At 43.8% G+C, this 144,179-nt stretch overlaps 2 protein-coding genes across 11 annotated transcripts in view; both read right to left on the reverse strand.

The window, feature by feature from the left end:
- ATG7 (autophagy related 7) overlaps positions 1–14,582 on the reverse strand; it is a gene marked incomplete at its 3' end in the record, with an annotated part of 44,398 nt that extends 29,816 nt beyond the window's left edge. The window contains exons 1-9 of the mRNA XM_081180634.1: positions 14,071–14,582; positions 12,248–12,302; positions 10,620–10,737; positions 9,392–9,469; positions 8,635–8,751; positions 7,750–7,899; positions 6,703–6,791; positions 5,861–5,982; positions 3,629–3,719 (exon numbers count right to left, since the gene is read on the reverse strand). Of these exons, the coding sequence (XP_081036760.1) occupies positions 3,629–3,719; positions 5,861–5,982; positions 6,703–6,791; positions 7,750–7,899; positions 8,635–8,751; positions 9,392–9,469; positions 10,620–10,737; positions 12,248–12,302; positions 14,071–14,248 (998 nt within the window). The 5' untranslated portion in view covers positions 14,249–14,582. The remainder of the gene's footprint in view (positions 1–3,628; positions 3,720–5,860; positions 5,983–6,702; positions 6,792–7,749; positions 7,900–8,634; positions 8,752–9,391; positions 9,470–10,619; positions 10,738–12,247; positions 12,303–14,070) is intronic.
- Positions 14,583–19,986: 5,404 nt separating this feature from the next.
- HRH1 (histamine receptor H1) lies at positions 19,987–107,236 on the reverse strand. 10 transcript variants are annotated; one of them, XM_081176776.1, is made up of 5 exons: positions 42,252–43,558; positions 36,983–37,015; positions 25,323–25,372; positions 23,951–24,087; positions 19,987–21,650 (listed from the first exon to the last, which is right to left on the reverse strand). In XM_081176776.1, exon 5 carries the CDS (start codon positions 21,592–21,594, stop codon positions 20,137–20,139), a length of 1,458 nt encoding a protein of 485 aa, XP_081032902.1. In that variant the 5' UTR covers positions 21,595–21,650; positions 23,951–24,087; positions 25,323–25,372; positions 36,983–37,015; positions 42,252–43,558; the 3' UTR covers positions 19,987–20,136. The 10 variants fall into 10 exon arrangements, 9 of the variants coding, with proteins under 9 accessions (XP_081032902.1, XP_081032903.1, XP_081032899.1 ...); XM_081176777.1 differs by lacking the exon at positions 36,983–37,015; XM_081176773.1 differs by lacking the exon at positions 36,983–37,015 and having other exon boundaries at positions 25,323–25,385.
- Between the last annotated feature and the right edge of the window lie 36,943 nt (positions 107,237–144,179).

The raw sequence follows: 144,179 nt of genomic DNA on the forward strand, positions 1-144,179 counted from the left end.
TTTTAGAGGAGGAAAATCCGTAGGCATGCCACCCGTAGGCATTTCCTCCATAACACGCACAGACATTTCCCCTTACTTTCTAGGAGGAAAAAAGTGGGTGTTATGGTGCAAAAAATACGGTATTTCCATCCCAGTAATACAGGAACAAGAACAAATTATCTCCTTTTTGTGTTCCTAGATATGATGTGCTCATTTACAATGGGAAATCAGATAGTGAAAAATTTATAGGGCGACACTGAACAATGTCTGCCTGTTCATGGAATTTAAATTCAACTGGAAGTTGGTTTAAACAATGGAACTTCTGATTTTCTTCTCCCCATTCAGAACCTGCCCCGTGTAACCTGTAACCTGAAGCGTATGTAACCCGAGGTACCACTGTACTGGAAGGATTGTAAATTATGCCAATATTAAATAGAAAATATAAAATGTATCCATACAATATCCAAATATAACCCTGTTGTAACACTATCTGACACAATCTAGAGAAAAGAATGCTAATCTAAAATATTGATAAACAATTTTGTAAAACCAAACTTGAAATAAAACTACTACCCTGCTAACTTGAATTCTTCAGCTGTCTGCAAAAATATTTTGCTACATACTCCAGCAAACTTCTGCAGGCCGTTTTTTTCAGATTTCATGTATTTATTTAAAACTTAATTTAGCTTTTCATCTAAATATGAAAGCAGAATTTGGCATCAAAATTTATGAAAGTATCAGAATAATTGGAAGAGAAGCCCCAAATGGCTATGTTCAAGCTCTCCTCACAATTAGGGTGAAAATGTAGCAGGGAAACAGAACAGACCATTTTTCAGCTGCAGATTTCCTGCTTGTTATAACATACAAGTCCTTATGATACTTTTCTAGTTTACAAAACCCCAAGTCTCCCAAGAACCCACAACTTTAATTTAAAAAGAAGGCTTTAAATCTCACCATCTAAGAAGGGAGGAAGAAAAACCTGAAAATGCATTGGTAAAATTGCTGAAATATCAGAAACAATGAACCATGAGGGGAAAGCCTTTCATCTTTTGGCATGTCTATAATTCTCTCTGTGCACAGCTTCCGGAGGCTGATGGGAGTTTCTCTATACTAGCAGGAAACAATTTCAAAATTTAAATGCTGTAAAACGACCAACCTTTTCATGACCTGCAGCTTGGCGTCTGTTGTGTTATGCAAATTATGTTCCTTTAAGTCAATGTAATAAACAAGTAGTTAACTGCGGTCTTCTGGCTCTGGGTTAAATTTCCAATCTGACTCTCAAGGGAAGCTGCAATTGATGCTTCAGAGCCCCAAATACAAGGGAGGAAGGTAACAAATGATGAGAGATTTGTTGTTCCTAAAGCCAGGTTGCATTTCCTACATGGTTCTTTGCACAAGACTCATAAAACTTAATCAGCAGAATATAATAGATGTTGTTATGGGAACTCCACTCAACCTGGCATCCTTCAATCAGTAATGGCAAACAAGCCTTGCTGAAACAGAGCACGTCCACTGTGTGCTCGCGGGCAGGATGTGGCCCAAGGATTGTGCTGAGTGTGCTCTAAGGTGCCCTTTCAGCTCATGGAAGACACTGATTAAGTTAAAAAAATGCCTCGCCAGTGCCTAATGTGAGTTGAATGTACCCAGAATCCTCTGTAACAGGTAGGCCTGCTGCACATAGCTCCCTTGCTAATATACACTAGAATCTCTACTTACGTCCCGCTCTACTTAGGCCTGTTCCAAGTCGTGACCACGGCAAACCCGGACGTAAACACCGGGTTTGCCGTGATTCGCGCACAAGCAGAAGCGACTGCCACCGTCCGCACATGTGCAGAAGCGGGCTGCTGCCGGATGCGCCTGCGCACAACGGCGCTTCTATTATTGACCCGTTTCGCCATAAGGACGGGCCTTTGGAACGGATCATGGATGTGAGTAGAGGTTCTACTGTACAGTGGTACCTCGGGCTACATACGGTTCAGGTTACATACGCTTCAGGTTACAGACTCCGCTAACCCAGAAATAGTACCTCGGGTTAAGAACTTTGCTTCAGGATGAGAACAGAAATCGCACAGCAGAGGTGCAGAAGCAGCGGGAGGCCCCATTAGCTAAAGTGGTGCTTCAGGTTAAGAACAGTTTCAGGTTAAGAACGAACCTCCGGAACGAATTAAGTACATAATCAGAGGTACTACTGTACTCCTTTTTCACACCCAGAGGCTTCCGTAGTTAGGAAGACTGCAATCTACAAGATAATCAAGAACCGAGAGTCCTCAAACTGTCAAAGAAATGGGTACTGATAGGGGGGCCACCAGGGGGCGCATTGGAAGATGGCCGACAATAACATTTCTCTGACCCACACGAGGTAATTAAGAGGCTAATATGGGAGTATGCAGCCTCCCTTGCCCCCCAAGGGAATGGGGGGTGCTGCCTTGCCTGCTGTGTCCATAGTTCACCCCCAGATTCGAAAGAAGGGGGTGAGGACACTAGGCACGAAGCCCTCGGGTGGAGTCGGCTCTCCTGGACGCTGTCTCCGAATCGCGCACTGGTTTGCATCAGCTCGAAATATATAATTGGAAATAGAAGCAAATGCACATACTTCAAGTGAAGATTGGGAGTAAAGACTGCTGATTAATAGGATCTCTGTGAGCGAAGCGACGGGCTGGACAATAAATCAAGTGAAGACTCATCATTAAAAGATTGGTATGTCAGAGAGAAACAGAAAGGGGGGGGAGGAAAAACTTTTCTTTTTTTGTCTTATGTGAGTACCCAATAATCCTCCCTCCCAGAGAGAAAGAATCGTTGCAAATTACTAATCACAAGCAGGAGATTAAGAACTGTGTGGAAATGAATTACTGATCAAAGAGAGGACTGGTGGGAACGTCGGATGGAAAGAAAGCTTTGTGACGCAGTTTCAAATGGAGATTTGTTAAGACAGGCCTGCCCACAGGAGGACGAAGAGGAGGAGGACCATGGACATTGGAATGTGAATGTATGGTTATCGGAATGTGGATTTGACCTGGCAGGGCCCCCTGAGATACAGATTCGCAGGCCTGTGGAAATCAACAGACAGACTGTGGGAATGTTCTTTGCGGAGGTGTGGAAATGGCGCCTGTCCTTTATGTGATATGGCTCTTGGAGAGTGTAAAATCCACACAGGATATGTTTGTTTTCAACCCGCTTGTGAAGATTATCAGAGATCACAAAGAAAGGAATATATGATAACAAGAAGAAGATGAGGAAAATAACAAAGAGACTATCTGGACAGAACTGTGTAGTTAAAGCAGCAACAAGAGTGATGTTTGGATCCCTTTCGGAGCTCGAAGTATGGATACCACCAATAAAATTTTAAAAATTTGGCTGTATAATTTGGAACTAATGTGATTTGGAATTAATGTGATTTGATTGGCCTGTTAATAATTTTTTTTTTTTAAAAAAAGAAATGGGTACTGATAAGTAAGTACACATAGTGACCTAACGGCCAAGAGATTCTTTAGGAAAAAATAAAAACAATTCTGTAGACAGTGAGTAAATAGTGAATGAGTCCGTAATGCTAAGAGATGGCTTCCTCAGGTACTTAAGTGGTATTCCCAACTTGTATTTCTTATCCTGCAAAGCTGCCTTTCAGAGTGTGAAGCCTTGTAATGGTACGTACCTTTTCGGGTCCATGCACTCGCTCAGATTGACCATTCTTGGGCCCATGCCTCCTTTTTGGTTTTTCTCCCATCCAACAGCTTTTGGACAACCTGCCTCACCAGAGAAAAATAACTGTGTTGAAGAATACAAATGTTGTTTGAGACAGCAAAACCCCACTCATCGTAAATGGCAAATTGTTAAAAGTTTGAGTAGTGGAGAACTACAGTTATATGAAGTCACTACTGTAATTTCACAGGTGTCCCATGTCAGTCTGGTGGAAACCTTGCAAAAAAGAAAAAAGCTATTGGCTGTTCTAGAATATATTGAAAAGTACTGCCAGTCAATCCAGATTACAAAAATCCAGATTTCACTAGAATTTGCCATAAAAGTGAGTCTTTGGATGATAGAATATTTTATTGTGCAGCTGAGGACTTTATAGAGTAGCAATCTATAAAATAAATTCTAGCATACTTTACATTCTGAAGCCAACACATGAGTGCAGATTAAGCTCTGTAATCAGTTTCATAATGCAGCAATTGACTGGCATTGTTGCGAGTGGCAGCTATTTCTTTCTTTTTTTAGCACTGCCTTAATTTAAAAGCTCAGTTTCTTGAGGTTCTTAAATGGGAATCAAGTAATACAAATCAAAGGAATGATGGATCTGACCTACATTCAAACCCTCACTGAGCTACTAAACTCCTCGAGTGGCCCCAAATCACATTTTATCCCAATCTGTGGGGATGAACATCTAAACATACGGTGTATATTAGAAATAACATGTACAACCCACTTACTCCAGACAACCAGAAAAGGCCAAAGCAGCTCACAGTTATTAAAACCGGGAGCCAACTGAAAAAAGCGTAACTAGCAGAGAAATCAAATGATCACTAAAACAGAAAAGCATTCAAATGAAAACAGAATGACATAAGAGAGAAAAGGAACTCTTGCATGTTGCCATTAACTAAATACACCTCTGAAGGCTGCAGGGAACACAAAATGGCCCCAGATGATCAGAGACTGGGCAGAATCATATGGGAGAAGATGGAAACTCAGTCTACTTTGGGAAAAGTTTGCCCAAGACATTTTTCTGCCTGAGGCAGACAAGATGGGGGTTTTCCCCCTACCCCCCCTTTCCACACAAAAAGGCCAACTGAACTGGTTGTTTGTTTGTTTATATTATTTATTAAATTTCTATACCACACTCCATCTGAGGATTACAATACAAAAACACAAAAATACACAAGGTAGTAACAAACGAAAACCCAGAGTTTAAAAGGGCATAGATTTCTTAATTATCCAAAGGCCTGGGAGAAGAGGAATGTTTGCGCCTGGCACCTAAGAAATGTAATGAAGGTGCTAGGTGAGCCTTCTTGGGGACAGCATTCTGCGGTTTTTTCGTCTTGCGAAGCAACCCTATTAGCGGCTTAGCAGATTAGCGCTATTAGCAGTTTAGCGGCTATTAAAGGTTTAGCGGCTTAGCTGCTAAAAGGCTATTAAAGGCTTAGCGGCTTAGAAAAAGGGGGGGAAGTGAAAAAAAATCTCAAGACTCGCAAGACATTTTCGTCTTGCGAAGCAAGCCCATAGGGAAATTCGTCCTGCGAAGCACATTGAAAAACGGAAAACCCTTTCGTCTAGCGGGTTTTCCGTCTTGCGAGGCATTCGTCTTGCGGGGCACCACTGTATCCTTGGAACTGGCCTGGCAGCCAATATACAATTGGAGAACAGGACTTGCTGATGTTTCTGCAGCGAATAAAAAGGCCTCTTAATGAAGTGATGGGTTCAGAAGGTTGTGGATGAACGGCAAGTGTGCCTTTTTCAGACAATAAAGCACAAGAAAGAAGGTAACTATGAAGTCAAATGAAAGGTCCAAAACAAATCCTATTAGCTGGTTGCCTCTAGCATGATCTCTGGCAATTAATGCCATAGAAACAAGGCCACCTTCCTCTTGAACAGCTTTTTGTGAAAAGCTACGTTGATGAGTACACCATAATGGAAACACCAGAGGCATAAATGGTTTCCAAGTACAGGAAACGCTTTCAAAACTGGCATACGATTTAGAGAGGATGGGCACCTTCCAAGGACTTTTCACTGAAGAAGCCTTTACTGATAGCAGCTTTTAACATACAAAGTCAGGGATGAGTACCACACTGTTTTCATCATCACAGCATGATGGAGAGGAAAAAAATCTCCCAAGGAGGAATATTGACCACATTTCACTAGACACAGAGCCCCACCCGTCCAAATTGATTACCTGAATTCTGTGTCACTTGTGGAAGCTTTATTTCAAAAAGGGTGCTGTGTGAAATGTCTCTTGCTCCCTGCATGGTCCTGTCTCGGAAGCAGAGCACTTGAACAGAATGAAGGTGGCTGCCCCTGTCAGAAATAAAGAACTCTGTAACAGCAGCAGAGCCAGAAAGCCAGAATTAACAACAGGTAATTATCCGAATGTGATGCCAAGAAAATTTCCCAGCAGGATTTGATTTGGATACAGTCCAACAGGCCATATACATTTTAGAGAGACAAACCTATTCACTGTAATAAGGAACAGCAAGATGAACAAGTGCTCCAGAAGCAAGCTGCGAGAGCAATGTGCTCTGCTAAACCACACAGCAGAAGAATCACCTCTGTTTCAATAGACGGAACCTAACGGGAGGGCTATTAAGAACTGCAATCTTCATTTGTAAATTCTTGGTATGCATTGTACAATTGGGTCAGCCAAAGGTCAGTTCAGGGTTATCACACAAAACTGAAATTTGAAGGAGCCTCTTGCCCTGACAATACTGTAGAAAATCCCAAAGCTCATAAATTAATACCATGTTTTGGTGATCTTTCCAGAGAAAGATCCAATCCTAACCATAACCAAGGGTACTATGAAGTGCAGTTCATCTTCTGATGAAAGGATTCCATCAGCATACTAGAGTAGGAATGCAATTTTTGGTGATTCCCTGTCCCCCTCACTAAATCCAATCCAGAGGGCTGGATAACCTTCTGGAAATTGAGGAGGCAAGGGGAGCTATGGGACTTGCTTCAAGGTAAATGGGTTTAAGTTTGTAGCCATGGGGAAAGCCACATTTAAGGAATCATAATAAATACCATCTGTGTGCTGCCAGGACCAATATGTTTCTCAGTGGCCAACCAGGATACTGGGCAAAATTACAGGGATCGTAAACACCAATTGTCACCTGCAAAGAAAAAAAGATACCATTAACAGTTAATACAAGAGGATTAGCACTTACTAAATACTAATAGTATGTACTGTATGCTAATTTTATTTGACCACAGTACAACTGTAAATATGCAAGAGACACAGAGCTGAACATATACAATTGTAACCTTGCAGTACATCGGTTTTCCATTTACATTTTAACATTCATCAGTTTGCGAGACAAGTACCATCAAGGAACACACAAGCTCTACATGTAGCATCTTGGGTAAAGAAAGCAGATCTGCTGGCAGGAGAGGGAAGAAACCTGATGTGTGGTGAAACCCCTACCCAGCAGCAGGTGCCTGAGTAGCTGCCCCAGTCAAAAGGCTAAATTAATGGAGTTGGCTAATGACTAGAGGAGTCTGTTATTAAACATGCCTTCCCTTTTATTTAAAAAGGAGGAAGGGAGGGCTACTTCCTAGTGTGCAAGAGAGAAAGGAGCAAAATCCAGCCTCTTCTCTTATCTTGCAACATTCAGTTGTTCTGAGCCATTTTACCCCAGAAGCTGGTTCAGTTATGGCAGGCATGGCCAAACTTGGCCGTCCAGATGTTTTGGGACTACAATTCCCATCATCTCTGACCACTGGTCCTGGTAGCTAGGGATGATGGGAGTTGTAGTCCCAAAACATCTGTAGGGCCAAGTTTGGCCATGCCTGACTTATGGCATCAGAGCTAGGCTGAAGCAAAGCCATAAAGCATCTGAGCACAGCAAGGTAAAGTAAGTGACCTCCAGCACTTAGAAAAGTCTGACACCCAACTAACCTACGTAAAATCCTCTTTCAGATATCCAACTAACCTGCTCTCCTCTCCCACCCTCATCAAGAAAAAGCTTATGGATCTAGGAATTATTTTCATGTCCTGTGAAGCCAGTAAATGGAGTCAAAGGTGTAAATGAGAATTGCAATAGAGAATCTTGTGTTCAGGGTGGGTTTTACCTTCTCCTTGGGATCAGAAAAGAAGTCGTCCCAGTTTCTGAGCAAGGAGACAAGAACAGAATCGTCGTGGTACTTGATTAGAAAAAAAGGCAGAGCTGTAAGGCCTTCTTTCTGACAAAGTTCATCATATGCATTCTGGAGAGCTTCAATCTAAAACGAAGACAGAACACAGGCTTGCTCAATTCAGTGTTGTTTCTTAAATGCTACTTAGTTCAGACTGAGATTCCCACCACCTGAGGTCTAGCCACCAACCCATTTCATCACATACAGGTCACTAGTGTACCAAGGCCACCTATGTGCTCAACAGCAGTGACAAAGGCACTCAGGAACAATATTGTCACCTGTTCTACACATCACAACCACACAGAAGGCAGAGGACATCCCTCTCTCCACTTTCCATCCAGGAAAACAAGAGGCATTTTCACAGTTTAAGGATATGTTACAGCCCAACAGTAGGGCTGAAGGACATGAAGCAGTGTTGGTGAGGGTTATTGCCTGGGGCGAAGGAATGTGGCCTTAGGAAACCCAGAGGTTCTCCTTTAAGTACCACATACAGGAATGGAGTTCCATAAATAAAGAAGTAATGGGTGGGATTCAACTAAGTCGTGGTGTGCAAGGAACAAGGTTAGATCACACAGTGGGACTTCCCTCCTTCCCTCTGCATGCCCCTTCCCTGCCTCTAAAGCAGTTCTGGAGGATTGGAGGGAAACCCAAAACAGGTTTAGGAGGTACATGGGAGGAGAATGGGGGGTAAATCCCATTGAATGAACAGACCTTGTTCCATGCACGCATACCCCACTTAGTGCTACAATGAATAAACCATTCTGACAACAAAAAAGTCCTAAAAGTTTTAGGTTAGTGTTGTTGTTGTTTTTTAAAAAATACCTGAGTAGCTGAGAACTTTGCACCTAGGCACACAGGCTGCTGAATCAAAGGGATACCTTCTGGGAGACAAAGTGCAGGGTAACAAAACCAGTAATAGAAACGATATCTCTTCAAATCCTAAGGAGGAAATTGTATAAACACGTTAGAACATTTTAAAACTACAATAATGAAATAACTGCAAAACGTAATAGCTTGGAAATAGTTGTTTGATCCAATGATTACTATTCAAATTAGCCATTTAGCGAATGCATAATGCAGCGTGCCCAATGTACCCATGCAATGTCAGACAACTGGGTACTGCCATAAACTACATTTCACTGACATGCACAGAGAGAATAGCAGAGGGGAAGCATAAAAAACTTTTAAGCCAGCATAGGCTACAAAATGCCAATTAGGAATAGGATTCTAGGAACCAAATTCTGTAAAATCAAAATTAGGAGCCATCACATTCACTGTGGCATCGCTTTTACAGTGACGCACAACATTTTCGTATACAGTACAAAACTAGGTCCTTAATAAATTAGAAAGTACCACTTGCTCTCATTTTTCTATATGTCAGGGATAGCAAGGGATATTTCCAGACAGAAGATTCCTTTCCAGGAATCACAGAAGATTGCAGTGTAAACCTGACATTTCAGCCTGGGCGCATTAGATTCATGACCCATCAGCTAGTCTTTGTTGACTATTAGGCAAATGCTTTGTTTTTAGCTGTGAATCATCTAGAATTTTTTTTAAATAAAAAAAACAATTTACTCACAGCAAATGTTAATAGGATAAATCTGTTCAATAAGACAGGATTCTCAACAGCAGTCCCTGATGTTATTGCATCCCATATCTAACAGTAAAAAAGAAGAAGAAAATCATCAGTAAAGGAAAGTATTAGAATTTGTCTCATCATTGCAACAATATTAACATATACTGTTCTTATATGTTTTATGCCACCAAGTCAGAATAGACTTACTTAAATAAATGGACTAATGTTAGCTTAGTCAGAGCATGCAGGTGAACGATAATCATACATAATGCTGAACAGGGAAAGAATTCATTTTGGATGGGGAGAACACATGTAATTCTGTGGACTGCTCTCTTTTCTTCTTTGTGCATCTGAATTTCTCCCATGGAGAGCTTTCACTTTCATGCTGCATCTGAAATTTATTTCAAATGCAAAGGCCTAGAGAGACCCCTGATCTCTCCCAACAGCATATGCTAGAAATATAAAAGGTATTTCGAAAACCGTGTAACAGTAATCTACATTCTTTACAAGGCCAAATACATGGGCATTCCTACACTGCAAATTTAAACAGCATTAACAGTCAAGGTTTCATTATAATATTGCCATTAGAATTCTCAGCATTCTCACAAAGCTACAAATGATCAAGTTATTTCAGGAAAAAAACCTTCAGAATTAAACCAGCTTATGAGTACAGTACAGGCATAACATTTGCATCAATTAGGCCACAATCCTTGATTGAGCCCAATGAACTTAGTGGGAAGGCACTAAATGCTTAAATAAAAGTTCCTTGAAATAGTGGATATATTGGTTAATGTATTTGCTTCCCAATGGTATAATATTTGCCATATAGGAGGACAGAGGGCAATAAACTCAAAAATCTGTGTTGATATTTGTCAAAAATCTGTGTTGATATTTGTCATCTTAGCCTTTATTTTCCTACTCCTTGGATAGCATCAAAACAGGTCACCAAAGCCAATACCACACGACATACAATTTCCTGGCAATATATGGCACTGAAGTTGCTTAATCTCATTCCTGAAGTGAGCCTGAGAAACAAATAATGAAATCCTGCACACACTCAACTTGAGAGTAAGTATTCTGGAACTCAGCGGAGCTCTCTTCAAAATAAGCATGTACAGGATCACATTGTAAATAGCTTCCAGGATCACAACTTCATAGGTCCTTTTCGCCACTGCCACAGTTTCAGTGCTGTTTTCAAAAGCGGCTTCCAATAGTAACACTTTTATCTTGCCTTATTTGCGGCTTGCTCAAGAAGAAGCTTCTTATCACAGGATTTGAATGCTTCCAAAGTATTGGTGTTATACAATGTTCCAATAGCAGGACAGCAATGTGCTGGTGTTGGGGCATTCCTAAGGAAAAAGACAAAAACTCTTCCAACTATATTCCAGTATTTGTTATGGTGTTAACACAAACCAGAGCTATTGGTACTCTGCACATTTCCCCCCAAAGATCTGGAAATAAACTATGAAAAACTGGATATTTTAATTCAGTTTTGCAAGGCTGCAACGTAGGCTTGGGTGGTGGAAAACCCATGGACCACCCAGATGCTGCTGAACTACAACTCCCATCATCCCTGATCACTGCCCATACTGGCTGAAGCTGATGGCAACTGTGTGTTCCACAATATTTGGAGGACCACAGGTTCCCCCACCCCGATCAATATACATTGCATATCCAAACCAGAACAATTTCAAACTCATCTAACATTTATTTGCATGGATCTCAGCCGCAGAGGGAAAAGGAACAGAAGTTGGATTAGATGTCTCATAAAAATATAGCTATGGGAGAAGAACCAGAAACTGAGTGAGGCACATTTCCAACCAGAAACAGAATGCAAACAGTTATGCCTACGGCCACTGTTCTTCAGTTTTGCAGAATCTCCACCTGGTTTGTCAAACTATGTCGAAAAGAGGAATAGGACCATGGATCCTCTTTCAAAAGTAGAGATGCATGTCCTCTTTTTACAGCTGGGATGGGGCTTTAAAAACCACATCTGACATGTTAAAAGGCATGGATTCAAAATTCATGCTAATCTACTGGAAGTCACAAAAACCATAGATCATTTTATCTCTAGAATGCCACACTCATTACATAGTAATGCTCATCAAACATTTTTGTTTTCCTACTGACCATTTGAAGTGACTCCCCCTGCTCCTCTGACAATGTTCAAGGATTTTTCTTGAGTTTACAGGGCTCTTAACAATCTGGGTCCAGGATACCTCAATGACACCTGTTCCTTTATATCCCTGCCTGATCACTAATCCCCCATCACTTGGATGCACAGCTTGTATCTAGCAGGAACCATGCATTTAATTCAGGGACCTCAGTTTTATGGAACACTTGTTATGTCACACTTCCTCTCCTCTCCACAAATTCATTCTGCCTTCATGTGCACGTGAAAAGGTACTGACAGTCCTTTGTTTTCTGTTTATATATTAAAATTTCATTCAGAATTCCAATGCTGAGAAACATTTTCCCACCATGCTACCAAATGATAGGATGGGGTGTAGTAAAAGTGAAAAGGACAACACCTAAGCGTCATTAAAACCAGTAAATGAGGAATGGTGTGCAAAAAAGCATTCTCACATAAGCGTTTTTGCAGGGCCATTGTAGTTCTTAAAAAAAAAAGAAGTCTTGATTTTTTGGGGTACTAGGAGGCAAAGTAGGATGGTGTGGGAGAAATGGAATTGCTCTAATGCAATGTCAGCATTGTGAGGATCCAGAATGGAAAAAAATCTAAAAAGAACAGCACAGATATTGCTACATATGAAATCATATGTCAAGCCATAGTGGCTGCTTGCAAGCGGAGAAATAAAGTAGAGAAATAAAGATAACATAGGAACCATTTAAATTACTTACATATCAAAAGCACTAAATTCCAGTGTTAAACGAGCTGGCATACCAGCAGGATCTCCTAGAAGAACAAACGAAAAAAAAGTTTTTTAGAATGGCTGTATCTATGGGTATATGTTTGATGGTACATTTTTCCCATAAGGGAAGCAACATTGTGTGCTAGACAAGGAACAATCTTAATATACTCCCTCATAAGATTGCTTAATGACCGAGTATATATGCGCTTTCCTCACAAGATATTCTTTCTTCATATGGTGGTTTCATAACTGGTTCCCCATTTCACAGAAGTATTGTATGAAGGACAATGTGATAGAAAAGGACGTATTTCTGCTTCCTTCCCCCCTCCTCCACCCACCCACCCACCCACCACTATAAGGTAAAGTAGATAGCCTATATAAATAATTTGGGGTTGTAATTTTTTTCTGTTCAATTTGAAGAGGCAGTGGTATGCAGTCAGTGGGCTTCTTCACACATTAATGGAGGAAGAGTGAAACACCAGCTGTTCAAGAAAGAGGAAAGGAGTTAACAGAAAATAACTATGAAGTACTTCCTATTTCTCTGTTCCAGATAGGAGAAACAGAAATAAATTTGTCTATCAGTACCCACAGACTCCTGTCATCCAGAGCAAGTAGGCTCCTAAGCTTAGATAAAACATAAGGGGCTTAAGTTTGAGTGCAAAAAGACTTCCACAGACTTGACTTGGGACTGTGTTGTTGCAGTGCAGGGACATGGCACTTCTTTGCTAGAATAAGTTCTCAAGTGTTTAGGGTCAGTTTATTTGAGGGATCACTTTACTCTCCCTATATGCCCAACAGACTGCTTCAATCTGCAGAACAGACAGTTTTACAAGGGCCACGTCATGTTTGCTCCATGCTTCCAAGGAACAGATCTTTCAGTGTGGCAATCGCTACCGTCTGGAACTCCCTGCCCATTGATATTAGTCAAACACGTTTATTGCTTCTGGTGCCTTCTAAAAGCTTTGTTAATTATTGCATGAATTTCAACATACCATTTTATTTTATATATTTTCAAACCGCCAGTTTTACTTATACAGTGGTACCTCGGTTTATGAATTTAATCTGTTCCCGAATTCTGTTCTTAAACCGAAACCGTTCTTAAACCGAGGTGTGCTTTCCCTAATGAGGCATCCTGCCGCCAGTGCCCTTCTACCGTTCAGCTTCCATTCTTAGACCGAGGTAAAGTTCGCAAACCAGGACACTACTTCCGGTTCTGCGGAGTTCATAAACCAAATAGTTCGTAAACAGGGCTGTTCTTAAACCGAGGTACCACTGTATTTTGGGGAAAACATAGGGGAGCTTGTTTTCAACATTTGATCTTATCAGTATTTTGATGTATATTTTATACTGCTTTATATACACTGCTTAGAAGTCTTGATGATTAAACGGTATACAAATATAAATGAGTACATTTTTTTCAGTGACATGGACATTGAAGTTGAAGCCTCTGCAGGGGGCCCCACAAAGCATCCGCATCAACTGAAAACCCCGAGATCCTATGCACGTTTGGCTCAAAAGTTAACTGCCGCTCAGTTCAGTGGGTCTTACTCCGAATGAAATGTGTGGGGTTGGGTACAATATCCTATGCCGCGGAATTCGAGAGTAAACATGCGCAGGAGGAGCAGGTTACACTTCGCGTAGTGAAGCAATGCTATAATTGCTTCATTTCGCCATCACACACGTCCTCAGCATATTGAGAATCTGCCTTTAACCTGCGCAGGGCGTGATCCAGCAGCATGAACCACTATTACTGGGGTCAACAATCCCTCCCACCCACGCCCGGAGAAGAGAAACGGCCCACGGTGTACTTGCCATTATAGTAATAGCCTCTGATCGCCTTGGGGGTCTCGTCGAGCTTGTACTCATTGAGCTTCTTCTGGGTCAGCTCATGCCAAAAGCCAGCGTCCAAGGCGCTGCTGAAGGGGACAAACTGCAGTTTGGGGGGTCCACCTTCCGCGGGGTTCCGCGTTTCGTTACCCTCGCTCGTCATTCTGCTGCTGCTGCTGCTTCAGCGACGTCTATGGAACTCACGGCGCAAGAGTGAACAGCACAGGGTTCGAGAGCTGCGCAAACCAAGAAACAGGGTTAACTTCTCACCCGCGGGAGCAGCCTTCCTCCGGAACTAACTTCCTCGCTTCGCCTATTCAACGGATCGCCGGACACCGGAAGCCGCCGCCGCCGCCGTCTCCGCAAAGCGCCGCCATCTTCGTCCCGCCTCGTGACATGCGCGCAGGGCCACGGAAGTTTAGAACCTTTGAAGCGGAAAGGCCGTGAGGGAGCTTTCTTTATCTCTATGAACGCGGGGCAGCCGCCAGCGCAGAACAACATAGAGATAGGGCAACCGAAGGCTAGTCACGCTCCATCCCCCACTTCCGGTTCCGTGTGGAAGCCGCCGCTTGAGGGCGGCTGATATAGAGAGGGAAGAGCGTATACGAGTACAATTCCAAGTTTCTAGTTATATGAGTTGGTTGCTGCGGAAATTCCGCGAGGGACTGGAAGGGTCGATATAGTTTTAGGGTGTGGGTGGGGGTGAGTGGCTGGCAGGTCCCCCTTGGGACAGCCGAGCGCATTGGAGACGACAGTCTTGGGGCAAGACCCGCTGACGTTTGTCGGGGTTGTGTTGTCCCGCATGTCCAACGTGGGAACCAGTAAGGAGGTGGGGGAGGGCGCTGCGCGGCATTTTCAAGCCGAGGCGCCTCTGCTGTGTATAGTCGAGCTCGGCTTCACGTTAGCCTCCCCTTCGGAAGGTTTGTCAAGCAGTGGCTGCAGCTTGCATAGCCACCAGTTACCTTCGCACCTGTTACCTTCCACCTGCGGGAAGGTTTTTGCTGGCGCCGCAGCCAGTAGCGCGCTGGGGATTTCTGGAGGAATCTGTCGGGCGGTTCCTCCGAAAGTGTTTTTTCCTTATTTTTTCATGTGATTGTAGTCTGTGCCTCCATTTACCACAACCACCACCTTGCGGGTTTCTAAGTGACCCAAGGACAAATTCGTAGTAACGCAACCCCAAAAGCTCAGCAAACCACCCGCTTTCTTCCACTCAGGGTTTTTATAAGCACACACACCAGCTCGGGCAGAAACGACGCCGTGGGAACTGGGAATGGGCATCCTCTAGACCACAAAAAGGAGAAGGCACGACGCACTTGTATTTGACAATACTGTACAAGTAAATCACCCGTGGGATCCCAGTACGATGAATTTGACCATAGGACTGTGATAGATGTCCCCCCCTCCCCCCCAAAAATCTTTTCTGAGAAGCTGCACTGGAAGGAAATCTCTCAATGGGATTAGGGGAGGTTTCCCTTGAAGTGAAAGGAACTTCTAATGAGACTTTTGTCAGGATGTTGACAGGGAGAGAAAGTTGGTAATTGCCCCCGCCCCCGCCCTTCCTTGCAGCTGCTAGTTACTTAACAAAAGCTGCGCTTCACCTTGTTTCATGGAGCTCTGTTTGCTGGGATGGTGATGGACCCCTGTGCTACTTCGCATTCCATAACTATGTCACTCATGGGTCACAGGTGCCTGCCAGGTTGTGCCTGCTGTGACACCTGCAACAATAAGTGACACAGCTTCTCATCAGTACCTCTTCTAAGTTCTGTGCCGTTTAAATGTTGGATTGTTTAGAAGCTGAATGTTACCGCCCCTACTTTTGTACTACCCACGCGTTAGTAGCATTCATGTAGCCCTTTCAATAAACAGTTGCAAATGCAAGCAGTGCTACTCTCTTGGCTCCCATGGCATAATGGACCACAGATCTCTTCTTCTCTTTGAAACAGATGGTGCAGGTGGTTTCACTCCTGAATGTCATTCCGACTCTGAGTGCGTCACATACATGTGTTGCTTGAGTGTCCACATTTTAAAAATACACTCCAGCCTTTCTCTAAGAATCCAGACATTTGATCTCTACCATATGGCAGTAGCTTAGTGTCTGGGTGAAAGCATTCATCTGTTTGCTTTCTTCCTATTTTCTTTTTGAAACAATTGGCTTTTAAGACCTTTGGAATTAATGAGACTGTGGCTGCTGACAAAGGAAAATGTTGCGTTTGAAGTGAATGTAGCTGTAGAGGCATTTGCTTGGAACATACTCTAGTGCAGAAGTAGACAGATTTCCCTGTAAGATCTACAACCCCAGGTCCACCAGCTGAAGCCAGGTGTAAAATAGTGGCTCAGGAAGGCAGACACAATTGCAGGACAAGTTTGCCTCCAAGCACATGCTGAGCCCAGGAAGGTGTGTTCAGTACCAAAACAAGCGCTCTCAGACATAAATCCTTTCTATTCCTGTTTTCCCACACTTTCTAAATTTCAGCAGCCTAATTAGGAGGTGGGGGGAATCTTTATTTTGTTTATATTGTTAAACCATTGAGAGTCACAAACTCTTGATGATCAGGATTTGGTAGTAGACCCTGATCCACCTTCTGCCCACCCGTGGTTAGTGTGCTTCGCACAATATGGCCTAGCTAGTGCCATGTCATGAAACCCGTAGTATATCTCTGTGCCCACCTAAATGCCAAATAAGACTATCTGTTTTAGCTCTTGGTTTAACAAAAACAAAGCTCTACAATATAGCATTTTCCTACCTGTCCCTCAAGGGACTGTGTGTCATACCAGAAGGAATAAATTGTGCAGGGTGGTGGTGGGTTGGGGCAAGTATTGTGAGACTAGCTAAGCCCACAGAGATGCTAGTAGGATCTCATACCTGAGGTACTGCAAGGAAAGGTGGGATTTAGATGTACATAAATACTAGGTAGCCTGTTTAATTCAGCTTTATTCAATGTTTTGGTTCTACAGTTTTAGCAAATAACGGTCAGGATCTTCTGTATGTTGGTGGAGCTTTCGGAGTCACAGTTCAAATACAGATTGAGCCCCTTTGCATTTACGGCTTAACTTTTCCTTGACACTTTATCAGATTACTTCACACTGAAAAGCGACATTTTAAAAACAGCAGTCAGCATGCTATCCAGCTTTGAAAATGGAAAGCACTCAGAAGACAGATGTACTTGCTACATCCTTATCTTACAAAAACATTAAATCCCCAGGCTTTGGGGAGCGAAAAAAATTCCCTCTAGTCATTTATCTCAAAAAAGTTCACTAGATGCAATGTTTAGATTGCTTATTTTGGAAATATAACAGAAGTTATGGTCTAGCTGGGGACTAGGGTCAGGGAAATCACAGGGACAATAACCCAATACCTTCATTAGAACCAACCAGTGTTTACAATATGTATGGCATAAGTGAGATTTCATTTTACACAGAATTCTTCCTAAGGCCAGATATTTTAAAAATGCATAGCAGAGTTGAAGAAGGGGGAACATGCTCTTCCTGTTTCCCTGCAGTCCTGGGGCACACAGCTGCCAATGGCACAGCATACTACGTACCTGGATTCAAATAAATTATCTGTCCATTTAAACTTGTTTTTCAAAATACTTTACCTGTGTGAACTTGTACAATTTAGGAACTTGCATTTCCCAGGAAAAGTGACAGCAAACAGTGTTTTAGGGCATTTAATGGAAACGTACAATGAATTTGCTCCTAGGCTTGCAGTAGTGGGTCCTGCCAATTAGTTTATGAATATGATGATAGCAGTCTCTGAAATGTTGTTTGATGTGTTTTCCTAATTACATATATCATTGTAACCTCAGAAATGAGAGTTAGGAGGCAATATACAACATTTTGTATGAGCGAAGCAGCACGGGTGAAAAGATTTTTGATTTCTGGAATCTTGCCATATTACAGGATTGCGGAAAGCATTCAGAATATGAAGAATAAGAATAGGCTTCATCAAAAATATTAAGCAGATGTCACCATAGGCAAAGTAAGAGTCTTATTGAAAAAGAACTGATTCTAATTCATAACATTGAGGAATCACCCTTTGAGACAAAAGGTTTGCATATCAGGAATTAAGTGTTTCACCACATTAGACGCAAGTTGAGGGGGAGTTGCTCTTGCTGGGTTGCACAGTAAAATATTGTTCAAGAACATTTGCTAGCTACTTTTTAATTTTTTTTAGGAGTTCAACATTAAAACCATTTACAATCTCACATTAATATATTAAAATATACAGAAGACAAACCATTTATTCCTGTGGTCTATAAAACAAACATAGTTCTTTACATGGTTTCACTTGTGTTTTCTCTGATTTTCAGTCCAGTCTTACTAACTTTTCCCTACCCTTCCAAAAAGTTAGTCACAGTTCTATTACTACTCAAAAGGACCTTGGTAAGAGCTGTTTGCACATGATCAATTCATTCATACTTTCCTAAACCATTCAGCAGTTTATTGTTTCCTATTACTTTTCCAGTTCTTCACAAGGATGATTTGCACCTGCTAACTAACTGTCCACTTAAGTCCTATGTTTCCTTTTCACACAGTTTCTCAAATCATTTAGTAATATAATGTAAACAGGCACATCTCTCATTATTTCTCCAATAACATTCAAGAAGTTGCAATACTTGAAATACCTTTACACAATTTCTAATATATTAAAAAGTCAGTATATTTGCCTTTACATCTCAAACAACTGCTTGAGGTGGAACTAGACATTTTAAAAATTCTTTTAGTAGTACCACTGCAGCAAATTTCATGGAATGCTTCCATATATTCCCATCATGCAAGAGTCTGTAAATCTACCCAGTACTCCTTCCCAAAGCCTAATTAGTAATTTTCTGGCAGTGTGAGGCTGGGGGTGGGGGGATGCTGGCCTAACACAGGGTGCCATAATACCCAAGTCTGCCACTGTCCTCTTCTCGTGGCCAAACCTTTGCCTGTGGGAAACCTGTAAGCAGAAACCAGGCACAGGAGCACTCTTTCCTCCTGTGGTTTCCAGAAACTGGCATTCAGATGCATTGCTGTCTAATTTCTTTAATAAGACTCCAATGATTTTCCTTTGCAGCTGGTGTTTTATGGAATGCCGCTCTGATATTTATAAAAAGTGATGTTTACAGAGAGCTGAAGAGAGAAGGCAGCAATGAATCAATTGTAGAAACCAACTATTAGATGGTTTCTGGGCAAATGACACTAATTTACTGCAGTGGCGTAGCGTGGGGGGTGCAGGGGGGCCGGCCGCACCGGGCACAACATCTGGGGGTTAGGGTTAGGGGGCGCAAATCCACGGGTTAGGGGGCGCAAATTACTTGCCTTGCCCCGGGTGCTGACAACCCACGCTACGCCACTGATTTACTGCGAGAACTACATTGTGAATACTGAAGCATTGCCTTGACATTGACCTGTATGTGAGTGTGAGAGTGTGCGTATGTATCTCCCTCCCTCTCTTTCTCACACACACCAGCAGTGTGCACAGTGCTTTATTAAGTGTAGAAGGACAAGTCTCAGCCCCAAGGAGTTTACAATCTGCAGTTCAACAGAGGCAAGTATACCAACCACTAAGTATTTGAAACATGTTACAACCAATATTGTGTGTGGTAAAACTGATTGCTATATCCATCAAATCATTCTCATTGCTCTGGGAATCAGGGAGCATATAATAATATCAAGAGACAAGTGACAATAGCAAACTGACCACTGAAGTGAAGAAACATCTGTTTCAGCTTTAGAAAATAGGTTAAGTGCTAACATACTTAATTTTGTTTTCAGTTTTGTTACATAGAACTGGAAAATAAAAATACAGTGAAAATATTTTCAGAACAAAAGCAATCCTGACGCCGAAACTTGGGAGTGTTTAATTAATAAAAGCACAATATTTTACTTAAATTGTCCAAATCTCTCCTTTTCATTTTTCACTCTTTTCAATTTCTTCAGTTCCCAAGGATGTTCTAAAAGAATTCGCTGCATTTGCAATTATCCTTTATAGTACCAGAAAGTCAATTTTTCCTTCCACCATGATACTGACCCTGCCTCAGCCCACTCCGGAATATTCCAAAAAAGAAGTTAGGGTTTCATATGAAATATCTTCTTGAAAGCCTTTTTGAAGTTCTCATTACAGAGTGGATATATAAATGGATTTAAAGTAGAATTTATATAGCCAAGCCAAATAGTAAACATATGAACCGGCCGATTGTAGCAGCTTTCACAATAGGCCATGACCATGAAGAAAACAAAATATGGACTCCAGCACAGCATAAATGCCGCCATTATGAATCCCAATTGTTTGGCTGCCTTTCTGTCTCTGTTCATACGCAACCCTTGATTAACACTCATGGAATGGCTGCGTAGCTTCTCCCATGTCTTTTTCAACTGACGGAGACTTGTGCTGTCTTTTTTGTTGCTATACTGAGGGAAACACCCTTCGATATAAGGATGATCCTCTAGAGTGAAATCAGAGTAATTTTTGCAGGGAGGCTGCTCTGCGTAAATCTTCTCATCCAAAGTCTTGTTTAACTCAAAGTCTTGGAGGCAAAGGCTCTCTGTATTCTGAGTGCTTTTATTGACACAGTCATACCTCATGCCTGCAGTGCCTGTTTTCATGTCACTCTGTGCAAGGGCTAGAGGAAAACAGCTAAGCTTCGCTACTTCATGGTTACTGCAACGAAAACCCTTTGGGACATCAACAAAACTGCTTGCTGGATATTTGGCTGCCGTTCTTTTGTTCTGGTCACAGCTGTTCTCGTTTGAGATGTGTCCAATATCTTTACTTGCGCTTCCAAAACAAATCTTTTGCACTTCTTGCAGCCTTCCACTGTACATACCTGATCTTTCCGAGGATGATATAAAAGACCCATTTATGTGCTCCCGGTGCCGATAATGCCGCTGGACAGCCTTGTATATTTTTGCATAGAACCAAAGCATCAGCAGTGACGGCACATAAAAGTTTATCATGGCTGTCAAAACTTTAAACCACACGATATTGCAAAAATCTGTTTCACATATATTTCCATTATCAGCCCCATCGTTCACAGTTGTGTTGCTGTCCTTGTAAAAATTACGCCAGCCAAGGATTGGGATGACCCACATACAAGAGAGCAGCCAAGCTACTGATATCATAACAGAGGCTCTAGTTTTGGTCCGGTACCTGAGATATTTTAGTGGCTGCTGGACAGAACGGTAACGATCTATGCAAAGTATGAAGAGACTGAATATGGAGGCTGTGCTAGCAACATAATCCATTGACAGCCAAAACAGGCAAGCATTTCTATTCCAAATCCATTTATCCTTCAGCAAGTACACAATGTTTAGTGGCATGACAGCTGCACCAACTATAACATCAGCACATGAAAGACTGACAATATAAAGATTGCCAACAGTTTGCAGTTTCTTTTCTGTTCTCACTGCGTACAGGACCAAAATATTCATGACAACTGTGATCAGGGAGATGCTACCCAAGACCAGTCCTAGAACAGGTTGAGCCTCTGTAGAATTCTTGTTTGTGGTTCTGTCAATCACACACATCTCTTCACTAAAGTTAGAAGAAAAGAATCAGTTGGTCAGTTGTTTTCTTCGTGAATCTGTAAATGAAAAAAAAAAAAAGTTCCAACAACAGGCTAAATTTTCCAACAATATTGACAGATATAGGTAAGAAGCAAGGAATGAGTTGACTGAGGTAAAAAAGATTACAAAGAAACTATAATGCAAAAATTTGCAAAAGCACCTGGATTTCCAGTCCACATCTCTTGTGCTGTATCATTAAAGGCCTTTTAAACAATTGCAATTCATATTATACATATTTACATGTATATATCTTTATGTGTATCTTTATGTGCCAATTATCTTCTCTCAGAAAAAGTTAAAAGGAGTAATGGCACTAAATTCAATCATGGCAGTTATATGAACTACAGGGCAGATGGGGCTGCATCCAATGAAGTCCCATTAGTGCAAGGACTTCTGCATGTGCAATAGGACTTTTCTTCCCTCTCCTCGCACCCCTTGTTGCCCACCAGTCTGCTTTAGAAGGTCAGGCAATGTAGTCCCCTGCAAACATTGCTGAACTACAGCTCCCATCATCCCTGACCATCAGCTATGCTGTCTGGGAAGAATACAGTGGTGCCCCACAAGACGAATGCCTCGCAAGACGAAAAACTCGCTAGACGAAAGGGTTTTGCGGTTTTTGAGCTGCTTCGCAAGACGAATTTCCCTATGGGCTTGCTTCGCAAGACGAAAATGTCTTGCGTTTTTTGCAAGTTTGTTTCCTTTTTCTTAACACCGTTAATACAGTTGCGACTTGACTTCGAGGAGCAACTCATAGAACACGGTGTGGTAGCCTTTTTTGAGGTTTTTGGTGATTTTTGAAGCTTTTCCAAAACTTTTCCGACACCGTGCTTCGCAAGACGAAAAATTCGCTAGACGAAAAAACTCGCGGAACGAATTAATTTCGTCTTGCGAGGCACCACTGTAGGTGCTTTAGTCTAAAACATCTGGAAGGCACTGCAATGGCTACCCCTGCTCTACAAAACCACAAATTGTAATCCAATTACTGCACACTGTATATGTGCTTTGGACTGTTTAGGGAATGTGCCTGATCCATTGCTTCCTATTAGTTATATTAGAAGTAGTGTAAACACACTTTCAGATATATATATTTAACTTGTCAGCAAATAAATTAATAACATTCCAACCTTGCTACTTCTGCAAGGTTCTCATTACTGTACAGTCACTGGAAAGAATGGCTGTCAAAAATACATTAAATGGTCAGCAACTAATAGCAGGAAGCTGAACCAAAACTCTCATTTCTTGCTGAACTCTTAGAGGCTGAGATTTTTGCTTTGTGGTAAATACTAATATGGTAAATGTATACCCCACCGTTCTTCCCAAGGGCAGCCTTCTGATATCCTGCAGTGTGATTCTCCTAAAGGAATATCAGTGATGCACCCCTTCATTGTCCACTCATATATTTAATCACATTCTCTAACTTAGTAACTCTCCCAACAAAGTCATTCTGGTTTGCTGTTAGTGGAAATGATCATTGAATGATATGGAGGGTGTCTCTCGATTTCCTCTTCTGTCCTTTTTTTATTAGAAAGCCAAGAACGGGGGACTAATTTTCGAACAGTTAGCAGTCAGCATATTTCAGCTTTTAATCTTGGTCAGGTTTCCATTCAATAGTAGTGTAAAACAGCAAAGAAAAGTTCCAAAAATCTGAAAGTGCATTTTGATTGGCCTCTGATTTTTTTTGCTGGCAGTTTGTCTTTGCCAGAGAATTACATATTCATTCATCAACAATTCCTCCTATGAACCAAGGGACAACTGAGGAAACTGTTTTAACCAGACCTTCACGTGCCACTCACTCTTGAGAAAGATGTTAACCTGCAAAAAAGGGTGCAAAGTTCTATGTTTACTTTTTATGCATTGCAAAACATTTTGTTGATGTTGGGACCAGGTATTTTAAGCTTCTTATAAAACAAAAATAAATGAATGTATGACTTCTGAATAATTATCAGCATAACCATGTTTTTCTGCAACTTCATTAACCATGATTCAGAACCATGATTCAGAACCATGATTCAGAATTCAGGTGAAAGAAAAGGCTATTGTCCTCTTTAGAAAAAAAAGATTTCCATTAAACAAGTAGGCAAACTCTTGTAGTTGATGGACTTGTTTGGAGATCCTTTCTTCTTTAAGCACATTTGTTCATAAACTTAACTGGAATAAGAGCAGCCAAAATGAATGTCAGCAGAAGTAAAACTCCTTAAATTGATGAACACCAGTGACAGAATCTATCCTGCTTTCATCAGCCTCAATGCATTTAAAATGGTAACAATAGTTATTTGATTATGCAGATTAATCAGTACTTGAATGGATACCATACTACCAGGTGCATGCCTTGTAGTAGTTTGGGCTTATTGGCAACCACTTATTTGGCATCCGTCAGAGATGGAGAGGGGCTTGTCATTCATTCCTTGAATCCTCGTCACTGTATCGGGGTTAATATCAACAGTTTCAAAAACACTGTAGAAAAAAATGTGAAGAGCACATGGATGGATAGTATATAGAGGATCATATAACAGTTGCATGTGGGGGGGACACATATTATGCTCAGATTATGCATTTGAATGTGCTGTGTTGCTATCAAAAATGAAATACTGGTTTCAAAATTGGAATGCTAGTTTCAGAGAGCTCAATCACGTAAAAGACAATGCAGGGACTCAAGGCAGCATCCTTGAGGTTCTCAGTCTCACGCCTGTTCACTGTTTAGCTTCAGCAAGACTACCGTATCATGTGTAGATACCAGGAATGGCCCAAGTCATCTTGGCACTTGAGGCAAACCACAAAAAAGTGGTTCCCCACACCAGGGGGAAAAGGTGAGTGAAGATCTATATAAGAAACAAGGGGAGGGGGAAATAACCATCTACATTGGGAACAGGGGTAGGAGGAACAAGGGTGCCCCCGCATCCCCAACACTAGCATCGCTGCAGCACCTACTAGTGCATGACAGTGGTGAGGTCAGAGCTATGCAAATCTGCTGGTGGGAGTACTGGATTAGCCCTGTAGGTACATCACACAGCTCTGACCTTACTGAAACCCTGCCCCACCCCAGCACTATCCAGCTGAAAGGCAGCAATGCCAACCTTCCAACTCGCGGAAACTATGTAATAGGTAACAGCCCGTTTTTCTACTGACCTGAAATACTGTTGTGTTTTTAAAAGGCTGCAAACTAAGAATTTTCTGAGCAAATGTGATGTTTTTGCTTATCTTGCTTTATTATGCACTCTAATATATAACTTTAGGATAGTAAAAAAAAAAAATTTCAATCATCACGGCAGCAGGGGAACTTCTCTATCCTGCGTATGTTCAAATAATCTGTATTAAGGCACGATGCAGTGTGGTCGGCGATGTGTAGGCTGCTATGCATAGAAAGCTCTTAGTATGAACAGTTCCCCATAGGATTTTTACAATGCAAAATCTTACAATGAACAATGCAGATTTAAAATTAAAAACACAAAAAGAGGGATGGCAGCATCATGGTGAAAATGGTGAGAACTACATGGCGAGACCCAAGCCTTCTTATAGAATATTCTAGTTCACTAATACAGCTTCCATATCACAGGTTGATATGGAATCCCTGGGATCACTGAGCTGGAACTGAAAGAAGACTTTTATGTCTGTGACGTACTGAATATAGGTAAACCAATTTGTTTAAACCCTCTCCTTCCCAGCCCTTTCATTTCCCTTCATCTGCTTACCTGGTTTCAACCCAGCATGGCTATCTGATTTCCATTCAGTTTTCCAGCCACTGCAGATGAAACCTAAAGTTTAGGGGGGGGGACACCAAACTTTCAGCACAGTTTACATGGCAAAAATAGGTAGCTAATAGAATGTTAGCTGAAGTGCTACAGGTATATGGTGACAGAATGAGGGGGCGGTGGGTAGCAGCAAAATAAATGAATAGAAATGTTTTTATTTGGAGCAGAGAGTGAACAAGTAATAAAGGTTTTGTTCAGACAATCCTAACCACACTAACCTGGGAGCAAGCCCCACTGAATTTAATTCTGAACAGACTTGGTTAGGACTGAGTTGTAAATCTGGATACAACTCTATGACCATAAGCTTGAGAGAATTTAATATCTAGAATAAGAGTTTCTGCTTTATTCCTTTATTCATGTAGCTACATGTTTGAAAGAATAGGGAAATGGAATCTCATGAGAACAGATTTAGATTCAAAACAGCATGTGGAAAGTGGTATCTCAATCAGAATGTAGGTATGAATAGAAAAATTGCTATGATTTAAAAAATAATGTCCAAACTACTGCAGTGGGAAAAGGAAAGATAAAGACACAATATAACAGAGCAAAAATTGTAAGTACATGAAGGCCCCCCTAAAATACTGTATAGGCTTTGGTGCTCTGTTCCATTAAAAAGAAGGGAAATGATCCATACCCTAGGCATTAATATAGCTAGGTCTCAGTAACCTACAGAATGTTTAAAAGATACAGGCAAATTAGCCATTTTACTGCAGACAAAAACTCTGAATACAGAAAGTCCAACATGAAAACTGAATATATAACCTCACTGTACTTTCTGATGTCAGAAAAAAGGGGGAAGCACTATCAAACAAGAAAAATATGAGCATATTCAAAGAACAATTATCCTTATAAATTATTCCCACATCCTAGTTGCAGTAGTATCACAGTAAATTAGCGTTAAGATTCATACCTCTCGTTTCATCATATAGGTAAGGTGATTTATCATATTACTTAAGGAACTATCTGAGAGATTTTCAAAGGGGATGAATTCTGGATTAATTGCAGTTTCCGAGTCCCCTTCAAAGGTAGCCCCACGTAGAGTGCATTGCAGTAGTCCAAGTGGGAGATAACTAGAGCATGCACCACTCCGGCAAGACAGTCTTTGGGCAGGTAGGGTCTCAGCCTGCATACCAGATGGAGCTGGTGGACATCTGCCCTGGACAAAGAATTAACCTGCGCCTCCATGGACAGCTGTGAGTCCAAAATGACTCCCAGACTGCGCACCTGGTCCTTCAGGGGCACAGTTACCCCATTCAGGATCAGGGAGTCCTTCACACCAGCCTGCCCCCTGTCCCCTAAGAACAGTACTTCTGTCTTGTCAACCTCAATCCGTTAGCTGCCATCCATTCTCCAACCGTAATGTACATATTCCTGTGAACTCTCTGTCTTGACAATGTAAGGTGAAGGGAAAGACTGAACTTGGGAACCGGATCTAACTGTTTTCATGGGCGTAGCCAGGATTTTTGTTTGGGGGGGGAGGACTTTTGTTAGGGGGCGTAAAACCTATGTGATTGGTCAGTTAGTTAAGTATTTCTATTGTTTTACTTGATCTATCGGGGGGGGGGGAGAAAAACAGCTGCCCTCTGCCCCCCTTGGCTATACCCATGACTGTTTCCCCGTTGAAATCAGAAGTACTGATGTTATAATTACTGGCCCAAACTGGCCAGATGATGGAAAATTAATTTACAGTTTTTCATGCAACTCCCCTCCACTTAACCTTCTCTCACATAAGGTTCACCCTGAATGTGTGCCATTTCTTATGTTTTCTACCCCAAATTTGCCACAAACTATCCTGAAACTTAGGACACGGGTGGCGTTGTGGGTTAAACCACAGAGCCTAGGGCTTGCTGATCGGTGTTTCGAATCTCCGCGACAGGGTGAGCTCCCGTTGTTCAATCCCAGCTCCTGCCAACCTAGCAGTTCAAAAGCACACAGTGCAAGTAGATAAATAGATACCACTCTGGTGGGAAGGTAAACGACGTTTCCGTGTGCTGCTCTCTTAGTGTGCTGACTGAGGAGCGGCTTAGTCGTGCTGGCCACATGACCCAGAAGTTGTAAACCGGCTCCCTTGGCCAGTCAAGCGAGATGAGCGCCACAACTCCAAAGTCATCTGCGACTGGACCTAATGGTCAGGGGTCCCTTTACCTTTCCTGAAACATACCTTCCCTGCCAACCTTCAAATCAGTCTGTTGAACCATTTTCTAACTATAAACTACTCCCCACCCCATCCTTAAGATAGGGCTGTGCCTGTGGCCCTATAAAACAAGTTCATTCATAGCGTGCACACAGTAAAATCACAACAATATATATTATACGACTGGTAGAGATCGAATGAATCATTCCTAGGATATCCACAGGGGAAAAAACAGCAGGTGCAAAAGTTGGTTTGTGAATTAACACCTACAAACAACTGCTGTGGCTGACAATCAAATGAGAATATTGATTCACTGTGATGTTTTCATTTGTATGACTACAGGTATAGGAGGGGGGTGATGAAAGGACGCATATTACACCAGCAGGCTTTGACAGATTAAGCAATGGCAGTGATTGAGTCACATATTAAAGAATGATCCAGAAGAGCAACCAGCTTGTGCAGTCCTGCATCAATCAGTGTGACAATGCTGAAGAAAAAGTAAGACATACAAGCCAATAAGTACATTTTGTTCCCTGAAGTCAGTCTGGCAACACAAATATACAGCATTAAATTTATTAATTTAATGGGCTCTGTGGAGGAAAGTTCTCAGATATTATAAAAATGGGCTGGCAGTCTGAATCAGCACTATCTTATTTACTGCACTCTCCTTGTCCTCAGAGTAGTACTCTGACAGAAGCCTTGGTCACCTAGAAGGGGGTCTAGTAAAATAAAAAGCAGCATATCGAAAACCATGTATCTTCTACCTACATGATCAGTAAGAAGCAGTTTTGGATAAGACAAAGAGGTATAACTGCTTATTTTAAAAAATGGATAGCAATTTGGTTCTTCGAAATCTGATAATGAATTGTTACTCTAACAATTGCAGTTGGAGTCCAGTTTAGGAGAGCAGGTGCTTTTAAAGATAGTTTGGAAGTCAATGACTAATTCAAACATGTCTTCTGCCAACAGAAAGGCACTTTCCGCTTATGGAACACAGCCTATGTGAGCCCTGGCCACTTCCCTGTGCTGCTGCAGCCTCCTCAGAAGTGGTGTTTTACGGTAAGTGGATGCAAAAGGGTGGGATGGGAAGGAAATGCAAAGCAAGCCCTGCTACACAAGCAGAGTTCTATTTGTGGTCCACTGGGTCCGAAGGAAGATGCTAGACAGAATTTGTTAGCGCTATTTGAGAAAAGGAAACAGAGAACTTTCTGTTAATTGGTAAGCAGTGTCATTTTGCTGTGTGCATGCTTTTAATATAATATTGTTAATATTACTTCATTGTGTTTAATTATAGATTAATGTATTCTCCAAGTAATTTGTATCCTTTAATTTACAAGGCTTTGAAGATATTTCTGAAATGTGTGAAAACCACAAATGAAGATTGGTTATGTTTACCAACCATGATGAAGCATAATATTGTGAAGATAAGTGGACTCCTCTAATCACAATGTTAGCTTTGCCTAAAACCCCCAGAAATGAACACAACATATGCAAAATACATAATAAGTATTGCTGAGTTTAAGAAAGAGATAAGGATTTCTTCTGTGGTGTTGCTGTACTTATATGGACAAGTAAAGGAATTGCTGGTTCACTGTTGATATTATTTTTAGAGGTCTCTGACTACATGTGGTTGAATCTTTCACATGCAATGCCCTTTTCTTAAAGGGCACAAAAAGTACAATTTAGAAGTGTCTTAAGTAGTTGATGTTTGAAGAGATTGCATTAGATCTTCACTGCCAGTACATTTAATAGTTCAGTCAGATTATCAAGCTTTGATGGAGCTGAACATAACAAGGAAAATTGATCAGGAGGGACAGAAAAGAATAGTCATGACACACTGTAGGGCAATATCATATTTTGGATACAGCAACATTTCAATTGTTGCATGAGGTTTCACTTTTAATGTAAAACTTCAAAAGAAAACAAAACCTGTTCTGAAAAACATAAGCAAAGTCTTAACAAAACTGAAGTCTGAGCAGGGGAGCTTGAGTTGATTTATATGCTGTTTACTGGTGCTAAACTCGGAGCAAGACTCAGCAGAATAATCAGGAAGGCTTTCAAACACAGCAGACTACTTCCCATGATGTGGAATAAATGAAGTAATGCATATCACCTTCTGAAAAGGGCCCCTATATTATTACTATTATTAATTAAATTTCTATACTGCCCTTCAAAAGATCACTGGGTGGTTTACAACATAAAAACGCAAACATACATAACACAGCAACAAACAGAAACAATAACACCCCCCCCCCCCGTACAAAGTTTAAAAGGCAATAGATTGTTTCATTAGCCAAAGGTGTGCGAGAAGAGGAATGTTTTTGCCTGGGGCCCAAAGATATGTAATGAAGGAGCCTGTCACACAGACCCATGCATATTTAAATAAGATGAAGGACTGAGAAAATTTATCCAAAACTGCATTAAGTTATATAAGACCATTAAATTCAGAGTCTAAACTACCGATACACATTATTGGCTGATTAAATATTAAGCAACTTCAAACCATATCTAAAGGCTATGAAAAAATTGGTCAAATTGCATCAGCCACATAGCTCTTTGGATAAATCATAGGCCATCTAGAGGGGACAAATACGGTAGGTATAGGTTCCAACTTTTTAACCAGAGGAGAGATATTGTCCAAGATGGCCAGTAGCTTTATTTAGGGCAGCTCTTAACTAGGACTGCCATTTTACAAAAAGTGAAAATCCGGATACAAAAGTTGTTGAGATTTTCTTTTCTTTTAGGGCCAAAGCTGTCAGGTTTTTGAAAAATTTCCAAAAAAGAAAGAGAGAAAAAAGGTTTTGAGCTAATTTTAAGGGAATTTGCTAAAATGTAGACTTATGACATGGGTAGCCATACTTCCGGATTTCCCCAAACATTTCAGTGATTTCCTCCCGGACACTGTTTCCTACTGCCGTATTCCAGCTATGTCTGGGAAATTCTGGACGTATGGCAACCCTATCTTAATCAAAGTGCAAGATGTAAAAATAGATAGGTATCAACTGCTTCAGACTGAGCATTTTGCTATCAGCAATTACATTTATATTCAAATCATGCACACAGTAAAAGGCTTTGAACAATTACTAGTTATTTAGCACTCCAAATAATGGGTCTAATTGCTCTATAAATTTCTCAGTTCACATTATGGTAACTCTGAAACAATGACAGTATACTGAGGAAAATGCCATAGGCTATCCTTTAGAGAAATCCCAGTGGACTAACTACCTCTATTTGGGCTCTATGAAATTAATTACTGCTACAACACAAGAGTTGGGATACAACATTTTGATCAGATGAAACATCCCTCTATAGGCACTAAAACATGCAAATTTAGATCCAATTAAGCACTGAGACACTGTGATTAACTTGCGTAAGTATTCAGAAGTGGAAGTTTTGCCCATCAGTTTATTAAATTTGAAGGCGGAAGGGAGACATTTTATATTAGTGATGTTATTACTATCTGCAATAACCACATCTCTCACTAAACAATATTTCAGACTGAGAATTTTCTTACAGGTTCTACACTCAAAATGTGTGAGAATGCCACATGTATTGAAAAGTGATATAGCACTTCATCACCTAAATATATACTGGCATTTTACCTCCTCTTGCTTCTGTTTCTAAATAAGATTAAATGGTCCTGATATGTTTTATATCAAGTGTGAAACTGTTTGTGGAAACCTTCTGCTAGCTTCTCCATGAAGATTTGTAAGGCGAAGATAAACTAGAAGTAATTTTACTAGGAATACCTCGGCCCATTTGTCAGGTCACCAGACAGTCTTAATATATAACACCTGTGGCTTGATGTCTCAGTTGCTAGTTATGAAAAGACAGTTCTGTGTATCAACACAGCCCACATCTCTTTGGGGATTTATTTATATTTATGACAAGGATTTCTACTCTGTCATTCTGTAACAAGTGCATTCAGTGCATTACAAAGACATTGAAACAATAAAAATAACACAGGAAGAAATAATAAAACACAAAAAAGGCTACATTGTGAGTGCACACAGAGGAAAAAAATGTCTTCCTTGAAGGCAGCAAAGGGGCCAGATGAAACTAGGCAAGTCGTTGTTGCTTTTTTACATTGCTGCCAATTTACATAACGATGTGATATTGCATGCATACATCTGCATTGCTGGCACCATTTTTAAAATGCTTTCGTCGCAATGTGCAACTATCAAAATAATTTAGAATAAAGCTATGAAGCTTGAATTAGAAATGTGTGGGCCTGTAGTATTATTATATGATTTTTGTTGTTGTTTTTAAGGGGATTATCATCTTCTGTTTAGAAACTGTTGGACAAGCTACAAGTACAGCCCACAAATAGGAACAGGACCACCAGCACTAGTGATGGCACTGTTAGCTAATCAGGCTATTGAGCACCAGTTATTGATTTTTCTAGTTTTTGTAATGTTATTATTGGAGTAACTGATTGTACTGAAAGGGGATGCTGTACAGCTGCCAGTCACCACCAGGATGCCCTTTTCATAGACCCAACAGAAAGGAACAAAAAGTTCCTTTTTAATGCTTTATTCACTCCTATATTGATTAATCAAATACTTATAAGCATTATTTCCCTTCAGTACATACAGCCTGTTCTAATAATCTAAGCAAATAGATGGTATGTTACCCCAACATGGTATCAGGCCTACTAATTGATCAGGCCAATCAGCAGATGAGAATCTTACCAAGCCAGAAGTAGTCGTAGTCAAACAAAACATCCTGTTTCAAGCATTATACTTTATGTACGCATGCAAATGAAGCCTGGGGGAATTTGCCGGTCACTAATGTAAGAGCTGTAAGCCTAACACTTGCACTGAATTTAGGAGCTACAGCAATTTCAAAGACCATGAAGGTAGAGTCTGAGAGGGACCAGACTAAGCCTGGAGCAGGCTATTAAAAATCTTGCAGAAGTTTCAGAATGGCCAAATATATGACCATGGTTAGCCCCAGTTTACCATGCACCACATCTGTATGCACCACAACACTCCAGTATACAACTTGTAATAAATGTTCAGGCAGGTTTCCTAAGTCCATGATTGAAAATTGCTGAGAAGGACTGGATCCACTATGGACTCATTCCACACTTTTACATGTCCTGAATGAGAGGGCATGAATTGGAACAAACGCCAACCTGCAGAAAACTCGACTGAGGTTTGCTACAATTCAGTGGTAAACATTGGGTTTTCCTGGGGAGAGTGGTGGGGCAAACGAAAAGCCCCTCAGACCCACGGCTAGAAAGCATGGGGCAAATGGAAATGTGGACAGGCCTTTGGTGGCATCAATTTGTCTTAACATAACAGTATATTGTTGCTTCTGAATGCAAATTCAGGCCAACAGTACCCTTAGCACCACCTGTGTCCATAAAGAAGTCGCCAAGTAGGAAGTTGGGGGACATTCAGCTAGACCTGACCACATTCAGTCCCTTTGAGTCCTTCAGTCCTTGAACAGGAAGAGTGGCAAAATAGTACTCATGGTTATACGTTCCAAAACATGGGTAGGCAAACTAAGGCCCAGGGGCCGGATCCGGCCCAATCGCCTTCTAAATCCAGCCCGCAGACGGTCCGGGAATCAGCATGTTTTTACATGAGTAGAATCTGTCCTTTTATTTGAAATGTATCTCTCGGTTATTTGTGGGGCACAGGAATTTGTTCATATTTCCCCCCCCAAAAAATATAGTCCACACCCCCCAAGGTCTGAGGGACAGTGGACCGGCCCCCTGCTGAAAAAGTTTGCTGACCCCTGTTCTTAAAGATAATTAGCAGAACTTATGAAGCTGCCTTATATTCAGTCCATCTCACTCAGTATTGTCTAAACTAATTAGCAGTGCTCTATAGGGTTTTAGGCAGAGAACTCTCCCAGCCCTCCCTGGGCTCTTCTGCAAGCAAAGCAGATATTCTACCTACCACTGAACTATGGCCCTTCTCTCCATTAATTAGTATTTTCCCCAAAATTAATTAGTGCTTATTATTAGAATTATGGTAAGCCTTTTTAGTTTCATTTTGCCTGGTACTTATTGTCCAAGTGGGTCTAGTGTAAAAACATCAATAGGAACAGAAATCAACAGAAAAAGACTCTTGCTAAATGCAAAATGCTACATCAAAGCAAAATTACTTTATCTTAAGACAGCACAAATAACAAAAACCGTATAGAAAAACAATAGAGCTTGGAAATTATTCATGTGGCCAGAGGATAATCAGCCTCAGAATTTGTATTTGTGTCTAAAAACAGAGCACACAAGACTGTAATTTATTTAGATTTATGAGAATATATAAGTTTATTTGATCGGTACACAAAATCCCAAATATTTCCCAGCTACTGTTTTGAAAACATTCATATTTTCCTTGTTAACTTTTGAAATGTTCCACTTCTTTTGCAACCATGGAAAGCCTGCTCCCTATTTCAAATCACTTAATTATCAGCTCCCTTTGACAGAGACGTTCAGCAGGACAGAAATGAATTCGAAGAATTTATTATTGTTTTCTCTGAACCCTCAATATACCACAAAAGCTTAAATACCTTACTTGAACTCATGAAGCTTTAATGGCTGCAATAAAAAAATTGCTATATAAAAGAAGCATGCTATGACTATAACACACAAGTAACCAGTTTCTTGAAGGGCAATCTGACATTGCTTATTTCTTATCTTTATCACTAGCACTATGAAGCTCCACAATGGATTTCACAATGTCTTACAGAAAGCTAGTTTTAAAACACATAAATTGCCAGTAATGTAAAATTAAAATAGCTACAACCAGCAGAAAAATCATTATGCAGTCTGCCAAGACCACCAGCAATTTCCAAGTTGTCTGTGGGGAGAAGTTTGGGAGCTGCTGGTTATATGTACAAGTGAGTGAGTGTGAATGTGTGTGTGTGTGTGTGAGAGAGAGAGAGAGAGAGAGAGAGAGAGAGAGAGAGCGTGCACTGAAAATGCACTGCTGAGAACTATTCCTTTACTGTTTTGTTTGATAAGGATAATGCTATTTTTCATCTTCCATCCATTCAGCTTTTGGAAGACAACACCTTTTTTGTGCTTTCCATCTTTGTTTTTAATATCGTCCCATCTGCAGATGTCTTTCTCCATGTGTGTTTTCTTTCACTAAATCATCCAGTCTGAATTCCACATGGTATCATTAGCTCAGGAAAGGAGAGTAGAAGTAAGTTGATCTAATTATTGTACAACATTATACTTTTTGGAAGAACGTTGAAAGAAAAATGGATCATTTTTTAAAAATTGCCTGTAGCATGCTCCCACTGGCAGAAGGGAGGACATTATTTCTGCAGATTCACCCTTCTACCTGCACCCCACTTTGCTCCCCACAAATCTACTATGGAAGGCTGGTGTGGGGGCATTCAAAACAACATGGGAGATGGCACTGGCAAGGGGATGGGAGAATCAACAAAAATTGCCTCCCTTCCTTGTGCCAGTGGTGGAAGGATGGATGTCCTTCCATGAATGGAAAGAACCTTCTGTTCAAAGAAGAACAACTCTGGATCCATGCCTACGTGGAATGCTGGGAACGTTAGAAACACAGGAAGCTGCCTTCGACTGAGTCAAATCATTGGTTCATCTAGCTCAGTACTGTATACTGTTTGAGACCGGAATCCTTCCCAGCTCTACCTTGAGATTCCAGCAACATGTGCTCTACTACTGAGGGGCTATGGGTCCTCCCCAAATGCTGCATGCCACCGTTACAGGCCCTTCAAACAGGATATTCCACACTCACCATAATCATCTAGATCACTGGTGGATCGGGACCACTGGTGGGTCTCAACAGGAGCACCACCACCATGCAAATATATGGTAAAATATTAAGAAATGGGTCCCCAAATGGATGTTTCGGTTAAAAGTGGGTCTGAAGAGGTTGAAGATACTGTATCTAAATCACAAAAAACAAGCTATTATATAGTAGAAGAGACTAGTGGCTTCAGATACACCATTAGTGCAAGAAAAAGACTTAGTATCAAGAAAATCTGTATAAAATATTATCAACAACATAGATGCAATTCAACAAAAATGTTTTCCGTCAGTCTTCAGCACGGTAAACACATGAATGTCAAATCTTGTACATTTCTGATACTTTATTTTCTAGTCCTTCATCCATATCCATGGGGCTTCATGTGATTATTGTACTTTACCAATACAGTTTCCACAGAAAATGAAGTTAATTTTAATTGTGATTTGTCTCCACTTCTCTGCAGCATTTTGAAGGACATGGTTGGGTTGTTGTTTTTAATGCATTATTCAAATACCACAAAGGCCTCAGATTGTCCACAGAACATAAACAACTAGTTCATTAGTTCTGGCTCTTCCAGCTCACAAAATTCATTGTCTAAATTAGTAAGCACTTTAGTTGGAATGAGTCACTAAAATGTGTTGCCCTAGTCACAAACAAAATAAGTGGCAACTAGAAGAATACAGGACTGGAGTTGAAAGAGTGATACTTTTTTAACAGGGCAATACTGTATCTGAATAATTATTAATAATCTAATCTGAGTTTAAACATAGACGCACTTAGACAAAATATGAAACAAGTGTACTACCTTTCAAGTGTAATTTGGAATAACTGCACTTCAGTTCTATGTGGAAAAGTAAACCAAATCCTAGGGACCCCTGACATTGGATGTCCCATCTCCCGTCAACAGAGATCTCACAAGAAAGTGCAACATACCCCAGTCCTGAATCCTTCCAACATACAAGCCCCATCCACGTATACCACTCATCATGGCAGTCATTCAGCTAGACACTGGCCTGGTTCAGACATAATGCTAAGCCAAGCCATGGCTAAGTGCAAATGAACAGGCATGATGATGTACAGAGAGGAGACCATGACTGCTTCACCTTTCTCAGGCTTCTGCTGCTGGTAGAGTACCAGGAGTTAAGCCCTGGTTTGGCTTAGCATTATGTCTGAGCCCAGGCTCATGCTTTTTCTCTCTCCAAGCAAATCATAAGGTTTGTTCTTGGTTTACAACTCATTGTTTGCTTGAGGGAAATAAACTTATGAGCCCAGTTTCACACACAACAGTTAGTCAAACCATGGCGTAACTTTCATGTTGTGGCCTGGTCCAAAGCCAGACCCCACAGAGAAGCAGGTCAGAGGCTGCAGAACAATGGATAGCTTGTTGGACATCTCCATTGCTTCCATCCAGTTCTGAGCTTCTTGCCCTACTCCTGAACCATGACTCCTGAGTCCTGTATCTTCTGCTGTGCTTGTATTGTTACTTGCCTGAATAAAGACCTCTCTTGACCTTCCAAGTAAGAGCCCTTTTTGCATGTGTTGGGCGAGGGCCAGGAAAACTTCTGCCTTTCCACCAATGTGAACTTCCAGTGTAGGAGGACTGGTGGGTCCAAGAAATAGCAGAAGCAATAGCCATGGAGATAAATAGCAGAAAGGAGGCGGCATGCAAAGCTCTTTTGAAAACTCAAGAAATTAAGTAGTGTGCAGTACAACAAAAACCTCACCTTAAATTCTACTGCTGTGGTTTCATAGTAATCCTGTCCAAAAAGAAAAGAGGCTTTAATAATGGCAACTTCCTAATACTTTATGCTGAGTTTTGGAATTGTTTTAGGGATAGACAAACATTGTGCCCTTCAGATGTTGCTGGACACAAACTCCTGCCAGCCCCAGCCAACATGGCCAGTGGGAAGGGATAATAGGAGTTGTAGTTTAACAACTTCTAGAGGGTGCCTCATTGACTACCCCTGCTCTGCTCATATGTGCTTAATATAGTCACTAAATATTTGGATGGGATTTGGACCATTCACCACTGGCTGCCCCCAAACTTGATGGTGCCATGCATCTTGCACCATAAACATTTGCCTGTTTAGAGGAACAAGTAAAAAGGAGCTACCTGTATAGGCATTTTATAAGACTAGGGCCCTCATTTGCACAGGGGTCTGAATCATGTGGAACTGTATGTATACAACTGTGCATACATAATCACTATTTTATACACATTCTATTCAATGCACAGATATTTGGGGTTGCATCAGGGCTGGGAATATCAGGGTGGAGTCCTGCTTTTTCCACATTTTTAATGTACATGTGGAGCATGTGTACACATATGAGATATCATAGCAAATTACACTTGCATATGGAAGATGACACTTTTTTTTCAGTCTACAACATTTTTGCAGCCATTGTGTCTAAGATGCCCAATCACTGCTTTTCTGAGTCAAAGCCATGGCAGGAAAAATGGTGACTCAATCTGTAGGGGAGATGTGGTAGACAGAAAGGAAGTACTTATATTTTCTTTTTTAGTGGCAGCAGAAGTGAGTGGGAACCAATGATGCAATTCAACTGTGGATTATTTTCTGAGCAAACACAATTAGGGATTTGCGTGATTTTAAAAATGCAGAGAGTAATTATGCTTGCTCACAGAGTTATTACCATTATTTCCTCTGTAGTGAATTATCATTGCAAAGTTACATTTTGCATGGAATAAACACATCAACTAATTCGGAACTAATTTTCTCTACTTCCTGTTATTACCAGACAGGTTGGACTGTGAAAGAACATCAAGATTAGCACTAGGATTTTAACTCTTCTAGGATTGCAAATCTGCAACAAATCTACAGCATATATTAATGTTTTTCGGGGTTAGTGAATTTCAGCCAAAGGGACACACGGCCTTCTAGAAACCCACTTCTTGGGCTGTATGCCACTCTCCAAGAATGTGGGCACCCACACGAGAGCATATGCACACAATAGATTGAAGCCAACTAATGTTTACTCAGAGTAGACCCATTGATATTAATGATACTAGATCCATTCATTTCAATGGGACTACTCTGAATAAATGTTAGTTGACTACAACCCAGTATTTTATTTCAGGCTCACTGATAGGTGGGATGAGGGGAACTTTTGGCTAAGCCCTGCTGCAAATGCAAATTGTGAAGATCTGCTCAATTCCACCACCAGATTTTACACTCTCTGTGTCTCAGGGCCTTTCCCTGTTCTTGGCCCATAGCGCTTTGGAATTTGCACTTTGATGTTGTCCTTTCAAATGTGCCAGGGATGACATGATTTTCATCCCCTAGTGCTCTCTGCTCTGGTGCCATACCACTGTCGTTAAGCAAGGGTCAGCAACCTTTTCCAGCCGTGGGTCGGTCCACCATTCCTCAGACCATGTGGTGGGCTGGACTATATTTTGGGAGGGAGAAATGAATGAATTCCTATGCCCCACAAATAATCCAGAGATGCATTTTAAATAAAAGGACACATTCTACTCATGTAAAAACACTCTGATTCCTGGACTGTCTGCGGGCCAGATTTAGAAGGTGACTGGGACACATCCGGCTCCCGGGCCTTAGGTTGCCTACCCCTGGTCATTAAGAGTCACTGTGGAGCAGATCAGAACACTCGGGAAAAAGGAAAGAGTGCTTGGAACTGCTCCACTTAGAGGGTTTCTTACAATCAAACAATATATAATTTTTGTTAAATAAAAATTGTTAAATGTTTCCTGAGTATTTGGCCATCAACAGCATTCATGAAATATTGGCACAGACTAGAAGACTCATTCTCATTTCCTAACTCCAGCACTCTTCAGTGCTGCTGGTGATACGACTGATGCTGTTGCCACTGGCATATCCAGTTGAGGGTCGGGCAAGCCTATTTAAAAGGTGTGGCAGGCTGTATAAGGCCTGCAGGCAGGGGCAAAACTAGGCTTTTTTTCACCGACTCTGCCTGCAGGCCAGGAATTCACCATCCCTGGTGTATATTGTGTATACTCACAATGCACACTAGCTGAAAAATTAGTACTAAGTTTCAACTTTTGTCTACTCTTATGTTGCCTATGATTTTGGACACTTGCTCAAAAACTAGAGAGGGCATATTTCCAGTAACCTTCTTAGAGCTGATTTCACCCAAGACTTTGCCATGAGGCCCAACACTTTTGGGATGATGCTGTACATCAGAGTGGGCCTCCTGATGTTGTTAGGACAGATAAAAGAAAGTACTTCTTTATGCAGCACATAGTCAAACTATGGAACTCGCTCCCCCAGTTCCATCAAATTGGCCATCAATTTGGATAGCTTTAAAAGACGATTAGACAAATTCATGGAGAATAGGACTATCAATGGCTACCAGCCATGATGGCTATGATCTACATTCTACCTCCACATTTGGATGCAGCAATTCTTCTGATTGCTAGTTGCTGGAAGCCACAGGAGGGGAGTGTGCTTTTGTGCTCATATTTTACTCCCTGGTTTCCCACAGGCATCTGGTTGGCCACTGTGAGAACAGGATACTGAGCTAGATGGGCAGTTAGCTTGATCCAGCAGGGTGTTCTTGTGTTCTTAATATCTGTTTCCCTTGACTACTACCTCGCTGTTTGGGGACGATGGGCATTAGAATTCAACAACATGGGTGGATGGGTGACTCTGTTCTCCAGCCCTGCTCTATATAATCTTTGATTCTAGCATGCCTGTAGGCAAGAAGCTATTTGACTACTTCATCACATGCAGAAAATAATTCATCACAACACCAAACAGACGGAGCAGCAGTATTCTAAACTGCACTTCCTCGTACCTGTGAACAAATATTTGCAGAACTGCCTTGCTATGATCCTGCCTGAATTAGGGCAAGCTATGAGAATATAGTTTGTTGTTTGTTTGTTTTTAAAAAATATTTATTTATTAAATTTATATACCGCTCTCCATCTGCAAATCTTAGGGCAGTTCCCAGCATGAAAATACAAGCTAAAAACAGAAAATACAGTGGTACCTCGGGTTAAGAACTTAATTCGTTCTGGAGGTCTGTTCTTATCCTGAAACTGTTCTTAACCTGAGGTACCACTTTAGCTAATGGGGCCTCCCACTGCTGCCGCCTGATTTCTGTTCTCATCCTGAAGCAAAGTTCTTAACCCGAGGTACTATTTCTGATTAGCAGAGTCTGTAACCTGAAGCGTCTGTAACCTGAGGTACCACTGTACATAATAAAAACAAAAACAAACAAAAAAGCCCACAAACAAAATGTACCGTATTTACATGAATGTCATGCACACTTTTTTGGCCAAATTTTGTGCCAAAAATTAGGATGCACATTAGTTTCATGGCGTATTTAAATTTGCCAGCAAATACTTTTTGGTTTCAAGGTTTTGAAAATGGAGGTGTGCATTAGATTCGGTGTCACATTAGATTTGCATAAATACGGTATATAGGATGTTGATCAGGCAAAGGTCGGGTGTATAATGAAGGCACCAGCTGAACCTCCCTGGGGAGAGCATTCCATAAACAGAGAGGCTCTGCTGAAATGGTTCTCCTGTTGCCACTCTCCAGACCTCTCTTGGAGGAGGCAAACAAGGAAGGGCCTCGCCCCTCAGTTTTGGGGTGGGGGATAAAATTCTGGTGTCATTGCTTTTAGTTGTCATCACAGCCCAAAGGAAAATTTTAGACCACCTGGGTTATTGAAGTGTAAGGATTTCTAGCATCCAATAAAGTAAGCTGATGTCTTCCAAACTGAAGTAATCTATCACCAATCTCTAAAAAGCTGTTATGTGGGAAGCATGTTGAAAGCATGGCATCATTTTAAAGATTTGTGTGGTTGGAAAGAAGGCTCTATGGTTAGGGTTGGCACAAAAGGAACTTCACTCTGGGGATAAATATCAACTGGGGTGTGTGTTAATTTGGGCAATAATGGAGTGGGGTTCAGCCACCTTTCTCCCTTGCTGAGTTTCTGATCTGAGGGTGCCTGCTGCTGTCATTGATTTGATTTTTTAAGATCCCACACACCACAGACAGGGAAAACACAACCATACATTTCCCATATAATTTAGTTGGGTCCTAAGTGGGGCAGGAGTCATCGAAAGCCAATGCAAGAGATCACTATCGATTCTCAAAAAGCCCCATAGAAGACAAACCGAAACCGCAGGCCTTAGTAGGTTTACTCAGAAGTCTCACCGAGCTTAATGGGGCATATTGCCGTTGTTTTATTGATTATATTTTAGATATTATTTATTGTAACTGTTGAGTGGATTTCTGTTTAACTTTTATATGTTGGTATTATTTTATACTGTTCTAATGATTGTTGAATGTTACTTTTTTGATGTAGTTTGCCTATTTTAAAGTTATGTTTTATTATCACATTTTTGTATTGCATTAGATTGTTATAAGATGTACATTTTTTGTTTCTTCAGCTTGTAAACCGCCTTGAGTATTGTAAGATAGAAAGACGGTATACAAATTTAAAAATGATGATGATGTTACTTGATAAATCTTTTTAGAATTGCAGCCTGGACCATTTTGTTCCTTACAGCTTCTGCCCAGTGGTAGAGCAGGAGGCAGGGAAGCAAACATCAGGCAGAGGCTAAGGCAGTGACAGGCGGAACTAACGAATCTAACTCCCTGCAGAGAAACGTGACAGGCAGTGGCACCTTCTAGGCTGCCTGAGGGCAGACAGAAGCCGGTGGGGCAGTAGTAGTGCCCCATGGGCCCTTATGGACCAACCCTCACTGTTTTTATGAACCAAATAAATGTTTATCCTGCCCCTTCTGCCCCCTCACTCCCAACCCCGCTGCCCTTTTCTGCAACTCTTGGACTGCAGTCTGCAAGTCAGAGGCTTGGTTGTCCCAAACATCAGTTTCTTTTCTCCCTCGCTACCAAATGCTTTCCAGACTATTCCCTCAGTAGGGTAGAAAAAGATGGTAACAATTCCCGAGGAAAGCCAGACGTCCCCCGTGGACGTGCATGTCATCCTCCCGCTCCGCCATCCTTCCGCGTTTCACTTACTCACCGACGTGGAACTGAGGCAGAGAAGAACTGACGCGAAAGTTTCCCTTCTCTTGAGAAATGGGCGCGGAGAACGTCCCGAGGCTTCAGCCGGTCTGCAAGCCGGAGAAGGCGCCACAGCCTCCTGTCGCTGCTGGTCCTGTTCCGGCGGGCTCGGAGAGCTGAGGGAGAAAGTCCCGCCGCTCCGAGCGCGAGCAACCTCACCCTCACCCAGCTCTGCTGGTTACGCCTGAACTCCGGAGGCTTCCCCTGCGAGCTCAGTCACTCCCGCGGAGGTTGCTCGCCTCGCGCTGCAATTTTGCGCCGAGTGGGTGGGCGGGGAGCCGTTTCCCCAGAAATGCAAAAGAGCCTTTGGCTGGACCTCAAAGGCTTGGGACCCGGCCAGCTCTATGCTCTTTGGAAAGAAGTCCGGCTTCTTTCCCGCCCCGCGCGAGCTCGAAGCGCCGCTCAAGTGAGCCGCTCGTAAGTGGCTGCCTGGAGCAGAGGAGGGGGCGCCTATATCGCCGGCGGCGGCTGACCAACTCACTCCCACTCTCCGGGGGGATCCTTCCTCGCCGCCTGAGCTGACTGGCCCGAGCTTCACAGCGCCTCCTTCCTTCTCGCGCCTGCCTCCCGCGCCGCACTTTCCTCACCTCTCTCGCGCGCAGGGTTAAAGGGTTGAAGTCACGTGCGCTCTTTGGGGCTTCAGGGGGATCCCCAGCCAAACGCGGCTCCTCAGCCGGCCGGCACCCACCAGCATGCAGATATCTTTTCATGCCTACGCCAAACATCCCCGCCCCCAAGGACCACGCAGTCCCCGCGTCTTTTTCTGAGGTGATTTCCTTTTGCGGGAGGGGAGCTCGATTGCGCCTTTCCAGAGGATTCACGCGTATGTTTTGCGCGCCCGCTCTGACTGCAAGATGGAGGCAGCACTGCACGGGCTCGGTGTTTGATGAGAAAGGAAGAGTTTCCATGGCCAGACTCTGAGACCAAGTTTCCCTCACGGCACCTGTTGAAGACTTCCTCCAGTTGTCGAGCACGGGGACTTGCTGCGTTTTTACCGTTGGGGAATCTGTGGCATAAACACAAGGGCTTCCTTGGGGAAGGAGCAGGAAGCGCACGCCAAGCTTCCTCCGGGTCGTCGGGGGATTGGGGCAACGAAAGACAGACCAGTCTTAAAAAAACCCGTAAAACCATGTAATGCCTCAGGGAAAACTGGGCAAAAATACAACATATGCACAGATAAGACTCATGTACATGGACGTTTCCCTTCTCTACTTGACACATTTTGCTATGGAAAATACCAATGTAGCCATTGGGGTGGCGCAGTTCGAGTGTAGAAATTAGACTCTAATACAGGGGTCAGCAACCTTTTTCAGCCGTGGACCATGTGGTGGGCCAGACTATATTTGGGGGGGGGGATAATGAATTCCTGTGCCCCACAAATAACCCAGAGATGCATTTTAAATAAAAGGACACATTCTACTCATGTAAAAACACGCTGATTCCCGGACCATCCGTGGGCCGGATTGAGAAGGTGATTGGGCTGCATCCGGCCCCCAGGCCATTGGTTGCCTACCCCTGCTCTAATAATTAGGTGTTGGGCTAAGGCCTGGGATATCAGGGTTCAAATCCTCAACTGACAATGAAGTTTGCTGGGTGGCCACCTCTCTCACTGGGTGCCTTTCAAAGGGAGAGCTGCAGCTGCCCAAGGATCTCTGGGTCCTTTGGTTCCCTTTTTCCAGGAGTGTGAAGCTCCCAGCTGGAAAGTAGTTTGAGAAAGAAAGAAGATGCAGCCTCCGGCATCTTGTTGCTGGCCCGCTCACTTCTCTACGGTCCTACCTCACCTTCCTCTTTCACTTCTTGCTCAGTGCCAAACCCCTAAAGCAGGCGTAGGCGAACTCGGCGCTTCAGATATCTTGGGACTACAACTCCCATCATCCCTGACCACTGGTCCTATTAGCTAGGGATGATGGGAGTTGTAGTCCCAAAAAACATCTGGAGGGCTGAGTTTGCCTATGCCTGCCCTAAAGTACCATCTTGTGTGTGCATAGGGAATTTATTGCTGCTGCCACCAGGCATTAACTGCGGGGAGGGATCTCAGATGTTGTCATTCCAATTCCCATTGCCAATAATGATGCTCCTTTGGTACTTCGCAAGAGCCACCAAAAAGGGTTTTTTTTTCAAGGGAGTACTCAAGGGTACACAGTACCGGCACCTCTTTTGTTGTTGTTAAAAAGTGTGGCACTTACTGTAACAACTTCATGGTGAGTTGGCCTGAATATAAGCCTCACCTTTTCTCCAAATTCCGACCATGAAAAGTTAAAAGTGCGGCTTATATTCGTGACCTTACGGTATGTAGCCATAAGTGCAGGGCAAAGTGGTGCCCGCCCCGTGCGTAGTCCCCTGTCCTCTCCCCCAAGGCTGGGAAGGGAGAGTGAGGAAGGGGGAAGGCCACTGGCAAATGCAGCGCAGCTCCACCCCCTCCCCCAGTATGCAGCCAGGAGCAGCAAGGAATGGAGTGGCTTATATTCAGGTATTTTTTTCTTCGCCCCGCCCTCCAATTTTAAAGGTGCGGCTTATATTCAGGTACGGCTTATATAATATATTCAGGCCAATACAGCATTTTTATAGAAATAAAGCACTGCTTATGCCAATCCTTTCCTAATCAATCCTCAATACTCTGTTGTTTTATATCCTAACAGTTAGGCGAACACTTAGGCAATGACTAAATAAAATACTTTATTTCCCTTCTCACTCACTGCTCCTGCTGCTGGCAATCTGCCTCCTATGTGACAGCATCTTCTTGTGGCTCCATGGTTTATTTTTTCTCATGGCTGTGAAATCTGCCCCTCAAAAGTGTCCTGGGTTGTTTTGTTTGCATGTTATTTCCCCCCTGCTGCCTACCAGGATCTGCCTGCCTATGCTGCCTGCCCATGCCATGCACCTCTCTGCTTGCTGCTGCTCTGCCTGTCTTCATGCCTGCCCACTTTGCTGCTTTGCAAATCAGCCCTGCATCACTCAGGAGACGCATCTCAGTGCCTGCCAGGCAAGGGTGTCATCTGTTTTTTTCTGCCTGGAGACAGTTGTGCCTCCAGGGAACTGTTTTTCAAAACCGTCATAGAAGTGAAAGGCCAAACACAGAAGAATTAAGTACTCAACAGTCTTTTTTAAAAAGAAAGAACCTTTTTTGAAGATGGATAGCATAAAACCCCCTGAAGCTACAATGCTGAAATTTGGCAGTCTGAATCTCCTGTTGTAGGGGCCAGCAGGCCTGTAAAATTTCATGCCCCTAAGTGGGGGAAAATAAAAACTAAAAACAGCCATTTTACTTTGAAAACATAAAAAATTAAGGTGATTAACATGAGAACACCTGGAGCTACCTGTCTGAAATTTGGAACAGTTAATCCACTCTATAGGGGCTACCATATCTGCAGATTCCATTTGTGATAAAATGAGAAAGCTGGGACTGCTTTGGCTTTCCACTGGAAATCAATGGGATTTTTGGAGATCTGTATTTTCTGGGGCACAATCTGGATTGGGCATGATCTGGATCAGTAAATCAGGGCCATAAATCGGGTTGGGTGGGCATCCACAGCCAATATTAATGCTCGTCTTTACTGCTGTGCCTCAAAACTTGTTAGTGTAAGGAGCCATCTCATATAAGGAAACAAAGTTTAATGCAATAAAAACAAATTCAAATTACATTGCTCCTGGAAATGATAAGCTGGCTCAAATTTCATGCAAACTGTGCAATGCAACGAGAGTGATTTATACTCTGATTAAGAAATATATTCCTTCATGCCTGAGCTATCTTGTCTTTCATGGTGAAGACTGAAACTTGCAAAGTTTTTCAAATTTAAATAATGGCAACAACAAAAAAAGAATTTAATTTTGTTATGGTTTGGGATGAATTAATCCTGTCCTGACTGATCTGAAAGATCATAGAATCATAGAACTGTATAGCTGGAAGGGATACTGAGGGTCATCTAGTCTAAGGTTACCAGAATTTTTTTCAATGAATCCGGGGACACTTTTCAACTTCAATGGATTTTGTATGGGGACTGATTTGTAAGTCCAGGGACTGTCCCCGGGAAACAGGGACGTCTGGGAACCTTAATCTAGTCCAACTATGCTCACAGCCAACTTGAGTAACCAACCTTTAACAAGTTAGATATCTGCTGCATATCTATGTATTATCCTGGAGTTTAAATTCTTTTGAAACCCTTCTGTCTTCTGATTTGTTGGTAAGACAGCTCATCTTCTCTCTTCCCATTGGCAGTTGTAGGGGTAGCAACAATATCATGTCGAGGCTTCATGTTGTGGGGGCAGAACCTCAGTTTGTTAAGCATTTTGTTATGTACTGAGTTGAATAGGATCCAAAATGCAGCAGTCTGATTGGTCCTAGAACAATAGGATCCAAAATGCAGCAGTCTGATTGGTCTTAGAACAATAGGATTCAGAATGCAGCATGATTGGTCCTAGAACAATGCAGCAGTATGATTGGTCTTCAGGAGCCACCCAATCCAGCTCCAGATGGAAGTGAATCCACAACCTGATTGGCCTACAGGAGAATTCCAAAATTAGCCAATCATGTGCAGCCCATTGTGTAAATAATGTATATAAAGCAGATACTTTGGACAAATTTCCATTCCTTCTCACCACTATGAGTTGAATAAAGAGCATGAAATCCACTGTCGACTCTGAGTGTATTTCACATTTTTATTGATTTACTTGATGGGGGGGGCAGCTGCCCCCTTGCCTCCGCTTGGCTATGCCCATGGGGTGGTATCAGAGGCAGATTTAGGGGAGTGCAGCCAATTCAGTTGCACTGGGCGCAGAACCTCAGAGGCACTGTTGGGGATGCCACAGCTATGATTTAGAATGGAGGGTACCGCTGAAATTTGAGACCCCAAGGCCATCACTGGTGGTGTGCAACAGTATAGATGGGCCAGTGATCTGACTTGGTATTATGGTAGTTTTCTATGTTCCTGTATAGTCCCTTTTCTTCTAACAGCTATAGGAATTCTATTCCAACCCAAGTTGTGTGTATATAAGCAGACAATTGTCATTCTAATGTTCTCAATGCATGAAGATAAAGGCATCTCTGAGGAACTGAGAGTGGCCTCTATAGCTTTGATGTACACATGTTTAAGTATTCATGAAACCCAAATAATATCTTCACCCCATATTTATTGGACCATTCATTTAGCTCACATTCAAAGTCTCTTGAAATCATGAGATTTGTTTAAAATAGCCAAACACACTTTTAGCCCCCATCTGCTTGATTTTTGAATTCTTGATAGATCTCAGCATGGAACAGTTAAAATAATTGGGTTGAAGATTGCTGGAACCTCTCTAGTTAGTTAGTTAATTAATTAATCAATCAATCAATCAAGGAGGTGTGAATTGCTTGACTTATAGAAGAGCCGGAGTGATTGGGATAATTGTGAATTACAGGGTCGAAAGCTATAAAGAAGTTTTGTGGGAATCTTAATAATAATGTTTAATAAAATGCAGATGAGGGGGCATGACTTTTTGTGCCCATGGATTTGTGGCTGAGGAAAATGCAAAGTTAACTCATGATGTAGAATAAAGCTGCTTCTGGAAAACTGAAATTGAAAGAAGATGCTAGATTTCAGATCTGGCAAGTGTGAAAATATATAATTGAGATACACTGCAGCTTAATATATGTAAGCAACTAGTGTCCCTTTCAATGTGTTTTCTTTAGTATGCCCAAACTATATTTGAAACAATCAATATTTTCCTTATACTTTACTTTAAACATGAAAGATACTTACAGTGGTATCTCGGGTTAAGAACTTAATTCGTTCTGGAGGTCCATTCTTAACCTGAAATTGTTCTTAACCTGAGGTACCACTAATGGGGCCTCCTGCTGCTGCCGCACAATTTCTGTTCTCATCCTGAAGCAAAGTTCTTAACCCGAGGTACTATTTCTGGGTTAGCGGAGTATGTAACCTGAAGCGTCTATAACCTGAGGTACCACTGTATATGCAAGCTAGTACATTGTATTATAAGATTCACGCTAAATACCAATGTGAGCTTAAAGTGGAAACAGATCCCCAACATGATTATAAAAATTTCTCCAGCTGGTTCTCTTTTAGAAATGCAAGATGTTGAATTATATATATGCCAATTTTGCATTTAAATTATAACCATATTTCTGATTTCTAAGGAGTGCTGACCTTCCTATAATGAAAACTGTGGCTAATAAGGTTTTGCAATAGTATTTCATACATAACAGATATTTGACCAACTGCTTTCCCTTTTAACAGCAGAAGTATTAATCATAGAACCACAAAATTGTAGATTTGGAAGGGACCCCGAGGGCCATCTAGTCCAACCCCCTGCAATGCAGGAATCTCAGTTAAAGCACCCATGACCATCCAACCTCTGTATAAAACCTCAAAAAAGGAGAGTGCACCTCCTCCTGAGGGAGTTTGTTTCACTGTTGAGCAGCTCTTACTGTCAGAAAGTTCTTCCTGATGTTTAGAATTTAAGTAGTACATATTGCTAGCAAAACGATTGTGAACATTTCTCCCTAGTGTTTTTAAATCTGTTGGAGAAGCACAGTTCAGGGTTCCATTTTTGTGGCTGTAAGATTCCAACCCATTCACTAGGAGCAGGGCCTTTTCAGTTGTTGCCTTCTGTATTGTAGAATGCCCTCATCCAGGTTCATTTGACCATACCTTACTTCTGGAGACAGGTAAAAATATGTTTATCCTGCAGGCTTTTAAAAACAGCCACGCAAAAGGCTCCTGCTTACTGATAGCCACTGAGGATCAAACTAGCAGCTGTTATTGTTGAATTGTTTCCAGCTTCGCTAAGATTTATTTCCTTGAATTGATTGTACCCGCTTTTAATGTTGTGAACTGCTTCATAAATTATAAAGCTTTATACAAACATGGTAAATAAATTACAGTTCCAAGACAATTCAAAAAATGCACATTGTTCTGGAAACAGATGTGCAAGTAGTCCATTCTAAACATATTTTTGACCAAATAAAGACTGCTAAAATCCTCACCAAAAGTCTAGCAATCTTTTTTCCAACAGATGGTCGACATGATTTTGCATGAATTACCATCAGTTTCCCCTTATTCAGGTAAGCCCTTACTCAGGCATGGAAGATCAAACCTATCCATTCTTAAGGAAATCAGCCCTGAGTGCTCACTGGAAGGACAGATCGTGAAGCTGAGGCTCCAATACTTTGGCCACCTCATGAGAAGAGAAGACTCCCTGGAAAAGACCCTGATGTTGGGAAAGATTGAGGGCACAAGGAGAAGGGGACAACAGAGGACGAGATGGTTGGACAGTGTTCTCGAAGCTACCAGCATGAGTTTGTTCAAACTGCGGGAGGCAGTGGAAGACAGGAGTGCCTGGCGTGCTCTGGTCCATAGGGTCACGGAGAGTCAGACACAACTAAACAACTAAACAACAACAACAACAACAAAGTCATAAAGGGGCAGCATGAGTAAAGAAGTGTTGTTGGGTTGTGTCTGTTCTTCTGTTAGCTCCACTCCTCCCATCATGCTTCTTCTGGTTTCCCCATAGTTTTGTTGTTGTTTTCATTGCCATCATCACTGATTTATTAATCACCTAAAAAACTGTCTCAAGGCGATCTAATTAAAAAGAATTAAAAACACTAAAAACAGCAAGTACATTTAAAAATAAGGCTAAACTTCTAGTAAAGTAGATACTTGTGGTAAAAGTCCATTTATCCAGCTAGGAAAGCCTGTTTGAACAAAAAATGTCCTCAATTATTTCTGGAAAGTGCAGATAGCAGGCTGGCCACACTAAAAGCCCTGCTTCAAATTGCTACAGAGGCGGCTTATGAGATCTTTGAAACGTGCAGGAGAAACCAGCCTGCCGTCTGCCGTGATCTATTGGGTGCAGAATGGACAAGGTGGTCTTTTAAGTAATCTAGCACTGAGCTTATAAGTTAGTACCCACACTTTGAAGCCATTGGGAGCAATCATTAGGAGTTTCTGAGGAAGGTGTCATCAGTACACTAATGATACCCAACTCTGTTTCTCTGTAATATCTGAACTAGGAATGGCTGAGAAGGCCATAGACCAGGGGTCTGCAACCCGCGGCTCTTTTACACCCTTGCCGCGGCTCTGGGACGGATACTAGCGAGGGGAGCATTGTGTGCCCCGACACTCCCCACTGTGGCGGGCACTGTACTGGCTGTGACATCGCATGGGGGCGGTGCGTGCGTTAGTCAGGCACCGTCCCGACGTCACCTTCCCGCCCGCCCGCCCACTACATTGTAAGGGGCATGTACGCTGGTCACTGCATTGAAAGGGGGCATGTACGCTGGTCACTGTTTTGAAGGGGAGTGAAGAACACACACACACAAAAAGGCAACTTGTTAATTTAACGTTCATTTCTATGAGGAGGAGTAATTCTGAGGGGTCAAACAAAGAAATAATTTTTAAAATGTGACAAAAAAAGTTATGTTTATAATGACGAGTTTTGCGGCTCCCAGGTTTTTTTTCCCTTCGGAAACGGGTCCAAGTGGCTCTTTTTGTCTTAAAGGTTGCAGACCCCTGCCCTAGACTGTTGGATGGATGCAATTGTGGGCTTGATGAGGGCTAATTCTGTTCTGTGACCTTATGACAGTGTTGTTTGGGAACTTGATTGTCTGAATGGTTTTAGGAAAGCAGAAGGCCCTGATGTTCATGCATTCTCTTATTTGGCACCCCCCCCCCCATCTTCTCTGTTCTAAAAACTTGCAGATCTGGCTGAAATTCTAGTAAGACGCGACAAGAGTAGGAATCATTAGTCATCTGCACTCTCTTTCCTTGCCATATTGGGTAACATCTAACACATGGTGGGGAACATCTTTTAAACGTTGCTGAACTCCAATTCCCATTAGCACCACCCAACATGGCCAATATTCAGTGATGGTGTGTGTTTAGTCCATCTGACCTGTTCACAGCTGAGCCACTTTTACTTACTGGAAAGGGGCGAGATGAGGTGATGAGGAGCTCACTGTGGTGCAATTGCCCTAGTAGAGCCAATTCATAGATGCTCATATGAAAGAGGGATGAGCGAATCTGTCAATTTCAGTTTCTCTGTTTCTTCTTTTTCCAGTCTTATGTTCAGTTCTCTACATTTCCACATCTGTTTGCATTTCTTCCAAAAAAAAGTCCACATGAATTTTCATCAGCAAATTTATTCTAATATGCACAGTTTTGTCTAATATACACATTTGGGAAAAACAAAATTATTTTCTCTATGCATTTTTATTTACACTTTACATACACTAGCATATGTATATCCCCCTCCCACATTACTGCCCTGATAGATAGGCACTCTGATGCAAGGCATGTCATACTGACTAGCTACTCTATAAAACTTTTCTTTTAAAATAACAGCGGGTTTATTCTGAATGTCATTTTATTGTTGTTGTTTCTTACTCCACCTTGTTATGTATGATAGGAGTTACAGAAATATTACCAGTCAATCAACAGCTGAAAGGCATGTCTTGAATAATTGAGCACCCTTTGACCTGCAGGAGGATAGGGAACCATCATACATAAACTAGATATCCAAATGGATGGTTCTGCTGGCAGCAGATATAACTCTAGCTTAAAGTACAGGCTGAGATTCTCTGAGAGCTTTGATGCTTGTTCCAATTTGCTATCACTCATTCTGAAGCAGTGGAGAGCCCTTTGCCTTGTCTCCATGGTTGCAGGCCAGAAATTTGCCAGGTTGGGACAAGAACAGGCCTCGTGTACCTCTTGTTTAGGAGACAATGTTTACTTAAATTTCCCACCAGTCCAAACACAGCTATTTCCCCCTCAATACATTATAAGAGGAGGCCTCCTGGTCCTGAGCCTTGTGGCATTTAAAAAGTATAAGATGAACCAAAATCTATTGCTTCTCATTCAATGTGCTAGTTCATCACTATAGTGATCGTACTTTTCCTGGTTCTACAGTTGGCTAAAGAATTAAAATGTCAAGGGCTTTTATTACATATAAATATTTTCCCCCAAACCAATAAAATTAAAGGTTCATTTAATCTCTTGTACCTCAAAATAATTCAGCTGCAGAAAACCCAGTATGGACAGATACCTCTCAGAGGATTTGTCTGACCTGAGAAAATAGAAAATATGTTTCCTCACGAAACTGTTTTTACCATGAGCAGCCTCCATGCCTTTTGCAGCCTTGAAACTATTTCTGAAGCTAGCGGGCATGTAGAACAAATATCAAGAGGATAGAAGAGGTACGTGCACAGCAACACATTAAATCAGAGATGCCCAGAATGGCCCACCCAAGATACGGGAAAGCCAATGACCAATCTATTATATGTGAGCACAACCTTTGTCTGAAGACTTAATTTCTGAATCACTGGAACACTTGGCAGCAGAACCAATAGGGGACCTTCACTGTTGGATACGAAAACAAAATAGGTTGCTAAACAACTGATAAGTGAAATTCTTCTCTGTAATTTTATAAATAAACACTTTATCAAAATAAATCATCTGCACTTGTTAGGCTGAGGTTTGCAGGGCTGCAGGAACATAGACTGTTGCCTCATGTAAGTATATGGATCCTGAAGCCACAGCTGTCACTTGATGGCATCACTCTGCCGGCTCCAGGCTGGCACCACAATTTGCCTGTTCCCCACCTTATGTCCCAGCTGCACACCATCATGCTACCAACTGGGATCTGGATTGTCTTTGCCTGATAGCTTGGCTGTATTTTATTTCTTTTACTGGCAACACAAATACATGTGTCTTCCCTTCTGCTTCGTTTGGATGCTGTTAAATGTTCTGTTGCTTTTTATATGAAATGATGATTCATAATCAGTGTTGGCTTGCTTGGCATGAAACTCCAGTCTGTGTTTCAGAAAGAAGCGGCTTAATAGGTTATATTTCCTGATGTGTCAAAACCCTATTGTTGAAGGGGGAAACTGTTGGGGGGGGGGATGTTTGCAAAGTTACTTAGATAGTGCAAAGTTCAGACAGAAAAGTCCTGATAAGAGTTTAGTGAGGAAACTGAACAAAATCAGAGTATAATTTGAGAATGTTTATCTCAGTTCAGGCCTTGTATATAGCAAAAAGACATTCGACCAAACATACTGTTACAGATTTGGGGTAACAGAGTTTATGGGTGTAAAGGCACTCATCATTAGGGTTAGTAAATATTAGGAATAGTTTTTTGTCCTTGTTTTTTTTCCTTTAGGTATATAAACTTTGTATACATGCTGAAAATTATATTATAATAAGCCTTCTGATGTAATATGATAATGTCTACCGATGTAACATAAGAACGTTAATAAATAAATAAAACTCAAAAAAAAAAAAGAAAAGAAGAAAAAGGGAATTACTAGATGCTTGGAGACTTCATCTGGGTGAGAGATAGCTTTTCAGTGTAAAAAATACATGGCCTGCGTTGGGCAGGGGGAGTCGTTTAGCAAGACAAAGGTGCTGGTAGCCCATCAAAGGAAGATTATTGGGTCTGTGAAACACAAGTTGCCAAGGTAATGTGGACACGATGTCACACAGGAAAAAACATTCTTTTAAAAAACAGAGGTCTGGAGAAGGGGGGCAGGTGAACAGACACATGAGGAGGTGTGGTGATTTGCAAGGTGTGCTGGAAGTCAACAAGGAGGAAGTAGGGGGAACGCCATGTGGGACTGGATGTTGAAGGCTGTACCAAGACTCTGGGGGCTGTGACTGGCATCTGCTTTGGACCCAAGGTCACTGAGGCTATGAGGGGAGCAACGAGAGACACTTTTGGGGCATAATGTTCTGTGCCCCCTCCACTGAAGGCTTTAGGTGTAAATATGTGTCAAATAAACATCCTTCTTAAATACACTAGTCTATGCTATGCCTCTGTTTCCCAACAAAAACACAACCCTGGGTGAGTGCCTGGAACCTCCTGGAATTTTGCCACCACTTGGCGGCGAATGGGAGTGGAACACAACCTTTGTTGCAATACCAAGGAAAGCTCCCTCAGGACAGCTACAGGGTGGGAAATAACACACCACAGTGGTTTCAATATCTGCAGTTTCATAGCTATATCACTCCAAATGAGGAAAAAATATGACATAGAACTTAACATAATTTGAAAAATTAACACAAGAACATGAAGAAAGGAAAGGATTATGAATTAAAATTTACAATATTACTTTGAATATTGATGGAATGATGAAAGATAAATTCAGAAAAAATGGGAAGATATGGTTGGAATTTTGATTGCTGAGCCAATATACTTTTAAAAGGAGCAGCTTTGTCTTTCTGTTCTACTGTTAATGGAAATAATTATGAAGGGTTACAACACTGATACTTAACCCAGCAACATTAAATAAACAACTATCTGACTCCTAGAAGACATCTGAAGGCAGCCCTGTATAGGGAAGTTTTTATTGTTTGATGTTTTGCTGTCATTTTGTTGGAAGCTGCCCAGAATGGCTGGGGCAACCCAGGCAGATGGGCAGCATATAAAAAGAAAGAAAGAAAGAAAAAGAAAGACATGTTTTGGGGAGATGTCAGCATTCATGCTGAGGCTGCCTTGTCTGGTGCACCTCAGAACTCCAGATCCTTGTTCCTCTTGGCTTCTAAAAACTGGAGCAGAGGAGGCAGCCAGTTGGCCCAGTGTTATGTACTGAGTTGAATAGGATCCAAACTGCAGCAGTCTGATTGGTCCTAGAACAATAGGATTCAGAATGCAGCAGTCTGATTGGTCCTAGAACAATGCAGCAGTATGATTGGTCGGCAGGAGCCACCCAATCCAGCTCCAGATAGAAGTGAATCCACAACTTGATTGGCCTACAGGAGAATTCCGGTATTAGCCAATGACGTGCAGCCCATTGTGTAAATAATGTATATAAAGCAGATACTTTGAGGGGACATTCTTTCCCTCCTCACTACTATGAGCTGAATAAAGAGCATGAAATCCACTCTCGACTCTGAGTATATTTCACTGGCGATGAGGATGGGATCCCGCTGAGCTGACCGCCACACACAGCACCGCAGCACCGCCAACTGCCGCACTGCTGCCTCGCACCGTGTATCCAGGCTTCAGCTCCGGGACCTAAGGAACTCAGAATGGCAACTGACAGCAGCTTCTCGCCGTTCAACCCAGCATCCGGAGACTGGGAAGTGTACGCCTCTCATTTCATCTTCCTCCTAGAAGCCAAAGGGGTCACCGATGAAGAAGACGCCGAGAGGAGGGCGATATTCTTCAGCGTCTGCGGAGAGGAGACGTTTGAAATCGCCCGGGCTCTCCTTGCACCTGAAGACGTCGCTACTGTTCCATACAAAACAATAATGGAACGGCTGAAGGGGCACTTTTCGCTGCAGCCCTCAGTGGTGGCTCGTTGAAATGCCTTCTACGCAAAGCAGCAAGCCCCTGGGGAAACCATAACTGGGCTTGTGACCTCCCTCCGCCAAGCCGCCCAGTTCTGTAACTTCTCAGAATTGGAGAACATGCTTCGTGACCAGCTCGTTGGTGGCCTGAAGGATGAGAAGCTGCAACGACGCCTCTACACTAAGAAGGACATAACGTTCCAGGTCACCCTGGAGGAGGCCCTGGCAACAGAAGCTGCCGAGAGGTCGACGCAAGAGGCACAACCGAGCCTGCCGTCCCAACCGAGGGTCCACCACGAAGACCTCACCAACGACTCAGGATCTGACAGGGAGGAGGTGCACCCAGTACAGCAGCTCACTCAAGCAGCGCACAGACCACAGCTGCCTCGACGAGAAGGACGTAACTGCGCAAGCTGCGGGGAGAGTCACGAGAGGAGGACCTGCCGTTTCCGCAACGCAGAGTGCAGGCAGTGTGGAAAATTGGGACACATCGCCCGGGTGTGTTGGGCTCGGCCCACCTGACCCCAGGCATCAGATGACCGATCCAAGAGCCCCAGGTCCCAGGGCCCAACGCACCAAGGCAACTCGATGGAGCTCACGGACTTCCAGGTATACCAGTTGCCCCACCCCAACGTAGAGAAAATTTATGTAGAGGTACAGATAGAGGGGGCCCCGTGCCGCATGGAGCTTGACACGGGTTCAACTCTATCCATAATCTCAGCAAGGACCTTAAGGAAACTGTGTCCTAGTGGGGGTCCCAAACTCAGGCCGGCCCCATTCACCCTCCGGGACTTCCAGAAACGTAAGGTCCCCACAATGGGGGTGGGGACCTTCAGAGTGCAATATCGAGGGTGGACGCGGCAACTGGACTTGCTTGTGGTCAAGGGCCCCTACATTAGCTTACTGGGATTGGCATGGTTTGGACCACTGGGGCTAGCCGTCACCGGGGTGAACCACACTACCTTACAAGTGGACATGGATGCCATATGCAAGGAATTTCTGGGGGTTTTTGATGGGAAATTGGGACAGTATACGGGCCCCCCCATTGCTCTACAGCTTGACCCCGCAGTACGACCTGTCAGGCTCAAGGCCCTCCGGGTCCTGTTCGCCCTGAAACCCCGTATAGACAAGGAATTGGACCGGCTCGTGGAGCAAGGAGTGCTGGAGCCAGTGCCTAATGCCCCCTGGGAAACCTCAATCGTCACACCCGTCAAGCCTAATGGTTCGGTCCGCATCTGTGCAGACTACAAATGTACCACAAACAAGGCCCTCACGGCCCACGCATACCCAGTGTCAGTGGTCAGCCATGTCCTTGCCACCCTGGCTGAGTCAAAAATTTTTGGCAAGCTGGACTTGGCCCAAGCATATCAACAGCTGCTAGTAGATGAGGCCACAGCAGAGGCACAGACGATCGTGACGCACAGAGGAGTGTTCAGGGTAAAGCGGCTGCAATTCGGTGTCAGCGTGGCACCAGGCGTATTCCAGAATCTAATGGACTCTCTCCTTAAAGGGATTCCTGGTGTCACCCCCTTCTTTGATGATGTGTTGATTGCTGGGCCCACACCGGAGGAGTTTGAGGACCGCCTCCGCACCGTTCTGCACCGTTTCCAGACGGCGGGTCTCAAGGTGAAGCGGGGAAAATGTCTACTAGGAGTGCCTCAGGTGGACTTTCTGGGATTTATGGTGGACGCAGAAGGGGTCCACCCGACTGGGGACAAGGTACGGGCCATTTGTGATGCCCCAGCACCCAAGAGCAAGACTGAACTTCAGGCCTTCTTGGGACTATTGAATTTTACCATTCCTTCCTTCCCCACAAGGCGGAAATAGCGGAGCCCCTACACAGACTCCTGGACAAGCAGGCCCCTTGGGTGTGGGGCCAGCGCCAGGAGGCCGCATTCCAGGCAGTCAAGGACTTGCTTGTCTCAAACTCGGTCTTGGCACACTTCGACGAGAGGCTGCCGGTGGTGCTAGCATGTGACGCCTCGCCCTATGGCATCGGCGCTGTCCTGGGACACCAACTCCTGGATGGAAGAGAGGTACCGTTGGCATACTTTTCCCAGACACTCAATGCAACCGAGCGGAACTACTCACAAATCGACAAGGAGGGTCTGGCAATTGTGAAGGGAGTAAAAAAATTCCATGATTTCTTGTACGGGCAGCCCTTTACCATGGTGACTGACCACAAGCTGTTGCTTGGCTTGTTTGCCCCCGAAAAGCAGAGCCCCCCAAGTGCTGTCTCCTCGCGTCCTCAGGTGGTCAATTTTCCTTGCCAGCTACCAGTATGCACTGATTCACTGCCCGGGGAAGGCGATGGGCCATGCGGACATCCTCAGCAGGCTACCACTACCAGAAACAGGCCCTGACCCAGCACCTGCACAAGAGGTTATGTGCCTGGAGCTGCTTCCTGACCGCCCCATTCAGGCACAAGAAGTTGCACACCATTCCAAGAAAGATAGGGTCATCTCCCGGGTCCTGGACTGGGTGTGGAGGGGATGGCCCAGCAGCAGCCCCGGGCCAGAATTCGCCGGCTACACAACCCGCAAACATGAATTGTCGGCCCACAAGGGGTGCCTGTTATGGGGAAGCAGGGTCGTTGTTCCCCAGCCCCTCCGCAAAAGGGTCCTCACAGCCCTACACAAGACACACCCAGGGGTAGTGAGAATGAAGGCCCTTGCCAGGAGTTATGTGTGGTGGCCGGGGATCGACGGAGAGATAGAGGCCTGGGTCAAACACTGCCAGGCCTGCCAAGAATCCCGTCCAGATCCCCCAAGGGCCCCAGTCCAGTCCTGGGAGTCCGCCCAAGCACCATGGTCACGCCTGCATGTGGACTTCGCTGGCCCCTTTCAGGGGAAAACATTCTTCATAGTGGTGGACTCCTACACCAAATGGGTGGAAGTCGCACTGGTACCGTCCACTTCCACATCCGCAGCCATCCGGGTACTACGTAGGCTGTTTGCAACCCACGGGCTCCCTGACACTCTTGTCTCAGACAACGGGACCGCATTTACGTCAGGAGAATTCCAAACCTTCACAGTGCAGAACGCCATCCGCCACATCCATTCGGCGCCATTCCACCCTGCCACCAATGGCCAAGCAGAACGCATGGTGCGGACCACCAAGGACACCCTTCGCCGCATGACGCAAGGGGATTGGGAGTACTGTCTTGCCACATTCCTTCTAGCACAGCACAGCACCCCCAGCTCAACAACTGGCTGGAGCCCCGCAGAACTACTAATGGGTCGGCGCCTTGCAATCAGATTGGACTGCCTTCACCCCGATAGAGCTCAGGATGAGGTAGTGGTGGGGGAAGGCAGGAACCCCCGGACCTTCATGGCCCAGGACCCAGTGTACGCAAAGAATTTTGGGGCAGGCCCAGCATGGGTACCCGCCACAGTCACCAGGGTCACTGGCCTCATGTCGTACGAGGTGCTAACGGATGGGGGGCAATGCTGGCACTGCCACTGCGACCAGATACGGCGACGATTCCCGGGAGAAAACCAGGAGGAGGACAGGTCAGAGGAGTCCCAAGGGAACAGTGGGGCAGTGAGGCCCATAGAACAGGAGGGGCCAGCAGGAGAGGCAGAATCAGTAAATACAGAGAGGACACGCGAGGCCAAAAGGACACTGGAACCAGAACCACGACTGAGTGAGCTGGTTGCACCAGACCAAATGGCCCCATCACAGCCAGCATCCTTGGAACACGAGCCAGAACCTGAACCCCGGACCAGGGAACACCCCAGGCCGCAACGCACAAGTAGGCTGCCGGCGTACCTTAAGGACTATGAATGCGACCTCCCGGGCAGGACTGGAACTTAGAGGGGAGGCATGTTATGTACTGAGTTGAATAGGATCCAAACTGCAGCAGTCTGATTGGTCCTAGAACAATAGGATTCAGAATGCAGCAGTCTGATTGGTCCTAGAACAATGCAGCAATATGATTGGTCGGCAGGAGCCACCCAATCCAGCTCTAGATAGAAGTGAATCCGCAACCTGATAGGCCTACAGGAGAATTCCGGAATTAGCCAATGACGTGCAGCCCATTGTGTAAATAATGTATATAAAGCAGATACTTTGAGGGGACATTCTTTCCCTCCTCACCACTATAAGCTGAATAAAGAGCATGAAATCCACTCTTGACTCTGAGTATATTTCACCCAGGGAGATGATCAGTACCACTTTACATGATAGGCCACCTAAGACAGGTGGTGGTAAGGCCACTCCTTAAGAAATCTATGCTGGATTTTTGGTTCTATATGGTGGCTTAGTAGGATGCTCTTTCAGTCTCAACTGCTCACCTATTTTGTCTCTTAATAACTGTTCAAACCAATCCAGATAAACAGGTGATTATCTCCTCCCCTTCCCATTAATTATGAAGGCTATATTTTTTCAGTTTTAACAGCATCCTAGAATGTCTTTCTGATAACTCGTAGTGCTTCTGCCAATAGGTCACTGAGCCAGTCCTTTCCCTCAGCTGCTAATACATTGAGGGTTTCTGAAGAGCCTAATGCTCTGTTGATCATTACAGAGGTGAGCAGGTAATTAAAGCTGCTAAAGCTGATTAAATTTTCTGTCATTCAACTTCAGCGCTCTTGGAGATGATTGCTTCTCCTGGCACAGAGGCAGAATCTAGAATTTCTAAGTTGGAAAAGAAGTCTGCAGTTTATGACGCAGTGGCAGCACTACAAGAAATGTTAACAGCAGTGTCAGTGGCCAGAATAAATCAATATGAAAACCAGTCATAGAAATTACTTATGTATTACTGGTTTCCCCGGAAGGATCTGAAGGAAAACAAACTTTTAAATTTATAGATGGCATATTACATGAAATATTGGGGCTGTTGGAAGATTATCCGCTAGATATAGAGCAAGCTCACCATGTTGCAGCTCCTACATGTACTGCTGGCAGACCTCCTGTTTACATTATGAGATTTTTGTGATTTACAGTTAATGAATTCCTGCTACAGCATGCCAGAGAAAGTTGGAAGCCTCAGTGGGGTGTGGGACAGCATCATGTGTTGATGTCTCCAGATTCTTCATGAGAGATTTCTGAGCAGAGACAAGCCTTTGTCATTTGGCGAGGGAGAATATGATCATATTTTGTGTGTGTGAAATTCCCAGCTATATTCTGTATTCAACAGGAAGAACAATTCTGTTCATTCCAAAATCCAGCTGAGGCAGAGAATTCTTCATAGCATGAAGCAAGCACCGGCTGAGGTGGCAATAGAGTGAAATGCGGAAGAACTACTTTTTCTTCTGTTACCTCACTGCTCATTTAAGACCAGTAACTAAATTGGTTGCTTTACATAGTAAAAGGATGGATGCAGCTGCAATCATATCTCTTGCTGTCGAAAAAGCATTTGATGATATTTCTTTTCAATTTATTATTGCTACTTTGGGAATTTTTTTGATTTCCTCAGGATTTTATGAAGTGGATTAGAATTTTGTACCTCACCCCTGAATTGCATCTTAGATTAGAATCCTTTCATATTTGTTTGATTTAGAAAGACAGGGCTGCCCTCTTTCTCCATTGATATTTGATCTATGTTTGGAACAGAATAGGAAGATTTATGGTTTTGTGCATGAGCACAGTGGCGTAGCGTGGGGGTGCGGGGGGGGGGCTGGCCGCACCAGGCGCAACATCTGGGGGTTAGGGTTAGGGGGCGCAAATCCACGGGTTAGGGGGCGCAAATTACTTGCCTTGCCCCGGGTGCTGACAACCCACGCTACGCCACTGCATGAGCAACTGGAATTTAAATTGGCTTTGTATGCAGATGATTTGCTGATGTTTTCTAGTAGTCCTAAAACTTTCCTATTGAAATTAATCAGATTAATTGATAAGTTTAGTAGAATTTCTGGATGCACAATAATGGATTTTACAAATGCTTTTAATTGCTAAGAGGCTTATATTTTGAGCGTGCAAAAATAAATCTTCACCATCTATTATGCAATGGTCTGCATAATGCCAAATCTACATTTGAAAGCACCAAGTATGTGATACATCAGGAATAAATTGTTTTTTCTTCAAAATAAATTGTTTGGTATTACTACAATTGTTGTGCCTTATATTTTTTATTCCTCAGAAGTTGATCAAGATTTCACCTTCCACAGGTGAAAAGGTTCCTTCTGTCCATGGAAAGGTTCTGATCAGGATCAAAATGGAGGGATCCAGTGGAAGGATTCTGGAAAGCGGACTCCACTAATCCCCCTTCCACTGGAACAATCTGGGAGTTGAATTTGGGGGGCTGCAGTGAGGGGTGGGCTGTCCCAGCAAAAGCTGTATCCCCTCCATCTGCCTGGAAGAGTCTTCTGGGCAGAAGTCTGCTTTTGATTTTTCCACTGATGGAAGCAAAGTCTGGGGCGCCTGACACTTTTCTGATCTGAATTGTCCCACTGAAGCCACAATTTGCATTTCATATGCACGTACCACAATAGGGAGAGGTATGTGTACAAGATACAAATGCCAACTGCATCTGTAAAAGCACTGTTGCTGGTTTTGCTTTTGGGGAGAGCCTAGGTTGTTTTTAATCCTTGACTAAGGGCTTTGTTTTCGCAGCCTGTGATTGTATCCTAAATATATTTGCTTTTTACAGTTCTAAGTGACCAATGTTTTTCAAGCAGTTTAGCAAGCTGTGTCAGCATCCTCAACACATCTGTTCAGGTGTGACACCCTAGCTCCATCTGGCACATTTTTTTTTAATCAAGTAACTCTGCTGCTCTGTTAGTATTACTTCCTCAGCATCAGTGTTGACTGACTCAAATTTACAGAGGTGAAAATGTCGGTCAGAACTAAGTACTGGTTCAAGCTGGAGGTAGAATCAGCAAAAATTATATTATATCACATCATATTATATTGGAGTTAAATTGTCTCTTTGTAAATGAAGGGTTGTAGCAACAATGGGGGACATTGGTCCAATGCTAAAGAGGGAAGTTTGGGGTTTTAAGAGCAAGGCTAGCTTTTTTATGTGCTCAATGCTTGGGTTTTAAAAAGATGCAACAGGAAACTTTGATTCAACATAGCCCGTTTGCCTGATAATGCAGAAATAGGAACATAAGAAGAACCTGCTATATCAGGACATTTTGGTTTAACAACCAATCCCTCTTCACAGGGAACCTGGGGAATTGTAGCCCGGGGGGGGGGGAATACGGTTCTCCTTTATCAAATGACAGCTCCCAGAAACCTTTGGGGGAAGCCACAATTGTTTAAAGAGGCAACATAATGCTTTAAATGTATGGGTGTGAATGTGGCCTGATGGGATGTTCTACTGCCTGTGTGCGCAGCTATGTTCCTGTTCACCAAACACTGTCTATGTTTAAGTCCCTGAAGCAGTGGTTCCCAAATAGCTAATTATGAGGACTCCCTATTTTTCAAAAGCCAAGCCACGGACCCCCTACTTTTGAAAATTTTGATAACTCTATGGTAGTTACCTCTGCAAAGCAATTTTTGGAACAAAGGATTTTAGGTATACTAAAAAGACAGAGTAGGGCTGAGCAATATTTGGTTTTCAACAATGTGATATATCAGCAGCTAAACATCACAATATTCTGATATATCACGATGTCTGAAATTGGAGATCAGGCATGGGGATGAGGGAAAGAGCAGCCATGGAGATTGTGTGGGTGGGGGGAGGAGAGGAAGAGGAGTCACCTCCACTGACTGGCCCTCCGCCATCTGCGGGGCAGCCAGTGGTGGCAGCCAGCGAAAATGCACATCCACTGTGGTTGCTGCTGCTTTTCTGCTGACTGAGAAAAGCTGCTCCACCTCAGTGCCAGGGGAAGGGAGTGCCACGGTGCCTTGAAGTAAGGACCATCAGCTGCCCTGTTCTCCGTCAGTGTGAGGGGAAGGCAGTGCCTTGCAGTCAGCTGCCTTGTTTTCCCTCAGCATGAGGGAAGGCAGCTCAAATCAGCAGCGTTATCAGCTGAGATCATTGTGCAATATTGGCAGTGCCTTGAAATCAGCTGCCCTGCTCTCCCTCGTGTGAGGAGCGATATATCGCTGCGTATTGCCAGGTCAAAATTGCTATTGGGTGTGATTTCAGAACCAGTTTTGGCCAATATATTGAAAAACTGCACAGCGCTAAAACAGACCATAAAATTTGTGATATTACCATGTGCAAAGGACAACAATTTAGTTGGGGAGGAGGCAAAGAATGGGGCCATGGACCCCTTGAGTGCATTCCCCAGACCCCTAACTGAGAACCACTGCCCTAAAGGGTAAATAAGACGACTTTTACATGTTTTTATCTACTTAGATAAAATGAGAGATGAACTGGAAAGCAGTTTGTCTCCTGTAAACCGATATAAAACCAAAGCAAACAAATCAAAGGGCATGCATTCTAAATTATAGTTATCTCTGTATTTCCACCTGTCAGAGCTAGGAGCAGGGCATTGGCAAGAGAGAAATCCATAGAAGATAAAGTTTACAGGACACAAACCTCTGGAGCAGAGATCTGTGGCTCTCCTGATAGACTTCACTCTGAACAGCCCCAGTTGTGAAGGATGATGAGAGTTGTAGTCCAACAAAATCCGAAGGGCCACAGGGTCAAAGAAACACTTTGTACTTATACGTACAAGCTGTATGTATACATATATCAATGTCTGGAACTGTATTACTGAAACCTTACCTTCTACAGTGGTACCTCGGGTTAAGTACTTAATTCTTTCCGGAGGTCTGTTCTTAACCTGAAACTGTTCTTAACCTGAAGCACCACGTTAGCTAATGGGGCCTCCTGCTGCTGCTGTGCTGCCGGAGTACAATTTCTGTTCTCATCCTGAAGCAAAGTTCTTAACCTGAAGCACTATTTCTGGGTTAGCAGAGTCTGTAACCTGAAGCGTATGTAACCCGAGGTACCACTGTACTGCAGTAACCTATTTTGGACCTTAAGCTGCCTCTCTGTGGTGACTGGAACTGGGGGAAACTTCCACTGTGTGGGTATCTCACTTCATAGAATCTGCAGTTCTTTGAGTGTTTTGCTGAATTTGGTGCAGCAAGGTGTGTTCTGTCAGGGCCAGCCCAAGATGTTTTGCCACCCGAGGCGAACCACAAAATGATGTCCCCTCCCTGCCAGGGAATAAGAGATGAGTGAAGAACAAGGAACAATAGGAACAAGTAGGGTATAAAACTATACATTGGGATATACTGCCCCTGTGGATCCTGCGGTCACCTCACCTGAGGCGGTCATCTCACCTTGCCTCATGGGTGGGCCAGCCCCGTGTTCTGTGCTAGTGCAAGTGCAATGCCAGGAAAGCACTGGGCTGTTGTAAGCATTAATTATCTTGGCGCCTTCCTACTGTGTTTTGCACTGGCTACTCAGATTGGCATTAATGCCAAAGAGGAAGGTGAGGTGAAGCATTTCTAATGGAAATTGGTATTCTAGCCAATGTAGATGTTTCAATCACATTGCAAGCACAACTGAGGCAGCAGCCACTTTAAGCCTTGTGCAAAAAAGCCCTTAGACAAAAGGGTGGTGTAGGACACTGTGTAACTTCATAGAGGAGAGTTTTAATGCTTATTTTACTTGCCAAGGAAATATAGCACATATATGATATAATAGTCTGAATTTTCCCACTGCTGAATTATATTTCCCCCTTACCTCTAGAATAGCTGTAGATCTCAAGTGGTGATTACAGCTCACAGGCTCTAAATTTACTTATTAAGATCTCTGGCTACAGATTTATTATTATTTTTTAATGTGTATCTTGTCGTATAGTCCCAATATTATTACCAGAAATGTAGCAACTTGTCCTTATGGTATACAGTGGTACCTCGGGTTAAGAACTTAATTCGTTCTGGAGGTCCGTTCTTAACCTGAAACTGTTCTTAACCTGAAGCACCACTTTAGCTAATGGGGCCTCCTCCTGCTGCTGTGCTGCCACTGCACGATTTCTGTTCTCATCCTGAAGCAAAGTTCTTAACCCGAGGTAATATTTCTGGGTTAGCGGAGTCTGTAACCTGAAGTGTATGTAACCTGAAGCATATGTAACCTGAGGTACCACTGTATCTCCTCGACTAACATCTGAAACTGAGAGAAGTGATGTAGTTGACAGATTGCTGGGTATAAACTGAGTGGTTCAAAGCCCTTGTCAGTCATGAAGTTCACTGAATTTCTTTAAACTAGTCAACATCTCTAACATCTCAGGTAGGCCTGATGGGGCAACCCTGGCGCCATCTAGATCAAAGATCCATCTAGTCTAGTACTCTTTTCCAACAGTTTAGAAAAAAAGGCAAGATAGAGGAGACATGATAGAGGTGTACAAAATTATGCATGGTGTGGAGAAAATGGACAGATTATTATTTTTTTTACTCCATCTTTGATAACACTAGAACTCGGGAATATCCAAAGAAGCTGAATTTTGGAAGATTCATGACAGGCAAAATAACATACGCCAGCCAACACACAGTTGAACTATGGTGGCCACCCCCACAGGACGCAATGATGGCCATCAACTTGGATGGCTTCAAGAGAGTTAACCCAATTCATGGAGGACAAGCCTATCAATGGATAAGGTTCCACCTTCACTGTCAAAGCCAGTATGCTTCTGAATACCAGTTTTCAGGAATCAGAAGCGGGGAGACTGTTGTTGCACTGAAGTCCTACTTTTAGGTGACCCAAAGGCATCTGGTTTCCAGCTGTGACAGCAGGATGTTGGATTACAAGGGCTGGTGGCCTCATCTAGCAGATTCTTCTTATGCTATATTAGTGGAGGATTAGAATCTCAGAAGCAGGGCATAATGGAGAGAGCAATTGTTTGTTCCTGGGCGAACTGCCTCTGACTATGGAAACTTAATTCTTAGATGTAATGGCTAAAGCCCATAATTAATTTTTTTTAAGAGCCATCAGTTCTAGTGGCTGGCCCAAATATTGTTGCAATGAATACGGAACAACTTAATATCGCCTCACTGTAAATCCATAATGTATTTTCCAGCTTTCAAATAATTATGGACAATTTTCTGTATTTTTTCAAGCTTTTATTAAAGATATAGATAGCGGTAGAGATTATTCAACTCTTGCTCATAATAGTGTCAAACAGAAATCTAATGTCCTAAAAATCTTTATGCCTACCCATTTCACTGGAACAACGTGATATTATTTTCATTACTATCTATAAAGCTTTTGAAAAAGGATACAAGCCATTTTTTCACAGACGGTAAATGTTCCTTTTAGCTTGGAGCGCTATGAGGAAACAGCAGCATAAATCAATACAAGGGGCTTAGTGGAGATTTGAGAGACTAAGGCTGGATCCAGACCCATGAAAAAAGCGTTTCAGGAAAATGCATTGTAAACCTCATAATGGGAAATCAGGTTGGCGAAAGACAGAACTCCACAGTGCCATCTTGTGTCACAGTGTTATAGTGAATTTAAAATGCTTTTTCTTTACTAATGTAGCTGAGTCCTAAGAATGCAAAGGTGCTTTGTAAACAGGCTGTTTGTTAAGAGAGCCTCAGTTCGTGATTTACTGAAATGGATGAGCCTGACATTTTGAATCTTCAATACTGCTGCTTTCATAGGAGCCCCCTATCATGGTGCCTTGCCAGGCCCATCCCAGCCAACAGCCCCTCTTTAGTCCATGAACGCTAACAAGAAAAGTTTAGCTACACCCTTGTCAATTCTAAATTCTTCTGGTGCTGATTGCCCTTTCCTCCAGCATCCCCTCCACACACAAACTTCCCCTCATTGTCAGTTGTGGGAAAAACATGATCACATGATCAAATAGTACTCAAGCCTTTCTGGTTACTCACCCATCCTTTGAAGAAGAGTTTGGATTTTCATATCCCACTTTATCACTACCTGAAGGAGTCTCAAAGAGGCTAACTTTCTCTTTTTCCCTTCCTCCCCCACAACAAACACTCTGTGAGGTGAGTGGGGCTGAGAGACTTCAAAGAAGTGTGACTGGCCCAAGGTCACCCAGCAGCTGCATGTGGAGGAGCGGAGACGCGAACCCGGTTCACCAGATTACGAGTCCACCGCTCTTAACCACTACACCACACTGGCTTTCAGCTACTTTCATGATGAAAGTCTCCACTTGAAAAGTAATAAGAGCAATGACATCCAGAACTGATGACTAAGGCTCTCTTGAAAACATGGCTTGGGCATGAAAACAGATAGATGCCAGCAACAAGGTTAGGTTTATGCTGTTAGTCACTTAAAGTTTAACATCAAACCTCTGGGAAGAATTCAGTGCCACACTAAGGTAAACATTCTGGACTCACTAGTTCAATCATGATAAAAATACCACCTTGTCCTGATACAAACAAGAACAAGTTAAGATGAAATCTGAAATCAATTAGCCACCAGTATTTTTCTTTTAGATTTCCAGGGTGTAAGCAGCTTTCTCCAGGGAGCTGAAGAAAGTGGTGAGGCAGAATGAAATGTAAGGGTGGGGTAAAAGCAGGTAGGAAAATTAGTTATGGAAACCGTGATAATTATGGGACTCTAAGCTGAATTATTTATTTTGAATTAAAGCTAATAATCACTGTATGAAGGATATTTCTTTTAAAATTGTTGATCCAAGAATATAAGAAATGAAAACAGCAGTGAAAACACAGTTAAAAATCAATATGAATATTGAAAGCTCTGTGCCAGCTTTTGCTCCTGCTGTTGTACGCAGACACACTGCAGACCACTTGAATACAGCTTGCAAGACCACAGTCTGGGAACCCCTAGCCTACAGTTGAGCTGCCACCACCTGCTTAAGCACCTTGGACCAAAAGGAGATGCTAGTGACTTGTCAATTATAGGAAACTGTTTTGAGTCCAGAGCAGGTTTCTTCAAGAACAGTCTCATAGCTGTCTGTTTTAAAGTGGCAGTCACCACTTCCTCAATCAGAGATTTGTCACTTTCCAAGCACAGTAGTCACCCAACCCAGCCTAATATTATTAGATAGGATGGGTAAGGGTTAAATCTGCAAGTGGTTGGTCACATCTGTCTAGATACCCTCAGACTGTAACACTTGAAACATATCCAAGCATTTGCGGATAAAAGGAAGCATCTCACAACTGTAGCACATTCAACTTTAAATAACATTTGTTTAATTAGTAATCTCAGCCTCCTCCTATTATTTAATTAGTAGTTTGGATCTTAAATTAAGTATAATTCCTCCTCTCCCATATCTATCATTTTGTATTTGTGTTGTAAAGGCCTGATGACTAGGTAGTATCTGATAATTATGGAAGAGAGGAAAGAGGAGGGATCTGCCACTTATCAGATATGTGAGGCATGTGATTTTAAAAAATAAAAAAAATCCCCTTGTGTTGTCAAGTCTATAATATGTTCTTATGACATGTCCCTGGTTCCCTGCCTCACCAGGGAGCCAAATTTGCAGCGCTTTGGTGTGGGAGCAGGACCTTATATGGAGCACTCAAACTACTGTGGTGCCTGGGCTCCCCTCTGTGGGACCTGAGAGTGGGGCAGACTGAAGACTCCACCCTGTCCAGTCTGCTCTCAGGGCATAAAGGGGCCATCCCTCCTGCCCTCATCACCTCAGTCCTTCTTGCTTTCCCACCCACCTGTCCTATGGTTTTGAAAGGCGAGGCATTCTGTGTTGAAGGTGATCTCGACCTGTTTCATTGCTATGGACACCAGTCTGGCATCGGTTCTTGGGTCCAAGGAGGATTTTCTTTACCTACAGGATTTGGTTTGGGAGAGGGGGCTTTTGTCTACCTCATAGCAATGGTTTTCTTCTGTTCGGCTTCCCCCACCACATCTTGTTATGGCGGGAGAGGCATTGGGCTAGATGATTAGAAGGGATGGACAGGAGAGGGGCACCCCATGAGGTGATTCCCACGGGATCTCCGAGGATGGCACTTCCTGTCCAGGAGCCCTGCTAAGGGGCTGATGGGACATAATGCCCCCTACCAGGTTGCCCCCGAGAGCCCACTGGAAGTGGTTCATACTGTGGTAGACCCCAACATGGCTGAACAGCGCATAGGAACTAGAAAGAAACAGTACCAGCTTTTATAGGACAAGGAAAATAATACTCAAATTCAGAGGTGGCCCATAGTGTTTCACCACATGAGGCAAAACAGGAAAGTACTGCACTGCATGGCTGCCCCACTTGCTGCCAAAGCCTCATTTATGGGTCATGTGGCAGTAACTTCTGCTGATATCTCAGGAGAGCCCCACAAGATCTTGTGAGATTCCATGGGGTTCTCGCAACATCTTGCAGGAACCCAGAAGCTGCTGTCGCAGCTGCTTCTCCTTACTTTTCCACCAGTGGTGCCCACATTGGCAATTCTTAGTTACTGATGCCTCAAGCGGCTGCCTCAGTTCACCTCATGGATAGGCCGGCCCTGCTCAAGTTTACACTGTAATCCTGTTCTTAAATTGCATTGCTTTTTAGTCTGCTTAAGAACATTTGTGCTTTTTGAAGATACAACCTATTTATTGAACTTGGTGGACCATTGTTACAGAACAACATCTCTGTTAAAATTATTCTGAGGCCCAGATTGTAGAGCAGGGGTGGTCAACCTGGGCCTCTCCTGATGTTGTCAGACTCCAACTCCCATCATCAACTCCCATCCCACTGGTCATGCTGGTGGGGATTGATGGGAACTGGAACCCAACAACATATGGAGGGCCATAGTTCCCCATCCTTATTGCACTGGTTTGATTATATGCTGTCCAGTGTTATCCAGAAGATGATTTAAATTCCTGAAAAATGTCTGACCTTTGGAAGAACAAATTACATTTGATTATCCAGAGAGTGATATATTTTCTACCTTTATTGCTGATATACAAAAAAAAAGTGGAAGTGATATACTCTGTTCTTATCATCCAACCTTGGTAATTTTTTAAGCTAATAATTGGAACTGCAAAGAATGAAGCTTGCAAGTAACGCAGAACTCTAAGGTAACTTGCTAACTGCTTTAAATCAGCTCAACTCAACTGTAAATACCTGCTTCTTATATAGAAGTGGATGGGAGGATAGATACATAGCCTCCAAGTACCCCTTTTTAGCTGTGGAAATGAATAAGTGATCCCACTTTGTTCCTGTGCCACAGGAGATCTCAGTTTAAGCTGGGGCCATAGGCAAAATTACCACTAGCTTGCAACCCCTTTAAGAGTATCTTGGATACAAAATCTCTACCTTGCTCTCCTATACAAACTATTAAGTGCTCCTCTATGCACTCCCATGCAGCCCTCACCCCTCCCCTTAAAAACAAAATAAAACCTATATAAAAACAAACAATAAAACAACCCCACAATAAAAACCCAAAACAGTAAAAATTACAAACATACCAAAATTAAACAAATTCCCAAACCCGACTAAACATCCATCCCACCCACCCCACTTCAAAAAGAATTTTAAAAGGTAAAAAAATTTTAAAAAAACATTTTAAAAAGAACCCTGCACTGTTCTGAGTTCTCCTGGGCAGCAACAGCAGCAACCGTCCTTATGAGGCCTGTCAGGCCCCGCCCTGGCCAGGTGGTGAGTGGCAGGAAAGGGGCCCTCAGGCGCTCACAGCAGGGGAGTCCTCCTGGGCAGCCCCAGGAGAGCCCCAGTTCCCTTTGTGTTCTCTCACTGACTTGAATGGGACGACATGTGTATAAGATTTCAGTCTTGAGCACAGTTGTATTTGAACTTACACTGGAGCTTACCGTTTGAACCATGCAGAGTTTGAATCATGCATATTTGCTAAAAAAGTAAGTTCTACTGGGGCAGCTCTGCCAGCCCCGCCCTTTCCTCATATCCCATTGGCAGCATGCATATATAAGGGGTGCGGAGAGGGGGCACTGATGCAGAATAGAATGTCCCTATTTTTATCGGAGGAATGTTGGATGGTATGTAGATTGGCTATCACCATAATTGCAGCTTGTCTCCAGGGAGCCATGGGAACAACCTGATTTCCTAGAATATTTTAAGTTTGATGATGCTGAAGTTGGTTAATAGTTACCAGCTCCTTATTTGCACAAAATTTTGAAGCACAGCTCCATCAGGAAACTTTAAAAAGAGCTAAGTTTTTCTGTTCCTGAACCCAGTGCTATTTTTCTAGAAAAAGAAGTGTTGGAGCAACACCTACCTTCAGAAGTCTCTGTCACAATTGCCAGTTAGTGGCTAAAAGTCTGCTTGAGCAAAAAAGTGAGTAAAATGAAAACAGAGGAGGAGGAAACCTAGCCTTCTGTGGAAGAGAGTTCCACAATCTGGGAGCAGCAGCCATGAGGGCCTTCACTTCTGTCCTCACCATGAATGTGAAAGTTGTGAGACACAGAGAAAGGCTTACCCAGAAGATCTCAAAAAACAAGCAGGCTCATGTAGTATCAAGGGTAATACGTTTCTTTTTCCAAAACACATTTCTGACGCAATTAATACCTTATATTTTCTTTGGTAACTTCTAGTATACAATATTCCTGTGGCAGCTGATGACCTATATATGCTTAGGTAACGTCTAATAAATATGTGATACTAATATATGGGAGTCAATCTATTTGATGTATTGACATTTAACCTATTGCAATTAATTTCTGGTTCATAGATTTAATACAGCAATGGGAAGTTTCAAATGACACAATTCATTAGCTCTTTGTAACATTCTGGGTCCAGTCCAAAATTTCATATTATCTCCTGGTGGTCAGTTTTAGCTGCACAGCTACAATATGAATGCCCTTTGTCTTTAAGAATTCCGGGCACACATCTGTTGGCTAAATATTGCTACATCCTGTCAAGTAATCGAAATTCCATGATATAAAGCTCTTCACATTTCCCCACCACATTTCAGGAAATAGTATTTCAATAGATTTCCAGAGAAGTGTCACATTAGATGCCATGTTCGGGGGGAAGGCAAACTGCATTGGATATGAGAGGAATTCCATACTTAATAGAGGAAAATGTTGCACATAATAAAAAATTGTTTTCATTTTTGTAACCTCGTATTCCAAGATGTAAAACAAAAATATACAGAAATCAATACTGTATATAAATTATGCTGGACAGAGGTAAACTCTTTATCACTAGCATCAGCCTAAATGACTACCTTGCAACATTTTCAGATACTCAGTACAGGCTAAATAGATGGCATCATAGATGGCCACCCCCACCCCCAACAAAGAGCTCAACTTGTTTGCCCATTGCTTCTGGAATCAAATGCAGTCATATATTATCATATCAGTAACTATTTGATAGTGGTGCTGTGGGTTAAACCACAGAGCCTAGGACTTGCCGATCAGAAGGTTGGCGGTTCAAATCCCTGCGACGGGGTGAGCTCCCGTTCCTCAGTCCCTGCTCCTGCCAACCTAGCATTTCAAAAGCACATCAAAGTGCAAGTAGATAAATAGGTACTGCTCCGGCGGGAAGGTAAACGGCGTTTCCATGCGCTGCTCTGGTTTGCCAGAAGCGGCTTAGTCATGCTGGCCACATGACCCGGAAGCTGTACGCCGGCTCCCTTGGCCAATAAAGCGAGATGAGCACCGCAACCCTAGAGTCGGCCACGACGGGACCTAATGGTCAGGGGTCCCTTTACCTTTACCTTTAACTATTTGACAATTTAGCTGCAGCTCTGGAACCAACAAAGGCTACACATTTTGCAGCTACTGAAAAACACATTCTACCCCAAAGTCATGAATTGGGGATGACAAACATCTGCATGCGAGACTGTGTTTCAGCTTTTAATGATGTTGATATCTGTGTGTGTGCCTTGCATGGTAGGATGAAATGCAAGTGAATATGTCTCAGTGCATTATTTCCCGTAAATGGACACCCACAGATTGTTCAGGGATGTCAGCCAACCATTTTGGCCCACCATATTCATTTGTTCAAACCCAAACTGAGACCCGACATTGCTTCAAGGCACACCCACAATGATTGCTCTATTCACATTACTCTGATAGAGATCCTATAACAATATATTGCGGGCAATTATTAAAGCATCCCTAGAAAGAAGAGGTGGGTAAGTTACTTATTCTTTTACACAATTTACTCACTACATACCAGTTACTGGTGAAGAACAGTGCCACCATGTCTTCCTAGTGGGCTTCTCAAAGGCACCTATTTCACCATGATGGAAAGTGAGCAAGATCCCTCATAATGAAGATTGGCAACTTAAGATGACAGAATTTGTGGAGGCAGCAGGTTTAACTTATAGAATAAGAGAGCAAGAAGGTTCTTTATTCAAAGAGGAGTGGCATTTTTGGGCTGAATATTTAGAAAATAATTGTGTACAATTGAAAACGCCCGTAGCATTTTGATAAATTCAACAGTATGGCAAATATTTGAAGGATGTAAAATGGAGAAACGATTAGATTGGCCATAGTAAAATATGCAGAGATGATAGATAAGTAAAATGAACCATGAAAGGAGAAGGAGGGAAGTCAATTGTTACATGGTATTATGTCAAATGTTTATTTTAAGATGTATAAAATGAAAAATTAATTTAAAATGTTATTAAAAACACATCTTGAGCTGGACCTGCTAGTTACTTAGGTCAGGGATGGGGAGCCTGTGTCCCTTGAGATGCTGTTGGACTCCCAGCCAGCTTAGTGAATGATCAGAAAGGATGAAAATGGTACTCCAGCAAGCTGGCCACCCCTGATTTACACCTCATTTTCTATAACTGATAATAATGTTTTTTTTAGTACATTTATTATATCTCATCTATTTTGCATCACAAAAATGTTGCGTTCTCAGGCCAACTCCCGCTTAGCTTCAAAAGATGGCTGCACCATGTCCTCTCAGGCAATGCCCTGGGATCTCTTATAGTATCTGATTATAGAGATCTGATTATCAGTAATCCAGGTACAAGCTAGGCATCTGCAAGGACGTGTGAAGGACTTCTAGGGTGTGCCCTTCTGCACCCTGTGTTTCCCACCTGCTTAGAGACAGAACCAGAGCCCCAGTCGAGAGGGCTTGCCAACAGACCAAATAAACAGCTCCCCCCCCCCAGTGACTGCATACGGCAGATAAGAAACAGCAGGGATGAGTCACAGGTGTTGGCATTGAGGCTACAGAACTTCTTATAACTTAGAAGGAAAAGGGATGGGAGGAGTCTTGGCTGAACCACACAGAAGTAGAACTAAAACAGTTGGAAGAGGCTGAGGGTGGGCAGCTGGAATCCAGGATTGTGTCATAGAGTTATAGACTCATGTTATTAATGGTAGCTATAAATCACACACACACTAGAGGCTCTTGGTTGAAACTATTTTAAAAGGAGGATTCTTTGGGGCAACAGGGAAGTGGAATTGCTACTTATTGACTTTTGAAATGATAATAAATAAGAATACCCCCCTCCCCAAAGCAGCTAAAAAGCAATCATTATAAATCCCAGTCTGTATATATGCATAGGTACGGACTTTCACTTGGAATAATATAACTTGAAATGATCTCTGATGACCACACTGACATCTCTGACAAATTATGTACTTCATTTTTATTATGATTATTATTAAGCTCTGTATTAAAATTCTATCATAATAAATTATTAACACTAGTTCTTGTGTCTTTCTTTGTATGTGCTCTGAATTATTAAGATGTCCTTTCCTCTGAGCAGAAATAATTGCAAGGAGTAAAATAGAAGATGCCTTTGGTTATTAAGATGACCAAGTGGTGGGGATGGGGATGTGTGTTTTCATGGTGGGGGTCCTAGTTACTGGGGCCATTTAGTTTGAGATTAAAGTGCATCATACTATCTTTCCATAAAACTATGAACGAAACCAAAAAGTCCCCAGTCCATTAGTTTTTCATTAATCCACTGGCTTGTTGGCCCACTGATTTTACTTCCTCCAGCTGCGTCCGTTGATCTACCCACCCACGCCAGCCCACTGCTATAGTTATAATGCAGTTTGCATGGGTAAAATAGCTGTGATGTACAATTACTACAGTATATGCAGAAAAGCTATTGATGCAGCCAAAGAATGAAATTTATATGAGATCTCAGAATTTAGGTTTGAAGCATTTTGTTGCTTACTTTTTGCAGCTCTGATTTTTCTCATCCATCAAATTTGAATCTAGTTTTGATTTTTCAGGCTAACAAGTTTTGTCCTTTGGCTATATCATAGTCTTATATATGGGGAGGGCTTTCTTATTCACACTCTTTTGTAAATTGCTTCCTCCTCTTGAGCTGCAAGGCTAGTCTAGGAAATGGAGACTCATCAGGGATGCTCACTTTGATTTTCCCTTCTCAAATACCTCATCAGGATAATTATGAATAGCATGACATATAACATTTCCTCTGCCAGCATTCACCCCTCTGTGATAAATTGTCTCTCAAGTGTAAAGGTGGACTGCTGGACACCTTTTTGCATTTAGTGAAGACTTTTTGAAAATTCAAATTGCACCAGCTTGGGGCCAGAAGGCAGGCTGATAATCAACAGGATTTGGGAAGGCGCGGAGAGGGAATTTAACTCTTTTCTCCCTTGCTGCAGTCCTGAGATAAATCATTCCGCTGATTCAAATATTAGCAGTGGGGAAATGGACTCATGTTGCTCATTGCTCACTACAGAAGGCTACTTTTTCTCAGTTGGAATTATTGAACCACTTATTGGGCTAATAATCCACAAAGACCATCCATAATGGATACACATTAGGGGAAGTCTGTATTGTAGAGACTATGATTTGGCAAAAGGTATTAGAATGAACATGATCTAACAAAAGTTAAACTACTTTCTCAACCTGTTGACTAGGTTTGTTTCTAGTTTTTGTTATAAAGGTGACAATTCGCAGAATTCATAGAAACAGGAACTCAGATATATTGGTCTACTGGAAACAAATTAACTGAATGGGAGCTGAGCTTGTCTCCCATTCAAAGGTGGTACCACCACCAGCCCAGCATTAAAAGAGCTGTCCGGAGGCTGGACAAGAACGGTTGTAAGGTGGCACAGCCGAGCCACTGGGGCCCTCAGTTAGTGTCTGGCATGGCTAATTGCTGGATGCAGCATCCATGGCAATATTGTGAACACACACCAATAACAAAGCAACACGCCAATGGCACTGCAAAATACTCAAAACAATGTAACAAGAATATTGACTCAGATGTAGTTATCTGGTCATCACTATGATGCACCATTACAGAACTGTGTGGACTAACGATGCTTATTCTCATCACGAGCTTTTCTTGATAAGCATTCTGCCCTCTTCAGAGGAACTCTGAGCCTTATTAGCATCGTTCGGTGAGTGAAAATAATTTGTTTAATTTGAAAATAATTTGTGTAAAATGCACCAGCATTTTAAATGCACCAGTTGCAGCATGTTGCATTAAATGTACCAAAATGCACCAGCTGCAGCATGTTGCATTAAAAAACCCAAAAACAAAGCAGCCACTGAAATTCACTGCAGGGTAGTGGGGAGTAAGAGAAATGCAACTGGCATTCCAAAACTAGCTTATTGTGAAATGAGTCTGGCAGCATTTTCTAACTGAATTTATGAACGCACAGTATTTCTGGTAACTCAAGATCATTTTCTGAAAGGAAGGAATGTCTGAAACAAGTGCTGAAATTATGTTTTATAGTTTTCTTTAATCCAAACATTTGTAATCTTATTTTATGATGGATTGATAAACATTTCACATCACTACATGTTAGTTTACAGTTTGGAATGAGCCTAAAAGGAGACAAAAAAAGAGAAGCGAGCTTCTGAATAGTCCAGTGTCTATATTTGGAAAGAAAAAGTAATTGCTGAATGTATTGTGTCTGTAATCTTCTGTACGCTTCATGGCTCTCTCCCCTCTTGTGGGAATACACTCAAGAAAAATAATTCAGCCACCCAGAAGATCTGATAAGATAGTAAAGGGTCACCAAAAGATGCGGTTAATATCAGAGCATAAGCAGAGCCCTGCTGGAATACCAAATACCCAACTATTCCAGCTTCTTCTTCTCACAGTGGCCAATTAGATTCCCGTGGGGAGCCTGCAAGCCAGGCATGAGTGCAACAGCAACTCTCCCTACTTGTAATCCTCAGCAAATTGTATTCAGAGGCATACTGCCTCCGGCCGTGGAGGTAGACCCACCACTACCTCTTATAGGAGCAAATCACATAGTTTCCCTATGTTCTCAGTGAAGAAGTACTTTTTTGTTCGTCTAGAATCTTCTGACATTCAGCTTCGCTGGATGTCCCCTAGTTTTAGTATTATATGAGAGCCATAATTTTCTCGATCTCTATCATGTCTTCCCTTGGTTGCCTTTTTCTCAGTTTTTCTGAACTCTACAATATCCTTTTTTGAAGTGAGGCCGTACTGTATTATTTTTTAAGAATATATATAGTTTTAATTCTATCAGTGTTTAATTGCTTTCTTAATGATGGCTGCTTCTGTTTTCCCCCGTTTTTATTTATAAGATGTTATTGATAATTACAATAAAAAACCGGTCTAATCTAAACAGAAAGAAAAACGAAGAAGCAGAAGAAGCATACACCTCTTTCACAGGTAAATCTTAACTTGACCAACACAGAGAAAGGTGAACCCTCCCAGCTCCTACCTGGGAGCTTCTCTTTCTTCTTCCAAACTCATACCCTGTAGTTTGTTAAGGGTGCTGGGAATTTTAGCTCCATGAAGTAGTGGGGAGGGTGTGGGGGGGGAGAGAGAATGTGCTTTAAATGTATGGCATGCACACTGCCAATGACTCAACATACCCTGCAGATGAGATAAAAGGAAAAGGGATACCTTGACTCCACACTAATTTTACCTATAGACAAGATTCCCTGCTTTTTGCTTCCATCTATGGCGCTCTCTTGTTCAGCTCAGCTTTTGGTTTCATGGCTAAGTGTCTCTCAACCCTCTCAGAGCTCTCAACTCAGAGGGGGCGGGTGGGGGGGGGAGGCGACACATGTGAGAGACTGAACTTCACAATGACGAAGAAACACTATATGAAAAGGAGGAAGTGTATAGAACAAGTGGCACCTGCTTCCAAAGGAGACGACAGAACTCTCCTGTCAACAGTTCAATGGCACAATGGAACAAAATTCATAGATGCACTTGTCAGTTGAGCAGAAGTAATGGAAAAGGACAAGTTGCCCTTTTCCTCTGCGACATTTTGCGTCATTTACATGAGCTCGTTGGTTTAGTCAGTTTCAGTTCAAAAGGGGGAAGTTCAAAAAGGTGGGAGGGGAGCATTTGTGTTTCGTGGGCTCCATCAGTACTTCTGGCTGCATTTTTGCTAAGTTCCAGCTTCTGTTATTTTTCATTCTTTAAATAATGAAAGGGTTTTCATTCTTTAAAACTTTTTTCTTTAGAATACAGAGAACAGTCGGAAATGTTAGTAGTGGAAATATAGAAATCTACTCGGAAGAAGATTCAGTTGTCTCTCAAATTCTGTTGTTCCTTGGTTTGTTGATATTTTTGTATAGAATCCCTACAGAAGTGAGATTGGCTTCATTTATGCTCAGTCATTGTTCACTGTGATTAATCAAAGATTCTGAAACAGACTGCGCAAAGGGCTCTTGGAGACAAACAATGTTTCACTGACAGAGGAGTTGGCTTCCACAGCTTTTAGAGAAGCTATGGTGAAACCGCTGATGAATAAATCAATCATAGACCTGGCTGACCTCAACAACAATTGCTGCATCAAATCTTCTGTATTTGGGCAATGCTTTCTATCTGTATGTACAGTCTCCTCACAGATCCAGAGGGTCATGGATGAAGCCAATTATTTAGCTCCATCCCAATCATTATTCTGCCTTGGATTTTGAACTAAAACTGCCTCAGTTGGTCTGAAGGAAAATCTGTGCTGGGAGAGGGGATTCTGCCTTTGTTGGATTCCACATGATCTCTCAATGGCTGTCAATACTATCAACTATAACATCCTTCTAGGCCAGGGGTGGGGAACATTTCAGGCCAGACAGGCTAGATCAGGCTTCCTCAACCTTGGCACTCCAGATGTTTTTGGCCTACAACTCCCATGATCCCTAGCTAGCAGGACCAGTGGTCAGGGATGATGGGAACTGTAGTCTCAAAACATCTGGAGGGCCAAGGTTGAGGAAGCCTGGGCTAGATCCTTATCAGTCTCTACCCAAGTAATCCAACATGGGATGGGACATGCCACTGTCAGTCACCTGGTGTCATTATGAGATCAGATGATTGACAGGTGGGTTATCCCACCCACCTGTCGAAGTCCCTTGCATAGCATTTCCCAAGTCCCTGACAGCCAGCTGGTTTTTGCAGGAATTGACTGCTCAATCTAGTTCCCTGTGGGGAACTTGGTCATACTGCTTGTCCAGTAGGCTTGTAATTAACTATCCATAAGCAATGGGTAGTGATGTAGCTGAACCCTTTCTGCAGGGTTCAGCTACATGATAGAACTCCCCACAGGAAGTCATCTTATAGCTAGTAACCATCTGAATCTATCCTAAAGCAATTGCTTTTGTGCCTTTACTATGTCCTCTCTGTGGTAATCTATGCCTTATTATTAATTTAACTAGTACCTGAGTCACATGGGGAAGAAAAGTGCCTCCCTCACAGCTAATATATGATGAGAATCTTAACAGAACAAAGCAGCAGATATCAGCTCAATATACCCAGAGCTGAAAAATGGGCTTGAGCTTTTTACAGCACCAAATGGGTGTTTACTGAGACTACTAAGAATTTTAAAAATATTATTGATTGATCACTGGGGGAAAGACAACACCCTCCATTTTAAAAAAGTCTTTCAGCTTTGATTCTACTCAATTTGTACCAATTTGTAGAGGTAAGAAATGGCTTTATTGAATATGCTATGAATCAGGCTTTCAGCACTAAAATGCTCTCTTATCTTTTTCTTATGGGTGCTTAAAGGAAAGCAAAGTAAAATGTTCAGCTTCCATGGGATATACGGCTGAAACATTTACAGTAGCTTACAATACAGCCTAATGGCCATTAGATACATTGATTGGTATAAATGTAATTGGAACTACCTTCTTTGCTTGTCACTTGAAAACTAGGTCTGCTTTTGTGTAGGACTAATGAGAGATGCATCAGCTGCATGATAAAAGAAGTGGTAATGGAATCAATTTTGCAGCTCCAGTGACATGGCATGGCTCTTGACAATCCTGCTTACGTGTTTCATGTTCCTCCAAGCATTCGTCATCTGCAATTGGCGAGCTTCCTCCTCCCCAGAGACATGCCACCTGTGCCGCTGTACCAGGACAGTCCACTTGGCTCTATTGAGACATTCCCAGTCGCATCCAGTTGCTGTACCTTCTCTTCCAACAATGCAACCAGCTTGCACTTTCTGCAGGTGTAGCTTTGGACATTCTTCGGCAGGAAGACAAACATGGCACAGGACTTGCAAGTCACGGCAGCAGCTCCCTTGCTGTCCGTATCTTGTGGAGACAGCACTCCAGGCCTCCCCCTCAAAACGCTCTTGCAAACGACCCTGTTTACAAGTCCTGGTTGCAAGGTCCCAGGAGATCTGAGGGTTGTCCAAGGGAAGGAGAGGGAAGGGAAGTTCTGTTGCGTGAGTGGAAGTCATTCTGTTTGCACAACGATTTAGTTGGACACAAAGTTGTTCATAATGCTTTTCTCTGACATGTATGATAAATTTAGTTCTCAGAGACAACACAGATTTCAAATGAAGGATCCATTGTGAGGTTCTCATCCTGTTTTGGGTCATCTCCAGAAGACCTTTGTATTATGAGGAATTAGGAAAGATGTGCAGCAATTACCCCCTTTGATGCCCTCAAAGGTGCCTGACATAGGCCTGGACTTAGCATTTGCTTGAAGCTAAACAGTGTGGGCTTGAGTCATGAGAACATTAATTATATTCCACTAAACGTATTATGGGAATGCACAGTAGACAAAACAACCCCTGATTAATAGATTGTTCTTTCCTAGATACCACTTGGGTGAAGTCACATGCTGTGACCTTGAGAGGTAGGGTCATGAGACTACAGCTACAGCCTCATGATCCATCCCTTTGATCCTTATGGGAGAATCCCAGAGGCCTCTCACATTGGCCTAAGTAATGCACCAGTTAGCTAACTCAGCAGGATACAGACTATAAACATGACAGCTGTGCATGCTGTCAGGGAGAATCCAGCATAGATCAGAATATCTTGAGAGGTTGCTGGGCATCAGCCAGCTCTGGGTGGAATCATTCACTGCTGTTTCTAAGGGTTCTCCAGGAGCAGAATCCAAAAGAACTACTGCCTCGGCAAACAAAACTTTTGGCAGAACACCTCCCCTATCCAGAGTTCATGCAGAAGGAGGAATGGATCATGCTGATATTATTTTGTGGTAACATGCAAACACACTTTTCTACCTTTCCATCTTCTCCTCTTGAATAAATAGCACAGCTCACCACCTATGCCATCACATCTAGCAAAGACCTTATACATGGACTCTCTACTAGAAAGGAGACAAAATATGTACTATTTGGGAGACCAGTACAATGTGAACTCAACCTGTCTCTTAATTTCTGTTGGGACATTTCCTCCACCCAGCTCTTTAAGTCTGCTGAATATGCTTCATGCTTTCAGATTAATTGGAGGAAGCTCTGAAACAGATTATGAAGAGCATTTTAAATAAGTACTCCTGGATTGCCAGGCAGGTACAGAACAGACTTGCTTTTGTATACAATTAAAGCGATCTGTGATGGGGAAATAATTAGCACATCTTGTAAACACCAGGTGCCAAATTGTCAGATTGCTTCTGCACACTTCTGGGAGTATGTGTGAACATCTTGCTTCCTGGAAAAATACTTCTGGTGTTCCCAAAATCAGCCTTGTCATATATTTCCTGTGGTATCATCTGAGGTCCTTCTTTGTCATCTCATAAGCCTTCCTTTACCAATGAGTCCCACAAATGCTTTGCTAGGTGTGTCCTGGCAGAAATATTGTGACAGTGTTCTAGATAAGAGCATCTTGAAAGGAGCAAATTCTACAGACCCTCCAAGTGTCCCTATTTTCCAGGGATGTCCCTGATTTAGAGAAGCTGTCCTGGTTTCCGATTTGATCCCAGAATGTCCCACTTTTCCTTAGGATGTCCCTATTTTCATTGGAAAAATGTTGGAGGGTATGGATTTATCTGGCCCCTGAGCCGTTTGAAGGCAATCCTGTATAGGGAAGGTTTTCCCCACTAATGTTTAATGTTTTATTATGTTTTTAAATATGTTGGAAGCTGCCCAGAATGGCTGGGGTAGTCCAGTAAAATGTGTGGGGGTATAAATAGTAAAATTATCATTATGGAATGGGACATCCCTATTTTCATCGGATAAATGTTGGAGGGTATGATTCTACGCATTCAATGCAAACTTGTATTATATCCCAAAGCCTCTTTCAGATAAAGCACACAGCACACAGAGGTGGAGCTAGCTGACCCGGCACCCGGAGCGGTGTACATGCTGTGCACCCGGGGGCGGGGCAAGCGTAGAGCATCCCAGGGGGGTGACACGGTGATGTCACCCCCTCAGGGAAGGCACCTGGGGCAGACTACATACACCACACACCCCTTCCTCCACCAGTGATTAGGTTACACAGACTGGGGGAACCCTTTGTTTTTCTCCCCCCCCCCAGCCCTCCATGGCACGGGGTGATATAAGGGCTTTAGGTTGTCTCAGTTCAGCTCTGCACAAGAACAATATATATTATTGCAGTATAAAAGAAGAAAATAATGCCAAATATGTAGGCCATCACTTACTCACATTTCCCACTCTTTAAAAAACAAACAAACTCATGTCACCTGTGAGTTGCCTGTGACACAAATTATGGTGAGTGAAATATGCTCTTTAAAAAATTGCATGTTTCCAGGAAGGGTATTATTTGCTAAAGTACCAATTCTTCAGCCCTCTTCCCCAGAAATCCAAAAGTAATGTCAAGAGCCTTTTGCCTACTGGGTTTCCAAGTCTGGTGTTTTTGGTTTTAGGCAATTTTGACTGAGAGAAGGATTTCAGCTTATGTGAAATAAAACATATAAAAGGCAGACTGCTGAGCTATTAACACAAGGTCTGTTATTGATTCTGCTGTCTGATGTGGAGTGTGAATGCTCTCTAGTCTGATATATGGACACACTCCCTCGAAAAACAATGCCCTCACCTCAAATGCCAATGTATAAATCCAATGGATTGCAGTTATTCTTCTGGTTTGAGTGGTGGTTACTCTCAAGGCTTTGCAGTATCCAGGAGTGACTTGCATCAACTTTCAGGTTTGGGCACCAGAAAGTGACACTTGTCTCCTTTTTGTAGTAGATGTCCCTGTGAAATTGCATTCTGAAATGCGTGAAGAGGCAACTATTGATCTGATGTGATAGATAGTGGATTTAAGTTGATGGTTGCTACAGTGGTATATTCTCCAGCGTCCAATATCAGAGAAGATAGAAAACTGCCTTATGCCAATTTAGACAATGTGTCCATCTAGTCCATCAAGGGCTGGGGAACCTGTGTCTCTCCAAATGTTGTTGTGCTGTGGTTCCCATTGCCCCTGACCATCGGGGCGGATGGGAATTGGAGGGCCACAGGTTCCACAACCTTGATTAGCCCATTATTCTGACCAACAGCAGCTCTTCACAATCTCATCCAGAGCTCCAGATTGCCTCCTTTACACTAGAGATGTCAGGGATTGAACCCGGAACCATTTGCATGCAAAGTATGTGTTCAACACTCGGCTATTATTCTCACCTGACCATATTTGCAGACTTCTGAGTATTATATTTATTTATTATATCAAAATGCTACCTTTGTTCCTAAAAAAGAATGTATGTATGGGGGAAATAGAAAAAAGACTGATAAAAATAGAATTATCCATTGCAGTTTGCACTTTTTCAGTGCAATGAACAGGGCAGTGTTGTTGTTTTCACATCTGCACAGTTCTTAAAATATGTTTGCAAATGGAAATTTGTTTTATTTTCAATCTTTTTTTCCTTGTCCCAAGAAAATAGTGCTACAGCGATGAAATAGAAGTGGTGGTTGAATGGGCATTAAATATTATGCATTAAATATTAACGTTACTGCTTTTACAGCCAATTCACTTGACCAGTAGAAGTGGCAGTTATCAAATGAAAATGCTTCTCCATTTGCAAGCTTGCCTTCCACTGAGGAGTCATTATAATCACAGTACAGGAAACAAGGTGCTATTGCCAGCCTGCATTCAGACAGCACTTTATTCTCTTTTATGGACTTTTTCTTATCTGTTAATGTTCATGTTTTACATGGCCTTTCACACATCGTACAACCTGCTTCTGGAAGACAAGCAGAATTTAGTTTCTCTGGTTTTACTCTTCTCATGTTCCCATCGTTAAAGCATCTGCCTTAGCAGATTCAGTTTCCCAGTTTCACAGATTTGCAGAGTTTGAACAAACGTGAGATAGCCTTTACTTTGATCTTAAAACTGGTAGGTTTAGACAGTGGCATAGAGTGGATTGTTAGTGCCTGGGGCTGTGCAGAGGCAGGGTGGGAGGGAAACAGATGGAGTACACATGTGCATTCAACTACCTAATGGTGGCCAAGTCACTCAAAGGATTGCAGCCACAGAGATAAGAAGACAGAGTTGTTTTGTTGCCTGGAGAGGTCGCTTCCTGGTTCACATGGAGAAACCATTTTCCAGCAATGGAAGTGCACAGCTGTATTGAGGCATCACCGGGCAATCGACAAAAGACCGTAAAGATCCATGGTGAGTTCAGATTAATCCACAACCTTTCTTACCCTAAGGGTCTCGCTTTCAGATGTCTCGCTTCCGGTTGCTAGCACCTGGAGCTCAACTGTTGCCCGAACCCTTTCCGGAGCACCCGTGGAACCTTGGAGACGCAAAGTGATTAAGGGAGTATTAGCATCGGTCGCACACTCCACCCTTAGATCTTACAAAAAAGTGTGGTGCGATTTCATGGGCTTCAGGTCAGGGATATTGGGGCTTTCGCCTAGCGTGCCACCCACCACGGATGACGTTCTACAATACCTTTCCCATCTTGACGATTTGGGACGGGCCCCCAAAACTTTAAAGATACACGTAGCCGCCATCAGCTTCTTTGCTAAAGCCATGTTTTCCTCTGACCTGTGCAGTGACTTCCTGATCCGCAGAGCTATTGAGGGTTGGGGCAGGCTACAACCCCCCTAGAGCCGTAAGCCAATTTCTTACAGGCTGCTATCTCGGATACACACAAAGCTTAGGTCAATCTGCTGGGCCAAGTTCGAGGCCCGCCTCTTTTCCGCAGCATATGCGATCGCCTTCTTTGGCGCCTTGAGGGTCGGTGAAGTGGTAGCCGAGGTTAACGCAAGTGGGAGGAAGTGCAGTTGACCGAAGCTAGCATGACTGTGCGGATACGTCAATCCAAAACAGACCAGGCAGGTAGGGGTTCCCTCGTAAAACTTACAGCTTCAGTGCAGCGGGGCCCATGCTCGGTCAAGGACACTAGACGGTACCTTTACCTCAGACCGCACGGCCTGGGTCCGCTCCTGGTTCATGAAGATAGGTCACCTTTGTTGAGACACCAATTCACAAGGGCACTCCACATAGCTATTGATGCCTGTGGTTTATCTTCCCAGGATTATGCGGCACACTCATTCAGGATTGGCGCCACCACAACAGCTGCACGCTTGGGCCTGCCAGTGGATAAGATTAAGGAAATGGGCTGGTGGAAATCTGACGCTTATAAAGGTTACATTCGTTAGAATGCACTCTGCTCCATTACCTCTACTTACCCGTATTTTTCTTTCCTTTATTCTCAGCCGTTCTCAGAAGTGTCTGGATTTGTGGCCATGGTATAGTCCATTGGGCCCGCGTACGGTCGGTTAGCTGTGGCCTCATCGCTAACCTTGGATTGCCACCTGGAGTGCGAGTTTCCTGGTTTTCGAGACGAGGCATGCATTGGGAAGAGCTTATGCCATTGCTGAGAGGGAGAGTTGCCGCGTTTGGCCCTCCTGACATCCTTATCCTTCAATTAGGGGGAAATGACCTTGTTAGCAGAAGACGTGTGGACTTGTCATGGCACATAAAAAGAGATTTGGATGAGATTGCTGCCTTGTTTCCCGGAACAACGGTGTTCTGGTCCTCCTTCCTGAAGAGAATTGTGTGGCGCGGTGCGCAGAACTGTATGGCCATTGAAAAATCCAGGAAACTCTTAAATCGTGCAATAGCCCGTTGGGTGTGCTTTATGTATGGCCGAGTCATCTCTCATGACCGTATCCGGATTGGCAACCAAGCCTTGTACTGGAATGATGGGGTTCATCTTTCAGACCAAGGGAATGACATTTGGTTAACTAGCAGCATCAGCAGCATCAGGGATTAGTTACAGCTGTGAGGGTATTGGCGGCAAGCCCCTTTTGGGCTCGGGTGGCGGTTAGGCATTGGAATAATGTGTTGTGGTGTCGAAGGGCTAGGTGTGGCCATCGCCTGCACCTTCAATTTTTGGGTATTCTGTTAAAGGAATCCGGCGGTCGTGTATTCTGTCCGATGCCTGCGTGGCGGGAGGCCATGGCACGACCCTCGGTGACATCAGGGGAGAGCTTACAGTTGGATTAGCATCAACAGGCTCCACCTACTGGTAAATAAACCCCCCTTGTTTTTTAGACTCACCCCTCTCCGAATGGGTGGAGTCAGCTGACGTAATCCAATGCCTAAGCCAATACCTTTTCACTTGCTGTAATCAATAAAGTTGTGGCCTTTTCTTGCCCATTAACCTTATATCACGTGTCCTTGTGTTTCATTCCACTGCACGGGGTACGGGTCCTCGAACCACAACTGGTAGGTTTAGACAGTGGCATAGAGTGGATTGCTAGTGCCTGGGGCTGTGCAGAGGCAGGGTGGGAGGGAAACAGATAGAGTACACATGTGCATTCAACTACCTAATGGTGGCCAAGTCACTCAGAGGATTGCAGCCACAGAGATAAGAAGAGAAGAGTTGTTTTGTTGCCTGGAGAGGTCGCTTCCTGGTTCACATGGAGAAACCATTTTCCAGCAATGGAAGTGCACAGCTGTATTGAGGCAGCACCGGGCAATCGACAAAAGACCGTATGGCAACAGTCTGCTTTAAAGTGTTCCTGATCCTGTATGGCTTTGAAGGAGAATGTATTAAAAATGATGTATAGATGGCATTTAACGCCAACAAAACTGGCTTAAATGTACAGAAAGAAGATGTTGGAAATGTAAAGAACTAGATGGGGACAGGTGGACCTGTGACAAGGTTAAAAAATTCTTGGAATTAATCTATAACAAACTTAAAAAGATATTCAAGTACACTTTCCCCAAAAGACCAGAAGCATTTCTGCTAGGTCTAGTGGGAAGAGAGATTAAAATAAAAGATCAGAATTTGTTTATGTATGCCACAGCCGCCGCAAGAACTGTACTGGCCCAAAAATGGAAAAGACAAGACATACCAACCATCCAGGAGTAGCAGGTGAAGATGACAGATTTTGTGGAACTTGCCAAATTGACAGGGAGGATTCAGGACCAAGAGGACCAGAGATACAAGAACATTTGGAGTAAATTTATTGAATATCTAAAGGAGAACTGTAAAAACTTAAAGACACTAGCAGGACTGGAATAATACCTTCAGTGTAAAATAGTACAGATATAAGAATAATATACGCGATAAGAATGTGATGTATATACCAACGGCAGGGAGGGAGGGAAGTCAAGACTCAGCAGAGTCAAAGGGATTATATTGTGATAATAAGGATTGTTGGGATAAGAATGTATTAAGAAAATAATAAAAAAAATATCTGTAGGCCTTGATTGGTAATTGACAATGGCCAGCCAATCATAAGACAGTCAAACAGCCAGGAGAATGCCCAGGTGAAAATAGTCTAGAGATGGTCAAAGTCCAGAACTTCTTAAAATATGTTTGCAAATGGAAATTTGTTTTATTTTCACTTCTCCATTTACAGTTGATGGTGTACTAGGGAGACTGAGCAGTCTTAAAAAGACAGGTTGGGCAAAGAAGAACTGTACCACATGTATAATTTCTGGTGACCTTCTACTCCTTTCATTCCCATCTCCAGTTCTGGGAACTATGGATGATATCCAGCTAGGCTGTACTCAATGTAGATTCCTTGAAATTAATAGATTTAAATCCATTGATTTCACTGGGTCTGTTCCAAGTATGGAGAACATTGCATATCACCTTATGCATTCTGATAGTCGATTTGCTGCAGAACAGAATGCCTTTCTTAGCTACACGTTCCTATTCCATTAAACATAGAAAGCTTCAGGTTTCCTTCCATAAACAGGAAAGTGTACATGAGTGACTTGTGCTGTTTTAGTGATGTTTGATTAAGGAAATCCAATATTTGACTCCGAAGATTGGTGTCACTGAGGGTGTTGTTGCTTTATTATCTTTCCCCAGGAACAATGCGTTCCTGCAGTAGACGCTTCTGAGATGAAGTATATAATGTGCTGAATCACAGCAGGTTCAGTGTGGCACATTATCTCCTTGACAAAAAGGAGTGTGTGAAGAGCAAGTTCTCTCAGTTTGTTATTGCTTAACCTTTCAGTTGGTGGTGAGGACTACTTTCTACTGAAGAGGGCTACAGGAGAGAAAATTGCCTTGGCTCACAAGTTCAGTGTTATTGTCATTGATTCCTCAGAGCTAGTGTTTGAAAAGAGTTGGTCCGATTATTGGGGTGCTCTGAAGTCAATGGACTTAATATTTTATTTATTAAATTTATATCCCTTCCTGCTTCCCAAACAAGTGATAAAACAATAAAAAAATTAAGATATCTTAAAACAATTCCAATACAGATGCAGACTGGGAAATATCTGAGCTTACAAAAAGAGAAGAAAGACTTAATTCCAAATGAATTTCATAGGTGGCCATAAATAACAATGATGAAAGATAAAAAATAATAATATTGAAAGATGTTCCAGTAGCACCTTAAAGACCAACTAAGCTTTCTAGGTATCAGCTTTTGCGTGTATACACACTTCTTCAGATACTCTGAAGCAGAGGTCACTACAACCTTATAACTGTTGATGACTGTTAATGATGGTAGTTGGTTCCACAGGGAAGGGCAAGGTAGCCATATTATCTTGGTGATACCTTATAATGGCATAAGGTTTTGTGGACTAGTCCATTCCAAAAAAGGGAACAATCTCTTAGTTCCCATACTGTACTGCAAATGGGTTGTCCTACTGTCCTCCTTGTATTTAGGATGCACATGGGGAGTGGGGGGGGGGTGTCACACCATCTCAGCATCTTTCCAACATTACCTTGCCGCTCTGGTCACATCCAGTGTCTGCATGCTCTCTTGAAACATCCAAGTGCTATGAGTGTCATGAGCATGTTGGGATCATAGCTAACTTACACAGCTCCTCTCTCCCCTTCATGTGTTCTATCACAGCATGGAAAATAAAGCCTGTGAAGGGCTTGTTTTCCCCCATCTCCTCCTCTGTTTCTCCCCTGTGTCAGATTTTGAGATTTTAAGCTTCCTGAGCAGGGAACGGTCCTCCTGCATTTTGTAAAGTTCCGTGCATACCTTCATGCGTAATGACTGGGAGCCATTACATGTGGGCTGTGCATGCTATATTTTTACATTCTGCAATGTGCATGTGAAAGTCTGCCGCTGCCCCTCTAAATTGTGATTGTGATGTTGAGTAGGAAATAATTATCCAAATTGCGTTTAGGGGGTGGATTTTAAAACAAATTCCCATGTAAAAGTAATCAAGAAGAACCATGCCTAATGTTAACAAATGCTACAGCGGGAGACGAGGGAGAGAGGATTAGAGCTGAAATGGAGTCAACCCACTACCCCAAATAATACATTGCCCATAATACAGAGGCATGCTGAAAGAGCCGTTCACTCTGTGGCTAGAAGAATCATAAAATTGTATAGCTGGAAGAGGATTCAAAGGTTATTCTAATCCAGGCATTCCCAAACTTGGCCCTCCAGATGTTTTGGGACTACAATTCCCATCATCCCTGACCACTGGTCTTGTTAGCTAGGGATGATGGGAGTTGTAGTCCCAAAACATCTGGAGGGCCAAGTTTAGGGATGCCTGCTCTAATCCAACCCCCTGCAACGAAGAAACCACAGCTAAATAATCCCTGACAGATGGGCATCCAGCCTCTGTTTAAAAGCCTCCAATGAAGGAAAGTTGACCACCTTCCAAGGTGAAAGAACCAGCAAGTTCCTGCCATGCCCTCAGGGCTGGCCCAGTACACTTTGCTGTCTGGGATGAAGGACAAGATGATGTTCATCTTCCATATACAGAAATCAACTGGCAATTTATTTTTTACTGTACACCTGTGATGTACCCTATATAGCTCCAATTGAATGTATGGTCAGGGGCCCTAGAACAGGGGTCAGTAAACTACGGCCTGAGGGCCAGATACGGCCTGCAGGGGTTGTTTAACCAGCCCCCAGTCCTTGCCGCCCAATTGGTCAGTCCCCATGAGAAGCTAAACCACACGGGGATTGACTTCCGGGACACAGCCACAGCTTCCTATTGGCTGCAGGAAGCTCCTGCAGCCAATAGGAAGCCGTAGACACCTCCTCTATCCCCGTTATGGCTCTGAAAGCCAGTGGTGAAAGAGCGACGCGTGTGTGCAGGTGATCCGGCCCACCAGCAGAAAACTTTACCGACCCCTGCCCTAGAACAAACAGCAAGAGGTCTGTCACCACTATCCTAATCCTTTGCCACCTGAAGCAGTCATTTCACTTTGCCTGGACCAGCTGTTGCAGTTAACTCTTCCTCACAGGATTAATATCTTCCATGGAGCCCATGAGAGTGGCCCAATCTTTATTGCTATGCATAAAGAAGACAGTTGCCTGATCTTTATCTATAAAGAAGTGTCCACTAATCATTATACTAAATGACAGTATTCAAAGGGTGTCCATCATCTTGGGACCACTGGAAATTTGGGGAGGTTACAATCTGAAGCATTTCCCTCTGTTTCTCCACCATAGCTGTTGTAACCCTTGTCAGTCTGGCCTCACAAATATTTCTTCAGCTTCCTACGAACAAAATGGCAGAAAGGAAGGCCAAAAGGCACAGCCTGGGTCTGCCTGCACTGAGAGCACAGCCACCAACGGCATTTTACTGTGTATGAAATTGTTAGTGTATGTTCTGAACATGCAGTTTAGTAGAATGGGATATATTTCCCAACCTGAAAATTGTATTTATTCTTTATTGTTAAAATGGTTTCTAGTTCACTACTCTTGGTCGCTGTCCTGAGAACCACTGATTCGTGTATTAATGTTCTTCCTCTGTGTACTGCTTGGAATGATCATTTTTTGTTCCTAAAACTCATGCGTTCCTCATGCTGCAAAGCACCAGTGACACCATGTGGTGGCAGAGCAGAAATTATTTAAAATGGCATCACCATGTGACATTGTCTACATCTACAAGTTAGTTCGTGCAAAGTGTTTGGCTCTTGTAAATTTCAAATTGATTTTATTTATTTTATCTCTGCTTTTTGTATTATTCTCCCCTTAGGACTTTACTGTATGCACTTAATTACCCAGCTCCTGCCTCCAGAAGTTCTAACAACAATTTGTTCAGCCTGTGAAGTGTGAGGAGACTACACACAATTACTCCCATCAGGGGGGCCAACTTGAATAAAATATTGGGAAGGGCAGGTAAGCCGTGCCCCACATCATAAATCACATGACACGGTGCATGCTCAGCATTTGAATGGCAATGCCCATCAACTTGGGGGCCCCTGGCTCCCTCAAATATTTCAGGGGAGGGGGGAGCCCCCTCAGCGCCTAGGAGTTGGCTCCTATGACACCCATGATGACAAACCAGTCTGTTCATAATCTGTAGACTGTGAATGCCATCTGGCACCAAGTGCCCAATCCGTTCCCTATACTACACTGAAAGTTTATAAGCAAAAGGGTCTGTGGGGACTACCATTGGGCTAGGTGGTATGATGTAATGGAGAGATAGGGCAGGGGTGTGTGGGGTGTGTGTGTGGCATCCTCTCAATATTTCCTTCAGCAATGCCTTGTGCAGTTTTCAAAATGAAGCCTGTCCGCTCCTTTAGAGCAGAAAGGAAACTCCTTGTTTTCAAAGGTATTTCCGTGCTATTGCTCTAGACATGGTGGAGTCTTGGCCAGGTCCTCAATAAAATAAAAGAAAGGAAATTTGCATGTGCTCAAAGGCATCTTCCATTGATGTTATACTATGTATTTCAGGACAAAATTCTTGCATGGAAGCAAAATATTCTACAATAATATGATTTTTTAAAAAAATATACAGAGGTTGCGCTGGTAGGGATTGAGGCGAAATTCAGTTTGCATTGAAAGGTGAGCCTACCTGATTTGAATCAAATATGTGAGCCAAAATAGATTAATCTTTTGAAATTCTCAACTATCAGTGCAGTTCTCCAGCCAAGTAATATGCAATTCAGGAGACTTAACAACAGGAACAATGAGTTGATCCTAACCAGAGACCAGATGTGTCCTTCCTAATACAGAGTCAAAACTGAGTTCAACAGGAAGAATCCAGTAGTGAACCACCTCCTGATGAGTTACCAGTTCTTCAAATGGCACAAGAGAATACAGAATGTGGAATGAGCCAAATCCAAAACTTTGAATAACACATGAGTTCATGAAACACTGCACTGATATAAATACAGTTAGAAAGCATTGGTATGGACTCTGTCTTAGAAACTGATACTAGAACATATTAATGGAATACAGTGGGCATCCCTCATTGCTGTTATTCCTTTTAATGTCACTACACACACGATACAGTATGGATATTGCAGTTTCTAGTGATACTATCATCTGTGAGTATAATTTTCATTTTGCTATAACTCTCAACATTTGCAGTTATAATTTCTAGTAGTTTATGAGCTTAAGGGAAGAAATAAATATTTGAAATTGTAGAGATTTCCTTGGGAAAACATTCAAAACTAACGGAATATAAACACTGATTATAGTTTCCTCAGAGACATTCTCCCTATTGCTTTCCATAAGTTGTGTAAAACAATTTACACAACTTTACAAATTTACACAAACTGCTTTTAATATTGTGTTTTAATGTTGCAACCCACCCTGGGACCTTAGGGTGGAGGGTGGGTAAATTAGAATAATTTCATCATCATCATCATCATCATCATCATCAACAGGGAGTGCCAACATGGTGCCCTTGAGATGGTGTTGTTGGACACTACCTCCTATCAGCCCCAGTCAGCATGGCTGATGGTCAGAGGTAATGGGAGTTGCAGTCCAACAAGCTCATTATTAAGGATTTGTAGAGGGGTGGCTGGAGTGGTGCATGGCAGAAGGCTGGGAGTCTGAAGAGCCCTGCCCTGCCTCTCTCCACCTGGCTTGGGACGGGGCCTGACAGGCTCCATAAAGCACTGCTGCTGCTGCTGCTCGACAGAGAGGGCTCATTTTTAAAAATTGTTTTTATTTTTTATCTATGTCATTTTAAATTGTAATTGATATTAATGCTGTATTCTTAGTTTTAGATTTTATGATTTATGTGAAAATTGTTTTCCATTTGGCTGTGTACTTTTGGTTGTGTTTTATTTATGACTTCTGTTATGTTGGTAATTATGTAAATCTTGTCATGTTGTAAGCCGCCTTGAGCATTGTTTTAACTATGGAAAGGTGGCATACAAATAAAATGATGACGATGATGTTGAGATGACAGCATCAAGGGGAGAAATTGCTGGAGCTGTGTGTAGAGAGAGACCATGGATTGTGTGGATTCTGATGTGCATGTCTGGAGTTTTGATAGTGGCCCTAGTGAAAGAGGCTACTTGAAATACATTTGAAAACCCTGTCATTGATTAGGTTACCTGTGCCCTTCCTCCCTGCACTGGTGAATGAAGAAGGATGTAGTCATTGTGATTTTGGTACACACCCACCCAAAACATCACTGGACAGGTGCAGATACACTCCGCTTTGCTGAGGCCACCTATATCTGTTTTCAGATGAATACACTGCAGGGTAAGGCAGAATCAATCCACAATGAGCTTTTATTTTCAGAATGCAGAAGCACTTTTCAGGGACAAAAAGATATGAAGTAGATCTAGATTGTGTGCGTATAGTGTAGAAAAAAACACAAGTACTCAAACTCCATTCTAGAATAAAATGCTGTGTGAATACAGCCTATGTGTCTCATCCTTCTGCACGTGTTTCTATATGTACATATATGCAAAGACTTGCAGGAGGATGAGACAGTTGCATAGGCACTTCACTACAGCCACTGTAGGCTTTTTAAGCAGACGATGGAGGAATTGGAATGGTGATGTCCTAACTCAAACAACCACGAGAGGGAGTTTTAAGTCTTTCTCCAGAATTGCCGTTTTTATTTATTTCTTTTCCTCCCCCCTGAATATTTTTACTGAATTTTCAATCATACATAAATACAGGAAGTGAGGAAATCACAAAGAAATAAAATTAAAATTGCCACAGTGTGAAAAGAAAAGAAGACTACAATACAGTCCAGCAGGAACAGCAAGCTTTCATCCACTTCAAAGACTTTAATCAAAGCCTATTAAATAAAAAGAAAAGAAATGCCACAACTTATGTGTCCATCCATTATTATCCGTTTAGATTAAAAAAAATTAAAGACACTATTAAATGGAAGGGGGAAAATAATAGAATCCAAACATTTGCATGCATTGGGTGGGACCAAATGGCAATGTGCTTCCATATTTGTATCTGAAATAAAATAATACCACAAATCAAAGAAACAATCAACCAACAGGGGCCACTGTTTGTAGTACCCAATTGGTTTTGGGGAGGGGAGGTGACAAAACTGATTTCCAGTAAGTGCCCCCCTTTATTTCCATTACAAGTCCTCGAGTCTATACTCTGAATAGTGACACCAGGGACCTAGAAGGTGCAGGGCTTGTCAGTCCAACCCCTGCACAGACTCATCAGGGCTGACCTTAAGGCAATTGAAACAATTGGGCCAAATTGGGCCCTGCGGGCCGCTCCTAAAGGGGGACCCACCCAGGGCAAACTAGATGGATTTTATTTATATCTATGAGATTTTGCAAACTTTGGCTGTGAACTAAGTAAAAAGGTAAAGCGACCCCTGACCATTAGGTCCTGTTGTGACCGACTCTGGGGTTGCATGCTCATCTCGCTCTATAGGCCGAGGGAGCCGGCGTTTGTCCGCAGACAGCTTCTGGGTCATGTGGCCAGAATGACTAAGCCGTTTCTGGTGAACCAGAGCAGCACACGGAAATGCCGTTTACCTTCCCGCCGGAGCGGTACCTATTTATCTACTTGCACTTTGACGTGCTTTCGAACTGCTAGGTTGGCAGGAGCAGGGACCGAGCAACGGGAGCTCACCCCGCCGCGGGGATTTGAACCATCAACCTTCTGATCAGCAAGTCCTAGGCTCTGTGGTTTAACCCACAGCGCCACCCGCGTCCCTTTTGGCTGTGAACTGGGGCCCTACCAAAAAAAAACAAAAAACAAAAACCAACCTAAAGTTGGGCCCCACTTCTTCAAATTGAGCCCCCACTGGCTAGCCCTGAGTCTCATAGTTGCTGGGCCTGAGTTTCCCTGCCCTTGAATGAAGTCTTGGGTTTCCAATTTTGGGAGAGGGGAGACTGGGGCACTGGGGAGATGGCAGGCTGGTGAGGCTTCCTAGATTTAGAGGCCCAAGTTGCCCTACCCTCGTATGAAGTATTGGGTTTGCAATTTTGGGAGAGGGGAGGTTGCCTGCTGGGGAGCGGGCAGGCTGGTGAGGCCCCCTAGATTTAGAGGCCCTAGGATTCAGCCTACTTAGCCTAGACATAAATCTGGCACTGGCTATATCCTGTACAGGAGCAGGGCCGTCTTAACCATTGGCACGAGGGGTGCACGGCACCAGGGTGCCGGGCTCTCAGGGACATCAGGCTGAGAGTCCAGGACCGAGTCCAGGGAAGAGCTGCCGACAGTTGAGCAGAGCAGAGCCCATCGGAGCGCCAAAGGCTCTTTTGCTGCAGGTGGCTCTTCCCTGGACTCCAACGCTCGCCCCCGAACTTGCACCGAGCCGCAGCAGCAGGCTTGGCTCCGCTCGGCTGTTGGCTCTTGTCCCTGCTGCATGGCAGCTAACTGTTTTGGCGCCGTGCCCAGAGCGCCATGTAACGTTGTGGTGGGATCTGCCGCGTGCTGACAGCACCGAAGGCAGCAACAAAACCCGATGAATAGGAGCACACGGATCCTGTCCGGAGATGTTACCTCTGATGCCGCTTGCATTCCCCATTGTTCTGCCCTGGCACCCCACGTTGGACGGTGCTGGGAGCATGCGCCGACAGCGGAAAAGCCGGCAAAGGAACCCACAGCTTGGCGCACGTAACAAGGTGCGTCGCAGTGCCCATAACATTACATGGCGCTCCGGGTGCTGTGCGCGCAGCCGAAACAGTTAACTGCCATGCAGGGGGAGGCAGCGGGCGGACAGCGCAGTGACTGTGTGTCCTACCCGACATTCCCCCCCAGCATGGAACCCGCACCCCCCTTCGTACGCCCCTGTGCATAGGGTGCTGGCACCCCTTTTGGTTGGCGCTGTGAGTCCCTGTGTCCCACAGCCGTTCTAAAGGTAAACAACTATTTCCTTAAAAAAGTCAACAACTTTGGGGTCCCCCCCCAAAAAAGGTCGACAACTCTGGGCAACCTAGGGTGGCTGGGTGGATCTTTGCACCCTGGCGCCACATATGCTTAAGATGGCCCTGTGAATGAGCTTAGTAGAAGGCAGTTCTCTCCTCTTGTTCTGCTTAGAGTGTCTCCTTCTTTCCTCTTTACAGACTGTAGTTTCAAGGATGGGACTGTGGAAATTACAAGAAGATTATCACCTCCATTTGGGTTGACTGTGTGCTATAAGACTGTTCTCCTCATACTGCAGGCTCTTCCATTTTACAGAGTGTACATTCAAGAAGAGGAGGGGAGGGAAAGTGCCCTGCTGCAGGAATTCCTTTCCTCTTCTCATATGGCATTTTTGAGGGACAGGCAAGGATAGTGCCATCCTGTTTCGTCACCTGATATGAAATGGGAAGGTGCCGACCCAATTCACCACCGCCCAAGCCTCCCTTTTTACATATATAATAATTTGATTTTACAAATATAGAATTATAACAATCCAAATTACATATCCCTATTTGGAGATTTCTCCAAATCTCTGGACTTCCCACCTTCCCTTCCATGGATCCTGTTGTCCACCTTCTCAACTGCATATTATTTCATAGTCCATATTTTATATCTTTCCACATTATCCACAATATTCACTACATTTCAAGTGTTATTAAAATCCTGCTAAGGTTTTCATCTGCTTACAGTGGTCTCCTAGATAAATTATCATTCCCCCCCCCCCATTCTTCATTGAAATTTTGGTCTTCTTGGTTCCTGAACCTTCTGGTCAGTTTTGTCATTTCGTCATAGTCCAACAGCTTGGTTTGCCATTCCTCTCTGGTAGGGACTTTGTCTTCTTTCCATCTCTGGGCTAGTAGCATCTGCATTGCTGTTGTCACATACATGAAAAGTCTTTTCTGTTCCTTTGGAATGTCAGTACCTATAATTCTGAATAAAAGGCTTCTGGGTTTGTTTGTTTTTACAAAAGTTATTTTAAACATTTTTTTCAATTCAGCATGCTGTATTTTTTGCTCCATAAGACGCACCTGACCATAAGACGCACCTAGATTTTACAGGAGGAAAACAAGGAAAAAAAATATTCTGAACGAAACAGTGGATGTATGATTTTTGTGGTTCGTGCTGTGGCCACAGACATGTGATCTGACAGTGAGTTTGGGGTAGCTCAATGCAAAAATCCTGAGGATCCATGTGGATCCGTGCTTTGTAACCACGTTTTTGCACCATTGCGGCCCCACGAAACAATGGATGCGTGATTTTTTTGGTGCAGGCTGTAGCCATGGACATGCTATGTGATCTGATGGAGAATTTGGGGTGACCCAATGCAAAAATCCTGAGGATCCATGTGCTTTTACCTCCCCCCTCCCAGGCAGCCTCCTTTATTGCTAGCGTCCCTTGTCTCCCTCCTGATAGCTTGCCTTTCAAAACCCCCTTCCCTCTTGTTTGCCTTAGCGTCTTTTCCTTAGCTGGAGCAGTTTTTTGTTCCTCCTTTTCTTCTAATTTCTCTCCTCATTGCTTGTTTTAGTATTCCTGTCTCCTCTCCTTGCAAGTTCATTGTCTTTACCTCTCCGCTCCCAGGCAGCCTCCTTTATCGCTAGCGCCCCTTATCTCCCTCCCAATCACTTGCTGATCAACTGCTCAGTGGCTTTGTTTCAATATCCCCTTCCCTCTTCCTTAAAAAAAAAAAGCACGATCTGCTTTTTGCCCCTGGGCAATTTGGCTCCAGGGACCACGTATTCGCTTCATAAGACGCACAGACATTTCCCCTTACTTTTTAAGGAGGAAAAAAAGTGTGTCTTATGGAACGAAAAATGCGGTAAATTTTAAAGAGACTCACTGAAATGAAAGCACTTTGCTACAGATCAGTGACAGCTGGCGATAATCTCTTGTCAGTATCTGCTCTCTGTTTCTACCTTTTCTCTAATTAATAGAAAGGTATTGGATACCTCTTTATAAGATTGAAAAGGCAGCCTTTCTGGCTGTTACAGAAGAAAGAAAAGCTGAGATACCACAATATTGCATTAGGCCCAGTAAACTTCCTTCCATTCTGATTATTAGGGGGCATCATTTTCCTGATATTTTAAAACTTTGGTAGTCAATTAAAAAGAAAAGTGGCTTGTGACGTTTTCTTAGTATTCCTCTTAATGGAACTTGTTAGGTAACATTGTTGGCACAAGAATGTAAGAGGTACAAGATGCAATGACATTAGGACAGTGTAATTTAATGGCTGCCAGATTAATTACACTGTCATAATGTCATTGCATCTTCCCATCTACCCAAATAATAATAGCAAACTTGGGAAGATGTCATTTTGGAAGTAAAATGGAGCTGCCCCAGAACAAGACAGTGAACTCCTTAGGTATGCAGGAGTATATATTTAGAAACACATTTATAAATTAAAAGAAAGGGGGCAGGATCAAATGTTCTGACATAAACCTGTTTGCTTACAGGATGTATGGAATACCAAAATGCTGATGAGGTGGGGAGGAAAGGGAACTGGTAGGAGGAAGAGACAGAATTTGCCTGCTCAAGTCTCTAACTATGCCTGGGAGATTAGAATTGGGTGGGTGCATGCTGCAAGGTTAAAGAAAACCTCCCTGCCTTGCCCTGTACAGGGATGCTTTAGGTAAAAGGAAAGAAAGAAATAACATGCTTTTCTATTCCTCTAGTCTCAGGTGGGGGTGGGGGGAAGAGATTGGGACATGACCCAAAATTTCTATAGCCACCCATCAATAAATATTTCCTCATGGCTTATACCAATTATAATTTTAAAAATGCAATATATGATAATTAAAATGAACAATAAACAATGAAAGACAGGAAAAAAGTTTGCAACAGAGATAGTATAAAACTATTTGCATCCTGAGTTAAAAATGTGGGTGAATGAAAAAGTATTCACAGGGTGCTGAAAAAGCTATAAAAAAGCACATTAGAGGAAGGATGCGTCTTGACATTGTTCCTCTATAAATGGAAGCAAACCCAACGATCCATTCTCTGCATTCATTTTTGTTTACTTGCCATGTGATGGCACTGTTTACTCAAAAACGAAAAGCCCAATTGTTAATTTATTTTGAAAGATTATGATGAATACACATTATGTTCTTTGAAGAGGTATGACCTTTCCTCTGAGCATTTGATGTTTCAGTGATCACAATAAAAATAGCTTTACTATGTTTATTTCACTGATAACTCTGATTTATAAACATCCATCTCCCGGTTATCTTGAGATGTAATATGCATAGCAGGCAATGAGGCCTTCAGAGCTTGGTGATTTACATACATACATACACACATCTAAAAAAGGCAACCATGCCGTGCTTAGTTCACAATTGCTAACAATAGTCGCAACCCGTTTTGACAAGTGCTTTCTTCTCTATTTAACTGCACAGGCACCCTCTGTTGCACGCTGAAACCCTTTGCTGGAAAAGGTGAACTATATTTGGGTTTTTAAAGAATGACATAACGTAATAAAGAGGCAGGGGCTGTCAACTCAGGCTGTGTTTCTTTATGTTCCCAAAGTGCTGCTATTATATAATCAGTAACTTCCATAACATAGCAGGTTTATATACATTTTGAAAATAAATTGAGTTCCCTTTCTCCATGCATAGCTTTTTCTTTATGATGGCTGCCAGGGCGTTGCAGCCCATTGCTCTCTAGGTGGCAATTCAGCCACCAGAAGGAAATCAAGGAGAGAGGATGTTCTTAAATGCAATCTGCAGCGATTCCAGAAAAATATTCTGGGCTTTACATAATGTCCCTCATTATATGGGGGCAACACGTTCGTATTTTAATCTAGACGAATTGTGTTTGGTTTTTAAGCTGCCCACAATATATGCAGAACGTTCTGGTTTTGTTTTTGGGTTCAGCAATCTGTACAAACAATATCCCAATCTCTCACTGCACCGCAGTCATCTCTACAGCAAACAATTCATTTAGCCCATGTATAACCCTGCAGCAAATATCCGCAGCACAAACTGTATTAAAAGATTGCATTAATAATGATTAAGTGTTGCGGAACCGTGACCTTCATGCGATGAGAGGTGAAAAATGTCATGTGAATTTCCCTGTTTAGGAAGAGCACAGACACATTTGAACCAAAACATTTTTCCTAGGTGCTTAATAGTATGAGCCAAGCAGCTGACTAAGTGCATAAACATGGCTCTGAACAATATTTCTATGCCTGCATATGAATTATTTTATGCCTGTTCCTTGAATTACGTTGACGCCTATAGCTTGTTTGGTTACTTGTTGTTGGCATCTGTCTGTCTCAGGAGACAAATGGAGGAGTGCACCTTTGGGGGTGAAGTCAAACTGTTGGAAGGTTGCAGCACCTGCTGCGGCAGTAGAGACCAATATGGGAGAGACATGTTTTGTTGCAGCTGGGGCAGATGAAGGCATCCGGTTGTGCTGCTGCAAGTGCATTATGGCATTTCTTCTATCTGCACTCCCCCCAGTGGTCATTTTTTCCTCTGGGCACTGATATATGACTTGACTGCCTGTCTCCAGGCACTGCGGTCGTCTGCAAGTGATTCCCACATGGTGGGGTTAATGTTGCCAGCCTTCACATCACGTTTGCAGACATCATTGTAACACAGAGCTGGTCTGCCAACGGGTCTGGTACTGGAAGTGGAGCACGTTTTTGTCAGGAGCTTGTCCTAAACTCGAGTAGGAACTTGGCAGAGACACATGCCCAACTGGCATGTTCTCTCCCTCCTGGTTGACCGTACAGTCAAGCTTTCTTAGTTCAATGCTATCCCACTAGAGCACACACATGAGGCCCCCCCCCCTGAGTTTTTGACTGCCTAGGGGCTACCACAGGGTTTAATCTGGCACTGGTTATAAGTTGCCCACGACTCACGTTCATAAAGCAGTGTGCTCAAAATGCAAGCCTGGTAGACCTCTATCTTGGTATTGGATGTTAGCATCACATTCTCTCATACCATTTTGGAGACACGAGCCATTATCATACCTGCCTTGCCAATACACTTGTCCAGCTCCGTGTTGATGAAGAGGATACTGGTTATGGTGGAACCCAGGTGGACAAAATTGTCTACCACATAAAGCATGTGATCACCATGTTGATGCATGGTGACATCCTGACCTAGAAAGGTGGTCTTCATCAGGCTGATGGTAAGGCCAAACTTATTGCAGGCTTGGACAAAATGGTTGATGAGTCTCTGAGGAACTTCCTCAGAGTGCACTGTCATCTGCAAACAGCATCTCTCAGATAAGGACCCACCACACTTTTGTCCTGGCATGGAGATGTGCCAGCTTCAACACACCCCTTGAATGGATGTACACACCATATTCAGTCAAGCTTGGAGGGGCTGTAGCTCACTGGAAGAGTATTTGCTTTCGCATGCAGGTTCCAGGTTCGACCTTTGGCCCCTCCAGGTTGGGTTGGGAATATTCTGTGTCTAAAACCCTTGTCACCCACTGCCAGTTAGTGCATACAACACTGAGCTACATGGTCCAATGGCCTTGTGGCAGATATACCACAACAGCTTTAATTCTTCTGGAATTGCGAAGAATGGCTATAGGTAATTGTATGAATACATCCCCAACTAAGGAACACAATATATTTCATTTTAACAAAAGCAAACTAGAGCCAAATTTGAATTACTTGTGAATAATAGTGAAGAATGAGAAAAGGTAATTAAGAAGAAGCATAACTATATTAAAAGCGGCTCAAAGCAAGCTCATAATTAAACAACTGAGATGAGCTTCATTCTCACGGTGGAATGGTTTGTTTTCATAAATGTAAGAAGAATGCTGGATAATAAAACTCGTAATGTTTGAGGTTAAAGGTTTGCCTGAAGTTATTGTTCCAGGTCATAAAGTTACTTTTTTGTTTGTTCATCAGTTAGCGGTCAATACTTTTTGGGTTAAGAACATAGGAAGAACCTTGCTGGATCAGGCAAGTGGCCCATTTAGCTTAGCATCCTATTCTCACAGTGGCCAACCAGATACATACGGGAAGCACATAATAAGCAGGACATGAGTGAAACCTAAACAATACAGCAAGCAGACACTCATCAATTTACATCTGGCCTTATTAAAAAGCTTGGATGAAGAGAAATAACCAGAAGAAGTCAAAGAACCATGGGGTCTGTCATACCTCCAAGGGAAGGGAGTTGCAGAAATGGGGCATTACAAGACGATCCTTGCTCATCTTCCCAGTAGCAGGATCTGCTGCTGAATTCTTGCATTGACAGGAACTGTTTACATTCAGAAGTACAGAGTCTATTTAAATAGAAGTAGCTATCAAGTGGCTGAGTGAAGAAGAGATCGGTTCCCCGATTATAGAGGAATGGTAAGTTTTCACTTTTCCAAGATACACTTGAACAAATTAGTTTACATATTTAGTGAAGATATTTAATCTTCTGCATTATAGAGACCAAAGTACTGGAAAATAGTACTGCCATTTCTGAAGGGTCAGAAGATTTTGTTCTGAATCACTATGAACTTTTGTTTTATATTCTTTTCTATTGCTGCCCTGGGGTGATCCGCTTCAAAACAGCAAAGGACCTGAGCTATAATCCTCCCTTTATTTTCCAGCCTGCACTCAGCATGAAATGTGTTTATCTGCAGGATTGTGTAAGAGCTTCATTTAGAATCCTGTCTCTCATGCTTCACACATAAAAATCACAAGCTGAGAAAGAAGGGGAAGACATTGAGAGTGATAAGTAAAAGGCTCACCTGTTTGACATTGGGACACACCAACACATCCTGTCCCATACCTGCGCCCATAGTCCTTCCTCTTCTTTCCCCCTCTTCTACTTGTGATAAGCTCAGTATATAAATCTGATTTAATACATTTTCTGGTATGTCCTGCCAGCCCACCCCATCCACCCGCAACCACTACCACCAAAGAAACCTTTCTATACTTCTGTGTAGAATGTCTTTGTTCCTTTTAGGGATGAGGGAGAAACTTGATTCGGTTCATATTTAAAGGCGAAATCTACCTAAATTTACACTTTTGAAAAATAGCATGAGCACTGAAAGACAGCCATCCTTCAAAGTGCACACTGCTCCAAATTTTGCAGTGTAGTTCTCTAGTTAAGTAATGTGTACAAAAATGCATATACTTAAGGTAAAGTGTGCATAAACATGAGAAACTGAGAGAAACGGAAAGTAACTGAAATGGAAAGATTTCCACAACCCTAGTTCCTATTCTACTTACATGTATGTTGACTTTGATAGTACCATGGTCACTGTTTCCAATTGGCTCAACAACACATCTCGCACCAGGCCTTGGCCACCACAGAAGAGTGAGTCCAGGGCCACAGTCTTTTATGGCATCTAGAAAGTAATGAACCCTTTGTCATAAGCAGAACATCTGTTTATCCAATCTGTGTAAGGGAAATTGATGTCACCCACTTCAACTACATTTCTTCCTTTGGATGCCTTCTTGATTTAATTTTCCATCTCACCCTGGGAAGATTACCCTGGGAAGATCACCCTGGGCATTTTGGTCAGTGGGCAATAGTACATCTCCAGTACTAAATTATTCTTTCAGCCCAGTACAGTGGTACCTCAGGTTAAGTACTTAATTCGTTCCGGAGGTCCGTACTTAACCTGAAACTGTTCTTAACCTGAAGTACCACTTTAGCTAATGGGGCCTCCCACTGCTGCCGTGCCACCGGAGCACAATTTCTGTTCTCATCCTGAAGCAAAGTTATTAACCTGAAGAACTATTTCTGGGTTAGCGGAGTCTGTAACCTGAAGCGTGTGTAATCTGAAGCGTATGTAACCTGAGGTACCACTGTATTGCACTTCACACCTGTTCCATGGAGGAGTCTGCCCCTTTGGGGATTTCTAGTTGGCTGGACTTTATGTCTTCTTTGGTGTATAGAGTAACACCACCTCCATTAAACCCTTTCCTATCCTCCTTACACGGTTTGTATCCAGATATGACTGTGGCCCCATGGAAACCTGAAAGCATTTACTTCCCCAAAGTGAAAAAGCAGGTTGGGGGTTGGGCCTGATTCCTGGTTCTGGTCTAAAACAAATGAGGCCATTACTTGCTGAAACATTGGTTAGTGCCTGGATGGGTGACCACCTGGGAAGCATATGTATACTGCTTTGGGTCCTATGATCGAAGAAAGGCATAATATAAATACAAGGGGAAGTAATAAAAATAGAGAGAAAATATCACTGGTGTCTACTCAAAAATGTCCTAAATTGGATTCATAGGCACTTCTTTGGAGCTTGAGATTGCAACTGGATGTACACTTACCTAGGAGTAAATCCCACTGAACTCAGTAGGGCTTCTGAGCTCACACTGACAGTGCTGCATTGTGAGAGTCTCAGTTTTCAGTTCTAAATATAAGTAAGGCCTGCAAGGGTACATTAATCCCTGTGAAAATGGGAATCTGTAAAGATACCAGAGCCAATCTGCAGAGCAGCTTTCATTTGAACTGAATGTCACTGATTATCACAAACTTCAGATTTTGTGTTATTACCTATTGCTCTTGGCAAAAGTAATATTTGAATAGTTTGCCAGGTTTCTTGTAGGTTTTTGAAATTGTTGTTTAAAATGTAGTAGAATCTAGGCCAAATAGCAATATGCACATAGTAGACCTTGAACCTTTGTGGTTAGTGAACGTGATCAGCTGGATAGAACTTGTTTTTATCCCCATGGGGGTTCTTTTTTGTCTGGTGTTTATTTTCTGCCTTTTTTGTTCCTTGTTTATTTTGGATACAGCCAATAGGCACACAGGGTTGTTGTCTTGGTATTTCCAGTCACCTAACAGTGTTGCCTTAGTTGATCTCCAAAGCAGAAATACAGAAAACACGGCCTGTGTGAACTATAGACGACTATAAATTAGGTCACACATAAATGGGGGTTTATAGTTCCAGGAGGAAGGAGGAAGTTCTGCCTATACACTTTCTTAATTCTTGGCACATTCTTCAAATAAATCTTAGCAACAAATCCCCTGAGTGCTGATTTGATCCGAACAGACAGTTTTGCCTTTCCGGACATGTTATAATCAGTCTTGCTTGAACGATATAGTTTTTGAATAGTGTTTCAAATGAACTCAGGAGCCTATCAGCTGCTATTTCTTAGGTGGAGTGGAAAAGGATATGGGTGTAATCAGGGAATCAACTATAACACAAGGCACCAAGACCAGTGTTGTTTTCAGATGGGCAGAACACTAATACACAGCAAAGGCTATTGAACACAAAAGTAAAATTAAGAGCACAGTCAGGTTACGAGGTCCAAAAATATTTGGCTGAGGTTCTTTCAATTTTCAAAAATATTTGTGTGTGTGTATACATTGCCTTCCCTACCAACAATCACTGTGGTAGGGTGAGATAGAAACAGAACTATGGAACAACTCTCCCAGAGTCTCCTCAGAGAGTACCTCTCTGTCTTCTGTGGTAGCTTCTAAGGGCCAAAAAAGGACAGTGCTCCACAGGAGGCTAGAGTTTACAGGGTTCAATGTTCTTCAAATATAAGTTGCTCACCCCAGAACACTAATCTGCTCTAGCACTGGTTTTAACGGGCCATTGAGCAAAATGTTATCAGCCCCCCTCTTCTTTTGCACATCTGACTAAAGCGAGGGATCAAGGTGAGTGAGTGCTCTGCTTCCTCCTTTCTTCACGACTCTCTTGCTTAGAGGTGACAGGTGAACAAGAAGTGACCACAAGTAGGAGGAGGAACGGACCCAGGGGAACCCTCTGCTTTGGCAGGTGCCCAACGATCCTGCCCCCTGACCTATTTCCTTTCCCCTTGAAAACTTTTCATATGAAACCCTACTTCTTCTGCCACACTTCCTTCTAACCGTTATCCTCTATAGTGTTAAAATAGCTTTGATTTGGCCTCTTCCTCTTCAAAACAGAAGACAGCTGACAGAAAAATGTGTTTGTTTGCAGCTATCCTGCGTACTGTGTCAAATAGCATTAGGCTGCACTAGGCACAATGCAATAAGTAAAATGATGTGGCGTTATGGTGTAACCTGACACAGCTTGTCAAGAGCAAAAACAGTGCAAGAAGTGCACATGGGAGGTGGCCCTCTTCAACAAATGTGGTTATAAGGAAATGAACATGTACACACACACACACACACACACACACACACACACAGTGAATAGAATGACCCAAATCATTTTAAAGTAGCGAACCACTGTAGTTGATAAAATTTTGCAAGTGAACAAAATAAGTTCTCTTTTGGAATAAAGGCACACACGCTTGAGTAAAATGGACTCCAGAGTGTTGTGGAGGGTCGGGTGATTGAAATAAAAATAAAAATCAACCCCCCTGTCAGACTGGGAATATCCCCTCACTCACCCAGTTTAGGATATTCCACCATCTTCAGCAGAGTTTCTTTTCTTTCAGCAAAGTAAGCGGCTCACGCATATTAAACAAAGCTTTAATAATAATAAAATTGTAACACAATAACATCCTGTCTGAGAGAAACTAAAACAACATCTTGAGGCAAGAATGAAGCTAAAATGACAGTTGGCCTCTCCAACTGAACTTAACTGAACAACCGAAGGGAGGAGCCAATTCCAGAGCACAACACAATTCCAGAGCCCACCAGATGCCAGACAGTCTACTATTCAAATTAGGCCCCAGTGTTTTTCTAACATAGAGAGGAAGTGGCCTGCCTAAGAGGTAACAGAGATACTTAGATGTACTGTACAGTGGTACCTTGGGTTACAGACACTTCAGGTTACAGACTCCACTAACCCAGAAATAGTACCTCGGGTTAAGAACTTTGCTTCAGGATGAGAACAGATATTGCATGGCGGTTGGAGGCCCCATTAGCTAAAGTGGTACCTCAGGTTAAGAACAGTTTCAGCTTAAGAACGGATCTCCAGAACAAATTAAGTTCTTAACTTGAGGTACCACTGTAATATAGTATCAGTATCAGTATCAAACTTTATTTCAGTCACAGACCAGCATAAGATAAAACATACAGATAAACAACACATGACTTAAAACAGGTAAGGGATAAAAACTAGTAGTTAAAAGGTAATTATAGCATACATAGCTTTAAAAGTTAGAATCAAGGACAAACGGTTAAAAGCGACTATAAGGGAGGGAGTGTGAAGGAGTACAGGCCTTGCATTTTGGGCCTAGTTTGTGGGGCAAATCCTTCGACAAATATCCATCACAGTAGCGCAAAATCTAGCAACTGAGTATGTAACATCTGGGTTTTCATCTTGAAGTAGCAGGGAGGTATAAAGTTGTTCTGTGCGACCTGGAAATTTATGTAGTACAGTATAGGTAAGATGAACCTAGCTCGTATATCTGTATAGTACTGGCAGTGAAAAAAGGCATGTTCTGTTGTTTCCAGTTGTGCAGAGTGGGCCAGATGTAATATAAAAATTGCAGGTAGCTGATCCATATTTATTTCTTTATTTTACAAAATCCATAGTAGAGCAACACCTTCATTAGGCCAGTCAAAATGGTGTGCTTTCAGTGGGCTGTTTTCAGTGTAGCACTAAGGCAGGCTTCCTCAACCTTGGCCCTCCAGATGCTTTGAGACTACAATTCCCATCATCCCTGACCACTGGTCCTGCTAGCTAGGGATCATGGGAGTTGTAGGCCAAAAACATCTGGAGGGTCGAGGTTGAGGAAGCCTGCACTAAGGTAACTGTTCTATCTGTGTAAGCATCTTCCTTCCTGTCCACAGTTTGTCCTCCTGTTCCTGCCTTACAAATTTCGCAGGGAGTTCACAATTCTTCCCTTCTATATATTTGCAAAGTGGTCTGTCCATCCATTGAGTTTAACTGTGGGTGGGGTGGGGAGGGGGACAGCAGAATGGGGCAAGGGATTTTCTCTACTTACAGTAAAGAACCCCAACTCTTGCAGAAGTATATTGTGGTACTAGAAGAATCTGGACATGGGTTCTGCTATCTTACTGGCAAGAATTATCCCCGTAGAGTGCAAACCCAAATTCTCAGCTGGCTGGTGGGGCTGGAAGGACTACTTCCCTTGGCCCGGCTAGGGCATACGGTGAGGAAGGAGACATTTCCCATACCCGATTCCCAACAGAGGATATTTTTGGTAGTGAGGAGGGTTTGCTGGTGCCCTCCTGCAAATAAGTTGCAGGCATATGCATGTTTCAACAATATCTCTAGAATAAAGGAAGTGGTGACTCTTGAAGCTTCAAGAGCACGTGTCATGCTGAAATGGAACATTTCATTTGACCGGACTGATGTGGCTTCAGGCATATTAGTGGGTACTACTAGGCCTAGCAAAACAGAAAAGAAGAGGGGGAGAAATGAAGAGCAAGGGGAAAGTGTTCTTTGGCTGAGCAGCTAATGCCACGCTTTAAAGAGACTGGTTCACTCATATCTGCTCATGTGCAGAACATTTCAGAAGAGAATGAAAATAAGTATAGCCCTGGTAGAAATCTGTTGCCATGAAATCAGCCCAGTTATTGTACTTGAATTGAGATGACAATGCATTGCAGTAAATCGTTAACTGTTTTGCATGCAAAGCTAAGCTGAAGTGCAGTTGTTTCAAATTCCAGTTAGCAATGATTTTTTATTTTGGCCACTCATTGATCCTGGTTTTTCTCTTGCAATTTATTGCACCATTCCTTACTGATAAAAGAGCATCCTTTAAATGACAAAACGGGGTGGGCTGGGAGGCAAGGGCTTAGATTCCTGCCTTGCATCTTAATTTTTTAGCACTTCCATATTATTCCAGCAGCTTACAGAGTAGCCCTGTTGTCCAGCAGTCACAGATATGCAGTTTGTGGGAGAGGTGGAAATAGGAAAGAGGTGTCACCATAGGCAACAGTGCCGGGTGTAACAAGACCACAGCTTTATTGATTGGACAGCAGGTAACTGGGGTTGGCATGGCAGCAGGATAAGGACTGGCTCATCATCAGGGATGCGGACTTATAAAAAATATTGGGGGGGCCCGGGAAAGCTCATGAATAATAAATAAGCTCATGAATATGCAAATAAAGTGGTGCCGCCTCTTCGTGAGCAAATAGGGGAGAGCGTGCTGCGCCTATTAATCAGCTCCGGAGCGGAAATTGGGTGGAGCTTTTGCTCGGGAGGGAGGGCAGGAGGCATGCAGCCCGACCCTGTGCATTTTGGGCTGGGGGAGGGGCGGCGATGGCGCTCTGCTGGAGGGGCGCCGGAGATTATTGGGGGGGCGGAGCCCCCCAAACGAATTTTTGAGGGGGCTCGGGCCCCCTCAAGCCCCATGGAGTCGGCGCCTATGCTCATCATTCCAATCAGCCCTTGCGGCAGGAATGGTTGGGAGGCACCCAGCGCCCTGGGGAGTTAGCCAGTCTGGACCCCGGTGTGGGGCAGGCCAGGCATCCAGGGTCCCATTTTATGTTGTGAGCTGCCTTGAGATCTATGGGTATAGGGGGGTATACAAATTTTAATCCTCACCATCCCACTGGGCAAGTCAGGGGTGAGGGTCTGTTTTGATTCTGCCCAATGTCATTTCTGTCACAAGAGAGGGAAGTGAAGCAGCCTAAATCCCATCAACCCCATGTACAACTGCAAGCAAACTAAGAGGTCACAGCACAGGCTGCCACCCACGCTTTGTTGCTCATTTTACACAGGTAGACTCTGTCATCTGACAGGTAGATGTGTCTCGTTTACGGGGGGGGGGGGGTTGATTTAATCCTGTTTTAAGCACATCATTTAATAGCAATGTTGTAATTAGCTATTGTCCCAGTATTATACTTTTGTAACTTCCACCAGTGCACTTTCTGCACAATATTAGCATACTCTTCACAGAGTGAACAGGTAGAAATGGTGACATAGCAAGGCCATGTTTCAGATTTCTACCTTTTGGCCCTACCCTGATTTTTTTTTGCTTTTGTTTTCTTTATTTTCAGAAACATAGTGGTTTACACTAAAAATACCCACTCTTCATTGTAGGTTTTACTCACCACTACCAAACAAACAAACAAACAAACAAACAAACAAACAAACAAACAAACAAACGAAAAAGCTATTCCCAAGCGCACAATTTAGGAAAAGTGTCAGAGAGCGAAGCAAGAAAATGGAGCCATTTAACTATATAGGCGTTATTATTCACTCTGTCCATAGAACCTGTTTACTCACAAAGCTTTGCTAAGGATTAGCGGCTCATTCCAGACTGTATTTTGAAGCTATTATGCACTATGTTTCAAGTGTTATCATTAGACCCTCAGGCATACAATGAATGAAGAGATTATAGCAGATGCCTTCCCCTTCCTGGGACAGATTCTTCCAAGCTTATGAATTCACAGAAACGCTGGCAAAGTTAGCAATCTTACTTCAGCATGCATGAGAGCAGAATTTGCCTTCTTATGTAATTAATAAGAAGCATTAAGCATGGTAATTTGCTGTATGAAGAGAAACGTAAGGCTATGACGCAGAACAATTTTGTGCCCAAGGGATATCTGGGGTACTTTGTTAACAAAATCCTTCTTAAAAGTTGGACATATTTGGAACTTACAATACATAACCATTGCTCCACGATTGTTCAAGTACACTCCCAAAATGGTATGCTTCTGGATTTATTTATTTTTTGAGGCTACAAGCCATGATGGCTGTGTTCTACCTCCACTGTCAAAGGCAGGATGTCTCTGAATACCAGTTGTGGGAGTCCTAGGAGAGGAGAGTGCTGTTGCGTTCAGGACCTGCTTTCGGGCTTCCCACAGGCGTCTGGTAGACCACTATGAGAACAGGATGCTGGCCTAGATGGGCCATTGGCCTGATCCAGCAGACTCGTCTTACAGCCTTTAAAAATTCTGTTTTCTAATAGTTTGTGGCAAACCTAGACAGCATCTTAAAAAGCAGAGACATCACCTTGCCAACAAAGGTCCGTATAGTTAAAGCTATGGTTTTCCCAGTAGTGATGTATGGAAGTGAGAGCTGGACCATAAAGAAGGCTGATCGCCGAAGAATTGATGCTTTTGAATTATGGTGCTGGAGGAGACTCTTGAGAGTCCCATGGACTGCAAGAAGATCAAACGGATCCATTCTTAAGGAAGTCAGCCCTGAGTGCTCACTGGAAGGACAGATCGTGAAGCTGAGGCTCCAATACTTTGGCCGCCTCATGAGAAGAGAAGACTCCCTGGAAAAGATCCTGATGTTGGGAAAGATGGAGGGCACAAGGAGAAGGGGACGACAGAGGATGAGATGGTTGGACAGTGTTCTCGAAGCTACCAGCATGAGTTTGACCAAACTGCGGGAGGCAGTGGAAGACAGGAGTGCCTGGCGTGCTCTGGTCCATGGGGTCACAAAGAGTTGGACACGACTAAACGACTAAACAATAACAGCAACAATAGTTTGTGGCTCATCCGGAAACTATTCCACAGGCATGTATATGAACATGCACACACATACGTAGGCAAGGAGTTGCACACACTAATTTATTCAACATTATTCTAGAGGAGAGTGGGAATTCATCTTGGGTACAGCTAAATGAGAGAAATTCCCTGGAGCAACTGATGCATTGTGTAATAATTAGTCTGACACAAAAATGTAGTGGCACTGTAATTTGGCTATCAATCACTGTCATGGCTGGGGTATTTGAGGCTTATGGCAGCTGCAGGAACAGCTGTAACCTAGGTCTATTGTTTTTGCATCCAATCCTACATATTTCTGGAACCTATTAGTGGCATTTTAATTTTTTTTTTTTTTTAGGGCTTGGAAACTGGATGGCGGTAAGGGAATGCTGAATATTCTAAATGATGCTCACTCATTAAGTGTCAGTTCCTACAATAATCTCTAATTTCTAAGTTCACTTGGCAAAATTAAAAACGGGAAGAGCACTGCAGCTTTGCAAATGGCAAGTGGAGTTTTCCTATTTATCACTCACAAAAGAGAGGAAAGCTCTCAACAGATGCATCTAATTACTCCTTGTATCCTGCATCCTTTTGTTGGTTCCAAATACTTCTCATTGCATTTTGTTTATGTGGGCAAGAGGTGAGCAGAATGTAGCTAAGATCCCCATCAGGAGATCCTAAACACAGGGAAGGATTGGCTGGCAAGCTTAGAAAGACAACAAAAGGCTTTTGCTCACATCTATTGTCCTCCAACCTCAAGGTTTTGGGTTGAGAAAGGCCACTAGTTTACCCTGGGTGCCTGCACTTCCATTGAACCCAAACTAAGCAGATGTTCACTTCTTGTGGTTGCAATAATTTGTTTATTTGTTGGATATCACCCCTTAAGCCTCTTGCCTGTAAATGGAAAGCAGTGGGATAATTGTTGGTGGTCAGGAATTAGAGGCAACAGATCTTGTACCAGGAATCATGTAGGGCTGGGAGACTGAAGAAAGACAGTCGGCTTCAGATGTGGGAAACCCCAGCTAAAGAGTTCATCCTGAATTCCACCACAAGGGTAACAGTTGTGTCCTTCTGGAGTGGCAGCCAGAGAGACGATCGGCTCCATGAAACTGACAGTAGTCAAAACGTCAAAACTAGAAGGATGGGACTGTATATCCTTATTGTTTAGGCAGCAGGAGGCAGTGTTGGAGGCATGTGTGTCACAGCCATTATTATGCAAGCATAATCATTTATTTACTGCATTCATATCCCACCTTTTTCTCCAAGGAACTGAAACTGGCATACATGGTTCTCCCCCTTCTCATTTAATCCCCACAGCCACCCTGGTAGGGGGTAAGTTAGGCTGAGGCTACTGAAGAGACCATAAACCATCTTGGCTGCCCTTTTCCATCTGGCCTGGGAGCCCTGGCTGATTCTCGCTACAAAAGCTGAGGTAGCTGGAGAGGCCAGAGACCATCTTGGCTGTGATTTCTGGAAGACCTGCTCCCTGCATTTTCAACTTGTCCTGGGACGGCAAGGCCCTGACTGACTCCAGCTACAAGAGCTGAGGGTGTTGAATAGACTATTGGGCTGGGGTTTTGTTGGGGGTGGGGTGTTGCTGTTGGGTTTTTTGGAATCTTATTTTGCTGTGATTTACGTGGAAATTGTTCAGTTTGCTTTTGTATTTTTAAATGTTTAAATTTTTGTTTATGACTACTTTTCTTCTGCTGTAGTTAATGTATTTTTTCATGCTGTAAGCTGCCTTGAGCATGGTTTGAACTGAGGAATGGCGGCATGCCTGTAGGTGAGCCTGAGAGGCAGGGACTAGCCCAAGGTCACACAGGGAGCTTTATGTTAGAATTCCTGCTCCATGATTGCAGTCATTGGATTTTTGTCTATCACATGACGGTGTATGTTTTGACGCCACAGAGTGGGAAGTGACAGAGACAGAATGTTTGTGTTACCGTGTTCCGTGAAGTGGGACTAATGTCCTTTGTTCTTTTCTCTCTCTTTGCTGTCTGATGCTAGAGAGAGAGGGAGCCATGTTGCAGTGTTCCGTGTGTGTTTATATGTAAATAAAGTAGATTAGCCAAAATGCTGAGTTGCTGACGTCTGTTATGCAAGCTGTGAAGACTCTGCGGATCCCTGTATCGATGTCTGTTGACATCGGTCGCTGTGATGTTCGGGCTGAAGAAAGCTTTTGAAGCTCCCGAACTGACCAGGAGGGAGAGAACATGCCAGTCAGGCATGTGTCTCTACCAGGGTCCTACTTGAGTGGAGGACAAGCTCCTGACACTTTATGGCTGAGGGCAGATTTGAACCCTGAGTGGATGTACAGCTGTGTTGGTTGCAGCACTCCCACCTCTCTTGCTTCCCCCTGGTGCTGAAAGTTGTCTACCCCCATGCTGGGCTGCCACTATTTTTATGTAGCACACTAGCTGGTGCTGCCCTTGTGCTGGAACCGTAATGCAGGATTCTGTGTGCTGTAATAACCTACATGTACCAAACAAAGCCACATCATACCCTTGATGTTGCACGTTAAAGAGGAAATATTTAAATGAAGTTCTAACGATGAACGCTGTCACAGTTCTTTAGCTTCTCCCTCGGGACTTTTTCACAATGCCTTCATGTTTTGCAGCACTTTATGGATCTTACAGCAATTGTGAAATAGGTGACAAAACATAAAAGTCTTAGTTATGCTGCATTTGCTGTTACAAAGCAGTGGTTACCTAACCAGACAGCTATTTTTGAATCACAAATTACACTTCTAAATTTCAGTATTTTACTTCTGGTACTTGCATGCTTTTGCAATATGTATATGAAAACGAAAGCTTTATATAAAAGCAATACTTGCAAGTAACAAATCCTTGTTCTAATCGCCTTGTCTGTCAAGGTTAAAGAACATTTTTATCTGGAAGTTCTGTGCTTCTGTAAAGACCTCCTTTTTAACTGGAGATCCAGCACACCGTAATTAAATGTGATAGCAAAATTTGACTTTATGCTAACACACTGTATGTCTCTAGGGTAGTGCTAGTAACATTGTAAGTCATTAACATTTTTATAAAAATGTTTTGTGGTTTTAAAGTGAAAAGCTAGACCACATTTATCAGCAACGTTACTTTAGCCAGTGATTCCCATTCACACATTCCTCTGTTGCTTTACAGAACACCAATGCCATTTTCTTCTGGTAGTTTCTTATTGATGAACAGTAAAAGCCCTGCTGGATCAGGCCAATGGCCTTTCTAGTCCACCATCCTGTTCTCACAGTCACCAGCCAGAGGACTAAGGGAAGCCTACAAGCAGGAATTGCATTTGCCATTTTACCACCCATTCTCTCAGTCTGGAGAGGTCCTTTTGGAGTTCTTCAACGTCCCTTTTTGTTTTAATGACCCTGAACAGTTTAGTACTGACAGAAAACTTGATCATGTTACTGCTCACCTCTAAATACACACCATGTTTTGTGGTATCTTTTGTCCTTGTTTTATTGTATTTGTATCGTAGAAATTACACCTTGCAGCTAAGTTTTGCAGCACGGAATACTTTTGTTTAGTGTTCAAGTCAGCATTCTTCTTTTCCTTCTCTCTCCCACCCAGTTTTCTGTTTAGCTCTTCAGCATCAGTGGCCACTGAACTTAGTCCTCCTTGGGCTGTTTTGGGGTTTCCCCCTTAGGGCTTTTTCCTAATTTTTTTTTGTACTTCTGCAACCCACAGGGTCCCCCCAAAGCCTGCATGAATGGTGCTAAACCATGGGGTTCCCTCTTGTTGAGAGCAGTGCTATTTTGGTTACATAAGCAATGGCATTTACCCCTGAGTATCAGGAGAAAGGAGAACAAGTGAGAACCTGGAACAAAATATTGCCACGTGGTTGCAGTATTCTGCTCAGGGTTGCAGCCATGCCTCCCCATTTCCCCTTTCCCCTTTCCCCTTTATTTGTACTGTGGACAAGGACACTATTCTCCCACGGCATGTCTTAGTGCAAGCAGTGATTATTTTAGGCTGGTTTAGAGTTTCTATAAAATGCTTTGCTGCATCATATCTGTTTTCTCAAATGATATGAAATGCTGAACATGATGCTTCATGAGACGTCATGTAATTACATGTCAAAACCTTTTGAGTCTGTTTCCCCCCTCTGACATTAAATGCCTGTAAACAAAATGTACTGGATTCATTATAATGAATGAGATCATCCAGTTTTTACAAATCTAGTCTTAAGACTATAAAAAGAACAATATCCTTGCATTCTGTCAACTGCGATGCATTTTATGTACAAAATTTACTTCTTGAACTTTTTTTTAAAATCCCAATGAATAGAAATGATGGGGTTTGGGGCAAGGAGTTGGACAGCTGTGGTAATAAAGCTGCAATCCTAAACCATTTCCCTTTTTTCAGAGGAAGTTACAAAAGAATTACTTTATTTAGAGGAAAGCCCATTGAGATCAAAGGAGTTACTCTTTGGTAGGCTGGCCATTGCCAAAAAGAGAGGACATTATTTGCATATGTTAATTTATATGTATAGTTGTAGGGTGGTATTCAACTAAGTTTTATGCAGAAAAGACCCACTGAAATGAATGAATAGGAGTTGGGCCCCTTAATGTCTACAGGTCTGTTCTGAGTAGAAATTAGCTAAATGCCACCTGTAAAATTTAGAAAGAGAAATGCTTTTCACCATAGTGGGGAAGACTGACCAGTTGAGCTGTCCAGGTACTAAATGTTGATGAGCAAGTTCAAAGTTCCTGTTCTTCTTCCTTACGGTTCTTCACCTTTAAACTGGACTAGGACTGGGCAGCCCTTCAAACCCAACATACTCCTCTCTGCGACCACCCTCCTCAATAGGCCCTACTTCTGAATAAGCATGTTTAGGCTTGCTCAGTAAGATTTTTAAATACAGATTACAAGAACAACACAACCCTGTTGGTTTCTTTTTAAAAAAATCTCACTTGCTTTCAGTTAAATGGTTTATTTTACTTTCACCCCTCCCCTCCCTTTTATACCCTTCTACTGCCCTATTGTACTAACAAGCTTTAATTTCCTTTCCACCCACCCTCACCAGTTAAATTGCTGTGTAGGTGAAGTGCAACCCAAATCAGCATTGCTGATTGCATCTATGCAAACCAGGGAACAGTGGCTACATTGGCTTAAGAAAGAGTTGACCTTGCCTCAGAATTCATTGGATTGTGGATTCAAATGCAAATAAAGGAATGAGCATTGCTTTAATCAAAAGACGGAAGAGGTATGTGGCACAAACTCACCAAATCCACCTTTACCCAACTGCATCAATGCTGAGCATTTCCTTTTGGTAGTAGTAGTACAGTGGTGCCCCGCAAGACGAACGCCTCGCGAGACGAAAAACTCGCAAAACGAAAGGTTTTTTCGTTTTCGAGTTGCCTCGCAAGACGAATTTCCCTATGGGCTTGCTTCGCAAAACGAAGCTTGCCCCGCAAGCTCTGGGGACAGCGGGTCTTCCCCGCTGTCCCCGGACCTCTTTTGAAGCAAGGGGCGGCGGGGAGAAGCGATCTTCTCCCCGCAGCCCCTTGCTTCAAAAGAGGGGACAGAGGGGACAGAGCGGCGCTTCCCCTCTGTCCCCGGACGGTCTCCATAGGAACGCATTGATTGATTTTCAATGCATTCCTATGGGAAACCGTGGATCGCAAGACGAAAAACTCGCAAGAAGAAAAAACTTGCGGAACGAATTAATTTCGTCTTGCGAGGCACCACTGTATTAGTAATTCCACCTTTCATCCAATGGTCCCAGCATGGGTTACAGCTATTAAAACACAATTTTAAAAATAGTTTTAAATAGCTTGCAAACTCAGAAATAAGATGGGCCCTAAAAATATACACCTCAAGTGTCAAACACCGGGGTAACCAGTGCCTTCAGAAACTGTCCCATCAATTACTGACAGTTCCATTTTTTATATTTTTATAGACTTTTGTGTTTTAATAGGCACTTCTTTGCAGAAATGAATTGCTAGAGGGTTCCGCTTAATTACATTGGATTTTATACCCACCTGGGATGCAATCTAGTCTCTCAAACATGTTTCTTCGTAGAACAGAGGCCAACCAATCAATGTTCATTTTAGAGTGTCGTCTGAATAAACTGTGATTCAGATTTATTTATTTAATTTACTTAATTTATATACCACCCTATACCCAGAGGTCTCATGGTTGACCAATCATCAACTGATAAAGATTTCCCATCTAACAAACCTATCTTTATACAGTATTGATATTATTAGCACTTTTTTTAAAAGGTGTGTCCTACCTACTGAGACCTTCCACAATATCCTCATCTGTAAGGTGAGCATCTGAAGCTCTGCTCTCTGGTCCAGACATGAAAGAGGTTAGGTTGAGAAGTAAGAGGGACAAGACTTATTCTGTCCTTCCCGCCCCCCAAAAAATTCATATGGCTTTATTTAGGAAAACCCTAAATGATTTTTTACATTTGTTTTATCTGTCCCTGTTATTTGAATGCTAACTGTTCTTTGCTGCTATTTTAAAACATGAAATTTCAATGTTGTACTTTATTGGTTTGTTGTAACATACTTTTTTGGGGGGGGGTATACACGCCTTATTAAAGGCAGGCTGGAAAGTCCTTAAAAATGGTGACAGTAGCAGGAGTAGTCATGTAGTGATAGGGAGAATTTTGCCAGGCAAAATTCTGTCATCTTGTGTCCGTTCTGGAGACTTTTCAAGGTTTTCAATCTGTCAATCTGGAGTTGAACACGTACCCGCACTCACACACCCCTTTGGGAAGAAGACCATTACAAATGTTTTCACTTAGGTTTTAATCCAGTATATTAATGCAAGTATTTCTGCAATATTATTATGATAAATTCAATTTGCAGCATTTCTAATTATAGATTTTTGCAAGCTGAATAACCAGCAGGAAATGTTTTTCCAGTAACAGGCTCCCTGCTGCTAAATATTAAGAGTTTAATGATCTGATTCTCCCACAAGCCTTTTTTTTACATTTATTAAGTTGTACAGCATTAATCTATTACCCATGTGAAAGACAGAGATGCTTACAGCAGTTGTTGTGCACCACCCCATAAATAAACAGTGTGGTCAAAAAGTCTGTGGTTTGATGCCTAAGTTCTCACTGAGTGGTAAACATGTATCAGGATAAAATGAGGGTTCACAGGGTTGGAAGCAAGAGAGGCAAGAACCTCTTTGTCCAATCTTTATTTTTCTGAAAAAATCAATTGTGGGAATCCCTAGCTGCAGTCTAAAGTGGTGCTGAAGTCAGTCCCATTTGGTTCAATGGTATTTATTCCTTAGTGAGTATGCAAAGAGTTTCCTCATTTGATGTAGGTTAAATGTGGCTCCAGTAGCTGCTAGGATAAAAAACAGCATCTTCTACTAAATGGTGTAGTTCAGTCACCCTTCACACACACTTTCATGTCCCCATGGTGTCATTATAAAAAAGGAGCCAAGGCCACACACACAGAGTGAAGGAGGAACAAAGCCTTCTGTTCTTTCTGATTTCTTCCCTATGCCCTCTTGCTCTTATCCTTCCTCTTTCCAGAGCCAAATATTTTTATTGTAGGGAGTAATAGGCCAGCCCTTTAACAAGTTCTCAGTGTGTTTTACAAAGAATTAGGGAGGGGTGGGGGAGATTAGCTTCAGTCCACATTTAAAGGTGAGCCTACCTGTCAGGGGTTTAGGAGCAGAGGCACGGGCAAGGGAGGAAACAGAGAGCGAAGGGGAGGAGGCAGAAGAAAAGATGAGTGATGACGACGACCCGAGATCTCCTAGTCTTTCCAGTGAATCAGAGGATTCACAGAAAGGAGCACCAGTGGCCAGGGCAAGGGGGGCACCCCAGGAAGATAGAGCCAGAAGGGACTCAGGGGGGAGCAGCTGGAAATCGGGACCAGCGTCACCGCCAGGAAGCAGGGAAGAGGAAGGGAGCCAGGGGGGAAGCGCTGGCAGCTCACCACAGGAGGGAGGGCATGAGTCAGGAGTGGCCACACCTCCATCGGGGAGCGAAGAAACGGTTAAGAGGAAGGTGGAAGGTTGGGCGCGCGCGCCAAGTTCAAATGCAGAGGAAGGCGGCGCAGTAAGCAGCCCCGAAAGGGAACCAGGTCCTAAAGCCCGGCGCAAGGAGGCAGGAGGGTCCGGGTCAGCGTCAGAAGAATCCCGGAAGGAGGAGGCCCCGGGGGGTAGAGGGACCCAGAGGAGGACAGTCAGGCGGAAAAGGTGGAGCAAGGCTAGGATATTAAGTTGGTGCTCACGGGGCGGAGACTCAGACGGAGCTTCGCCGATCTAGCTACTAGACGTAGAGTTTGCGCGCAGCAGCGTGAGAATGGAAACTGTAATTCAATAAAGACTTTTACTTAATGATCGCTGGCTAGCGTGATCCTCTGTGAGCTAGGATCTTCAAGCAGCTCTGACAGTAAGCTCCGTCTCCTCATTGTGGGCATCTACAGCCTCGAGGAGGGGAGAGAAACAGGTGCCTACTAGCGAGCTCACGAACGGCAGACGACATGACGGCTGAGCAGCAGATAGAGGACCTCAGAAAAGCAGTGGCACAACTGAACGCCGAGGTTCTCGCATCCAGGAAGAGAGAGGAGGAGGCAGCTGCCGCCTGCAGGGATCTCCAGGTCAGGTTAGACGTGCTGACAAAGCAGACACCCCGGCAGGAGGGAATTGGGTTGGCGAGACGGGCAGGCGGGCTAGTCTCTCACTTCGATGGGAACCTGCAACAGTATCCCAACTTTAGAGCCGACGTACTGTGCGCACTGCAACTGCTGCATAAAGACTTTAGAGATGAACAAGAGAGAGTGGGGTTCATCATGTCCCATCTGCATGGGGATGCGAAAGCATGGCTACGCAATTTATGGAGAGATAAGGATCCGGCGCTCCAGAATGCGGATGCCTTTATTAAAGCGATGGATGGGTGCTTTTTATCAAGTATTGACGTGGATCTTGCACGGAAGGAGGTGCATGGGCTGAGACAAGGGAGGGCCAGCGTCAGGCAGTATCATGCCCGCTTTTTCGCCTTGGTCAGTGCCCTGGAATGGGACAGAGATTCGGCTCCTGTAAGAGACCTCTTTTGGGAGGGGCTGCACAACTCGATTAAAGATGAGATCGCGAGGGGGGAGAGACCCCGAACCACCCAGGAGGTCGTTCAGAGGGCACTGGCAGTGGGGGTGAGGCTGGAAGGACGTCCGTGGAGCAGGGACGAAGGGCGTGGAGGGCGCGAACCAGCCGGGGGCCCCTCCTTCCTTCCCAGAGAAGCAGCGCGGGCGCAATCCACGCCTCCGCCAGGAGGAGGAGCCGAACCTATGGAGGTTGGAGGTGCAAGGGCTCAGTCAGCAACCAGAGCCCTAGCACCGGCAGCAGTGAAAGCGAAGCCTCCTAGAGGGAACAGGAAGTGTTACGTCTGTGAGGAACCAGGGCATATGGCAAAAGAGTGTCCCCAGAGGCCCCACAAGCTCACTGCAGCCTCAGCAATGGTGACTGCAGCAACGCAGCAAGGAGGACCACAGCAGGGAAACGACGCAGTCTGGCTGGAGGAAGAGGCACTGGGGCCCAGCCAGACGTGTTAGTGACGCAGTCCCCAGAAATTTTGCAGCCCGTGAACCCCCTCCCGCCCAAACCAGTAGTGCGGCTCACAGCATCTCTCCAGCTGCCCAATGGAATCACCATAGACGTGCCAATCACCATCGACTCAGGCAGCAATGCGGACTTTATAGGGCAGGACTTTGTCGACAGGCACGCTGTGCAGTTGCTGCCAGCCACACTGCCCCTGCAGGTTGTCACGGTGGATGGCAGGGAGCTGCTCGGGGGGCAAGTGGTGAAGCAGACGCCACCAATGGTGATGCGACTTGGGAATCACAGAGAAATCATCAGCTTCAACGTCACTCAACTATCTGACACGCCCGTTGTATTGGGCATGAGTTGGCTGGACAAGCACAGCCCAACGATGGCTTGGTACCAGAGGCAGCTGACCTTCGGCTCTTCCTTTTGTGCTGAACACTGCATCGTGCCCAGGCAGGAAGGAGAGGAAGAGGAGTCACAGCTGCTGCTAGGCACGCTGCAAGCGATTCCCCACAAGTACGCTGAATTTTTGGAAGTTTTCTGCGAGAAGGAGGCAGACAGGCTACCCCCTCACAGACCATATGACTGCAAAATTGACCTGCTGCCGGGGGCGGCGCTGCCTAAAGGGAAACTGTATTCCATGTCAGAGGACGAACTGCAAGAACTCAAGGAGTTCATTGATCATAATTTGCAGCGCGGCTTCATCCGGGAGTCCAAGGCAGTGGGGGGCAGTCCCGTATTCTTTGTTAAGAAGCGGGACACGCCCCAAAAGAGACTCGTAGTGGATTACAGGATTTTGAACAGTGTGACTAGGCCATCGGACTTCCCCATGCCCCGAATTGACGACCTCCTCGCGAAGGTACGGAAGGGCAGAGTGTTCACCAAGTTGGACCTGCGGGGGGCGTACAACCTCATTCGCATGCGGGAGGGTGATGAGTGGAAGACAGCCATGTTCACGCCACTGGGGACCTACGAATATAGAGTTATGCCTTTTGGATTGCAAAATGGCTCCCACGTTTTTCAAGCATTTATGCATCACGTGTTGGCGGGACTTCTCTACAAGACGTGCGTCTGTTTCTTAGATGACATCCTGATCTTTTCGGAGTCGCAGCAGGAGCATGACAAGCACGTCAAGGAAGTGCTGAGCAGGCTAAAGCAACATAGGCTCTACGCCAAGCTGGAGAAGTGCCAATTTGACGTGACGGAGGTGGATTTTCTGGGCTACAAGCTGTCTGACAAGGGGCTCGCCATGGACAGCGCCAAGGTTCGAGCGGTGCTGGATTGGAAGAGCCCGCGCAACCGGAAGGAGGTCCAACGGTTTGTCGGCTTTGCGAACTTCTATCGCAAGTTTATCAAGGGCTTCGCGATGCAGACGGCGGCCATCACTGACACGCTTAGCTCCAAGAAAAAGAAGTTCATTTGGACAGAGCAGGCGGAGCAGTCCTTTCAGGCACTCAAGCGTCTCTTCGCGTCGGAAGAGCAGCTGCTTCATGTCAACCCCAGCAAGCCGATGAGGGTGGAGACAGACGCTTCGGACAGAGCCGTGGGGGTGGTCCTGCTGCAGAAAGACCCGCAGGGGGTGTGGCGACCGGGAGCGTTTTACTCCAGGAAGCTCAGCAAGTCCGAGCAGAACTACACCATATGGGACAGGGAGTTGCTGGCCATTCACGCAGCGTTCAAGGCGTGGAGGCACTTTCTGATCGGCACCAAGCACACGGTGCAGGTTTGCACGGACCACAAGAATCTAGAGCACTGGCGCACGGCACAGTTCCTGAATCAGAGGCAGATACGTTGGGCTGAGTTCTTTGCGAACTTCGACTTCCGAATAGAGTATGTCCCGGGGGACACCAACATCATGGCAGACGCTCTCTCCCGTAAGCCACAGTATCTGGAGGACGCAACACCAGTGGCCGCCATGCACATCTTCGCACCGACAGTGTGGGCGTGCGCCGCGGCGACCGTGGACCTAGAGGCGGTGCGACGAGCGTTGCAGGGGGACTCCTTCGCACGAGCAAAGATGGCAGAGGTGCAAAGGGGCAAGGCAGCGGCCGACGGTTTCCAGCTAAGAGATGGATTGCTCATCCGTAAAGGGGCCATCTACGTGCCGGGAGACGAACTTCGAGCCAAGGTGCTGCAGCAGCTGCACGACGCGCCCACGGCCGGGCACTTTGGCAAGGAGAAGACGGTGGAATTAGTAGCCAGGGATTTCTGGTGGCCTGGAATGAGAGGGGAGGTCGCAGACTACGTGGCGAGGTGTGACACCTGCCAGAGGGCCAAACCAGTGCACAAACCGCCGGCCGGACTGTTGGAACCGCTGCAAACTCCGGTCGAACCTTGGGAAAGGGTGGCCCTGGACTTTGTCACGGATCTGCCCAGCTCAAGGGGCAAGACGGCAGTGCTGGTGGTGGTGGACCTGTTTTCCAAGATGGCCCATTTCATTCCGTGTGCTAAGGTGGCCACGGCGGAGCAAACCGCCAAACTGTTCATAGACCACGTGTTCAAGGTTCATGGTCTGCCACGGTCTATTCTGTCCGACCGGGGGCGGCAGTTCATCTCGAATTTCTGGCAGAAGCTGATGGGCTTCCTGAACGTCAAGATCAACCTGGCGTCGGCGAGACACCCGCAGACCAACGGGCAAGCGGAGCGGGTCAATGCCATCATGCAGCAGTACCTGAGATGTTATGCAAATCAACAGCCTGCGACGTGGGTGGATTACCTGCCGCTTGCCGAGTTCGCCTACAACAACACGAAGCACGTGTCCACGGGGGTCACGCCGTTCTTCGCCAACAACGGGAGGCACCCCAGAACCTTCCCGGGACTGGAAAGAATGGGGGAGGGGGAGCCGCAGACAGCAGATGCGTTCGCGTCGGAGCTGCAGGAAGTCCACGATCAGCTGAGGCGCCACCTGGAGCTGGCCAAGCACGCATACAAGGTACAAGCAGACAAGCACAGAAGGGTTGGAGAAGAGCTCCACGTGGGAGACTGGGTTTGGTTAGCAGCCCACGCAGTGCCGGCCAGGTCGTTGGCCAAGAAGAAACTAGGGCATAAGCAACTGGGGCCCTACCAAGTCGAAGAGCAGGTCAACCCGGTAGCTTTCAGACTGGCACTTCCGGAGGGTTCCAGGATGCATCGGGTATTCCACAGATCGGTGCTCACTCCCTACAAGGCACCGCACAGGTTCCAGGAACCCGGAACGGCGCCGAGTCCGGCCAGAGACAGAACAGGGCACGCGGGAGTGGCACAGAAGGAGCGCATCAACGAAGTCACGGAGATTTTGGACTCCAGATGGGGGGAAGAGGGGGTAGAATACTTTCTCGCCAAGGAGGGCACCCCGGCCAGTGCGAACAGCTGGGTGCCGGGCTACGCCTTAGACGAACCTCTGCTCAAAGACGAGTTTCATGCCCTCTTCCCACATAGACCTATGCCAGCAGACTTTTTCGACGACTGGCTTTTCACGCCCACGCTTTCGGCCAGCACGTTCCGGGGGTTCGACTCGGACGAGGAACCGACACGAGACGTCAGTTCCCCGGAGGGGTCACCCTCGGGATCCGCCTCAGAACCCTCGTATTGGTGGGACGATAGGCCAGAGGAGCAGTTCCGCAGAAAGTGGCTGGAATGCTCAGGACGAGCAACGCCGCCAGGAGGAAGTGAGGGAGAGACGGACATGGACATTTTCGGGGACGACCCTGGTTTCGAGCACGGCGGCACAGAGATGGAAGCGGAGGTGACCGTCGTCGACGAGAGCAGGGAGGAAGAACCGGAAGACTTCAGATGGAGGCCCGCCACGGGAAGCGACCGATATCCGACGTTCGTCCCTTTGCAACAGCAGCCCCCAGCTCCAGCACCGGAAGGAGGGGAGGGGGGAATGGGGGGCTTCGAGGGGGGGATGGATGTCAGGGGTTTAGGAGCAGAGGCACGGGCAAGGGAGGAAACAGAGAGCGAAGGGGAGGAGGCAGAAGAAAAGATGAGTGATGACGACGACCCGAGATCTCCTAGTCTTTCCAGTGAATCAGAGGATTCACAGAAAGGAGCACCAGTGGCCAGGGCAAGGGGGGCACCCCAGGAAGATAGAGCCAGAAGGGACTCAGGGGGGAGCAGCTGGAAATCGGGACCAGCGTCACCGCCAGGAAGCAGGGAAGAGGAAGGGAGCCAGGGGGGAAGCGCTGGCAGCTCACCACAGGAGGGAGGGCATGAGTCAGGAGTGGCCACACCTCCATCGGGGAGCGAAGAAACGGTTAAGAGGAAGGTGGAAGGTTGGGCGCGCGCGCCAAGTTCAAATGCAGAGGAAGGCGGCGCAGTAAGCAGCCCCGAAAGGGAACCAGGTCCTAAAGCCCGGCGCAAGGAGGCAGGAGGGTCCGGGTCAGCGTCAGAAGAATCCCGGAAGGAGGAGGCCCCGGGGGGTAGAGGGACCCAGAGGAGGACAGTCAGGCGGAAAAGGTGGAGCAAGGCTAGGATATTAAGTTGGTGCTCACGGGGCGGAGACTCAGACGGAGCTTCGCCGATCTAGCTACTAGACGTAGAGTTTGCGCGCAGCAGCGTGAGAATGGAAACTGTAATTCAATAAAGACTTTTACTTAATGATCGCTGGCTAGCGTGATCCTCTGTGAGCTAGGATCTTCAAGCAGCTCTGACACTACCTAATACACACTTTCTGAAATGATACATAAACTGGAAGATAGGCATCCATCCTAAGGGGCACTGATCTGAATTCTGCAGCAGGGGCGCGGACTTATAAAAAATATTGGGGGGGCCCGGGAAAGCTCATGAATAATAAATAAGCTCATGAATATGCAGATAAAGTGGCGCCGCCTCCTCGTGAGCGAATAGGGGAGAGCGTGCTGCGCCTATTAATCAGCTCCGAAGGAAATTGGGTGGAGCTTTTGCTTGGGAGGGAGGGCAGGAGGCATGCAGCCCGACCCTGTGCATTTTGGGCTGGGGGAGGGGCGGCGGCGCTATGCTGGAGGGGCGCCCGAGATTATTGGGGGGGCAGAGCCCCCCAAATGATTTTTTGAGGGGGCTCGGGCCCCCTCAGGCCCCATGGAGTTGGCGCCTATGTTCTGCAGTGCAATTATTCTGTCAGGTAATAGTGGAAGGCATGAGTGCCTGGCGTGCTCTGGTCCATGGGGTCACGAAGAGTCAGACACGACTAAATGACTAAACAACAATGTGTATAAAGATCCATATACTATAATAAAAAGTATGCAGCAGCAGAAAAATGCATATAAAATTATAAAATGCATCGTATTAAGGAAAATTGCTTTGCAAATAGATGTCTGTGAGGTACAATTGCCTACAAAAATGTGTATTAGGAGAAATTCACACTAAAATGCTAATGAAATTTCAGGAGGACTTTTAAAACAGAAATTCGCAAGCTGATATGGAAGTGTGGGGAACTGAATTTAAGACTGGGACAAATGAGAAACTGAAATTGACAGGTACACCCATTGCTACAAATAATTAAAATCTGCTCTCTCATTCAAAATCTGTCACGCTTTTTTTTTTTTGTAGGAAACTGAAGGCAGGCTTTTATTTTGATTGACTTTTCATGTGTAACACCCTGTTATATTATAGACAGTTCCACATATTGACATACCGTATTTCCTCCTACTGCTGTTTTCTATGCTGATTATGATAATTTTGTATGCTGTTCTGGTTACATCCCCCCACCCCCAGGAGCAAGGTAGAAAAACAAACAACATCCCAGTAAAAACAATACAAATGTGAGGGAAAACAGACACAACTGCTCGTGCACAGCAAAGTGCCCTGTAAATGGCTTTTTGATTACATTTTCATTAAGCTCTTCTTCTTTTAAAAATATAGTGCAGTAAATTTTATAGAAATATGGTTAATGTAGTGTGCACTGAAAACATAAATTTTAAAAATGAATTATAATTGTTAGTTCATTTGAAATGAATATGATTCTCTTTTTTAAAAACAACAACTGTTCCTCATTTGTATAGTCATTAAAAACTTTACTTTGAAAACTGAAGAAACAGAAGCAAGTCGGTGTTTATATCCTCCCATCTTAGGAGTTACAAGGAACCAGACAGAGGGCCTTCTTGGTAGTGGCAACCTCCCTGTGGAACACCCTCCCATACAACTTTTAGAAGACATCTGAAGGCAGCCCTGTATAATAATAATATAATAATAATTTATTATTTATACCCCGCCCATCTGGCTGGATTTCCCCAGCCACTCTGGGCGGCTTCCAACAAAACACTAAAATACAATAACCTATCAAACATTAAAAGCTTCCCTAAACAGGGCTGCCTTCAGATGTCTTCTAAAAGTTTGGTATTTACCGTATTTTTTGCTCTATAAGACACACGTTTCCCCCTTCAAAAATTAAGGTGAAATGTGTGTGCGTCTTATGAAGAGAATGCAGGCTCCTTGGCTTCAGCAATAGCAATGCGAAGCCTCCGAAGCACAAACATTCACAAAGTGCCTCTGTGTCTACCAACCTACTGTATTTTTCACCCTATAGGACGCACTTTTCCCCCTCCAAAAATGAAGGGGAAATCTGTGTGCGTCCTATGGGGCGAATACAGGCTTTCGCTGAAGCTTGGAGAGTGAGAGGGGTCGGTGCGTACCGACCCCTCTCGCTTTCCAGGCTTCAGGAAGCTATCAGCAAGCCTGGGGAGCCCTGCGGGAGTTCCCACAGGGGTCCCTGGCTGCGGATAGCAGCCTGCTGCACGGAGCGCTTGGCACCCTGAAGCAGAGCGCCCCTCGCGCCGGGCAGACATCCGCAGCCTGGGGAGCCCTGCGCGAGTTCCTGCAGGGCTCCCTAGGCTGCAGATAGCAGCCTGCCGTCCGGCGCACAGGTGCTCTGAAGCAGAGCGCCCCTCGCGCCAGGCAGACATCCGCAGCCTGGGGAGCCCTGTGGGAGTTCCTGTAGGGGTCCCTAGGCTGCGGATAGCAGCCTGCTGCATGGAGCGTGGGGCGCGCTGAAGCAGAGCGCCCCACGCTTTGGGCAGACATTGGCCAGCCCCAGAAGCTCGGGGGACAGCAGGGAGGTGCAGCGCCGCCATCCCGCTGTTCCTCGACCTGGTTTGGAGGCTGGCGCTGGGGAGAAGCACACTTCTCCCCAGCGCCACCCCACAAGCTCGGGGGACAGCGGGGAGGCGGAGTGCCGCCATACCGCTGTTCCCCGACCTGGTTTGGTTTCCCCGACCTGGTTTGTGGGGGAAATAAAGGAAATTTTTCCCGCTTTATTCCCCCCCCAAAAAACCAGGTGCGTCCTATGGGACGGAGCGTCCTATGGGACGAAAAATATGGTATTTCATTGTTGGTTTTGATAATGCCTCAACATGAATAGAAGACACAAATTCCGTTCTGCCTCATCTCCCCTGTAGAGGCACACTGCCAAAAAAAGCACCCACAGCATGGCTAATGCCATAGTTCAGTAGCTAGGAGAGAAGCAGATGACACTTGCCGTGCAGGTACCTGGGCTCCTCACCTAAGAGCAGCAGCCTGCAAACACCCAGCCTATTGCCAGGTGCCCCATGTCTTTATCACAGTGGATGAAAAAGTGGTGTCTAACTTTGAGCTGAAAGTATGCAGAGGGGAAAGGGTTAACGAACACGTTTCCTGCTCAGCTCTGACTAGGTCATATAACATCAAGTTTGTGCCTTCCTGCAAGACAACAAAAGAAAGAGGCACGGAAATGTATGGAGAGTAGTGGTGGATTTCTTCTGCCCTCTGAATTGTCAATTTGAATTTTCTCAAATGCCTTGCTTTCATGGCGGGCTTTGCATGAGTTTGCATATCTAAAGTCATGCTAAATAGAATATGTCACATCGCATAGCTGTGGCTTTGGACACTTTAATATTTGAACAAATGACAAATATATGCTCCCCACTCCTCTACCCACAATCTATTGGGAGTCTATGCTGCTTCAGGGCCAGCACAGATGAGCTTCAAATTCACCATCCTGTCCAAGGCTAAGATGACATCAGAAGATGGTTTGACTTATTGCACAAGACACCTGCTTTTCTAACTACTCTTTAAGTAGGGTTGCCACATTCCGGGGATCAAAAACCCGGACACCCCACCACCACTGGGACACCCCCCCATCCCACATCTCCCTTGCTCGCCCCCTCCCTGACGCTAACCCCTCCCTTGCCCTCCTGCTCCCCCCTTCTTCCCTCCCTTTTCTGTCTTTGGCCTCCTGCTCACAATGGGAGTCTGAGCAGCCCCGGGAAGGTCATGCAAGGCCAGGCAGCCACCAGGACTGGCGCGTAGCCTAGTGCGCCCCCAGGAAAGCTGTGGAAGGCCTGGGGGTGGCCAGGAACAACACCAGGCCTAGTGTGACCCCCCCAACAGGCTGCTCCAGGCCACCTGATGCCTGCTTCCTGTTCCAGGGCACTGTGCCTTCCGAGTATTGTGCATGCCCCACAAAAAACCCCAAAACATAAACATATAAAATACCCCTTCAAACCACACACATTTAATCCAAAATGCAAAAATCTGCCCGGATGGGGGTGCTGCCCCCCCCATGCATGTGTCTGGGAAATCCAGGACGTATGACAACCCTATCCTTAAGTAACCACACAGATGAAGAGTCTAACCAATCTGCACTTTCCCTATTTGTTTAACTTATGAAGATGCTAAACCCCAGTGGAATAAAACTTAGCATTGGAGTAGCAAACTTTCTGACCTTTATTTTAATGAAGAAGTCCACATTTATGCTTCTAGTGAGAGCTATTTCGCTCACTGTAGTTCATGTGGACTTTAGCCCTGTTAAGATGAAAGCTGCCCCCCTTCCCTTTGCAATTCTCAGCAATGGTGAAAGCGTCACTTGTTGAAAAGCACAGAGCCTTTTCTAATAGGGAAAATAGTGGGGAACCCTAGCTGGAAAGGCCCTAACAGACCATGTGGTCAAGCATGTTGTCCTTTTCTCGACAAGATAGGAGATAACATGACATTTGAAGCATTCCCTGACAGATGCCATACTATGAAAATCTACCAGGAGACTTCCAAAGCTTCCAGGGTCCAGACTAGCTGAGATGCTCTGTACGAACAATTTTCCAACAGATTGTTGATTTTCTTTCGCTGTACTAAAAAAAAAAAATGTAGTAAAAGCTTATGGCAGTGGTAAGTGGGGGTGGGAGTTCTAACGCTTTCACTCTAATATTTTCCACTCAAAATGGCCTCTGCAGTTCAGTTTTCCACCAACAGAAGGAATGATGTAAGGTAATATTTCCCTGAAGGGAGAAAGCAGTGGGGTAGGGTGTAATTTTGAATAAGAAAATGCCCGGGAGAGGGGGAGATTAAATACTCTTTTCCCCACCACTGCTCCAATCAGCTTTTACAGTTCCCCAGAGCTGCATTTTGAAGAAAGAGAGAAAGAGAGAAAGAAAGAAAGAGAGAGAGAGAGAGAGAGAGAGAGAGAGAAAGAGATGTCCGTGTAGAGTGATTATCAGTTTCCTGGCCCCTTGTCTACTTTGAGGCAGTTGTGGACCCACCAAAGGGTGGGTGCTTGGGGGTCCTCTCTGCACGCAGATGGCGTGCAAAGAGGACCATATTGCAGCAGTACTCAAAGAAGGAATTGTTTTCTGTCCTTCCGCTGAAAGCATTTTATTCTTTTGCTTTTTCCTTCATGCTGATTATTTGTTGGGAGCTGCGAGAGAAGGCATGAAAGGATGTTCATGCTAATTAGGTACTCTTGGCTTAGGGCAGCTGAAGGAGATGCAAACTAGCAGGTTTCCTGTCTCTGTGTGCTCTCTAATCCACTTACCTTAAAGAGCCAACACAAAGACTGCTGGTTCTGCTGCCAACCTCTATATACTTCTCCTTGGGACGATGTGCAAAACAAGAATAGCACTGGCTATAAGGTTTTAGATTACTTAGAATTCTTCCCAAGAACCCGTCCACTTGCTGAGGCCCCACTTGTTTTACAGTAGTGTTTTACAGATCTCAGGGATGAGCCAAAGACTGGCATTCCTAATGAACAGATTATAATAAACGGGCAGCAATAATTACAGGGCAGTTTACTGTTTTTGTTTCGCAAGGCACTTTTCCACACTCCTGCCTCTTTGCTCGCAGCGTGGTTACCTCTGGACTCGCCTTTATTCATTTTTGGATTTATGTCCCACCTTTTAACAAATGTTCCAAGACTGCTATGAAGAAGATAAAACAATTGGATGGCATAATGAACACAGTATAAGCAGCAGCAGGCAACACAATAAAGCCACAAATCAGGAGCAATGAAAGGAAAAACACAGAAGGAAGGGGAATAGATACCATAAAAAGGCATAAAGAAATATCTAGAGGCCTCAGAAAGAAGTAATCTTTGAGACCTGGCAAGCAAGGAAGAAAAATGAAGGAAACAGAATAATACAATCAAGGCCTAAATATAGCATTGGCTTCTCTCTCTGAACAATATGAACAAGACAATTTATCTGTCAAGGGTACTGATAAGAGGGATGCTGTTCTCTGCTCTTGAATTCTCAATAAGGCTGAGGATGTTGTTTCCATTTAAGGTCAAGTGCCTGAGATGAGCAAATTCCACTATGTGTTAAATAATGACAGATAAGAAACAAGTTTGCATGCAAATGATTATTTTCAAAGGGTGGCAGTACTGCATGAAAGACCAGAAAACAGAACGGAGCATGCCCACCTAGTCATTATATGCACGTTACAAGTGCCACATTCTTCAAACATTAGAAAAGTTGTGGGGAACCTTTGGCTCTCCAAATGTTGCTGAACTACAACTCTCATTGTCCTTAGCCATTAGCCATGCTTTATGGGGCTGATGGGAGTTGTAGTTTAGCAACATCTAAGTTTCTCCTCACTTGTATTAGAACAGTAGGGAATTTCTGCTGGCATTTTCAAATGACAACATACTGATTTCAAGCTGAAGCTGCGGAAGTAGATGGTATTGGCACTATAGTGTCACACAAGGTACAACCTTGCCCCCAGTGCTATTTCACATCTATATGAAGCCACTGAGTGAGGTCATTAGGAATTTTGAGAAAAAGAGTCATCAATATGCTGACGCACAGATCTCCTTCTCCATAACATGAGGCAGGAGAGGTTGCGCATGTTCTGGACTGTTATATGGGTGTTGAATTTGGTTCCTTTTCCTGCTGCATTGCAAGACAAATCCATGAGTGTATCTATGTGGAAACATTTCATGGGGTGAAGTTTATTTGGGATGAAGTGTATTCCTTCATAGATCTGTGTGAAGAAGATTTCAGTCTGTAGAAACAGATAGTGATAACCTGTGCATGTGTGGGGGGGAGGGGTTGTTCTCTTCAAAAGATTAACTACAAAATATTAACAACATCACAATTGCCTTGCTGATTCAGACCATGGGTACATTCAGCTAAGCAGCTTCAACAGTGGCAATTAGAAATTATGAGGGCAACAGTCATCCCTTGCTTGCCTCCAGCTTCTGATATGTGCCGAAAATTTGGCTCCATTTAGCTGTCACGGACAACAGCCATTGATAGACCTCTGTCATAAAATGGTCTAATGCCTTTTAAAGCAACCTAAACTAGTTCCCATTATTGGAAATGGGGCTGTGGCACTGAACAATGAGATTAAGAGAAGGCTGCCTGCAAGGTCATTCATTTGCATTAGCTTTCATCTAAACCTGACCCCTGACTATATTTTTTCTTAGTCTTAATGTCAGATAGCTGCAACCCATAATCCTTTATGTTTTAAACTGAAATCGAAGAAGCACACAATAGCAGAGTAAGGCACATTCCGTTAATGTTCTTGTTTCAGTGCAGTGGCTAAAGAACGTAATCTCTGCTCCCAAATCTTACAGCTTTACAACTCTTAAAGGACCAGCACACAAAATGGAGCTACAGTTTTCATGAATTTCTTCACAAGTGTACACGTCCTTTATATATAATGCTCCCCCCCCTTCCTCTTTGGTCTATTCCTTTTGAACTGGTTATACCCCTCAATTCCTACATTCCAGTCATGAGTCTCATCCCTCCAGGTTTCAGTAATGCCTACCAGCTCATATTTACCATCCTGTATTAAAAGCTCCAGTTCATCTTGTAAGATAAGATGTGTTAACTTCCCCTCTGGGCATTTTCGTGTTCAGCAAGAATGCCAAAAAAATCCTGACACTTCTTATTATGTTTATTTCTCCTGATTTATGACAAGGAAGCTAAAGTTGTCATCCAATGCACCATGTGCCTAGTGTCATGAAATAAAATGAAATATCTTATTTATTTTTAAAAGATGGACCTAGAGCTAGATCCACATTCTACTGAAGCACGTTGGGAGCAAACAACAGAGCAGAAGAGCCATGACATCTTCCTCATTAGTACTGAGTGGCACAAATGAATTTTTTCACACATTTTCATGAGTACCATTGAAACTTGAAGTGTGAGTGGCCCTTCCTGTTCTCATGTTTCTTCTGGAATGTCAAAGAACACAATGTGCGTTTTATGTCCCTCCAAGTAGGTGCATGTGCTGCCCCAGTTTTGGAAGCAAGTGCAACTAATCTGGATGTGAGGTGTGATCTCCCTTCTTGAACGTTAAAGAAAAAAGTGAGAACAGGAAGTGCACATCCCCTATACTTGCTGTTTCGCCATCTGTGAAGTCGTTTTATGTCTTAGTAGAATGTTTAAGGCAGTGTTTCCCAAACGTTTTTGGGCAACGGCACACCTGTTTACCGGAAAAAAATCTCGCGGCACACCACCATTAAAGCCCCGCCCCGTGACGTCAGCGCGCAGCGTCACGCCGGGAGGGACGCACAAAAGTGAAAGTTTTTTCCCTCCCCCTTGCCGGGGTGGGAGGAGGCAGCAGAGCGAGGGACTGAGGGACGGCGGCAGCTGAGGCGGCGGCGGCTGTTGTGGTGGTGGCGGCGATAGCGGGCGGAGGAGGGGGCGGCGGCGGGGCTTGAGGAGCCGTCGCCGGGAGTTGCTGCTGCTGCTGCTGCTGCCCGGACATGCCGGCCTCCTCCTCCTCCGCTGTCTCGCGCTCCTCCCTTTTGCGCGCGCTGCCCCGCCGCTCGGCACCACCACCGCGGAGCCGCCCCCGGCTCGACGCGGATCCTCGCCGTCGCCGCCTCTCGCCGCCCGACTCGCCCGCCTCCCTCCCACGGCACACCAGCCGATGTCTCACGGCACAGTAGTGTGCCGCGGAACACCGGTTGGGAAACACTGGTTTAAGGGACGTGGGTGGCGCTGTGGGTTAAACCACAGAGCCTAGGACTTGCTGATCAGAAGGTCAGCAGTTCGAATCCCTGCAACGGAGTGAGCTCCCATTGCTCGGTCCTGGCTCCTGCCCACCTAGCAGTTTGAAAGCACGTCAAAGTGCAAGTAGATAAATAGGTACCATTCTGGCGGGAAGGTAAACGGCGTTTCTGTGTGCTGCTCTGGTTCGCCAGAAGCGGCTTAGTCATGCTGGCCACATGACCCGGAAACTGTATGCCGGCTCCCTCGGCCAATAAAGCGAGATGAGCGCCGCAACCCCAGAGTCGGTCACGACTGGACCTAATGGTCAGGGGTCCCTTTACCTTTACCTAGAATGTTTAAACGACTAAACAACAACAACAGAATGTCACTAGATAGAATGCTGAACCCTTACCTGTTTCTATGGCTTGTTATATTGTTAACGTCTACAATTTTCATTTTCTGTCTTTGAGAATTGCTGAAAGGCAGAACTGTACTAGAATTTAGAAATATTGTGTTTCCTAAATTAGGTCATTACTGCTGACATTTTGATTCTGGTGACATGTTGTACTGGAAACACGTGGAAAAGTATTGTATTGGGGGATGTAAGTGGCATCCAAATGTATATACGGTACTTAATGCCTGATTTATGGCCTGTATAGAAGCTTGAATCAGCCATTGTGATATTTTGACCTTTTAGACTGCATCCTTTAAGGGGTAATTTTATGTGGTAGATGAAGATTCAACTTGTCATAGGGAATGCGATCTTATTTTTAGACTATGGAGATAAGGCAGTGATGATTATCAGTACATGAGGTTCATCAGGGCTGATTGCCAAGATGTATGATTGATTCATGGGTTTGCAGGATGAAAGCTATGGAAAGTACAGTGATTTGTATCCCCCTGCTAATAATAGAAGAGGGTAGCTGGCCAAGCCTTTGATGTACCTGAGATGATGCCAGTGGTTGTCTCCCATGTTCCCAGACACAGCAGTATAAATATATGCCACAGGAGCCTTGTTCAAAAACTCAGGATAAGACCAGAGATCCAGAGTGGTGCTTTGCAACAGCTCCAGGCCAGAGGCTTTAGTCTGCTGTCATTTCTATGGGGTTCTCTGACAGCTGAAGAAGCATGAGCCAGAGTACTTTAGATATTGCTGGACTCCAACTCCCATCAGTCCTAGCCATCAGGAATGATTGGCTATAGAGTCCAATGGCTACCCCTGCTTTACAGACTGGGAAGGGGGATGACCCTAAGTGACATCCAACAAGCTTTGTGTGTGACAAGCCAAACCATTCTTTCTGCATACATTTCTAGTTTCCTTCCACTAGCAAACTGGAAGTGTGTGCAGCTGCTGATGGCACAGATGATGCTGCCATCATTACTGTCCAGTCAGAAAATATCTTTTTAACAAAAATGCTAAAAGCCTCGCTCATCAAGTCCTTTCTTTATGTCAAGGAGTCTAATTTTGCAATCAACGCTGTTTCAACCTAAGAACAGTGGCGGGGGGGGGGGGAGAGATGAGAGGCCAGAGGAATAGAGTTTTTACAAGGTTACAAGGTTGCCAGGTCAGCTGCATAAATTTCATAAGCCCAAAGCAGTAGGTTTTGACTGAAGTAATTACTCATGGCATTAATTCTAGGGACTTGATTTATCAGCAAACAGACCAAATGCGATGGGATACACATCCGAAGCATAGGGTTGGAGGGCACGTTGTAGACCATTTGGACCAAGATCCTGCTCAGTGCAAGTAAATGTCAGGACGGCTGCTGGGAGCAGGTCAGCAACAACTCACAAGGTGTCAGTGAAGCTAACACTTTCTTCAAAGAAACAAAACAGCTCAATGAGCACAGCAACTCTTCTCTGTAGATCCTGCCCCAATGAGGGAGTTGTGAGGACTGAAGGTCCTTCCCATCACTCTCTAAGGCTCCTCTAGGTCCTTCCTAAGCAATCTAAGACTCCAGCACCTTGTCTGTCTCTGCTCAGCCCTCTTCATACTTCTGTGGGTTCTGGGAGACCATGGAGGAGGACAGCTGATCACTGCAGGAGAGAGAGAGACCTCCTGGCTTCTTCACCAGCCTGACTCTCAACTCTGCCTGCTGCCTCCAGCCTCCACTTCTGACTCTGATTCTGCCCCAGGCTAAACCCTGTTGCTCCTTCAGCTTCTGACACCTCCTCCCCCCAGTCTGCTATCTCTTCTCCATCTGACCACTCATCGTCATCCCACCATGATGGGTGGGTTCGGCTGACTGACCGAACCCAAAGGGTGCTCATCAATGGTTCCTCTTCATCCCGGAGAAGAGTGACTAGTGGGGTGCCACAGGGTTCTGTCTTGGGCCCGGTCTTATTCAACATCTTTATCAACGACTTGGATGATGGACTCAAGGGCATCCTGATCAAATTTGCAGATGACACCAAACTGGGAGGGGTGGCTAACACCCCAGAGGACAGGATCACACTTCAAAACGACCTTGACAGATTAGAGAACTGGGCCAAAACAAACAAGATGAACTTTAACAGGGAGAAATGTAAAGTATTGCACTTGGGCAAAAAAAAATGAGAGGCACAAATACAAGATGGGTGACACCTGGCTTGAGAGCAGTACATGTGAAAAGGATCTAGGAGTCTTGGTTGACCACAAACTTGACATGAGCCAACAGTGTCATGCGGCAGCTAAAAAAGCCAATGCAATTCTGGGCTGCATCAATAGGAGTATAGCATCTAGATCAAGGGAAGTAATAGTGCCACTGTATTCTGCTCTGGTCAGACCTCACCTGGAGTACTGTGTCCAGTTCTGGGCACCACAGTTCAAGAAGGACACTGACAAACTGGAACGTGTCCAGAGGAGGGCAACCAAAATGGTCAAAGGCCTGGAAACAATGCCTTATGAGGAACGGCTAAGGGAGCTAGGCATGTTTAGCCTGGAGAAGAGGAGGTTAAGGGGTGATATGATAGCCATGTTCAAATATATAAAAGGATGTCACATAGAGGAGGGAGAAAGGTTGTTTTCTGCTGCTCCAGAGAAGCGGACACGGAGCAATGGATCCAAACTACAAGAAAGAAGATTCCACCTAAACATTAGGAAGAACTTCCTGACAGTAAGAGCTGTTCGACAGTGGAATTTGCTGCCAAGGAGTGTGGTGGAGTCTCCTCCTTTGGAGGTCTTTAAGCAGAGGCTTGACAACCATATGTCAGGAGTGCTCTGATGGTGTTTCCTGCTTGGCAGGGGGTTGGACTCAATGGCCCTTGTGGTCTATTCCAACTCTATGATTCTATGATTCCACCACCAGTCCCCTAGCTCTGAGCCTTCTTCCCCTGGGGGCTTCCCAACTGGTGTCTCCCACCCCTCTTCTGCATCCAGCCAGTCCGTGACATCCACCCAACAGATGACTGTCCAGGCTTTCTTGGAGTAGTGAGGGAGAGCCCACAATCCTGCTGGATAGGTGGTTTCACTGTCAAGTTGCTTTTACTATTAAGAAGTTTCTTCTAACTTTTAAACAAAATTGATCACCATACAACTTAAGCCCATTGGGCAGTATTCAACTACTGTACTCAATCATTGCAAGGACTTCTCCTGGTCCATGGGACCTCTTTCTCCTTTCCTTCCTCTGCACACATCCCTTCCCTTCCCTGGGTCTTCTCCAGCAAGCTGAGGGAATCCCTAGAACTGATTCAGGGGGCGCACAGGGGGAATGGCAATCTGAGAATGTTCTGCTGTGCAGAACTTCTCAAGGCTGCCTCCTTCCCCGAGAATCCTCTCCTAAGGTGCCACTCATAAAAGAGAATCTCAGCTGCTCTTCCTTGAAACTTCCCAATTACTTTTCTTTTCAGAGAAAGAAGAACCATTATCTTGAGTGTGTTCATGGCTTCAGCATGACACTGACTGCTCACATTTTAAAGAGTTTTTAGTGCAAGTTGGTTACCACTTTGCTACCGGAACCAAATGTGCCTTGATGCCTCCGACTCTGAAATGTATTCCCTCGGCAACCTGCTACCTGTTCATAACACCAGGGCCCAAATACTTGCTGTGATATTACCGCCAGCCAGATTCCCAGGCTTGCATTCAGTGTCCTGTGGATCTATCTATCTAGTGCTCAGTCAGAACAGGAAAGCTATCACTTTCAGAGAAGTGTCTGTTTCTCTCTCCTACAGTTTCTTCACACGAAAGTTTCCACCCCATATACAAGGTACTTCTTCTCACAAATGTACTAAAAATGTATGCTGCTCCAATGACATTTAGGGTTCCCAGCAGTTTACATTAGGAATATCAGTTCCAGGTGCCATATTACGTTTCTTGCACCTGCCATTTTATATTACCCATAGGCACAGTGGGCAAATCTCCAAGCTAATTTCCAAAATGATTTCCTTCCAAAATTTTCCTTGGTGTCCCAGAGGGAGAGAAGGTTAAAGCTGCTGGTCAAATCTCCTAGGCAGATGCAAATACAACTATGATAAAGGATATGTAACACAATTTGGGGAATTAAAATGAATGTGTGTGCGTGTACACACACACACACACACACATATATCTCCTGAACATTTAACACAATCAAGTGAAGATTTCCGAGTCAAGTGGTGATGAGTTTCATGAGAATTTCTGGGTTTGAAAGAAGCAACCAAATATATTTCCTTGATTTCTAAATGGTGTATGTCTCGATATGCTTCCAAGTTAGTAGTTAGTAGTGCTATTTTAAAATTTGGATTATTATTATTATTATTATTATTATTATTATTATTATTATTAATTAGACCATTCAACAACATATTTCTTATATTATTTTATTTCATAAAATTTATATGCCACTTGATTGTAAAAGAAACTTCAAAGTGGTTTTTTAAAAAAAGAATACAGTGGTACCTCGGTTTTTGAACAGCTTAGTTCATGAACGACTTGGAATGTGAACAACGCAAACCTGGTTTCCGGTTCGTGAACTTTTTTCGGAATCTGAATGTGTCCATTTTGAGTGTTACACTTGCTTTTTCAGTGCCACACTTCCGTTTTGAGTGTCCCCATTCCTCCTTGCATGGGAGTAGGAGCTGGGTGGGCAGCTCAGCTGGGGAGTGCTAAGCTTCCATTTCCCATGCAAGCAGGAGCTGGGTGGGCATCGCTCAGCTGGGAAGTGGAGGCTTAGCACTCCCCAACTGAGCATTCAAAATTAAAACTGAAACTATCCAGAAAACCACAAAGCCAACAAACTTGCAACTCATGAAAAAGCAGCAATACAATAAATTGGAAAAGCAAACCATCTGCGAATGAATCAAAATCACAAGAAAACATAAAACAACACTGACCCAAACCCTGACCCTAACCCTAATTCTAATTCTAATCCTAATCCTTACGCTAACACTAACCCAATCCTAAAATTAGGCCTAACCCTAACCCAGAAATGGTTTGTGATAGGAAAATTCATGTTAAATTGCTGTTTAAAGGGTTGTTTTTAAAAGTCTGGAACAGATCAATACATTTTGCATTACTTTCTATGGGAAAGCACGCCTTGGTTTTAGAACGCTCTGGTTTTGGAACAGACTTCCGGAACAGATTAAGTTTGAGAACAAGGTAAACAATGTAAAACAATGACATTATCAGTAAAAAAAAGTTTAAAACATTCAGAAATAATTAAAATCAACAATAAACTGAAAACCAGGTTAGAACACATGCCAGCCTTCTACAAATCTGCTATAACGTAATGATATCAAAAATATACAAATCCATACAAAATCATAAAACCAACAATGTAAAAGAAATATAAAAAAGCAAAACATCAAAATAGCAAGGAACCAAAATTGTCATTCCAGCAAACTGAGCCTATATTTGTTTCACGAGGCTCTCTGCCACTGTTGCTCATGTAAATCATTCCACAGGATGACATACCATTCACCTCCTTTCAAGGAAGAACATTCGCATAGAACAATTTCACAGTCAATTTCTTATTTGTCTATCAAGCCCTCTCAACTACATCTGCAATATCAGAATTTCAGATTCTCGTCCTATCAGCATGCTGACCACCAGCCGTGATAAATGAGAGCTGAGATGCTATTTTTTTGTTTTGTTTTTGAGCTGTCTTCATATTTTTTTCCAAGACACTTTAGACACAAATCGATTCATTAGAGTAATTAAGCAATGCACTGGTGATTCCAGGTTTGATGGCTCCAATCTGAACGAGAGGGCAGGCGTTAAAGGCAAAGCAAAGAGTGCACAGCGCATGAAAATCAGCTTCCCTAAAAGATTCAGCAGTAGGATTTCAGCCTCAAGCAGGAGCTCCTCCATAATTACCTCAACTTGCTTTCACAACTATACACACTTGAAAGATTGGCTTGGGTATAAAAAGGCTAAGTTTAGTCTATTAAAAGAGGCTTCATTCCTAATTTACTTGCCTGCAATTCTAATGGAGCATACTTATAAATAACTTTGGAACGCTTCTATCCACATTGAGCAAGACATTTTCTTATTCATTTCGATCCCTTTTGCTCTCCTCAGCATCTGCCTTAGCTGACAGGATGACCCATCCTATCATGATACAAGGGCTGGGTTGGAACTAGCAATGGTCCTGAGTTCAAGTGCAAACTTGTTGGAATTTATTGCCAGAGAAATGATGCTTCATGTTCAAGAGGGTCCCCCCCCCCGTTTCCTTATTACATCATAATGACTGCTGATTTAGAAAGAACATATGTAATCATTCACATGTTTGTATAGTGAAAGTAAAAATGATCTGGGATGTGGTGGGATCAGAGCAATCCAGACTATAGGATACAGTGGCGTAGCGTGGGGGGTGCAGGGGGGCCCGGCCGCACTGGGCGCAACATCTGGGGGTTAGGGTTAGGGGGCGCAAATCCATGGGTTAGGGGGTGGAAATCCACGGGTTAGGGGGCGCAAATTACTTGCCTTGCCCCGGGTGCTGACAACCCACGCTACGCCACTGATAGGATATGAATCTATTTGAACCCGAGTAGGTTTCCATATGAACCTACCCGGACCCCAAGATCACCTTCTGAGGCCCTCCTTCGTGTGCCTCCTCCTCGAGAGGTCCAGAGGGTGGCAACATGAGAATGGGCCTTCTCTGCAGTGGCTCCCCATCTATGGAATGCTCTTCCCAGGGAGAGTTTGCCTGGCACCTTCATTATATGCCTTTAGGCGCCAGGCAAAAACGTTCCTTTTTAACCAGGCCTTTGATTGACCTGATTGAAAATGTGGCTCTTGGGGGGGGGGTGTTATTGGGTTATTGTTTTTATTTTCATTTTATATATTGTGATCTTTTCTGTGAACCGCCCTGAGACCTCTGGGTATAGGGCTGTATATAAATTCAATAAATAATAAATAAATAGGAACCTGCACTTCTGCAATCCACCAGAACTAAAGATGCTTCGACCAAATCCCTGTCGGTGTCTGGGAAGAGCACTTGCTGGCAGAAAGCACCCAAGGTCAGCAAAAGCCACAAACATACCTCCATGGCATTCATATCAACGCCACCACTGCTGGCGACCCCTACCCTGCTCACCAGGTGCACATGCCCAGCCAATCACCAGCATAAGCCCACAACAAGCTCACACCAGAGCAAGAATGTAAACAACAGGCATGGACTGCGGTGGAGCAGATACTGGATTTGGTTCACATTTAAAGGAGAACCCACTTTCAAAAGTAGAGTTTTGTTACTGGAGAAAACTCCGGGAGCAACAAAATTCTGTAGAAACAGTCTTGGCATATAAAGTACAAGTGCTGAAATTATTTAAATCTGAGAAGAGTACCTGCCGTGCAACAATATTTGAAGACAAGCCCTTTTCTAGTAGTCTTACTCTTTTGGGAAGACACTTAAACCTGTTTTATGTAAAGTTGGTTTCATAAGATTTTCAGTTTCGTAAAGGAAAACTTTCAGTGAGCTTTCTCAAGAAGACAAAATGGACTATGAACACACCAGGGTCATATGAATGCATGCTTGGACTGGTTTGGACTTAATCCTCCCATGCCTCAGAAACATAAGGCTCTCCTTTTATAGGCTGGTTGAGTAGCATTCTGGGGGCACTCTTATATGAATAAATTGTACGCAGCAAAACATTTTGCAGTCTATTCAGATATACCCAGTTTAGATCATTAGAGCTACATGTGTTCTGTCAAGATAATAAAAAAGAATGGTTGACTGCAGAGAAGATGACCTATCCATTTTATTTACAATGGGCTCATTGGAGCAGTGCTGAGACACAGCCATCCTGTCCAGCCATCGCCACCCCCGCCACCCCATGCACAAAGGTGACTTTAAAACAACGGAAGCATTGTTATGAACATAAAAGGACAATTTTGTGCATTTTGACATGGATATCCTAACAAGGAAATAATTCATGAAGCCATTGGAGAGATGACTTCTGACTGAGATGGTGAGATGAGGGAGGGATATCCACACAGTTGCCCCTGAGCGTCCTCTCTGGCGTGATATATTGCACACAAATATGTATATTGGGCAAAAATGCTTTCCAAAATGTGTCTGTTAAGGTTAAATTCATGGATGAATGTTCGTACTTACTCTTTATAACTAACTAACTAACTAACTAACTAACTAACTAACTAACTAACTACTGTAACTAACAGATGTGGAAATGTAGATAGTTGCACTTAAGAATGGCGGGGGGGGGGGAGAAAATGGAAAAATGAGATACAGTGGTACCTCAGGTTACAAATATTTCGGGTTACAAACACTTCAGGTTACAGACTCCACTAACCCAGAAATAGTACTTCGGGTTAAGAACTTTGCCCCAGGATGAGAACGGAAATCGCCTGCCGGCCCCATTAGCTAAAGTGGTACCTCAGGTTAAGAACGGAGAAATATACAGAAACCAGAAGAAATAAGAAAGTGTTTCCAGAAATATTTCAAACAACTTTACACGCAAGGGCCTCAGGAAGTGACTGAGATAGACCAATTCTTAAAAGTCAATGGACTACCAAAATTATCTCAAGAAAAGAAAACTATCTTGAATTACAGAATAACACAACAGGAAATCGAGAGTGCCATTCAGAATATGCAACTCGGCAAATCTCCAGGCCCAGATGGACTTACCTCCAAATATTATAAGACTTTAAAAGACTACTTGATACAACCACTAATGGAGGTTTGTAACCAGATCATGGAAGGGAGGAAGGCACCGGAAACGTGGAAAGAAGCTTTCATCACATTGATTCCTAAACTGGAGACTGAAAAGACTCGACTAAAGAACTACCGTCCCATCTCACTCCTAAATGTGGATTACAAAATATTTGCTGACATTTTGGCAAGTAGGCTTAAAAAAGTATTAAATGCAGTAATTCATAAGGACCAGGCAGGCTTTCTCCCAGGCAGACATTTGTTTGATAATA

The sequence above is a fragment of the Podarcis bocagei genome (genome assembly GCF_964188305.1).
Source record: "Podarcis bocagei genome assembly, chromosome: 2".
Lineage (NCBI taxonomy): Eukaryota > Metazoa > Chordata > Lepidosauria > Squamata > Lacertidae > Podarcis > Podarcis bocagei.

Excerpts from the sequence above, each read along its gene's own strand:
- HRH1 (XM_081176772.1), bottom strand. The coding sequence starts at position 21,594 with ATGTGTGTGATTGACAGAACCACAAACAAGAATTCTACAGAGGCTCAA.